Genomic DNA, 144179 nt, shown 5'->3' with positions numbered 1-144179 from the left:
TTCCACATGGGTGCAGTCGATGGCACCAATGCAACCCGGTATGCCAGCAAGTGCATGGAATCCCACTTTTGTGTTGGTAATTTCCAGCTCCGAGCGTGGTAGGGAGATGTAGTCGTCTGCGTGCTGCAGGAGGGCATCGAGCACTTGCAATAGTGTCCGTGAGAACAGTGGCTGAGAAATGCCATGCAACTGTCCGACTGTGTGCTGGTAGGTGCCTGTGGCCAGGAAGTGGAGTACAGACACCACCTTCAGTAGGGGTGGGATGGCGGTTGGGCTATCTATCATGCTGACAAGGTCAGCCTGTGTCATGTCCACAATGGCGGTTATGGTGTCCCGGTCCAGACGGTAGAGGGTGTGGATCTGCTCATCAGTGAGGTTGAACGGATGTGCTCGGAGGCGTGGGATTGCGGGCTGCCTGCGTGGTGGTAGTGGCTGTGCTGGCGGCCCTTGCTGGCCCTGCCTTGGCCTCCTCCTCCTCCTGCGTCTCCTCCGTGCGGCCGGTTGTAGTTGGTGTTCGTCTTCTTCTTGGAGTTGGAGTACTTGCAGTGCTATCAGGTCCCCCAGGGCCAACATCGCGAGTCCTGCCGGTAGCATTTCGGTGTGGTTGTGGGAGGAGACTGGCTGTGCAATTTATGTGTTTCCAGGCTGAATGGCCTCCACCTGTGGTGATTCATTCCACCTGTGCAAACTGCTCTCCCCTTTGGCCGTGCACGTCCCGCGCACAACGCTGCAATTCGTGGAATGGCATCTTGCTATTGCAATCTTGTATTTGTACCCGATGGCCGTGTAACATTGGTTGATATGTTCATTCTGCTGTGGTCCCATTGTTTCACATACTATCTGTGCAGTCGCGAACAGAGTTGTGAAGGGTCAGTGGAACGTAGTACTCGAGTAACGGTGGGCCCTCATTCATCACTGTACCGAGTTGCAACGACGGGCGGGGCGTCCCATTCGTGGGTGAAGGCAGTTGCCATTTTCACACACAGCCGCACTCGATGGATTAATTAGTGTTTTCAAACGGCCACAGATGCCTCTTCGACGTGATGTTGCAAATGAGGAATTCGAAGGGCGGCGCTTTCGGTTTTCAGCTAGCGGCGAGGAGATGCCCACAGGTCTGACTGCAAATATAACGTTCTATTGTTCAATGTCCTTGGGACAGGGGCCATGGCGAGAATGCTATGATTGATATGAATAGTATGGGATGCGCAATTGCGTAGTGGACGATAAGGCAGGACGTTCCCAAATACATGTTACTTCACTAGACTGGAATTACAGGCTGGGGCACTGTGGATTTTGCAGGCTGCATAACGCACAGACTCAATGGATATTTCTAATGTTATGTGAGTAAATATTCAGGCGTTTTCATTACGGGATGAGGGAATGATGAATGGATGCATGGGCAGGTGATTTGATACAGAGTTTGCCATGTACAGGGCTTCTTGGGATCTGTCCGCCCCCCCTGCGCTATGTGATGCAGGGCTGCCGTAGTGGGACCATCGTCTATCTGGCCTTGTTGAGCCCTCCCTGTCTCGACGCGCCTTCAGACACTTGTGTCCATGCACGTTACCAATCCCATCTGAAGGATTCTGTTTTGACAGACGCATGCACAGGTACACTCGTTTGTGATGGTGTTTTCACCTCGATATAGATAGTTATGATTCGCAAGTGGTTTTGGGGTGGTGATGATCCTTTGGAGTGGGCTAGCATGCATATGGCTGTGGATTTAGTGTGATCATTGAAGTGAGTTGTTCGAATGTAGTTCTGATGGCCATTCTATTCTTTTTCTTTTCTTTTGGTTGACAGGTATCTCCTCCCCTTTTGCCACTGCCATCTGTATGCCACTCCTGCAGATGGGTTTTACTCCCGACACCTGCTGCTTCGTGTTAATCAGTGGAGCAGCATTACGATCTTATGGGACGATCGCCAATGGGCCACATGCCCTTACGCAGTACTGGTGGCTCGGAGCAACATTTCGGCCTTTCAGCTGGACTAGTGCCTCCCCATTGGGACGGCCCTGCGGTTCTGTGCGCTTCCATGTTGCCTTTTCGTACGTGAATTTGGCTCTGTGTACCATGAGGGAACAGGGCGTCACACAAGTGGTGGCTGGTCATTTCTTGCGGATGCAGCCCACAATGGTGAAATGTGTTTTGGAGTTCATGGCCTGATGGCTGTATGGGCTTGGTGATATTGATGTGCATTAAAATTCTATTCTGATATGGGCCGTGTAGCGTTCTTCTTTGCAAGTGATGTGGCATATTCCTATTTGGGGAGCGATGTATTGTGAGGGGATCTGCATTGGGTTCCAGCTTCGGAGTTTTGTTGCGTGGTCCTGTACTGGGCGCGTTTGCCTACGAAGCCCGTGAGGTCAGGGATGGGGGCTGCCAATATGACAGTTTGGATGTTGTCATGCTCAGGGGCTGGGGATTGGGTTTTGTGTGACAGATGCCGGTCAGCCAGGTGGACTGGTGGAATGTTGTGATTTTCTGAATGTTGCTGGTCACAGGTGCCTGTGTTTGCGTGCGTTTCTTGGTGGGGGACTGTGGTCATGTCCATTGGGATGGCTTCTGTATTCGTGCCATCTGTGCCCTGCAGCTCCCATTGGCCCCTCTTGAGGTTCATTTGTTCGTTGGCATGCATGGGTGACTTGTGCATTTCACTGGTTGCATGTGGCTTCGTTGCACCTACGGGGAGTTGTACTTTGTGGGCAGGGAGCGGTGTACGGGCAGTCAGTGGGGCCGTTTACGGTTGATTCGCGATGCCGTACTTCTCACCATGGCGGAATGGTGCATTCCGCCATGCTTGATGGCGTTAGGTACATGTCCGCTGGGGTCGGAATTGGCGTACCGTTGCGCCATGGTGGTGTTTACGGTTTGGCATGGCGCGCGCGCGCGTGCTTGGTGCAGTTAGCGTTGGCGTTCACTACGGTGTCGCTAATGGCATCGTACTTTGCGGTGACGGGTCATAGTCGCACCGAGCGCTATTCGATGGCGGTATTGCATTTCCGCCATCGTTTTCCGATTTCCGCCAGGGTCGTAATGAGGGCCCGTGTCTTTACTATCTACAGTTGAATGGAGCTCCATTTAAATGCACGAAAAAATATTTAGGCTAATAAACTGCTTGCCATTATTGCATGCAGCACCAAGGAAAAATAAAATAAATGTTGTATCGCTAATAGCGGGAGGCAGATGGACCAGTAATACTTTTAAAATGTATTGGTTACCAATCCTTTCAATATGGAGAAACCATTGATTCAGTTGCCACAGCATACATGTTGTCCTGAAATAATAATAATAAGTATAATAATAACAATACAAATTAATAATAAGAAGAAGAAGAAGAAGAAGAAGAAGAAGAAGAAGAAGAAGAAGAAGAAGAAGAAGAAGAAGAAGAATTAATAATAATAATAATATTACGAATACTAATACTTCCAATATGTTTTTATGTAGTCGGTCGATTCATATTTTTCTGGCTTTTAAAAGCTGATATAATATGCTCCGATGTGCCGGAACGACCCTGTCGGTAACCGCCTGCCACCCAAGTTGAAGGCCCCAGCGCAGCGAGGGTCCCTTAACGGAGATGGCCGTGACGTTAAGGAAAACATTGGGCCATGCAAGCAAGGTACGTTTATTATTTTACATAAGTGCAAACGACTACACACGTGCTAATTGGTGAGGGGTTAGCGGGGAAGTGAAGGGAAGGCGGCAGTGGCTGCCCAGGCAGCTCGGAACGCGAGCTTGTACCATATGGGTACGGCCCGCGTTTCGAGGCCACCCGATCGCCCAGCGCCACCACACAGGGTGCACATAGGTGTTATGTTGACCCATTTTCATTGTACTCACATGAAGCAACAACATTCAATTCACGTGTTGTCTAAGCCTTAAATATTGTTAGTCATGTACAGAGCCAGCAACTTTTTCCCAAAGAAAATGCAAGTAAACCCAGTGAACCTCATTTTAGCTCATCCAAGCAGAGCTTCTTTAACATTCTGTACTGCCACCAGACGTTTTGTTCCATTGGCTGGACAAACGCCAGCCGTCTGATTTTCACAGCCCAGGAGGCCATGGGCAAGAATCCGTCTGCCTTCTCCACTGTCAGGAACTCCCTGGTTCAGATTTCTCACTGGAGGGCATGGCACTAACATTAACACAATCTACGTACTGTCCGTGACTCCCTCAGGAATCCCTTTGTCACCCTTAGTTGACATTTGGAATCAGTAAAAGTAGACGCAGCGTAGAGTAACATCGACCTTTTCTCACCTCACCTTGTTCATGTGTGCCAGAGCTTCCTCGTCTTCCCGCCTGTCATTATGCAGGCCTGTGCCAGAGAGCACGTTCTGACGTGGCCGCCAACCAACTATTTCAGGCCCTCCCTTATCTGATGCTGAAAGATATGCACGATAAGGCCTCTCCAAGTCAACACATTTCGTGAAAACGGTTTTCCTTTGTCTGTGGGAGTGTTTTTGTTCTTTCTCTGAAAGCTAAGCCCTTGGAACAGGCCCGAAGAGGCTGCTAACAGGTGCTATTGCCTACGAGGCACAGTGGCGTCGTATTGATGTGAGCAGATTAGTGCAAAAATAAGGCACATGCTGGCAACGTATTGTGGCAAACTAAAGGCCATCTGTAAGTTGGTGTAAACACTGTTGAGCCCTATAACAGAAAAAAAGACGTAACGACTATCACAACCATTTAAACAAATAGCTGCCAGAGCCCAGCTTCACCATGGTTCTACCTGATCCCCATTCATATAATTCATAGCATGCCACCCCTCCAACCACCAAGAACAAATGCACAGTGATGCTATATCAAGCCTGGTAATAGGCCTGGGCGAATGCCCCACACTTTGGGGGTGTTTCTGAGTTCAGCCATTCTCTTAAAGCTTTGGGAAATGTGTTTCATGATTCGGGAGGCATTGGGAATGTGTTAAGCAGTGGTTAATTTGTGGTCTCAGACTCACTTTAATTATGAAGTGGTGATTGTCAAGTGAATCCATCAACCAAAATGAGCAGGTGCAAGCTGTAGTGTAAACCCAAATATGTTGACATTATGGGGAGCAGCTACGGGTGGTGGCAGCAGTGGTGGGGAACTGCCCACCTGCAGTGTTACAGGAGTGCTAGAAAATAGTTGAGCCCTGCCACTTAAAAGCACTGGTATTAAGCTGAGGCAGTGCAGAAGCACTGTTTATTCCTAACCAGACTCACTCTGTGAGTATAGTAGAAGTATTGAGGTAATGCCGCTTTCTATGTCATTGTTCAGTCTTCCATACTGAAAAAGAACAGACACTACCCTCTGCTATGTATAAAGTATTGATGGCAAATTGAAAATGTTGGTCCGTGAGTAAAGTACTCCCATCAAAAATATAGACAAAAACGTGATGTCAATATTATTAGAAATAGCAGAATGTAAGCTTTCAACGATGTAGCCTGGGCCCTTCGTAGGCACTCTACTCAAATACGCCCTATTCCATATGCAAAGTGCTAGTGGGTCAGAGATGAGACGGGGATCCTGAGGAAATTCTCAATTGAGGATGGGATTCAATTTGTCATTTACCAATTGACTTCCCTGCAGTGTGCCCACTTTAGCAACATTCTCCCTAACATAGTTTCCTTTTGGAGAGCCACTGGAGTTGAGAAGACAGGATACTTTTAAGTAGTTGTTAGCCTCTTCTGGGAATAATCAACAACCGTCACTCCTCCCCAGACCCTATCATTGTGGTGCTGTAGCCTCCTTGCATTACAATTTGGCAGCAGGGTGAACCCTTTATGTGCCCTGAAGGGACTAAGAGTTGATAGGAGATCCTGCTCTTTACGCAAACAAGCTGCAGGTTTTACGTGGTTCAAGGCAGCAGAAAGGAAGGTACAACCTAAACAAGGGAAGCATTAGTACAACATGTTCACAAAATAATAGTAGACTACTCTTAGGTATGTGAGTGCTGGCTTCAATGATCAATCCAAATAGCGGTGTGGCTGGAGAACAGGATGTTCTGATCTTGAAAGTGAACCTCCAGCTCAACAAACAACCAACCCACAGTACATGGAACCTAGAACCTCTCCTGCACTCTTGACCACCCAATGGTTCCAGGTTCCATGTGGTGACTACACTGAAAGCGACCCACTCATTGAACCAGTATGATGTGGGACACAAACACTATGTACAAATACAGAACAAGAGCATACACAATATTTACAGAACATGAACACTCCTAACAGCTACCCTGTTAGCTAGTTGCAAGTTCAGATTCGTTTTGAGACAAAAAAATTAGAGAGCATGCAATCTTAAATAGGATGATAACTTTAGTTAGCCAAATAGATATTTTACCCTCCCGGCATTCAGCATAACAAAAGCCCCATCTACAGAAAATTTGTATGCAACTGAAGCAGATTATTTTAAGTGAAAAAGGCATCTTTTGGTGTCAGGGTGTGTAGAGGTTGGGCGGCTCTTGAGGAGGCACTTGCATTTTAAATTATTCATGCTCAGTGGTGGCTGGTGAATATTTCCAATGGAAGGGCATTAATGTCTCTCCAAATTAGTGCAAGTGACTGAGCTCAGTGAGGGAGTCCTAGGCAATATAGGTGGGTTCAAGATAGGTCCCTTGGCACCAAGAACATTTCTAAAATAATGAGTGGAAATGGCGTATTTTGTAGAACACTTAAAGATGTGGTAAAAGGCATAAATCCTCCTCGATACCATATGAAAAAATACAATATCGTCCACATGCCCAACATAACATAGGCACATTTTACAAAATGTCCATGATGACTGTTTATTTTTATTTATTTATTGGTCATTTGTAAAGCACTCTTACACACAACTGTGTGTCAAAGAGCTTCAAAGCTGGGTAGGGAACAAGAGAAAACGCTGTAATAAACATTCTTACAGGGCCCCGTTTCCAAGATAGATGACAGAAGTTCCACTGAAAAAATCTTTAATGATGCAGAGGCCGCAATTTCAGGATGTAAACTGTCTATCACTTTCATTATACTGAGACCTAAATACAGGCCATCATTCCAACTATGAAAAATATATGTGATGCTGATCCCACAATATATGCTGTCATTGCTGCTATAACTCATTTTAGTGAAGCTGTATCTACAATATTTGCCAACATTTCATTTCATGATGCTAGTCCCACAGACAATGCAAGCACACTTTCACAATGCTGCACCCACAACATATGTGGTCATTGCCACAGTAAATCACTTTAATAAAGCATTGCACACATGATATGGCCACATTGAAAGAACACATCATTCACTATGGTATGCCACAATATATACCATCATTCTAACTATAAATCGCATACAAGATGTTGCATCTACATTATATAACAGCTTTTCTACTAACATGACTCTGCAACCACAATATATGCTGGCATTGCTATAGTAAACAACTTAAATGATGCTTTGCCCAGAATATTGGCCATCATTGCCACTGTATATTGCTTTACAAAGCTGTGCCCACTATATTTGCCAGTATTAATAATGTAGACCATTTTCATGATGCTGCCCCACTATATATGCAACATTTCTACTCTAAACACAAACAACAACCTGAGGTCTTCCACTGTCTTGATTTATTGGTCTGGGAATATGTGGAATTCCAAATGTAGCAAAACAAAAACAACCTCCCATACAGTGTTTTTGTTTGTTTTTGTTTTAATGTTACCTGGCTGTTTAACAAAGACTAACAGCTCAGGGCTGACCCAATATGACCCCAACCTGCTTTTTACCCCACATTTTTGTGTGAACCCACCTCTCCTTTCTCAACCTATGTAACTGTACATAATCCCATGGATATGTATTTGCCCAAGATGTATGTATATGCCTAAAATGCAACCAACCAAGATACCTAAGATGAATGCTATTGCTTAAGATACCCAAGATACATCTAACCAGACAAGCGCACCAAGTTGTATGTAACCCATGCCGTGATGCCCAAGGGTTTGGGCGTGTAACCAAATGCAATACATAAAGTAAAATAAAATAAATAATGAGTCACTAAGTGGTTTGCATGTAATTTATAACATACACTGTGAATCATTTCATATTATCTTTATTGTTTCAGAATAGAATTATACGTTATGTGACAACCTGCTACTACACAAACACAAAAGCATATAAATCTCACCAAAATTCATACAACTAAATCATAGCTCTACAAAATTACCGCACAACCTCAATCATAAATCAAGCCTGGCAAAATCAACGCAATACATTTCACAATAGACAAGGTGCAAAGAGAATTGATATGCAAATAACGCAATGTAGTGCAAAAGATTGCAATATGTTTAGACAAATGACTGTACAGATTCCAGTCTGCCAACAGTGAGTAAATACAATTTGCCCAAGAGATTATATTTGCCTCTGTCACAGCTTCGAACTGCGTAACTACGGCTCAGTTAATCCTCAGTCTTATTTTTGCGAAGTGCTAGTTATAGTTGGCCTACTCAAGTTTTGGCTATTGGGTTCAAATGATTACAGTGGACCCATCCTTCATCAGGGCGACAAACAATTTCTGGACATGAGTGGTGAACAAACCTAAAACTAAAAAAAGCAACATTAACATCCATTCATATGTGTTCATCATTTATTAATTCTCAAAAAGATCCCAATCAAAAACTCAGTTTGGACAGCACAGTTGTCTCTGACCTGTAAATGTAGGTAACAGAGCGCCTCAGTGGTCATCCAAAGTAAGTAGCACAGCCTTGCCAAAACATGCGCAGAACCATGCCAAGTCAAGGCAGAAAAAACACAACCCTACTGGGAAGACATAAAGAACACACTTTCCTTACTTTTGTACCTAAAGCCTGCTATCACAATAGTTAATGAAAACAGTTTATGTCACAGCATCTCAAGGTATGGACTCACCTCGCACTTTAACTTAACAGGACTGCACAGCAAATCCAAAGCTTATATCAAAATGTCAAGTCTTGTCTGGGCCAATGGGGAAAAAACAAAAACGGCATACACAATAGTAACACAATGCTCAGTCGCGGTGAAGAGTGTGAGTGCATACAATAAATAAAGTGGGGAACTCACCTCACACTTTTATTTTCATTGTGAGTCTACTACTGGCTTTATCCACTTGTCTGTCAGATGAGCCAAGGCCTCAGCCAGTTCAATAAGGGCCATCTTGTCTGAAAGAATTATTTATGAAAACAGTTTGATTGTAAGGCTAGAAAACTAGCGATAATGGCTAAATCATTAACACTGTGGGATGTTTTTACCCATGCATCCAAGCCCTACCATAAAACTGTGCAGTACTGGCATGGAAAACATCATGATGGCCAGAACTCCCCAGAGACTGCACAGGGAAAACATGAAGAATAGGCTGCCACCCATTTTTGCCTATGTTGTGAGCACAGGAGGGCACTGCCTAAAACCACCATTGGGCTACACACACAGTAGCCTGAAACCATTTGGAATGACAATGCTGATTGCCAAAAAGCAACTCAGAACTGTGGGGAATTCATTTTCTTAATCCCAAAAATGGTTGCAAATCCGGTACTCACCACTATCAGAAAGCCGGCGTTTTAAAACCACCAGACTTTTGTGTAAAACTGAACAAATGAAACAAAACCAGGCCAAGGAAAGACTTGCTAAGAGGTGGATACAATGTAAAACTATATTCTGAAATGACTTGAAGGAAGTAATTATTTAATGTATATGTAAAAATTGTAAGTTTGATTTAAACTGGGAACAAAAAGTGACATTTAGCTGAAACCTGGCTTAATGAAACTGGATTCTGCCTGACAACTACCCCCGACAGGAGTTGAAACCTGCTCAGCCACTCCTCCCAGGCCTAGCTGCATCCTGCTGCCCCTTGCCAAAAGGAGTTGACGACTCTCTGATTGAATTAAGGGAGGGGACCTGGGGACTGCAGAAAGTTGAACAAAGGCCTGTCCTGGACTCAGGCAAATGTTATATTGGGGGGGGCCGTAAAGTGGCTTCCTCTTAGGGGAAACTGGGAGGGGCAATGCCTCTGCAAGCCAGCTGAGCTTGGGGGAAGTGGATAAACCAGTTATTCCACCATGTGATGTGGGAAGCCACACCCCTTTTTGACCATGGCATACTTTTAAAAAGATGGATAATTCATAGTACGGACCTGTCAAAATTATATAAATAATATCATTATTCTTGTGATTTTTCTGTGCACATTTTAAGAGGTGTTAGGACCCTGTGGTATGTTCCTGGGGATAGTAGCGGAAAAAAAAGGTTGTTACTCCAAATGTATGCATGTTAAAAATCTGACACTTTATCATCTGTAACCCATATCCCTGGTGCACATTTGTGTAAAATCTGGAAAGGTTTAGAGGTCGTTATCTGGATGAAAAGGGGAGAATTCTGTCATCAGTGGACACGACATCGTACAAAGACAGGGATCAGATGGTTTGGTGCTACAGAAAATATGTTAACTGGACCTATAATATTAGAAAAATGGTACATAGATAAATATGTATTTGGGTCAGAAATAGATTTGTGTGCAAATTGACCAGGGGAGGATCCTCTGACCCATAAACAGACCTCATCATGATGACAATCCATTTCCTTCCCCCAATCATGGGAGAGGGGAGAATTGGGCCAATGACAAGTAGAGAGGGGCAAGCTTAGCTAGGCCCAGGCACACACCCATTTTCAAAACACATAAAAAGAGACTGCTGGGACAGGTAGAGACATTCAATTCCATTTGCTGCGGAGCATGCTGACAGACGACTTCACATCCAGAGATCCAGACTTCAAATCCATCAATCTCCAGAACCTGTAGCAGAAATTAACTCCAGAATTTGTAGCAGAGAGGCCTGAATCCACCAGCTGAATCCTCTTCAGCAGGCCTCAAAACCAACCAAACTATTCAACAGCCGGGCGAGCTGTTTGAATTTTTGCCAAGAATTTTTGCAAGAACCTGTAGCAGTATCCAGAAAGCAGTGCTGTATCCGGAACCCGAGAGAACCACAAACCAGACCGTTGTGAGCAGATCCGGTGCTTGACAGACCCAGAGAGCAGAGCTGACCCAGATAGCCGGGACTTCAGAACCACCCGCCGGAAGTCCCGTCCAACCTGACCAGACCGTGACGAGGCCTATTTCAAATTGATATTGTGAGTACTTATCAGAACTGTGCAGAACCAATCTCTTAGTTAAAATAATCTAATCCAAACTATTTTGACCTAAGTAGAACAGCCTCCTAGAAATTGTGTCATCTGTCATTTTTAAAGCTGCACAACTGTCACCTGTGAATTCTGCAGCTGCAAGCTGTCATCTGTCATTTTGAGTTTACTTTAAATCCGAAAAACTACCTTTATTAAATCGGCCGTATCTCCTGAACCGTTTCTGCTTAGAATCTAGGCTTTCCAACGAACCTAGAACCGACTTCCTACTCCTTATACTTTTACCGCAATTGCGATTTACGCACTTGCAAAATTTACCGCGATTTGCGATTTTGGCTCAATTTCTCCACTTGTCAAAATAGCAGCTGCATTCTTTCTTTTGTTAAAATCCGTTTGCAACTTGGTAATAACTCAGAGCATTGCTAAAGTGAGCCTGAACTAATATAAAGTATCTCTCCCTCACCTTGAACCTCCTGCAGGGAATTAAAATCAATTTTAGCATTTTCACTTCATTGCCACCACATTTCAAAGTAATTCACCTGTGTTTCAAACCTCTACCTGTTTTCCTCTAAGCTTGCTGGGGGGAACTGCATTTCGTATTGCATTTTGTTGGGATTCTTGAAGACTGTGTGCTCTCCTTCCATTTCTTACATTGCATAGGGGGGGAGTGAATTGTCAAGGAAAAGTGATTACATTGTCGTTTGTTGAAGCCATATCAAGTTATTTTCTGTACTGCATTTCATTCATCATTGCGTTTCCTTGAACCATATAAAGCATTCTTTCCCACCTTATTCTTCTGTTCCTATTCATAAGTTACCTCTTGCTGATTACTGCTCATATTCACAAGTGTAATATCCATTATCAATTTATTTATAGAAGTGTGATATATATATGTATTGTTTAAATTTTCAAATAAACCTTTTAATTTGCAAAACAAACCTACTTCTTGGCTCAGTGGGGTCAGGGGGATTCTAAGAGGGGGGTGTTATACAAGGGTTGTCATCCAGAGTACTGAGCTGGACATAAAAATAAATCAATAAAGGTTTTCCTCAGCATCCCAGACTAGGCATTGACTTAGCTGTAGTGTTGATTGAATATCGCTTACAAAAGTGGGGGCTCGGAGCCGGGATATTCTGGGTTAGATTTACCACTTGTGCAGATTAATACAGTGTGCCAACTGACCAGATACACATATCCGGTTAGATCACCACGCTGTTTTACACTGTGAAAGCATCCCTCAAAGGAACGCTCTAAGGAAATGGTCTGTTTTGCAAAATAAAATACAAACTTCTGTAAGTCAGGAAGGAACTCAAATTCCAGAATGACGACCTTGGTAGATATGAAAATAGCCAGAGAGCACTTCTTACATAAGCTATTTGTGAGAGGTGAGTATACTCATCAGGACCAAACGGTCTGGTTGCAGGCAATCGTGCAACAGGTCACTGAAACAGGGTCAGATAAATGGAGAGATCAGGGTCCATTACATGTGGCCCTGAGTGAATTATACATGGTTCCTAAAGTTAAAGATGAACACGACAAGATGGTTAGGATAGCGGCATATTTGTATCTATATATGGGAGCCATGCAGGACAAATGTGCTGAAGGCCAAGATCTGGCAAATAGGCAACAGATGGCGTTAGACAAGGCCCAATCTGACCTGGTCTCTTCTGAGCAGAGGCTGCAGAGGAGCCAGGAGTCAGAAAATGATAGTAGGCAGTATATCATTAAAATAAAAGAGGACATGGATATACTGCAACAGGAAAAGACAGACCAGGATACCAGAATTCTGGCTTTGCAGAAGGAGCACCAAGACAGTTTGGACTCCTTACTGCAGAGCCAGAAAAAGCTGGAGCAACAGATCAATTTCAACAGGGCATGCACAGAGCAGGTAGCCACCCTGCAAATCAAACTAGACAGAGAGAAAGAGGAAAGCAATAAATTGATTTTGAAAGACCTGGATACCCAGGCAGAGTTTGATGAAGAACGCCAGACAGCTGGTGCCTTTCAAAGGCAGAGGGACGACCTGGCGTCACAAATGCAGGCTCTTGGTCAGGAAAGGGATACCTTAGGCCAGGAAGTCTGCCATTTAAAAAGAAAAATTGAAGAAAATCACTTGGCCCTCCAGGGGCTGGGTGACCTCCAAAAAGAGCATCAGGGCTTGCTAGATCACACCAGGAGGGTGGAGGAGGCTCTGGAAAGAAAGGAGCAGGCCAGTAGGGATGGGAAGAGGAGGTAACCCTCCTGCAGCAGAGACTGGCCAAGTACTCCAGGACCAATCAGGAGGCACAGAGAGAAAATGAGGCTCTCTGTCAGCACAATGATAGGCTCCAGCAACAGGTAGCCATGCAGGAGAGACTGATAGAGTCTAGTAAGGCCTTAACTGTGGAACTGAAAGCGCAGGCTCTTGCATTGCAACAGGGAGCAGGGGCTGATAGAGACGAGGTTCGCTGGGAAAGGGAAACGCCTGAGCATAACCTCAGGAGCCCTGGTACCAGAGGCCTTCATCTCTCCCAGTCCCTGGACTCTGCCACCCCCATGTCCCCTCGCGCACATGAGCCCAGGGCCACGGGGATGGCAGATTACTATCCAGCTAGAAGTATGGGGCTCATAGGCCAGTACCTCCCAGGAATGGATGGGCGGGCATCCGGGTATGGGCACCCAAGGACAGTGCAATTTAGTGGGGAACCCCAGGAGCGTAGGCCCATTAAGGGCATCCTGAAAACCTCTGCCCAGTTAGGTCAGTGGGGGGGTGCCCATCAAATCCTGGGAGCAAGGAGGGGTCTGAAGACTCCTCTGAGCATTACAGGACACAGGAGACCAGGTCCCCACATTCTGCCAGCCATTCCCAGGCTCGCAGAATCCTTGAAAACCTGGAAGATCAGACAGGAACCTCTGGGAGCAGTGCTTCTGAGTCAGAGGATGAATGGACCAGGGTTACCCGAACCAAAAAGGTCAATAAGGCAAAAAGGGCCTTGCTTAAGGACCCATTGAAACAAATAAAGGCAATAAGGACTGTCATCACGCCTTATCATAAGAACGCCAAGTATTCTGTTTGGGAACACTTGGAGCTCTATGAGCAAATGATGGAGACTTTCCATTTGAAGGACAGTAGCTGCATCCAGTACGTCAAATGGACATTCTCCCCTGAATACTCCAGTTTCTTTGCGGTGCTGGAGGACCAAAACCATTCAGGATGGTCCACATATAGGGCGGCCATCTTGAAACATTTTTCTGTTCACAGAAATCCTCAAGAGGCTCGCAAGGCAGCCTACAATTTGCAATGTGGGGAGGATCAGGCCCCACAAGAGTTTGTGCAAGAATTAAAGCGTGCTTTTGCGCAGACCACCAGAAGGGTGCGCACGGATAGCAGAGAATTTATCAATACGTTTTTTCCATGCCTTACCCAAATACATAATGACCCAGCTCGTGAGAGATTTTCATGAGAAAAGATCTTTAGACTGGGTCATTGAACAGGCTACCCGGATCTATGAGGTGCAGAAGCCCATCGAAAATAAAAATAATGCGCCGAAAAACCCCAAAACCAACAGCACCCCTGCTGCTGCCAAGGTAGCAGAGGTAAAGGTTGCCCCCGTTTTAGATTTGGAGATGGGGGGGCCTAAAAACCTGCCTGCACCAAATAATTCACAGCCCAGAAGGCCCTCGGGCCAGTCACAGACAGGGAGTCGAGGAGGTAGTCACACAAATGGGGTCCCCCGCTCCCCTGACTATGTAAATCCCCGCTACAAGAGAAACCGACCTATCCTGGGTTAGGTGTGGACTCCTCCAGCCCAAGGGGGGGGATCCAGCCAAGCACCTAACCCAGGGAACTTCCCTCCCAACTTCCCACAGGAGGGCAGAAATTCTCCAAATCCTGGGCAGAACTTTTTCCCCAGGTATCCACCCAATTTCCAGCCCCAAAATCAACCATCCTTCTTTCCCCAATTCCCTGAGCCCAGACAACGTAATCCGGGAGAGGGAAGGCCAAGGGTGGAGGGGTACCAAAATCTTCCCAACCAGGGGTACTACCAGAGAAGGGATAGCTACCCTTCCCGGGATCAGCCCAGTGGAGAAAATAGAGCCCTGTATCAGCCTGAGCGGGTTTCACAACTTGAGCGCCAGGTCCAAAATATGGCACGGGATCTGGGTCACATACTGAGGGCTCAACAGAACCCTCAGATGAGCATGCCACCGCAGAATGCCCCAAACTCTGGACCTGGTGCTCCAGAACAATGACGGGGGCAGCACCCCGATAACCCACCGGTTCCCAGGGAGGAGGCACAAGGGGAAGGGGGGTGTAAAGCCTTGGAGGAAGCTTCCTTCCCAACTTGTAAACAGCCCCTGGAAAACCAGGAACCGGAAACAAAATCTCCTGCCCCTGAAAGCTTGCCTCCCAAGGAGCAGAGGGGGGGGTAGGAGAAACAAAGAACTCAAACAGACCCACTTTGTGGAGGAGGTACAGGTCTTCCAATTTGAGGTAGAGGGATCCTCAGAAGATCCTGGGAAAAGGATCTTCTCCTTCAGAGATGGGGGAACTCCTCCCAAAGAAAAATGGGTCCCAAAGGATGTCAATTCAGACTGGGGAGATGTGGAGACTGAGCTACCACCGTCCATCATCTCATCCCAGAACCGACAATATCCAAATCCCCTGGTTCAAACCCATCCTGGTGACTGCCTCCAAAAAGGGGGGGGGGCCCAGAACCGGAACCAGGGGAACCCACAATTGCTCTGATCTCCAGTTGCCAACTTTTTCTTTCAGATTCCGAAGGCTCTCCACAGAATTCTGCCCAAATCTCTTCACTAGCAATGTCCAAAACCAGAAAGTTAGCCCACCAGTTGTCTAAAAATGTGCATTATCTGTGCTCCCTTGAGGAGAAGGAGGGAAGATACTATGCCCCGGTACAAGTACAGGGGCAGGGTACAATTTTGGCACTGGTGGACACTGGATCCCAAGCTACCCTTCTGTCCAAAAGGGCCTTTGAGGAACTAAATGCAGGAAGGGGGGAGAATTACCGTATTCCTCTCACCTCACTTCCTGGACAACTGCAGAACTTTGACGGGAAGGAAATTCCCGTCGAGGGGACTGCAGATTTGGACATCAAAATTGGGCGACACAAGGTGAAACACCCGGTCATAGTAGTGACTCCAGAGGGCACCCCTTGTTTACTAGGGAATGACCTCCTGAGAAGGTTGTCACCCCTAATAGATTGCGTAAACAAGGTCCTTTGGACCCAGACTAGCCGACCAATAAAATTAAAACAGAGTGTCAACCATGTTAGTTTAAATGGCACCTGCCACATGGTTGAACAAAAATCTGACCAAGTAGAATTTCACCTCCAGAACAACCAAATTCCAGACGTGACAGTAATAGCAGTAGGACAACAGACTGGTGATGGGGGGTCCTCTCTATTTCTGAAAATCAACCTTCCTTCCAGTTTAAGGTGGTATGCCACACTGGAAGGAAACACCCTGAAATTCTTTACTAATCCACAATCAGAAACTCCCACTCCTATAGTCCAGACAGATGTGAAATCAGCTCAGAGCCTGGCTGGTATTTAGCAAATTGGAGAGCAGTTGTTCATCCCTGTTCAGTTAAATGATGGGAAGGACTCTGTTCTCGCTCGAGTGTGTGTGAACAACGGTAAGAGCTTCATCAGCGAAGCCATGTTCCGCCAACTCCCAAAAGATCCAGCCATTCCCACATTCAAACTGATAGACAAATGGGAAATGGACCTGGAAGCACCTAATTCCAAACATCTCCTGCCAAGCAGGTGTATGCTCAAAATTTCCATTGGCAACAAGAGCATAGTCCATAATTGTTGGGTCGTGCGAGACGTCACTGCTGCCTTTCATTTAGGCAGTGACATTCTCAATCGCTTTGCCATTAGTTTGGACCTAATAAACTTCAAAGCTTGGTTCCGGTTAGTGGATAATCTCATGGGCTTTGATGATTCAGAAAAAGCATTTAGGTCAGCTCAATTGCTACCTTATGCAGTTGAAATTCAGCTCAAAGAGGAAGTCACCATCCCAGAAAGGACCCGACAATTCTCCCTGGAAGTGAAAGTTAAAAGAGGACAAAAATTGAAAAACCCTGATGCTTATATACATCTAAATGCTTCTCTCCAACAGCAAGGGTTAGGGGTAAACCCAACACCATTAGTCAACATAGAACATGACACCATTCCAATAGAGGTGGATAACAGCGACTTAAAGAGTATTACTCTAGCCGCAGGCACCATTATTGGAATGACGCTTGATGACTGACATTTCTCCATTGATTTAGGAAATGAACTGTTAAGACCGATCCCCAAGGACTGTTTTGACAGTGACAGTGAGGACAATACAACACCAGACAGGATTTTCACCCGTCATGGGGTGAACTTCCTGGTGTGCACTTCTTTCCCTTATGGTAAGGAAGATGTGACTTGTGACTTCAGGAGGGATGAGGTGATTTTCCAGGTCCATGAGGGCTGGCTTCCCCACCTGAAGCCCCAGTCCAAATCAGCACTCTGACCAGGGACTTCTCCACCCAGCTGGAGGAGGCTGCTGAGATAGCCAAACCAGAAGTCTTTCCAGGCTTCAGGCAGATGGTGGAAGAGAGAGTCAACCTAGCTGATGCCTGTGTGACTCTGGAACAGAAGCAAAAGTTGAAACAAGTTTTCTTGGATTTTCAAGATCTCTTTGCGGTAGACTCATATGACTGTGGTCGCACCGACATCCACACCACAACAATTCCCATGGACCCTGGAATGACCCCAGTGTTTGTGAAGCAATATCATCTGCCTCTCGCATCCATGGAGTCCCTTACTGAAATAATTAAGAACCTGGAGTCCCGGGGAATAATCCGTCCAGTACACAGAACCTTCAATAATCCGGTGCTGGGAATATTGAAGCCAAACGGCCAGCGGAGACTCTGCGCCGACCTTAGGGAGCTCAACAAACGGGTCCATACTTCCCAATGGCCTCTTCCCTACATTGACCAAGGGCTGGCCCAGATCCAGGGGTCACAGGTATTCACTGCAATAGACCTGACCAATGGGTACTGGACCGTGCCTGTCAGTAGGGAGGACCAATACAAACTGGTTTTTACCTTTGGGGGCCAGCAGTACACATGGACATGGACTCCCTTTGGATACCTCAACTCCGGCAATGAATTCAACATTTTCCTACATAAGGCCATGCCCGATCTGGGTGCGAGGGGTAACCTGGCTTATGTAGATGATGTCCTCATCAAAGGTTCATCTGTGGAGGAACACATAGCGGAGATCCGTTATGTTATGACACAGTTGAGGGCCGCTGGAGCAAAACTTTCCTTTCAGAAAGCACAGTGGTGTAGAACCCGTGTTAATTTCTTGGGACATGAGATTACTCCTCAGGGTCTCGGTCCCCAGGAAAAGAAAGTGGAAGCACTTCAGAAACTGAAAGACCCCACAACTCTGCGGGAACTAAGGAGCCTCCTTGGACTTACTAATTACAGCAGAAAGTTCATTGAAGGCTACGCAGAGATAACTATACCCCTGATTCATCTCTTGAAGGGGGGGTCAAGTGGGAATGGGGTCCAGAACAATCCGAGGCAGTAAGACAACTCAAGAGAAGCCTCTCACAAGCGCCTTGCCTAGCTTACCCGGTCAGAAACAAGGAGTTCTTCCTGGAGACAGGGTTCTCTAATACGTGCTTGACGGCAGTATTATACCAAAAGCATGACAAGATCAATAAAGTAATCTCCTATGCGAGCAAAACTTTATCCTCTGTGGAGGAAAAATTCAACGATTGTGAGAAGGCACTCCTGGCAACGGTGTGGGCATTGAAGAATTACCGCCCGTATATCCAGGGGGAACACATCATAGTGGAGACTCCACACCAGCCTCTGCAATATCTCCAAAGTGACAGAATCCGGGCCGGAAATGTGAGTAATTCCCGAATTACTTCCTGGATTCAGTCAATGCAAGGCTTTCCTGTGGAGGTCAGATATGGCCAAAACAAGAAGCGTCCCCTCGCGCAAGGTCTGGCTGACTTGCATGATTGTGCCAGAGAAAACTGTCTCGAGGACGAAAGTCTAAAAACCAAGGACAACATGGAGGCATACCTTAATTCCCCACACAAAGTCTTTGAAGAAGACAAGTGTGAGGGAATGCCCACTGTCTATGTGGATGGATGCTCTTACCATGTTGACAACAACAGGGAGAAATAACTGGTGGCCGGCATAGGGAATGCATGGGTGAGGGAGTTTCCAGAACCCTCAGCGGGATACAAAATTGGTCCCCGAAGTAGTCAGGTGGCAGAATTGATGGCTGTGCATCAGGCCATCCTCACTGCTGTCCAACATCAACTCCACAAACTGGTCATAATCACAGATTCGGATTATGTACGGAACGGGTTCGTGGACCCGTTAATTGGAAAACCAGAGGCATGTTATGTGCTAATAACAAACCCCTGAAACAATGGCAGTTAATCCAAAACATAGATGATCTGGTCACATCGAATGGGATGGCCATCTACTGGAAAAAGATCAAGGGTCATTCCAAAGTAGAGGGACCAGACAAAACTGGATATGACTTAGCTGATCAGCTGGCCAAAACCGGGGCCATACAAGGGGATCTAATAGAAACAGCGTCCCTGTTGGGAGAAATCCAGGTCACTGCCATCACTAGGTCCCAGACCAATGCTCACAATGATCTTTAAACTGCTCAATGGAGTAAGGAGACCCCTGAAGCTGATTTGATTACAGCTCAGAAGGGGGATCCAATAATTGGTAACTTTTACCAACACATTGAGGACCCTGAGAACTTTCCCCTGCCGGATACCGATTACATTGGGAAAGAGGACGTAAGAGTGTTGATGAAATACCCAAAAATGTTCCGAATCCAAGACGGTTTGCTGGTAAGGAAATCCAAAGCTGGCCACGATCAGTGGGTGGTTCCTACCTCATTCCGAAGCCTGATGTTAAGTCACGCCCATGATGCGGCCACCGCCGGTCTTAGGGGTTTTCACACAACACTGGAAATCTTAAGAGAGGTTGCATACTGGCCACACATGGGGCAGGACCTCGAACAATACTTGAAGGGGTGTCTTGTGTGTGCACAATTTCAGCCATCATCCCTCACACACCGTTCGCCTCTCCAAAAGAGGGGGATGACACTGCCATGGTCAGATTTGCAAATCGACTTTGTAGGCCCTGTGATTCGCTCGTCTAGAGGAAACAAGTACATGTTTACCGTTGCATGCTTGTTTACCAAGTGGGTGGAATGTCTCCCGGCCCCAAATTGCAAGGCAGAAACAGCAGCTGCCCTGATGATTAACCACATCTTTTCCCATTTTGGTCTACCTCAAAGGATTGAGTCAGACAGAGGTAGCCACTTCACCAGTGAAGTAATGACAAAGATGTGGGAGATACTGGGGGTCAAAAGAAAGCTACATATTGCTTACCGGCCAGCTTCTTCTGGGGCAGTAGAGAGATACAACCGAACCATTGTGAGCATCTTAAAAAAGTTTGTGGCAGATTCTGGGCCAAGTTGGGATATCCGATTACCTCTGGTCCTAATGGGCATCAGATCTACCTCTTCATCTGCAACCAAAATGTCACCATTTGAGTTGATGACGGGGCGCAAGATGGTGCTTCCCCAGCATTTGCTCTACAGGACCCAAGAGCAGACACTGATAAATGCCTCCACAACTCATGAGTATGTGGAGAATTTAAGGAAACACCTTCAACATGCTTTTGCCTATGCTCAGCGGAATCTAGAAAGATCAGCCGAGAGCATGAAGACCCACTATGATTTGAAAACTACCCGAAAGAAATATAAGGTGGGTGATCAGGTCTATCTATACAATTTCCAAAGGAACCAGGCCAAACAGCGAAAATGTTTGCCTACATGGAAGGGACCGTTTTAAATTATAGACAAAATCTCCCCTGTGGCCTACAAGATCCGCATCCCCAAAGGCGGTTTGGCAAAGGGCGAAGACAAGTGGGTCCATATAAATCAGCTAAAGTGTTGCCATCCCAGACACACTCTGCAACAACTGGAGGAGTCCTCTGCAATACCAGAGGGGACCGCTCCAGAGTAATTCAATTCCAACCCCAAAATATCCCACATATAGTCTCTAAAATATTATGATTTGGAAAAAAAAATGTCTTATAATTGTATCTTGTTTTGGTTAAAATAAGAACGCAAATGTTTTGACTATAAAATGTATATGCCACCCCACCATATCAATGGCGGGTAAGAAATGTCTAGGAATGTGTATTGCCGCTTTGCTTTATCATCCTAGGAGAGATGAAACCATGGAGACTGACCAAGGAGGACGACCCACACAGTAGCCTGAAACCATTGGGAATGGCAATGCTGATTGCCAAAAAGCAACTCAGAACTGTGGGGAATTCATTTTCTTAATCCCAAAAATGGTTGCAATACCGGTACTCACCACTATCAGAAAGCCGGCGTTTTAAAACCACCAGACTTTTGTGTAAAACTGAACAAATGAAACAAAACCAGGCCAAGGAAAGACTTGCTAAGAGGTGGATACAATGTAAAACTATATTCTGAAATGACTTGAAGGAAGTAATTATTTAATGTATATGTAAAAATTGTAAGTTTGATTTAAACTGGGAACAAAAAGTGACATTTAGCTGAAACCTGGCTTAATGAAACTGGATTCTGCCTGACAACTACCCCCGACAGGAGTTGAAACCTGCTCAGCCACTCTTCCCAGGCCTAGCTGCATCCTGCTGCCCCTTGCCAAAAGGAGTTGACACCTCTCGGATTGAAATAAGGGAGGGGACCTGGGGACTGCAGAAAGTTGAACAAAGGCCTGTCCTGGACTCAGGCAAATGTTATATTGGGGGGCCGTAAAGTGGCTTCCTCTTAGGGGAAACTGGGAGGGGCAATGCTTCTGCAAGCCAGCTGAGCTTGGGGGAAGTGGATAAACCAGTTATTCCACCATGTGATGTGGGAAGCCACACCCCTTTTTGACCAGGGCATACTTTTAAAAAGATGGATAATTCATAGTACGGACCTGTCAAAATTATATAAATAATATCATTATACTTGTGGTTTTTCTGTGCACATTTTAAGAGGTGTTAGGACCCTGTGGTATGTTCCTGGGGATAGTAGCGGAAAAAAAGGTTGTTACTCCAAATGTATGCATGTTAAAAATCAGACACTTTATCATCTGTAACCCATATCCCTGGTGCACATTTGTGTAAAATCTGGAAAGGTTTAGAGGTCGTTATCTGGATGAAAAGGGGAGAATGTTGTCATCAGTAGACACGACATCGTACAAAGACAGGGATCGGATTGTTTGGTGCTACAGAAAATATGTTAACTGGACCTATAATATTAGAAAAACGGTACATAGATAAATATGTATTTGGGTCAGAAATAGATTTGTGTGCAAATTGACCAGGGGAGGATCCTCTGTCCCATAAACAGACCTCATCATGATGACAATCCATTTCCTTCCCCCAATCATGGGAGAGGGGAGAATTGGGCCAATGACAAGTAGAGAGTGGCAGGCTTAGCTAGGCCCAGGCACACACCCATTTTCAAAACACATAAAAAGAGACTGCTAAGACAGGTAGAGACATTCAATTCCATTTGCTGCGGAGCATGCTGACCGACGACTTCACATCCAGAGATCCAGACTTCAAATCCATCAATCTCCAGAACCTGTAGCAGAAATTAACTCCAGAATTTGTAGCACAGAGGCCTGAATCCACCAGCTGAATCCTCTTCAGCAGGCCTCAAAACCAACCAAACTATTCAACAGCCGGGCGAGCTGTTTGCATTTTTGGCAAGAATTTTTGCAAGAACCTGTAGCAGTATCCAGAAAGCAGTGCTGTATCCGGAACCCGAGAGAACCACAAACCAGACCGTTGTGAGCAGATCCGGTGCTTGACAGACCCAGAGAGCAGAGCTGACCCAGATAGCCGGGACTTCAGAACCACCCGCCGGAAGTCCCGTCCAACCTGACCAGACCGTGACGAGGCCTATTTCAAATTGATATTGTGAGTACCTAGCAGAACTGTGCAGAACCAATCTCTTAGTTAAAATAATCTAATCCAAACTATTTTAACCTAAGTAGAACAGCCTCCTAGAAATCGTGTCATCTGTCATTTTTAAAGCTGCACAACTGTCACCTGTGAATTCTGCAGCTGCAAGCTGTCATCTGTCATTTTGAGTTTACTTTAAATCTGAAAAACTACCTTTATTAAATCGGCCGTATCTCCGGAACCATTTCTGCTTAGAATCTAGGCTTTCCAACGAACCTAGAACCGACTTCCTACTCCTTATACCTTTACCGCAATTGCGATTTACGCACTTGCAAAATTTACCGCGATTTGCGATTTTGGCTCAATTTCTCCACTTGTCAAAATAGCAGCTCCATTCTTTCTTTTGTTAAAATCTGTTTGCAACTTGGTAATAACTCAGAGCATTGCTAAAGTGAGCCTGAACTAATATAAAGTATCTCTCCCTCACCTTGAACCTCCTGCAGGGAATTAAAATCAATTTTAGCATTTTCACTTCATTGCCACCACATTTCAAAGTAATTCGCCTGTGTTTCAAACCTCTACCTGTTTTCCTCTAAGCTTGCTGGGGGGGAACTGCATTTCGTATTGCATTTTGTTGGGATTCTTGAAGACTGTGTGCTCTCCTTCCATTTCTTACATTGCATAGGGGGGGAGTGAATTGTCAAGGAAAAGTGATTACATTGTCGTTTGTTGAAGCCATATCAAGTTATTTTCTGTACTGCATTTCATTCATCATTGCGTTTCCTTGAACCATATAAAGCATTCTTTCCCACCTTATTCTTCTGTTCCTATTCATAAGTTACCTCTTGCTGATTACTGCTCATATTCACAAGTGTAATATCCATTATCAATTTATTTATAGAAGTGTGATATATATATATATATTGTTTACATTTTCAAATAAACCTTTTAATTTGCAAAACAAACCTAATTCTTGGCTCAGTGGGGTCAGGGGGATTCTAAGAGGGGGGTGTTATACAAGGGTTGTCATCCAGAGTACTGAACTGGACATAAAAATGCATCAATAAGGGTTTTCCTCAGCATCCCAGACTAGGCATTGACTTAGCTGTAGTGTTGATTGAATATCGCTTACAACACACATAAGCTGCAGTCAAGTTTTTCCGTCGGCAGTTCAATATGGGTTATTACAGATTGAGAGGGTAATTAACGGAATAAATGTGCGCCAAAATTACTGGTGCAATCTGGCGCAAGAGTGAAAAATCCAGCGCACGTGTGCGAATCGCACACGTGCGATTCATGGAAGGCCCTGTGCGTGTTTTTCCCGGGATGTGCGCCAAATACGCATGCGGTGCACACCGGCGCACGCGTCACTTACTGAACGGCATGCGCGATATGCACAGCGACAGGGCACAGCGTCAACGCACACATCAAAAAGGGTGCGGAACATGTGGAATGGGGAACAACGCATGAAAATAAGGGCGTAACTGGGGAAGTACCGCTGGGAAGTACACAGAACGCCCACACGCACGTGAACTACACATATTCATGGAATAGAATAGGAAAAAAACCTACGCACGTCAAAACACACATACACGCACAATTACATCCGCCACACGAAAGCAGGTGGAAGCGCCCTCACGCAGCATAAAAGTGGGCACAAACAACAAACAAGCATATACAGCTACGATGAATGTCCTGTTCCTCGCAGCAGTGATCGTGGGACACGGCAGGAGGAGGAGACTAGCCAGGGGCCCACATTTATTTGCCCAGGAGCAGCCTTTATGGGATGCCTGATGACCAGGTCTCTGGTAGGTATAGGTTTCCACCTCATATCATCCTAGAGCTGGTCACTGAGTGGGAGGATGAACTCACATCACCCACCCTGTGCTCCCAAGCATTGAGCCCCGTGGAGAAGGTGCCAAATGTACTGCATTTTCTGGCCACTGGGTCATTTCAGCTGACAACTGCCGTAGTGGGGGGGGTGTCTCACAGGCCATGCAGTCACGCTGCCTACACCAGCTGTTGGCAATCATCACTGCGCAACCCTCAGTCTGCAGGCATATATACATGCCCAGAACACCTGCAGAAAGGCAGGCCCTGGTCCTGGACTTCTACAGGGTGGCACACTTCCCCAAAGTGCTCGGTGCCATAGATTTCACCCATGTGGCCCTACGTCCACCTAGGGCCACTGGGCACATCTATTGAAACCGCAAGCACTGGCATTCCATCAGTGTGCAGGTGTATGCGATGCCAAGGGAATCATCACATCTGTCTATGCAAACTATCCCGGGTCCACCCATGATAGTTTCATATTCAGAATGTCCGCCCTGAGCCGGGCCCTGGAAGCTGGGAAGCATGGTGACACATGGCTCCTAGGTGAGTAAAAATGCCTGTGCACATGCATACATGTCACACACAGACAAATACATAAACCCCAACTAATGACAACTATTATCACCTTACCAGGGGACAGTGCCTACCCTCTGAGCACCTACATGATGAGGGTCATACAGAACCCCACCACACCACCCCTGGTAAGATACAATGCAGCCCATATTGCAACCAGGGCCATAGTGGAGATCACATTTGGAGTGTTCAAGTCATGCTTCCGCTCCCTTGATCGCTCTGGTGGACAGCTACTATTAGCACCCCCAGTAGTGTGCAGGATCATTGTGGCAGCATGTGTCCTGAACAACGTTGCAACATGGCAGGCCGTACCGGTGCATACGGTGGTGCCCCCACATCCCCAACCACACGCACGGCCGCTGTGCATGGGAGGGGAAAGGGCATGGGGCGAGGCAGCCCGTACCCAGCTTGTGGCCACATTTTTCACCTAAACTCCAACCCCTGCGGAGTGCACACAGGCCTGGCACATACCAGGTCACAATCGATGATGAGAAAGGGACAGTTAACTGTCACTACCTTACCACCCTGAGAATGTGTCCACGGAAGTGCCACATTGTGTGCATCCTTAGCTACTTAAACACAACCAATCCCATGTGACCAAAAGGAACACATGCAAGGCATTTCCACCCCCTCCTTGCTAAACAGGGCATGAAAGGACTGGTCAGCCACCCAAACCCTCCCAACACTCCTGAACCCTGACTAGCACACCATACCATGGCATGCAACGGAAAAACATCCAACCATATGCACAACACATGACACAATAGTCATGAAGTGCAACGTGAGAAATGTAAATAGGCACCAGACAATTATACCTGACATGGAATCGGAAGAAAGGAGTGACCAAAACCTCACAAATGCATGCCACCAGCAGTGCAACCAACAGAAGTCAGAAAACCTGCTGCCATGCACTTTGGACAATTGTAAATTGCCATATCAAACACTGCACACTGCACAGCACAGTGAGTGTGCATTGTATTGGTGAAAACCCTGCTGCATCATTTCAAAAAATGGCATTCAACTAAATATTACCCTGTCATGCATGTACACGATCAATGACTTGGAAGTGAACATGGATTGTCGTGACACAGCATGCATGAGAAGGCAATCTGGGTGCACACGTTTGCATGGTGTCAATGTAGTTGGGGGGTGTTGCCTAAGTGTATTTGTCCATATGGACATGCCTAGAATACATGCGTGTGAAATGAAGTGAATGCCAGTGTCCCGTACACAGGACATATGAACATAGCACCAAGGACCCCCCTGAGTGTCAAACCGCACCCATCCCCTGACACCTCAAATCAAAGCACTACATTGCATCAGCCATTGAACAGTCGAACATATCATGTACAGAGTACACCACATCGGCAGCAGTAGACAGTGACCCATTACTGATTCATAGAAATCCATAATATGACCAACACACAAACTTCATCAAAGCACATCAATGAGGGAGTGAATAAGGGAGAAGAACTGTACATTCCTACATGTCCTTCAAACAGTCCACAGTGTGATAATGAACTGGAAAAGCAAAGTACATATTACAATTGCCTGGACCAATAAGGGAGAGTCTAGGGAGGGAATGTTGGATGACATAACTAGCATCAACATTCCTATGCCTGACGGGAATAGTCGCAGGAGTCACATAAGGAGGGGACTGATGGAAGAGGAAGGTAGAGGTGAGGAGAGTAACAAAACAATTGACAAACTGTGTTATGTCTGCAAAGAATCAACATAGTGCTGGGGAGGTGGAGAAGAAAGACAGAAGGGAAAGGGGGAAGAAATGACCTGTAATCAGTGGTGGAGGGACTAATGATCAAATTAACTGTCAAAACTATACTTAAACTGGCGAAGGTGTGGTGTGGAAGGGCGGAGGCAGAAGGGCAAATGTCTGCAAAGAACAAGCGCCTACGCATCACCATGGCCAATGGCAATTGGGATAGTGGTTGAAAATGACAGCCGGAGTACAAGGAGAAGGCCGAAGGGTGGTGGAGAGGGAGAGGGAGGAGAGAAGGAAGGGGGCACTGACAGGGGCAGGGGAGACAGGGGGGCATTCAAGTGACTGAGAAGGCATGTGGACAGGTCTAGACAAGGCCACCTTTGTGGGCTTTTGATACTGGTGGCAGGCTCAAGCATCCTGGTTGTCCGGATTGTCACAAGTGCCAAGAGCAAACAGTGGGAGGGGGGAGCAGGTCCAGGACACAAAAAGGAAATTTAAATCACGAACAATGTAGTCATAACTCAGATGCCACATATAAACACCATCCATGGCTGGGAATTTTCCAAAGTGGTGCTAGCAAGGAATGGGTGGTCGTTGAAATGTGTGGTGACAGGGGTAACTTCAGCATACAGCCTTCATGTGGCATATCAAAATCACTGTGGGAAAACTGTCCCAATTCAACATTCTCAGCACATGGACCCCTCCCACCATCAGTGTGTTGTATGCAGCCAAGAGGTGCATGGTACCAGCTAGAGCAGGAAGTGCATCAGCATAGACAGTCAATACATAACAAACATCTCAAGCAACATGATGAAATGCACAGTCATCTTAATACTCACCAAAGTGAAGTGCAGACATGCATTGGAGAACCCATCAGGAATACCCACTAGGGGTGTACACACAAGTAGAACTGGAGGTTGGCCACAGATATGACGGAAGCCCAATGCCCATGTGTGATATACTGTTACACCGAGCCATCCTTGTGAGCCCATGGAAAAGGGAAGCAGGAGTAGCATATGTGTCAGCACATACACAAGACAAGCCTGAATGGGCCCAACTGGAACACACAGTGGATGCCTTCCGATGCCACAAAGCACCACACTGTCACATGTATGCACAACAGACAAAATAAAATTGAAAAAAAAGAATTCTAAAGAAAATACAAATTAAATCAAATCATCAATTGAAATAAAACATGAAAGAGTAATTAAAGAAAGAAAAGCTAAATCAATAAAATTGAAGAAAACCAGAAAAAAAACATAACAAATAAAAAGCAAAGTGAAATCATTGAAAAAGAACAACAAAATAACAGAACAAATAAATAAAATGAAAAATGAAAATGAAAAGATAACATACTTACCAAAAACCATACAATTTGGATGAAAAATCAAAATATTTTTTAGAAAAAAAAACTGCTGGAAAACAAAAATGTGCAGGAAAAAAACAATCAAAAATGCCCATATATGACGCTGGCGGTCAGGGGGTTACCCAGGAGGGGGGAGGTACAGGGTGCACCTCAACACCCACATGTGTAGATATAGAGGTAAAAAAAAACACACTGGGCTCAGCGCCTGCACGGCCCGACCTATGTGGGAGATAGGTTGTCATCATCACCCTCTAGATCTGAATCAGAAGATGGAGGTGCAATTGACTCACCATGCCTAGCCACGCCTTGCCCCTCAATGTCAGCATGTATGCGGGTCTGGTAAGCCAGGTCCTGGCGGGCAATGAGACTGAGGTCAGCATGCATTACCTCACGTGTCACACGTGCTTCCTCCTGCAGGGACTGACGTGTGAGATGGAGTTCTGCTTGCATGGCCTCACATGACAAACAGAGTGACTCCCGGCTTGCATGTGTTCAGTTGAGATGGTTCTTTCAAGCTGTACCATCCTGTCTTGTGTCCGCCTACACTGATCCATCATGAGGTCAGCAAGAGTAGATCAGAGGGCTTGTTGTTCCACCCTCAGGGCCTCATGGTGTGTCTCTGCTTGAGCATTAAGTGGTTCACGCAGAGACACCATTTCAGCCCGGCGCGCCCTGTCATACGCCATCATGCCCAGCCTGAGTGAGCGGCACGTGGACTGCGTAGCCCGCTGATGGAGCCCCATTTGCCTCACAGAGAGGAGGATGGAATGGGCCACACTTTCCATACTATGAGCAATCATCTCAACTGCTCCCCCCTGTTGCTGTGCTATGGAATCCTGGAACTCTCCCACTCAGTTGACCCCGGTGGCACATGGCCACCGCGTTGCCGGACACCACACCTGCTGGGCCCAAGGAGCCGTGGTCCTTGCTGGGTTGGTGCCTACCGCGGCTGCAGGACTGCAACCCTCCATCGACGTGATGCCCCAGGAACATGGCCAACTGGTGTTGAGTGTGACTGTGCACCTGTAACCACCACAGGCGGATATTCCAACCCTGCCTGGCCCCCTACTGCAGGTGTTGAAGACAGAAGACCATCCGACACAGGATCACCTACCGGCGTCGACACGTCATGATGCAGATCTGGCTCAACATAGTGGTCAGAGGATACATCAGAGCCTGACTCAGAGTCAGCTCTGGACATGATGGCCTGGAACACCTGTGGGTTCTCGTGGGCTGCCACCCCACGACCACCACTGGTGCTTGGTTGGTCATGTGAACTCACCACCGTGTCTGGGATGACATCTTCATCCTCTTCGCCAGTGCGTCATCACCTGCAACATAAAGAAAAGAAACAAGAACACACGTGCCAGTAGCACATACCACACACATACAGTTCACAATATTGACAGTAAAATAATGAAACAGCCATGTCACAGGCATCTCAAACCCCAACATTCATCCAGTGGCATTGCAATGCAGGGCTATCCCAAAATCAGAAAAGGATGTGTGCAAAATGTGAATGCAACACATGTATTGCATGTTGCACATCACGTGCATCACACACAACCTCTAAAAGGCATATATCCAATGCTAAAATGAGAGATGGGAACAAATAGTCTGCACCTAGCATAAGTATGTGTTAACACACAAATAGACACAGCTAGAAATGTAACCAAACACACCATGATACATGTAACATGCATGTTCATGTGCAGCACTCAACTACAATCAACTATGCACAATACATGTGTCATAGGAGGCACCTACACTAGTGCATTTCCATACTGTGAAAGGAGGGATATGGGTACATACATGTCAGGTCAACATCACACAGCACCATCATGATTGCACGTTGAAGGGGTTAACTTGGCACAGGAGTGTGTGTGTGTGTGTGTTGCAGTGCATGTGTAGCTCCTCAACTTACAACATCAAGACGTACGTTGTAAAGACAATATTCAAACATTATGGCAGTGTAACGCAATTGCAGCCATCATGTGCAAATGGCATGCACCAGGTAGCAATGTTTCCGTGAAACACCCGCCCTCTGGCCAATAGCAGGGAGGCACTGCATGGCAAGGACATGCCCCACGCCGAACTGTGCATTGCCAGACAGTGTAGGCATGCGTTTATTGCATTTTGTCAGTCACATGCCACTACAGCCAACGAGAAGTGAACATGATGGAGGAGAGGTGAGGAACCATCCATAGTACATCCATGCATGTAGAAGACAACACCAGTTGAAAAGTGGTCATGGGCCTGTAACTGGGGGAGCCATGGCCATGATACAGATGTGCACAACCTAAAGTCGTGCGTGATGACACACAGAACTACAGTGAGCATGACATGGCTGTCCAAATGAGATGACACTTGGATCATCCTGGACAAATACAACAATGAGCATGTTGTCAAGGACACCTAGGGGCATACATGGAATGCACATGTAACATGATCCTGCACATATGTGCATGGGGAGCCACTGCCATCAGCACACTCAGAGTGAGCCACACTGCACCAAGGACAAAGGATGCATATGACATGATGTGACATCTCATCAAGATTGCACTCATACACAAGTGTCTCAGAGTGCAAAAAAGCTAAGGGAGGGGAACAAGGGAGAACAACTATCATATTGGGCACCGTGACATACAGAACATGCTACTGCATGGAGAAGGGATAAAGAGTTGAAGACCCAGGAAGGGGGATAAGGGGAACATGCCATAAAGAGGAGACCAAAGAAGGAAAATGAAGTCCAATGATCGAATGTCCATTCAAAAAGTGGTAGTGCAGGCAGCAAGTGGCAAGTGCAAGATGTTTTGGACAGGGCAAATATGATGAGTCCAGACAAAGAGTGCTGGACTGTATGGGGACATGCACTGGACCCATTGATGTGGGAGGCCTGTAGGCAGTGCAGCAAGGAGGCAGGGTGAGGAAGTACCTGATTCAATAGACAGAGTGTGTGCAGGGGCACAGTGCCCACATGGGAAACTGTTCAGCTGGGCAGAAGAGGGGATAATTCAGGAGCAACTAGGAAGGTGTGGAGGTGCTTCCAAAAGCAGATATTTCTCTCGTCAAGATTCAACGTGGCCAGTTGGCTGTTCAAAAGTGAGCTCCCACCTGTACACACAGATCTGCTCCTACCTTATTTATACAATTAACGACCGACCTTGAGGGAGTGTGGGGTAGAGGAGCAAAGGACTCAAGAGGGGAGGAATTGGTAGAGGGATTGTTGTAGATATTTTCTACCCAGTGCCAAAAAAACCTTGTGCACAATGCAGAGGGTCTGAAGTAACATCCTTGCATCCACTGGTAGCCAATGAAGGGGTCACAGAGCTGGAAAGATAGGATCCCAGGGCTTGAGGCCAAGGACAGGTCTTGCAGTCCTGTACTGGATTAGTGGTGGCGGGTGGAGGGTGGAGGCAGGTCGAATATTGAAAGAGACTGTCACAGTACCCCAACCTTGAGTAAACCAGAGCTTGACAGACTGTGAGCATGTAGGAGAATGTTAGGAAAGGCACAGTACCCTTGAGGAGGTGGAGCAAGAAGTTAATCCATTCCAAGATACGTCACAAGTGTGTGTGTAAAAGGGATGTGTTGAGTCAATGGTGACCATGAGGTTCTTGACATTGCAGGTGGAGGCAGGAGGAGGGCCAAGTGGGGCTGGCCAGAGATTGATGGCAAAGGATGGCAAAGGTGCATCGATGAGGAGGATGACAGTGTTGCTGGCATTCAGAAAGAGACCGTTGTTAGTACACCAAAAGCAAATGGCAATGAGGCTATCAGAAATAAGGGAGGGACAAGAGGTGGCCAAGGTCAGCCAGGAAATGAGTTGGTTGTCATCAGCATAGCAGCAGAACTTGTACAAAAAAAATTATAATGCGGTAGTCAAGAGCTGCCACTTGCTCTCCATGAATTGGGGCCAGAGTCTTGGTGAATAACACAGGTGGTGAGGGAGATTGAAGAAAGGAAAGAGCCTACTTGTAGCTGTGCGGGTCACACATGCCAAACACACATGTCATTGAGTTACATGCATCAATACTCACCAGATGATGCATCATAATCCATCCTCTCTTCCACTCCACAGATTTGTTCTTCGGGATGAAGCCTGAAGCGATCTCCTCATGCTGAGTGAGTTCATCCTCCTCTGGTGGTGGCCCACCACCAGTCACCAGAGACATGGTGTAATTGGAGGCACGCTTTTGATTAGCACTGCATCTGAGGTCATTCCAGAGCTTGTAGCAGTCCTTAGCTGTGCGCACCTGGAATCTCATGGATGTCACACCATCTGCAACATGCTGCCAGTGGACCCAACGCTGGTGATGTGTTGTATGGCACTGTGGGCCCATAAGCATATCGCGTTGGTGTTCCAACGCGTAGACCACAAGGAAGCCGAGTTCCTTATTGCAGAATGGCTTCTTCTTTGACGTGCCGGAGGCCGGAGGAGTGTCTGGGGTCCCAGCCTCTTGTGCAGGAGCATGCTTGCTCCTTTTGGACGGTGTTACTGACCCTGAGGGGGCAATGTGGCCCAGATCAGTTGGAGCAGTGGCTCTGGTGAACTGGACCAAGGCAGTGGGTGTTGGTATTAGGACAGAAGGTCTGGCTTGGGTCTGAGTCACTGTCGGGGAAGTGTTGGCTGCATCTGCACATGCAGTTACCACCACCTGGCAGCTTGGGGCAGCAGATGTCATAACTGCCCCAGATATGTGTGCCAGAGTCACAGCCACACTGGACGCACATGAGCGCATCCTCCGGACAAGATGGAAATCATCCTGGGAGTCCTCGTCACACAAATCAACATGCGCTTCCTGACCCAGAGCCCGGGTGGAGGTGTCCACAGGTGCACCTGCAGTTACCACCACCGGTGTGCCCGTGACAGCAGATGTAAATTGCTGTTGGGTGATATGGGTGCCAGGTTGTGATGCAACAGCTGCATCACCAGGAACCACAGGGGGTGGTGCCATGTCTGCACCAGCACGTGGCTGGGCATCCCGTCCTGGAGGGGCACCCCTGCCTCTTCCACCCCTGTAGCCACCCTGGCAACCCTGGACTCCCCATCCTCCCTGGTCTCTGCGCCCACGTGCCCGACCACGTCCAGCCCTGTGAGGACGCCCAGCTTTGCCGCCCTTAGCCTTTGTTGGCCTCCCAACCATGGCACTGATGGAAAATGGGCTATGGGAGGTTCACTCAACAATTGTCCTGGGCAATTGGCTAGAAGGGGGTAGGGTACTTGATGGAATAGGTACTCCAGTGCCCCTGCAAGGCTGTCTGTGACCCCTGGGGAGAAATGACAGGTCACGCAATGCTCAGGCACCCCTCAAAAAAAAGAAAAAAATCAAAAAATCAAAAAATTTAAAAAATACAAATAAATTTAAGCACAGGAAATTGGAATAAAACAATAATCGTGCACGCAACCCCGGTATCCCACGTGCATGAATATTACCTCCAGCAGTACGGTGTGGTACGCATGCACAGGGGGAACCACAGTGGGGAAAAAAGCGTACGCGACTCACCCTCTGCCTTGCGTGGAGAAAAAAAAAAAACACGCTCTTGTGCGCGTAGGCAACACCCCACCAAAAGAAGAGGTGCGGACTTCAGACGCTGTGAAGTAATCGCGTGTGATTCCAGCAGAGTAAACACACGCGTTGGTCTCCACGAACAGCACGTACAGTGTTTTGCTGGCCCGCGCTCGCCTTTACCCGTGCTGAAAGCAACACCCGCGCATGTGACGTCACTTACACGCTAAGGGTCTTTCCTCGAATTACATGCATCCCCACACGGACGTGATTATTTTGCAGGTGCCGAATCACCATGCACCCGTGACAAGGGAAACGCCTGCGCGTATCATGTCACATACGCTCTTACGCGCTAAGGTCCTTTTCTCGAATTACACGCTGATGTGCTGTTTTTTCACGTGCCAAATCACTCCGTATTGAGCTGGCCACGTGACAACACACGGAAGACCGCGCTCCTGCCCATAAGGCCATTTTCCTGCCCCCCAGAGCCCTGGGCAGACTCCCACCTGCCATTTGCTGCTGCCTGCCTGCCTGCTGGCCACGTGCCCTGCCGTTTGGTGCCTGCACGTCAGCCATCTGTAGGGGTCCAGTTGCTGTGACCACCCCTGCTGGAACAGAAGTTCCATCGCTCCATAGCCCAGCACCAGGACCCAGTTGCCCACCCACAACTGCCTCAGGGGTTGCCATGTCAGGGGAAACAACATCAGACATCACTGGCAACCCCCCGGCCAGAGAGGCAGAGGGCTACCAGCTTCAGTGCCGCAGAATTTGATATCCTGGTGGAGCAAGTCCTGGTGCATTATGATGACCTCTTCAGAAGACCACGCGCCGACAATGAAGGACGGAAGAGGATCTGGAAGGACATTGTGGCTGCTATCAACGTGGAGGGGGTGGCAGCCCGTGACATAGCACACATCCAGTAGCGCTGGGAGGACTTCAGGTACAGGACCCTCAGCAAGGCCCAGCACCTCTTGGAGGCAGCGGCTGCAGAGGGGTGCCGGGTCCGCCTTACCGTCAACCAGATGAGGGTCCTGGAACATATATGCCCAGCGCTCCACCTCCTGGTCCTTGAGAGGCAGACTCACCTGGAGTCGAGCAGTAAGTGTCCATGCGTACTGATTGGATGCAGTGCATGTTGAGGTGTGCCAGGAGTGTGCAGCTTGGACATATGTCTGAAAAGGCCCATGTATGGTTGTGTATTTGCAGGGACATGAGCCTGCCGCATGTGAGTCCAGTCATGTGTGAGTCACATCAATGGTGTATGTGTTAAAATGCATGATGCACAAATGCATGTGGGGATGCACACATGTTAGCATTTCTGTGTATGTACTGTGACATGGTTGTGGTGTGACACATGGATGCTGTTTCCACCTTCATGTACGTGCATGGCATACATGTGCGTGTGTTTGTTTGATATGTGTGCGAATGTGATACACCAAGTATGCATGTGACACAGACATGTGGGAACCCGATTGGCGGATGTGACATAGTTTCCAATGATTACACTGTGACAGGTGGTGGAGATGTACAGATGCATGTATGTCTGGTGGCATGTGTGCATGTGTTCGGCACTCCCTGTGTTGCATGTGAGTCAGGCTAACCTTCGGATGTTCATGGTGTTCCATGTGTATGGATGCTGCTGCCTGCTGCAACATTCCTGTTTATTTGCGCATGTGTGTGGGTTCAAATGATATGTTGGGGAGTGTGATGCCATCTGTGAAGTTTGACACTGCCACTCATGTGCAAATGTCATGTGTGCATCAGACCATTCTACAGTGCCCTAATGCCTGTGTTCTGTCTGTCCCTGTCTGCAGCGTCAGCTGATGAAGAGGGCGGAGACGATGCTGTGGAGCACAGTGGCAGGGATCCCACCGCCAGCCTGAGACGCAAGGCCCAGCTCCCCTCCCAGGTTGTCATCTCTTCGGGGAGTGAGGAGTCTGGCGCCGCGGCTGCAGCTGTAGAGGGAAGGTCCAAGAGCGGATGTCAGAGGTGGACTCCTCGGCAGCAGAAGGGGTGCTGAGCCGCCAGAGGGGGCTATGGAGGTAGATGGCATGGAGTCATCCAGATTGGTGGGGGTTCGGTTGAGGAGGAGGCCGTGGAAGGCCCACGCAAGGGGCCTGGAAGGGGGGATTCCACTGGTGCTAGTGGTGCAGGGCAGGGCAGGGACAGGAGTCAGCACAGGCCGTCGTGGAGGTGCCTGTGTGTAAACCTGTCCCCCTTCCTGTCACTGCATCATCCTGCACCAGCAGGGATGCCTTCGTCCAGACCCGTTCTCAGGGAGGGGATGCACGAACAACAACTGGCCTTCCTCTCCCTGCGGACCATGGAAATCCATGACTGGGTTGAGCCTGTCCTAGCTGGGGTGGCGCTGCGTCAATGTGGTATTCGGAATGACACGCAGACTTCTCATGAGGAGAATGCATGACATTTTGAATACCTCATTGACCATGTCGGCCTACTAGGACAGGTCACCAGCGCTGGGTTCCTTCGTGTGCTGGATCTTCTACTGACCCCCTCCTCAACTGCACCCCCTATGCGCTAGTCATCCTCTGTGCCATCTACCTGCCCAAGAATCACCTGGGCACCCTGTGGAGCTGCCCCTGAGCCAGCGGCCAGGCTGGTGGAGGACACATCCCTGCCACAGTCAGCAGTCGGAGGTCTAGCAGGGGTGGCCACTCCAACAACTGGACCCCAGCAGGAGGAGGACGTGTAGGCATCGACAGGCAGGGCACATGTATGGCAGCAACAGGCTCAAGGTGGGAGCGATGATGCCTCAGGTCCATCAACATCACAGGGGCAGGAATCGGCCAGAGGGCAGGAGGACCCTGGATTGGGACTGTCTTCCATGTGGCAGCAGTTGGGCCAGCGGATAGATGCGGAGCGGCGGCGGGCGGAGGAGGCACGGCTCACTATGGTCAGGGTGGAGAACTCCATGCGCAGGGCGTTGAGGTGGGCTGAGTGCCTCGAGACAACTCGCAGGGAGTTGGAATAGGCCATGACTGCATCCCTGCGAGACCTCGAGGCCAGGGAAGAGGCCCGCCTCCGGGACGTTGAAAAGGAGTTTGATGATGCCCTGACCGGGAACATCAAACAGTGAGCAGTAGGACATGCCCGCCGCCTTCGTACATAGTTCATTAGTGTTAGGGTTCCTTTGTTTTTTCTTTTTTTTTGGAGATCATGAACATTGCTCCACTTCGTGTATATAGTTTTTTCTCCATAGGGCTATTTTGTAGGTTTCCTTTTGTTTGTGGATCTTGGACCATTTGGACTTCCATTGTTTATAGTTGCAGACTTGTACATACTTTCCTTTGCAATATTCCAATGGATCAATGGTTTTCTTTTATTTGGATTATGTTTTTCTTATTGACATTGGCAATGGACCACTTTTTTATTCAACATGACTATTTTTTTTTCTTCATTGGAATAACATTTTTTTGGTAATATCTGTCATTGTACAGTGATTTTCAAATTTCATTTCCTCTATGTTAGTTCATTATGTTTTTAATAAATGTTTTCTTAATTCAAGATTGGTGTTGTGTTCTATCATTTGTTTTGTGCATGTCTCAATGAACATTGCCTCAGTCATGTGTTGCCACTGTGTGGTTCCGTTGTGCATTCCTGCATGGGCATGTCAATTTGGAAAAATGAATACCCTTCATTTGAATGATAGACGTAACTTGATGGCCGTGGGCCAACTGTCTTATGCACCGAATTGGAGAAATATGAACTGCTATGCTTGACCGACGAGCGGCCATTTTAAATGTAGTAAGAATCGCCATTTTGCTTGTTAACCATTGCTCATTGCTTCCTGTCTAAAAACTGCTTTGCAGCTTGCAATTCTTGCGGATTCTGCTTACTCTGCTCAACTGTTAACATTGTTGTCTGAATATGAGAGGACAAGGTCGCGGGACTGAAGAATTTGCTGAACTCCTCATGAGTAGCCCAGAGAGGAATGCCCAGGCTCCCTCTCTGTAGCCTTGGGAGAAAGCTGCAGGGCATTTAATCACTTCACAGCTGCCAGCCAGTCTCGTACGATGGTAGAATATGTTAGAATAATACAGTTAAAGGCTTGAATTATGCTTCTCTTAAGGCCCCCCTTCGCAAAACCCTTTAGAACGTGTCGGCTCCCAGGACACGAATAGTACCTCATAGATAGCAAAGCTTGGAATGTGGCTCTTCCCCCGTGTACAGATTGCTTCCAAGAACAGAACCACTGTGTTCTAAAAGATGCCTCCGCACTTTCTAAATTGCACATTGTTACTAGAATAGACATCGAAAGCATTATAATCGTCATACTCGTCGGATATGTCCATCGTCATCCCGAATTCATAGGAACTTAATACAGAGGGGTGTTGAACATGACTTTGCTGATTGTATGATATGCATTTTGTATATATGTAACTGATGTACGTAATTCGCTTTCTTGCGTCCCTCGAGGTCTAGGATACTCACGTCGCGGGGCGTGAGATCAGAATTGGCCAATGAATGCTATCTTTTGCTTGCAATAAACCCTAGCATTGGGAATTTGAAACCTCGTGTCTGGCGCATCTTTTCGTGTATGGTCATTGCCTTGTTTACATAGCACGAGGGACCGCTAGGGGCCCCTTTCAAGATGACGCCCGAATAGGGACCCTCCCCACTTGCCCCATTGTATAAGTTGTAACGGATTAAAGGTCGGAAGAGCGGCGAGGACGGGACGGTCGAGCCGGGATCAAGAAGTGTACGGGGCGCCCTGTAGAAGAGAGGAGAGATTCCTTCCGCAGATCTGCACACATCTGATCCCTGATCGACGTACCGGGCCAGAGGGCAAAGGAGGCGAGGGTCCCTAGACGAGGCAGAAGCCAGAGAAGCGCAGACACGACATGGGGAGAGGTTGTATTAGAACAGGCAACTTGTTTTATCAGGTGAATCATTTCCCGATTCAAAGAGAAACCTGATTTTTGGTAGAGTGTTCATTTTGCAAAACAAACATCGAGGTAAAAGTGGCTAACCAAAGGGGAAGGTTAAAGAAACATGCCTGGAGTACTGTCCACTTTAGCGGGGCTTTTCAGCTGCGGTAGACAGTCCTTGGAATATGGCCAAAGTGCACCACCTGGGGGAACGCCGGCTTATGATATGTATGCGAAATATGGTGTGGGTGCGATAATATTTTGTGAAATTTGGCATAGGCAAACTAGAAAGCAACCCGACCATCAGCGGCCGATTAATGGTAGTTTTGAGATGGGGAGGATAGATAACCTAGAGACGGTGCTGATTAGAAAGAAAGCGCGACCTGCAGCTTTTCAGACCGTCAAAGATTGGAGGAGGGAAGCGATGCTCCGACTAAGAAGTAGAGAGAAGCATGCGTGTAGGCATAAAACGAAGTTTGAGATAGCAGAAGAGAAGGAAGAGGAGGAGTGGACTGAGTGTCTAAGACGGGAAGGGAGACGGGACCAGATGAACATAGACAGAATATACCCGCAGCGGGAACTACACATAGCAGATGAATTAATGGAACATTTGTTAACTAACACGGGTCGAGGCCCACTGTGTGGGCCCAACCAATAGCTCTCATACCCCCTCCCGCAGCCCGAGCACTTCCCCTCATGCAAGCGTTAACCCAAGCCCCGCCCACAGCACAAGCACTCCCACAAGCGCAGACCGCGGACACACAATTTCCCAGCACCCAGTAAGGCCCTTCACAGATGCCACCTGTGTCACTTGTCCCATCCGCACCTCCTGCTCTAGAGACAGATTCAGCACCATCCGCCCCTCCCGAAGTCGAGATTGAGACTGGGGAGGCGAGAGGCGGGGCTGAAGGAACAGGATTTGGACGGGTAACTCGAAGCGCGATCAGCAAAGAGAGAAAGATTGAATTACGGCAAGAGGCAGAAATGTACATAGAAGGAAATGATGAGACGGCAGCATTGGCCTCATTGTATGGGTACCGAAGAAGAGACAAGAGACAGGCAGTGTTGGAATGCATGGGGGAAATTCTGGTGGGAGAATGGAAAAAGATACTTGGGAATTTACCGCCACAGCGGTTGTTAGATTTGAATAAGTTAGCACGCAGTGAGCAAAGAGATGAGGATGTAAGAAAACATGTGCACAAACTGATTGAAGTAAAAAATGAAATGGAAGACAGATATGCTGAAATGTTTGCTACACCTGAGTATAGTAGAGAGTTTATTAAGAAAGGTAGGAAGGAGGCGTCAAGGTTGAGTATGAAAAAATCATGGCTGAGAGTTTTTCCAGGTGGTACAAAGCATTTGCCGGTACCGGGACAGATAGGCGATAAACAAAGATTGCAGGTATGGGTAGGGGAAACAATGCAATGGATGTCGAACAAAAGAACGTCAGTAAAAGAAGTAAGTGAGATATGTAATGGGTACCCATTGGAGATGAGAAAGGAAGCGATGCAAACGATAGTAGGGGTGCTACTGCAGCAGGTCATTGGATACAATAGAGGTAGAGGTAATGCACAAGGCCGGGGAAATTTGAATAATATGCATGGGGTGTCATTGGGATTAAATAAATGTGCGTACTATAAAGAGGAAGGACACTGGCGAGCGCAATGCCCCCACCTACAGAATAGAGGTGGGTTTTGTCAGAGAAGGCCTCATACAGGACCTCAGGGGTCGAACGTCCCAAGCAGAAGTAACATGCAGCAGCAGCAGGGATATACCAATGGAGGTACTCAAACCCAATCATATGGCCAAAACCAAGCACAACAGAACCAGACATTGAACCAAAGTGTTTCGAACTAAAATCAGGGCGGGCAGGGCCAACAGAGAAATGATCAGAGTGGAGGACATCGAGGGGGAAATGGGAATATTTTTGATACACAACCAAACACGTATTATAGCAGTAGCGGTGACTACACATTGGACGATGTGTTATTTTCGCGATAGCACAGCCCACGACAGGGGTCGGAACCAGTGTCTATTCCCGTGAATCAGAGAGGACCCTATGTAGAAATGAGAGTCGGGAATAAGGAGCACCATTTCCTTGTAGATACAGGGGCACAGAAGTGTTTGATAGACCACCACTTGGTTCCGGAGATACCACTGTCGGGGCAGAAGAATGTTTCTGTAGGGTTCGCAGGTACACCAGTAATTAACCCCATGTCCGAAGCTGTCCCAATTACAATAGGACCATTTATGGAGCAGTGCCCATTTCTTTTGACAGAGAATTGTGGAGAGAACTTGCTAGGATTAAATTTGTTGAGAAAATTGAGGGCAGTCATACAATGTACGGCAGACGGGGTGTTCCTCACGATGTGGCCTCACGATGCACCGGTGACGGAATTCATGTCAAAAGAGTTGCCAGAAGAGTTAAGTGGAGTACCAACCTGTCTGTGGGCAATGCATGATAATGATGTAGGATGCTTGAAAATAGAGCCAGCAAAAATAACTTTGAAAGAAGGTGTAACACTACCACGAATTCCCCAGTATAAAATTTCTGTTGAAGGTAAGAAGGGATTGAAAAGCATTGTTACTGACCTGGTGAGATTGGGGGTGGTTGAGGAAATTGCAGAAAGCACGTGCAACAGCCCGATTCTTCCAGTTTACAAGAAAAGAGCCCTATCGTTTCATAATTGATCTGCACGCATTAAACAAAGTGGTAGACCCACAATTCCCTTTGGTCCCAGATGTCACAACAATACTGACAATAATACCGGCCACTGCAGAATACTTTAGTGTAGTTGATTTGAAGAACGCATTCTTTAGCATCCCAGTGGATAAAGTCAGTAGATATCTGTTCGCGTTCACTCTAGGAGGTCGATCATTCACATTCACACGCATTCCACAAGGATATACAGAAAGCCCGAGCATTTACAGCAGAGCGCTAAATGAGCAGCTAGACATGCTAGAATTACCCGAAGGTTGCGTAATCTTGCAGTACATAGATGACTTGTTATTAGCTGCTGACACGAAAGAGATCTGCAAAGAAAGTACTGTATTACTCTTGACACATTTAGCGACCCATGGTCATAAGGCAAGTTTGAAGAAATTCCAGTATAATCAAAAGGAGGTGTCTTATTTGGGATACCTACTTTCGAAAGAAGGGAGAAGATTAACACCAGAACGCATAGAAAGTATTTCTAGTATGCCTATTCCAAAAACTCAAAAAGGAGTGAGAGCTGTAATAGGCATGGCCTCTTATTGTCGGCAGTGGATCAGTAATTTTGCGTTGATTGTGAAGCAGATGATAAAATTGACTAAAAAGGATGCAGAGATGCCTTTACAGTGGGATGAGGAATGTCAGAAAGCGTTTGGGCAATTGAAAGTTGCATTGTGTGCTGCGCCAGTTTTAGGCACTCCCAACTATAAAAAGATCTTCAGACTATTTGTGAGTGAGGGTGAAGGATGTGCATTGGCGGTTTTGACACAGGAACAAGGTGGAAGAAATAGGGCGCGCAGCTATTTTTCTTGCGTGTTGAACCCTGTAGCGTGCGCACTACCACGATGTTTGCGATCCGTCGCAGCGGCTGCTGCGTCAGTGAAACAAATGGAAGGAATGGTATTGGGGCACACTTTAATTCTGATGGTGCCACATGCTATAGACCTTCTATTAAATAGGACGCAGACGCAACACCTCACCTCAGCTAGACTGAAAAGATATGAGCTCATCTTCTTTGCACCCCACATCCAAATTGTGAGGTGTAGCGCATTGAATCCTGCAGAATTAATGCCACTGCCCATAGCAGAAATTGGTGACAACGAATCACCACCCCATGATTGTTTAATGATCACTGAAGAAGAAACAAAGGGAAGGATTGATTTGAGCGATATCCCACAAAAAGAGCCAGATGGGGTGTTATTTTGCGATGGCTCTTGTTTTAAATTACCTGATGGCACATCAACGGCTGCATATGCAATTACTACCCTAAAGAGAGTTATAGAGAGCAGAAGGATCCCCTACAATTTGGCACAAGCCACAGAAATAATAGCACTGACCCGAGCCTGTGAACTCTCTGAGAATCTGAACGTAAATATTTATACTGACAGCGAGTACGCCTTTGGCGTGGTTCACAATTTTGGCCGACTTTGGGCTGAGAGGGGTTTCTTGACATCACATGGAGCCAGGATTCAGCATGGCCCTTTCATTGTGCGATTGTTGTCTGCGCTCACGTTTCCAAAACGCCTGGCTATAGTAAAGTGCGAGGCGCATAAGAAAGTAACATGCAGAGTGGGAGAGGGAAACGCTTTTGCAGACAGGATTGCGAAGCAAACAGCCACAGATTTGGGGAATAAAATGATGACAGTACAGACTGAGGAAGTACCTTGTATGATAGAGAATGGAGTTGCCACAGTCAAGGAAATGCAGGCTGAGGCCACGACCGAAGAGATTCAGGGGTGGGCTAAGGGCTCTGCTGAGTTAGATTTGGAAGGATGTTGGGTGGACAAGGAAACAAAGAACTGGATGTTGCCAAATTGTTACGTAACTGCAATGGTTATAATGGCGCATAGCCCTACCCACATTTGCACAAAGAAAATGGTACAGCATTTATCCACAGTATGGAAGAATGAGCACATAAAAAAGAATGCAGAAAGGCTAGTGCAGAATTGTATCACGTGCCTGCAACACAATGTAGGAAAGGGAACCGTGACTCCAGCAGGTAGTTTCGGCCCACCCTCTACGCCATTTGAGGTGGTCCATTTTGATTTCATAGAAATGGAAAGGTGCCAGAACTACAAGTACGTGTTAGTGGTAATCTGTGCATTCAGCAAGTGGGTGGAGGCATATCCTTTAAAAGACTGTACTGCCATGTCCACAGCAAAAGTAATGCTGAAGGAGTATTTCTCCCGGTTTGGGTTGCCTCGTGTCCTGTGGTCAGACAACGGCCCCCACTTTGTGGGCGCAGTGGTGCTACAGATCTGTGCAGGTCTGCAAATAGAGAAGCAATTCCACAGTTCCAGGCATCCCAGTTCTGCCAGGCTTGTGGCGAGACACAACGGAATCCTGAAGTCAAAGATAGCGAAAATATGCGCTGGGAGCAAGTTGAGTTGGGTGGATGCATTACCCCTAGCGGTGTTGTGTATGTGCACGTCTGTGCAGGCGAAGACTGGGCTCTCCCCTCATGAGATTATAATGGGGAGACCAGCAAATGTATGGTGCGCACCGCAGCCCAGAAAATTATGTGAGGTCGAGCATCCTATGTTAAGCACTTACTGTGGACTTTTAATACAAAAGTTGCGTTTGATTCATCAGCAGGTGCAGGAGGCGTTGCCGATGCAACATACAGGACCGGGGCACTCACTGGAGCCTGGGAGCTGGGTGCTAATCAGAAACTTTGAACGGAAGACAGCATTAGCACCCAGGTGGCGCGGCCCCTATCAAGTACTTTTGGCAACACAGACGGCTATCCGAGTGGACGGACGCAAGGCATGGATCCATGCTACCCATGCCAAAAGGTTCCCAGTGTCACTGAAAACTTTGCCTGATCCAGACGACGAGAAAAAGACCACGGTCTCGGAAACAAAAGAAACTGTTGCCAGTCCAGTGCCACAGCATCAGCCTGAGCAAGAAGTGAAAGTTGAAACAAAGCGCAAACGAGAAGTGAAACTCGAAACAGAGCCTGAGGAGGCTGCCAGTAAGGGGGAAGGGCGAAAGGTGCCCCAACGTTGCTCAGCGGAAACAACATCACTGCCGAACGACACAAACCCTGCATTGCAAACACGAGCAGAAACAACGCGTGCACCCCTTCGGCGCCCACCAGTTCTCGCGAATGCACCAAAGCCAGAGAAAGAAACTACATCATTGCCACGACGCTCATCGCTGCCCATCATTGTGCCACAGGCTGACACTGAGCCTGATACTGGAAATGCAAGGGCACTATTCACGGATCATACAATAGCAGGAGTGAATCGATATACTCTGCGGCCTCAACAGGCAAAGTGATCCACAGATCTTTGGTGCTTTTCTTTTTGGCCTTTGGTTCTACTGACGGACGGAGTAGGAACCAGGGGCGTAGAGGAGAGAAGTGTGAGAATTGTGCAAGTCGGACAATTCAAAACTCACGGCTCCTCAGTGAGCTTATAAAGTACATGTGTCAGGAGCCAGAGCAGGACAAGCTGGACGCACATAAGTACTAAGACTGATAGAGTACATGTGTCCCAAGCCAGAGCGGGACAAGCTGGATGCACATGGTACTCTATCAATAAAGAACTGTTCAGAAATCGTCTGAGCAGTGGGAGAAAGAACAACTAATCTTGCTCGGGAGTGGATAAATGATCCAGGCTGTGAAAAGGCTGGGAGAATTGAACTGTGACATTTTTCGTTGAACTTTTCTGGCATCAACAACGAGAGACATTCACGAAGAACTTCGCCAGCAAGAAGAAGGACGATGAAGAACAAGTCAAGACTGGTTTCAGCCTCCTCCTGCACCCCTGCTAAAAAAATAATAGATTTAGAGACTGTAAATTTAGGGAAAAAGCATGGTAAAAGGAATAAGGTACTGATTTGGACATTGGTCCTATGTTTCTTAAGTATGATAGTACCAACAATAACAGCTACTACACTATGGTTCCTGGAGTACATACACCCATTATAAACACTTTTCCCAAAAACAGCTACTGAAAGCCCGGTTCATGTAATCACTGGTACTTTGGCCCCAATGGAAGAAAGACATAGAGAAGGTTACGGCAACAATACATTGTTGCTCATCATGAACATGACCCATGCAGTGTTAAAAAAAAAAAGATTGCTGGGTTTGCACCCATTTACCACAGCACGGTGGGAAAGGGATAGGCTGGTATGCACAACCATTGCCATTGATTTATTCCTGTGAAGTAACGTTAAGTGCAATGTTCTTTGGAAAATGGAACAAGAGTAATACGGGTCAGCTAGATGAGACCAATATGAATGAATTTGAGGAAGTAATCATGAGACCTGTGGGTTGTTCCATATTCCAAAAAACTTGCGTATTTGCACTAGAACCCGTGAGAAAGAATACACGAAAAATAACAAGAATAGATAGATTACATAGGCAGAATAGACCAACCACGCCAGCAGAAAGAACATCAATAATGACATTTCGGATGAGGGATGAATGGAACAAAGATGCTGTGCCCCCTGCCTATGCATTGGATCACAGCCCCAAAACTGCTCCCCTATGTCTACAGAAAAAGGGTTCCTATAAAGTAGGAACGTTTAGCAACTGCCTGAACATAGTGGTTTTAAAACATGAAATAGAACCCGTGTACGTGGGAGACCCTGTTTATTTTATATGTGGAGAAAAAGCATATCCATGGTCCATACCTAGGAACTGGGGAGGTACATGCTACCTAGGTCTACTGTTTCCAGGAGTGTTCCTCTTGGAGACAGCAGAAGTAGCCAGACGAACAAAAGGTAGACCTCAAAGGAGTAGTGAGGATGGAATGATAGCAATGGATATAGCCAAATCATTTATACCGTTTTTGTCCCAAATAGAAAACTCTTACAATATAAGAAAACTGTCTGGAATATTACAGAAAACAATAGATTCCACAATGGATATTTTATTGAATATGACGTTAGAAGAAAAAGGAATAAGACTGATGGCACTCCAAAACAGGATGGCTCTCGATATAATATTAGTTGATTGTGGGGGAGTTTGCAAGCTCGTAAAAACTGCCTGCTGTGTGTATATAGATGACTACTCCCCTACGATATTTAAAGCGATCCGGAAATTACATGTCATAAGTTCCACACTCTCTACTGAAACAGGGGGTTGGGGGATAGAATCCTGGTTATGGGGATTATTGCGGTCTTGGGGATGGAAGTTAATTTCGATACTAATGATGGTACTCTGGATATTCATAACATGCTGCTGTTGCATACAATGCTTACCAATAATATGCACTGAAATAACTGATGGATGTACTAAGGGATGTTTGCACATGGTGTTGAGAGGAAAACAAACGCATGGCTGGAATAACAGAGACACTGAGGAAACAAAAATAGTAAGACGATTCATGGCGATAGACATTAATGATGGAGATGATTCAGATGCAGATACCCCAGACTCCTCCTCAGAAGAGGAGGATACAATGAATAAATAAGTCGTTTGGCACACGGCCAAAAGGAGGGTTTGTCAATCTGGAAACAATGAATACCCTTCATTTGAATGATAGACGTAACTTGATGGCCGTGGGCCAACCGTCTTATGCACCGAATTGGAGAAATATGAACTGCTACGGACTCCCCAGGAGATATTCAATACAAAGGTTGCCTTCCATGCACTGGCAGGCATGCCAAATAGTGTAGGTGCCCTTGACTTGACCCACGTGGAGTTGGTAGTCCCGCATGCCATGGAGGTGGTGTATCGCAACCGCAAGCAATACTACTACATCAATGTGCAGATGGTATGCAACGCCAGCAAAATCATCACACATTGCTGTGCCCGATAACCAGGATCAACACCTGACTCTTTGGTCCTGCGGAACTCTACACTACCACGCTTCATGGAGCGACATGCTGGACGAGGTGCCTGGCTGCTTGGTGAGTTGCCTGACTGGCCCATTGCAGTGCATTGTGGTTGTTAGGCGGGTGGCTGCATACTCCACCAGGGTGGGAAGGAGGGGGATGCATACACCACCAGGGTGGCATTGTTGACGTCAGTGCACGATGTGCAAATCACCGAACACTGTGCCCCAAAGCAACTGAAACGGCACATGACAACCAAATTCCATAGTGATGAAGTAAGTCTGACACCTATCACTACATTACTAACAGTTAACCAGCCCACATCCCACAACACATGCACCACCCATCGGCGGCCCTCACACACCGTAAGGCCATCCTGCACTATGCACTGCATAGGCACTATGTTGCTGTATCCAGCATATCACCACACATGACAGTCATCCCTGGAAGTGCATTGAATTGAGCCAACCAGGGAACCACAGTGTGTCCCTGGTTCCGCACACCCATAGGAGTGCTGCAAGTCACCATGGAACTGATCGTTGCAGAATGACGAATATGGTACTGACTACAGCCAACACTCCCTACTACAAAATCTCACAGGACACGACACATGAATGATTTTACTCCAACACTGCTGCATGTATATACGATGCACGTGCAACAAGATGTGAGTGCACACCATAACCCATCTGGAAGATGCTACCCACTCCATCATTCCATTGCACAGGACACATAGCTGGGCCAGAAATGGGGTAAATGCATCCAGGGACATGTGTGTATGGGCAGAAATCACCTGCTGGCATGTAAGACTGGCACAGTTGGCTGCCATGGTTATATGAACACTTACCTTCATTACCCTCTCATGCAGGTGATGGTGGCTATCCCTTGAAGCCGTGGCTCCTCACCCCTGTCTGAAACCCACAGAACAGGCATGAGGAGGACTACAATCGATCCCATACCCGTACACGTGTGGTGATTGAGCAGACCTTTGGCCTGTTGAAGGCACGATTTTGTTGCCTCGTCCAGTCGGGTGAGGCACTCATCTACAGCCATGAGAAGGTGTCCAAGATCACCATAGCATGTGTAATGCTGCACAATATGTGCATCCGTTGGAACGTGCCCCTGCCCCCTGACATAGAAGTGCTACCACCTGATGATGATGAAGGGGAGGAGGAGGAAGAAGTGGCAGGACAGCATCACGGTGCCGATGCACAGGAGGGACGTGGCGTGCGGCAATCATTGATTGGACAATATTTCTGACACACAAGTCAGCAGAGGGTGTGAAGATGTCAGGACATCGGGCACTGGGTGTGGGGATACATGACACTATGCATTGATCAATATTAAATGACACATGCGCAATGATGAATGTCCACTCTTGTTTTTTTAGATTAACAACCAGTGTATTCAAAGTGAAAATTTAAACATGAACAACAAACCCTCCACCACCACACCTCCTCCCCCTCCCACCAAAACTCCCAAACACACCCTCACCCCCCTCCCCCTCCCACCAAAACTCCCAAACACACCCTCACTCCCCTCCCCCTCCCACCACAACAACCCCACACTAGTCCCATAGGGTGCACATAGCCCACATGTGGATGGCAGTATTGTCACAGTGCACTCCCAGAGCCAGGGGGAGGCATGTCATGGCGGTGCATTGTACGTTGGGACCGATGGAGGGGGCTGGTCTGTGTTGAGTTACTGGTTGAGGGGGTGTCCTCATGCTGGGGCTCCTGTGCAGGATGTGCAGCCTCCAGAGCATCTGCTATCCTGCCAAGGACCTCAAAAAGCCTGTTGGTGCTGGCTGTAATGACCTGGCCCAGTACCCTCAGTTCATCCCACCACTCGTCCCTGGCCTGTCGATTTTCCTGCATGAAGTCACTGATCAGGCCTGTGAGCTGCTCAACCCGCTGGACATCAATGGCTGATGTTGTGGCCCTGCTGGGGATGGGGATCACACGTGTTTCGGGCACTTCCACAGGGGAACTGGCCACAGGACTGGCATGTCCCTGTGTTGCTCCGTGCCCAGTAAGCTCAGGGGTGTCAGTCTCACCCGAGTAACTATATGAGACTTGGGGGTTGGTTTGGGCATCAGGGGTGTGGACGACTTCATATGTGTCCTCCTTGGTCGCTCCACAGATGGAAATGGGGCTGTCGGCAGCATCGAGGGAGCCAGTGGCTGCCACCTCCCCTGCCACACTTCACTCCTCAGTACGCGGCATAGAGCATGTGTCTTCTGCCAGTGCAGGGTTGAGTGGGGGTGGGGGTGGGGGTGCTGCACCCTCCATGGGCCTTGCTGGTGCCGGTGGTGTGCCTCCAGGTGTTCTCTTCCTCGCAGGGAGACGGCAGACCCTGCCTTGGACCCTGGAGATGCTGGGCCGGTTGCTCTCCTGCTCCTCGCTGTCATGCTCACTGCCTGTGGGGGTGGAAGAGAGGGACGGCATGAGTGTTGATTTGACAGCCAGCATTTGGACATGGCTACAATAGAACATTCCAATATTTGTGGGTTGTCTGCATTTGGGTGGAGAACGGCACATTATTCAATACTTGGATGGTAAATGCATGCATATTTCTGGGTCACTCATGTTGGCTGGGTACTGTGCTGGCTCACATACACACTGTTTACATCAACTGCCCTGTGTGCCTCATGGAATGGGCCACTTTGTGTGGTATGTGTCATATAGGTTACGGCCTCGCAATTGGCACTAGCCTGGGTCTCACTTGCTTCGGCATGATTTAAAGGGGGGGGGCGCGACCATGCCGTGACTCCTTGGCCAGACCTTAGCAGTGACTTTCATTACATTTGCGTTGCCAGTATTGGCTTTGGACACTCACCTCCATCAGCGGATGACGTTGCCCCGCGCTCCATATCTCCAACCCCTTCGATGGTTTCAGGACCTATCATGGCCGCACATGTGTCCTCCCAGGGCATTAATTTCATGAGCGAACCTGGGCCTCTTCCTGTCTCCAGGGCCTGGCTTCTATTGGCAGAGAGGATGCTCTGCACCCTCAGCCGCAGGTCGTCCCACCTTTTTCTGCAATCCTTGGTGGTGCAGGGGGTGTTGCCCATGGCGCTCACCATCTGCGCCACTAGAACCCAGATCTTTTTTCTTGATCACTGCCACCCTACGCATGTCATTGCTGAATACAGTGTCAGCATGCTCATGGAGTGTATCCACCAGCATTTGGAGTTCGTCAGGGCTGAACTGCTCCTTTCGGAGGTGGGCAGCTCCCTTTTTTGGTGCTTTGGGCATTCCTCCTTAGTCACTGCTAATGCAGCGTTACTCTAAGGCGGTAGTGTTCGCTACGGTTTAGTTCATACTGGTAGGGGGTTTCTCGGCTGATTTTGCAGTATGCTGCTATGTACATTACTGGCATGGTGCAAAGCTTGTACCCGCGAACTCGTAATAGTGCGCTTTTAGCGGTCTATTGCCAGCTCGGACACGCTATTTGTGCCATGCCGGTAATGCACGGAACTTACAGCCAATCTCGGAAAGAGGGCCAATAAGTTGACACGTTTATACGTTTTATGCTGAGACGTTCCTGCCTTGATAGGGGGAGAAGAGGCCTAGTCCAGACCACGAATAGGGATTGGCCTCCCTAAAGAGATATCTTGTCGCTCCATTTAAAGGGGACACATTGAGAAGGGAATGTGCTATTTAATGCATAGACAGTGGCATGAATGCTCAGCTATTGTTGATGGTGTTCCTGGATTCTATGTCAATGATGATGAAGAAACTCAAGCAGTTAGATGTAAGCAAAATAACTACACAAAACACTCAGAAGCGTTGCTGGAATCTGCCAACTGTTAGAACATAGTAAGCAACACTTCCAATAAAGCAGTGTGATAACTGTTGTCCCACTCTGTAAACCAGCGGACTCCTTTGCACCAATCGGCAGGTGCCAGCCCATGAAAAGCCCTCTGCTGTCGGCATCCGCGTCTTTCTTGGCTGCTTGACCAGCAGATGTGTACTCCTTCTCTCCCCTTTCCTTTTTGAGCAGGATTATGGGTATTTCAACATTCGCAGTGATCGTGTGGCATTAAGCAATTATTCACGAGTGCTTGTAGAGGGGAGTTTTTTCATTAAAAAAAAAAAAGGACATTTTCCAGATGTATAGTCTTTCCTCAAAGCGATTTCCCCTTAGTCCCCCACAGACCCCGCCCCTTTCCATGAGGTGGGCACCTTTGTTTTGGGGTGGCCCCGTGTTCTCTGAACTCTCCATCACATGTTCTGCTTCACCATGGTCGCAGCAAGCTCACTCGGGGCCAGGCCCCACGCGTGCTTTCGGAATGCCAGAGGACACAGCGATGTGGGCTCAGTGTGGATCCTCACCAGCTCAGCGAATGGGCGCATTGATCATATCCATGATGGACTCAACGCCAGGCCCTTTCAGCTGGCATTGCTGAGCAGTCCCGTTTAGCTCATGGACTCGCATCTCACTTCTAGTTTGCCCTGTGTGGCTCCGTACTGATCTGCGCAGGCCGCATTTATCAGGCAGCGGAAGGCTGTTTAGGCTGAGCTAAAGATACAACTAAAATAATCAAAGGAAGACACACTGAGAATATACACAATAAGGGAGCATGCCTTCCAGGAGGACTCATCAGTCAGCATACTCAGACCCCAAGAATCAGACGGGGAAGAAGCCCCTTTACATCAAGACCTGTCCCTGGCAGCCAGCTTTTGGAGAGGGCTGGGTTCCTCTGTAGTGTCTAAGTGTCTAAAATAGTGCAAATTGTGGTGTAAATTGCAGTCGGTAGCAAAGTCTGCTTTCCCTGGCCACCGTTTCTTGTGGGAGGACCCACTTCCTGTTTCCCGGCTCAAAGACTTCTTCGCCCGTGGAGCGGACCGTGGTGCGAATTGCGGTGTAAATTGCAGTCGGTGGCAGAGTCTGCTTTCCCTGGCCACCGTTTCTTGTGGGAGGACCCACTTCCTGTTTCCCGGCTCAAAGACTTCTTCGCCCACAGAGCGGACCGCGGTGCGAATTGCGGTGTAAATTGCAGTCGGTGGCAGAGTCTGCTTTCCCTGGCCACCGTTTCTTGTGGGAGGACCCACTTCCTGTTTCCCGGCTCAAAGACTTCTTCACCCACGGAGCGGACCGCGGTGCGAATTGCGGTGTAAATTAGAGTCGGTGGCAGAGTCTGCTTTCCCTGGCCACCGTTTCGTGTGGGGCGACCCACTTTCTGTTTCCCGGCTCAAAGACTTCTTTGCTCGCAGAGCGGACCGCAGTGCAAATTGCAGTGTAAATTGCAGTCGGTGGCAGTCTGTGGTATCTGCGGTGCTGGGTGCGCTGACTAACTGTCTTGGCAGACCATGGTGTAACGCTCACCTGATTCCCACGGAGGCGCAGGTCTGGCTTCGAGTGCTGATGCTTCTTCAATGTTGAAGCGCAGGACTCTGAAGATGGACAGGAAGGGCCCCTCTACTCTGGCTTTTCTGGCTCGCAGGAATATTCCCCTGTGTGTGAAAAGGGAGTATTACCTACTGACGGAATAATGCTCAAGCCTCCCACTCCCTTCCAACCCTCCACGATACCCTTCCACGACTCCCCGTGAAGTCTCACCTTAGGGTCTGGAAGGATGAGTTCTCCCTCCTGCTTCTGATGCAGAGGCGTGTTGAAACCCAGTTACTTCACTGGATTGAGGTTTGATGGGAGTTCAAAATAAGCTTGACTATTCAGGTGAGGCGCTGTAAGAGTTCTGTTGAAAGTTCAAAAGTTCAAGCTTAATAATAAAGTTCATTGTCTTATTGCAGCAAGCGCTAATGCTTATGGCTCTCATTACGACCCTGGCGGAAAGTAACTGACCTGACCGCCATAGCGTAAATAGCGTTTCCGCCATTGCACGACGGAGTAAAGTGCGGCTAATTCTGACCCATCGGGCACGAGCACTACGCCATGGCGGAAGTGCAAAGTCCGCGATGGCGGAAATGTCCCCAAAACGCCCCTCACCGCCGTCGTACGGCGCCCTAGGTGCAATTCCGCCACCCATCATAGCGGTCACCGTAATGAGCGGTAATCGCAAAATACGGTGACCGTAAATATACGGAAACGGAAGTAAAAACATGGTCCCGGAACGGGAAACAGCACGCCGTACACCTATAAAATCAGAATCCCAACACAAGCATCAAAAATCCTACCCTGAGACACATCCCAACCCGTTAGCCACCCTAGTGAAAACAATAAAAATGGGAAAAGTTGCGAAAAAAGCGTGCGACCGCAAGCGGCAGGTCCACTTCTCCCATGAGGAACTCACCGTGCTCACAGAGACCCTCCAGGAGAATGCTGCCGTCGTCTTCTCGACGCAAATGACCAGGACGGCACTTGCAAACAAGAAGGCCATATGGGCCCTGGTGGCACAGCGGGTAAATGCGGTGGGGACTGCACCCCGCAACCCACAGCAATGCAGAAAGCGATGGGACGACTTGCGGATACGCGTACGGAGCATACTATCAGCCAACCGTAACATTGCCACAGCTACCGGGGGAGGATCGGAATCACCCATCAAGTTGACCCCCTGGGAAGAAATCTGTGCCTCCACCATTGGAATGGAGAGTATAGAGGGAGTCGGAGGGTTGGAGAAAGGAGTGCAGACATCCGAAGAATCAGGTAGGTGGGCCAAATAAAACAATGCTAAATCCACAATGTCCAATCATGTGAAGTACCATGTGTCCACATAGTGCAACAGAAACACATGTCCAGGAGAACGTCCACATACATTGGCCTGATAGCGCACTTTAAAACTCACATTAAATACATAAATAATTAAAAATCCTAAAAACACCCTCTACACGTGCAGCATGTACACCCTAACTGCAGGCTGCAAAACAACTGCATCCTCAATCCACACAAAAATGAAACCACCTCCAAGGCCCTGACCCAAATCACCCTCAGGTACCACCCCAATGCATGTGATACATTGCCATTCCAATTTCCACAGACCCATAAATAACGCTCGCCCTCCTTTACTCCACCACAGGGTCCGATTCAAACGACGAGCTTCAGGACACCCCTACCAGCACACCTGCAAAGAGGGCCAAGACCAACGGCCAAAGACCCTCCACCTCAGCTGCACGGATCAAGACACGGCAGCAGCACAAATCAAGTGGCAGCACACAGGAGGGGACTTCAACAGGCACCCCAGCAGCCAGCATGCCCACAACAGCAGCACCACAGGTCCCCCCAATGGATGCCACAGAAGGCACTGCTTCTGGTGGCAGCAGCACCATAGGTGACACTGCATTAATGGCAGCATGCTCCGACACAGAAAACGGTGCTGTCGATGTAGGATCCATCCATGACCTGTCTCAATCCCCCTGTTTGTTTCATCCCGTACACCATGAGGATACCACGCAGGGGCACCCACAAGACGACGACTGGCCATCCCCCACAAGCCCTGTGGCAAGGCAACATGATGTGATCAGACCCTCTGTGACACCACCGCAAATGGGCATGGCCCAGCAGAGGCAACAGTCCCTCGACCAGGTGATCGTGCAACAGCAGCAACTGGCCACGCTCCTCAAGGAGCATGCTGATGAATGTGGGGGTACTAAGGCAGCCATAGAAACATCAACTGAGACACTTAGGTCAGAAATGGAGAGAAGCACAGAGACACTAAGGGCACAAATGGAGAGAAGCACAGAGACACTAAGGGCACAAATGGAGAGAAGCACCGAGAGCCTGAGGGTACAAATGGAGAGAAGCACCGAGAGCCTGAGGGGGGAACTGCATGCGACGTCCAAAGACGTATGTGCTGAACTTGCCGCTGTGCGCCGTGTGCTCACTGAGCTCTCACAAACCCTTAGGGACATGCATGGACGTGAGCAGGCAGAGACATCATCCGTTGCAAGTTCCGTCCAGGGCAGCCCCCAACGTAGATCTGGGAGGAACCTGCGCTCCACAGGCAGGGGTGCCGCTGATACCCGGAGAGGGGGCTTGCAATAGCGTCTGCCCACTGACAATGAGCATCTTTAGACACTGGTGTTCGGGGGGGAGGTAGGAGGGTGGAGGGGGTGTGTTGGGCTTTCTTGGGTGGCGGGTCGATGGGGTGTGTAACATAATTTCAAATATGCTATAAACATTTCACAATCATCCAATGGGATGTGTGGACATTGATCTTTGTGTACGAGGCCTTTATAGGCGTACAGTCCATATTGTGCATGTTCCAGACACACACAGTGCCACAAGTCCCGTTTTCATGTATCAGCCACCAGGCGTGAGTGCTAGAAGCATGAATCTATGAGAATCTGACGAATTTCACGGCCCTCCTGTGCCTCGCGGACTCCTTGAGGTGCTGCCACATCCCCACCCTCATCATGACCATCTTCAGGTGCTTGCAGTCCTGCGTCAGGGGGCATGGGCACATTTCTACGTACGCACATGTTGTGTAGCATGACACATGCCATGACCATCTTTGAAACCTTCTCATGGCGGTACAGGAGTGCCCCGCCAGACCTGCTGAGGCAGCGGAAACGAGTCTTCAGTAGGCCGAATGCCTGTTCTATGACTACACGGGTACGTGAGTGGGCATGGTTCTAGTCCTCCTCATGCTGGTTCTGTGGGTTCCGGAGTGGTGTAAGGAGCCATCTCTTCAGTGGATACCCGGCATCACCTGTATGTGGACAATAAAGGATGTTTGTGGAATGACATAGCTACGTACGCATCCCCCCCCCTTCCTGCCAGGTCATTGCCGCATCACATACCCCACATTATCATGCATGAAATGAGACTCACCGAGTAGCCAGGATCTGTTCCCTGCGTGTCGCTCCATGTAGCGTGGTATTGTAGAGTTCCTCAAGACCATAGAATCATGGGTTGATCCAGGAAATCGGGCACAACAATGTGTAATGATCCTGTTGGAGTCACACACCATTTGTACATTAAGAGAATGATATTGTTTTCGGTTGCGGTACTGGGCCTCCATGGCATGTGGCACAACCAATTCCACATGGGTGCAGTCGATGGCACCAATGCAACCCGGTATGCCGGCAAGTGCATGGAATCCCACTTTTGTGTTCGTAATTTTCTGCTCCGAGCGTGGTAGAGAGATGTAGTCGTCTGCGTGCTTCAGGAGGGCATCGAGCACTTGCGATAGTGTCCGTGACAACAGTGGCTGTGAAATGCCATGCAACTGTCCGACTGTGTGCTGGTAGGTGCCTGTGGCCAGGAAGTGTAGTACAGACACCACCTTCAGTAGGGGTGGGATGGCGGTTGGGCTATCTATCATGCTGGCAAGGTCAGCGTGTGTCATGTCCACAATGGCGGTTATGGTGTCCCGGTCCAAACGGTAGAGGGTGTGGATCTGCTCATCCGTGAGGTTGAACGGATGAGCTCGGAGGCGTGGGATTGCGGGCTGCCTGCGTGGTGGTAGTGGCTGTGCTGGTGGGCCTTGCTGGCCCTGCCTTGCCCTCCTCCTCCTCCGTCTCCTCTGTGCGGCCGGTTGTTGTAGTAGTTGGTGTTCGTCTTCTTCTTGAAGTTGGAGTACTTGCAGTGCTATCAGGTCCCCCAGGGCCAACATCGCTAGTCCTGCCGGTAGCATTTTGGAGTGGGTGTGGTTGTGGGAGGGGGTTGGGTGTGCAATTTATGTGTTTTCAGGCTGTATAGCCTCCACCTGTGGTGATTCATTCCACCTGTGCAAGCTGCAATCCCCTTTGGGCGAGCACGTCCCGCACACAACGCTGCAATTCGACGCATGGCATCTTGCTATTACAATCATGTATTTAATCCCGATGGCAGTGGAATATTGGTTCATATGTTCATTCTGCTATGGTCCCATTGTTTCACATACTATCTTTACAGTCGCGAACAAACTTGTGAAGGGTCAGTGGAATGTAGTACTCGATTAACGCTGGACCCTCATGCAGCACTGTACCGAGGTTCACCGACGGGCGGGGCGTCCCATTTGTGAGTGAAGCCAGTTGCCATTTTCACACACTGCCGCACTACATGGATGAATTTGTGATTTCAAGCGGTCACAGATGCCTTTTCGACGTGAAGTTGCAAATGTGGAATTCGAAGGACAGCGCTTTCGGTTTTCAGCTAGCGGCGAGGAGACGCCCACAGGTCTGACTGCAGATATTAAGTTCTATTGTTTAATGTCCTTGGGACAGGGGCCATGGCGAGAATGCAATGATTGATATGAATAGTATGGGATGCGCAATAGCGTAGTGGACGATAAGGCAGGACGTTCCCAAATACATGTTACTTCACAACACTAGAATTCCGGGCTGGAGCACAGTGGATTTTGCAGACTGCATTACGCACAGACTCAATGGAAATTTCACATGTTATGTGAGTAAATAATCAGGCGTTTTCATACCGGGATGAGGGTATGATGTATGGATGCATGGACAGATGATTTAATTGAGAGTTTACCATGTACATGGCTTTTTGGAATCTATCCACTTCCCCTGCGCTATGTGATGCAGAGCTGCCATAGTGGGACCATCGTCTATCTGCCCTTGTTGAACCCTCCCTGTCTCGACGCGCCTTCAAACACTTGTGTCTATGCACGTTACTAATCCCATCTAATGGATTCTGTTTTAACAGACGCATGCACACAAAGACTCGTTTGTAATAGTGTATTCACCTCGATTTATATAGTTATGATTCGCAAGTGATTTTTGGGTGGGAATAATCCTTTTGAGTGGGCTAACATGCATATGGCTGTAGATTTAGTGTGATCATTGAAGTGAGTAATTCAAATTAAGTTCTGATGCCCATACCATTCTTTTTCATTTCATTTGGGTGACAGGTATCTCCTCCCCTTTTGCCGCTGCCATCTGTATGCCACTCCTGCAGATGGCTTTTACTCCCGACACCTGCTGCTTCGTGTTAATCAGTGGAGCACCATTACGATCTTATGGGACGATCGCCAATGGGCCACATGCCCTTACGCAGTACTAGTGGATAGGAGCAACATATCGACCTTTCAGCTGGACTAGTGCCTACCTAATGGGACGGCCCTGCGGTTCTAGGCGCTTCCATGTTGCCTTTTTGAACATGTATGTAGCCCCTGTGTACCATGAAGGAACAGGGCGTCACACAAGCAGAAGCTGGTCATTTATTGCGGATGCAGCCCACAATAATGAAATGTATTTTGGAGTTCATGACCTAATGGCTGTATGGGCTTGGTGATTTTGTAGTGCATTAAATTTCTATTATGATATTAACCGTGTAGCGTTATTCTTTGCAAGTAATGTAGCATATTCCTATTTGTGGAGCGATGTATTGTGAGTAGATCTGCATTGGGTTCCGGCTTCTGGTTATAGTTGCGTGGTACTGTACTTGGCGCGTTTGCCTACGAAGCCCAGTGAGGTCAGGGATAGGGGCTGCCATTATGACTGTTTTAATGATGTCATGCTCAGGGGCGGGGGATTAGCTTTTGTGTAACAGATGCCGGTCAGCCAGGTGGATTGGTGGAATGATGTGATTATCAGAATATGGCTGGTCGCAGGTGCCTGTGTTTGCGTGCGTTTCTTGGAGGGAGACTGAGGTCATGTCCATTGGAATAGCTTCTGTATTCGTGCCATCTGTGCCCTGCAGCTCCCATTGGCCCCTCTTGAGATGGGCCTGGCTGCTCAGTCACTCTGCCAACTTGTGTGGTACATGCTTATGCTGATGGTTGGTTTGTTTACTGGCAAGGGTACAGGGCTGGTGCAGTCTCCCTCAGGATACTGCTTTGAATGTTGCCTTACACTGGTGTCAAGCGATGGGGGCCTGGTGTTGTTTTGTCTCATATTTCAGTTCATATTGCTGTACTTGACCCTTCACATGCCTGTGCTGCATCAGTACGGCAATGGTGACATGGCAAATATGGATGGCCACTCACAAGGCACTTGGAGCCCCTACATTCATTTGTTCGTTGGCATGCATGGGTGACTTGTACATTTCACTGGTTGCATTGTGTGACTTCATTGCACCTACGAGGAGTTGTGCAATGTGGCCAGGGAGTGGTGTACAGGCACTCAGTAGGGCCATTTACGGTTGGTTCGCGTTGCCGTACTTCTCACCATGGCGGAATGGTACTTTCCGCCATGCTTGATGGCGTTAGGTAAATGTCCGCTAGGGTCAGAATTCGCGTACCGTTGCGCCATGGTGGTAATTACGGTTTCGCATGGCGCGCGTGCGCGTACTTGGTGCAGTTAGCGTTGGCGTTCACTACGGTGTCGCTAATGGCATCGTACTTTACGGTGACGGGTCATAATCGCACCGAGCGCTATTCGATGGCGGTATTGCATTTCCGCCATCGTTTTTCGATTTCCGCCAGGGTCGTAATGAGGGCCTATGTCTTTTTCCCCTTAGGGGCCGGGGTTCAGAATGCCAGAGATATGGCGCCAACCCGAAGTGAAAAGTGCAGTTCCATTAAATGACAGGTAAGTTCTGGATGAGGGTTCAGGTAATGTCTTTGCATTCGCTCATTCAATGTCTTTGTCTTTTTTCCCCATAGGGGCCGGGGTCCGGAATGCCAGGAAGCGGCAGGACCCGAAATGAAATGGGAATGACCCAACAGGTAAGTTTTAGAAGGAAACTGAGCCTTTCCTATTCCCTTCCTTCTCTCACCTTGTCTTCTTGTCTTTTTCTCTCTAGGCTCTGAGAAGCGGGTGCGGATCCGGATGATCGCTGCTGAAGATGGAGGCGCCCAGGAAAGGTGAGTGAAATGCAGCGATCGAAGCGAAATGCTTTTAAAATGATGTCTTCCCTTTCAGGATCGTCGTTGTGATGTCTCCGTGATGCAGCTTTAGCTGGTAAGGTCTTTTTTCTCTCCAATTCTCTCTTATCTCCCTTTGCAGGCGACCCAGGATGCTGACAGGCGTGGCTGAAGTCCAGATGCAGGAGCTGACACGGTGAGCGTCCAGCTGCGAGGAGCAGAACAACGCGAAGCGTGAGTTGCTGATCGGGCGTGGTTTAAATAGCTTTGGAAGAAGTTCCAGGTATGTATCCTTCCACCGATCAGGTATGTATCCTTCCCCGACCACACTCGGGTGGAAAGTAGTCCCACAGGTAAAGTAGTTCCATTCAGGCCTCAAGAGGGCCTGGATGTAGCAGCATGGTCTGCATCAGGTAAGTGCACATTAAAACACTTGAACACATGTCTAGCTTTATGAGCCTGGCACCTAAGGCGCCAGGACAGGGGTCTAACATGAGCCTGGCGCCTAAGGCGCCAGGACTGTGTCCAAAGGGCACCAGCTTGGGCCCGCTGGCACTTCCCTGGGGGGAATGATGCCTGCCTCTGGGGTTGCTGGGTCGGACCTGGCTCCTTGGAGGTAGGCATCATGAGACATGGCTGCGTCAATAGCTCGAGACAGGGGTCCCAGCAATCCGCGGCCGGACCCCCCCCTTGTAAGCCCTTCTCCTGAAATGGAGGGCAGCCAATTGAGGAGTACTAAAAAGCAAAAGCTATTGGACAAACTCACGTCCCACGGGCCTGGCAGGGAGACTGGGCTCCTAGAAGACATCGAAGCGGCTGCTACCCTGGCCCAGGTTGAATTGGCCGACGCAGAGGACGACGTATCTTGCCCCTGTTCTACCCCTTCTTCCCCAGCCCTTCTTGGGAAACCCCTGCAGCCTCTGGAAATCCCGGGAGCGCTTCTTGGGGGAGAGGCTCCCCCGGTGGATCCAGTTAAGGAGGCGGGCTTGGGGTGGAGTGGGCAGGGGTGGTGCCGGACCCTGGCTTGGCGTTGCCTCTTGTACACCCTTCTTCAGATGCCTGCTTGGGAGACGCGGTGCCTCCTGTTTTCCTGCCCCCGGACTGCATGGCACCCGGGGAAGAGCGGATGGGCTCCTCCCAATCTAAAGTGTCTTGTTTGCCGCCACATAACCAGTCTATCGTTCATATCCAGCAGCACCCCCGCCCGTCCTTGGCCGGGGGGGAGAGCCCTTGGGAGGGCCTGAGGGCAGTTCATCTTCATCCGGAGCTTTGCCAAGGCCCCATGACGACTTGGCAACCCTTGGAGATTCATCCCTCAACTGTTCCCCTGACAATTCTGATCCCCATTGTCAACCGAAAGCACACTATGGGCCTCATTACGACCCTTGCGGAAATGGAAAAATGATGGCGGAAATGCAATACCGCCATCGAACACCGCTCGTTGCGATCATGACCCGTCACCGTAAAGTACGATGCCATTATCGACACCGCAGTGAACGGCAACGCTAACTGCACCAAGTACGCGCACGCGCGCCTTGCAAAACCGGAATCACCGCCATGGCGCAACGGTACGCGAATTCTGACCCTAGCGGACATGTACTGAACGCCATCAAGCACGTCGTAAAGTACCATTCCGCCATGGCGAGAAATACGGCAACGCGAACCAACCGTAAATGGCCCACTGAGTGCCAGTACTCCACTCCCTGGCCTCATTGCACAACTCCTGGCAGGCGCAATGTACTCACACTATGCAACCAGTGAAATCCACAATTCACCCATGCATGCCAACGTAGAAAAGCATGCAGGGGCTCAAAGCGCCCCGTGAGTGGGCATCCATTTACGGCATGTCACCATAGCCGTACTGACGCAGCACAGGCATGTGAAGGTACAATACATCAAAATGAAAATCAAGAACACATGACACAAAACAACAGTAGTCCCCCATCGCTTGCCACCAGCGCAAGGCAACATCCAAAACAGCATCCTGAGGGGGATTGCACCAGCCCTGTACTCATGCCAGTAAACAAACCAACCATCAGCAGAAGCATGTACCACACAAGTCGGCAGAGTGACTGAGCAGCCAGGCTCATCCCAAGAGGGGCCAATGGGAGCTGCAGGGCACAGATGGCATCAATACAGAAGCTATTCCAATGGACATGACCCCAGTCCCCCTCCAACAAACGCACGCAAACACAGTCACCTGTGACCAGCCACATTCTGAACAACCCATCATTCCACCAATCGACCTGGCTGACAGGCACCAGTCGGCCAAAAGCCAATCCCCCGCCCCTGAACAGCACATCATGTAAACAGTCACAATGGCAGCCCCTATCCGTGACCATACTGTGCTACGTAGGCAAACGCGGCCAGTACTGTACCACACAACTCAACTCAGAAGGCGGAACACAATGCAGATCATCACGCAATACATACCGCCACAAAGCGAAAATCGCCACATCACCTGCAAAGAACAACGCAACACGACAAATTTCGGAATACAATTTAAATGCACATCCAAATGACAAAGGCCCCACAGCAATTTGCAAAATACCACCAAAACAACCATCATCACCGAGGGCTGCATCTGCAATAATTGACCGGCTTCCACTTGTGTGACGCCCTGTACCATCATGGCACACAGGGCCTACATCAACGTTCCAAAAGGCAACATGGAAGCGGCAAGAACCGCAGGTCCGTCCCATGAGGCAGGCACTAGTCGAGCTGAAAGGCCGAAATGTTGCACCTAGCCACCAGTACAGCGTAAGGGCATGTGGCCCATTGGCGATCGTCCCATATGATCGAAATGGTGCTCCACTGATTCACCCGAAGCTGCAGGAGTCGAGAGTAAAAACCATCTGGAGGAGTGGCGTAGAGATGGCATCTGCAATAGGGCAGGAGATACCTGTCACCCAAAAGAAACACAAATCAACCGATTGCATTACGGGACTCATGATGCATTACAATCTTCATTCAACACACCAAATCCACACCCATATGCATGCTAGCCCACTCCAAAGGAATATACACACCCCTAAATCAGTATCGAATCATAACGAAATCAATCGAGCTAAATACACCATTGTCAACGTCGGTTACTGTGCATGCGTCCGTCAAGATAGAACCCATTACATGGGATTAGTAACGTGCCTAGACACAAGTGTATGAAGGCGCGTCGAGACAGGGAGGATCCGACAAGGGCAGATAGACGTATGTCCCACTATGGCAGCCTTGCATCACATAACGCAGGGGAAGGGGAGTGAATCAAAAAACCCATGTACATGGCAGACCCTAAACGGAATCATCAGTCCATGCATCCACACATCATTCCCTCATCCCGCAATGAAAACGCATGAATATTCACTCACATAATATGTGAAACTTCCATCGCGTCTGTGCGTAATGCAGTCCGCAAAAACCACTGTGCCCCTGGCCGGATCTGTAGTGTTGTGAAGCAAGATGGATTTGGGAACGTCCTGCCTTATCGTCCACTACGCTATTGCGCATCCCATTCAATTCATATCATTCATTGCCTGCTCGTTATGGGCCATGTCCCAAGGACATTCTACAATAGAACGTTACATTTCCAGCCAGACCTGTGGGCGTATCCTCGCCGCTACTTCAAAACCCAAAATGCTGGCCTTCGAATTCCACACTTGCAACATTACGTCGAAAAGGCTTCTGTGAACGCTTGCATTCACAATTACATCAATGTAGTGCGGCTGTGTGTCATGATGCTAACTGGCTGCAATCACAAATGGCACGCCACGCCCGTCGGTGAAGTACGTTACTGTGCTGCATGAGGGTCGGCCATCGATCGAGCCCTACATACCACTGACTCTTCACAGGTATGTAAGCGGCTGCAATCATAGCATGTGTTACAATGGGAGCATAGCATGAAGATCAGTCAAAGTACATCACACTGCCATCGGGATTTGATACATGAATCAAATCCCAAGATGCCATGCGGCCAAATGCAGCCTTACGTGCGGGACGTGCTCGGCCAGAAGGGATTGCATCTGCCACAGATTCATTCAATCAGCACAGGTGGAGGCCATACAGGCCGACAGCACATATATTGCAGACCCAAACCCCTCCCACAACCACTCCCACTCCAAAATGCTACCGGCAGGACTAGCGATGTTGGGCCTGGGGTACCAGATAGCACTGCAAGTGCTACAACTACAAGAAGACGACGAACAACAACAGGTACAACAACCGGGCGCACAGGGGAGACGGAGGAGAAGGAGGAGGAGGAGGGCAAGGCAGGGTCAGCAAGGCCCACAAGCACTGCCACTACCACCACGCAGGCGGCCCGCAATCCCACGCCTCCGAGCCGATCCGTTCAACCTCACTGCTGAGCAGATCCACACCCTCTACCGTTTGGACCGGGACACCATAATCGCCATTGTGGACATGACACATGCTGACCTCGTGAGCATGATAGATAGCCCAACCGCCATCCCACCCCTACTGAAGGTGGTGTCTGCACTCCACTTCCTGGCCACAGGCACCTACCAGCACACAGTGGGACAGTTGCATGGCATTTCACAGCCACTGTTCTCACGGACACTCTTCCAAGTGCACGATGCCCTCCTGAAGCACGCCGACGACCACATCACACTACCACGCACGTACCAGGAGATTACCAACGCTAAAGTGGGATTCCATGCACTTGGCGGCATCCCGGGTTGCATTGGTGCCATCGACTGCACCCATGTTGAATTGGTTGTCCCACATGCCATGGAGGTCCAGTACCGCAACCGGAAACAATTTCATTCAATCAATGTGCAAATGGTGTGTGACTCCAACAAGATATTTACGCATTGTTGTGCCAGATTTCCAGGATCTACCCATGATTCTATGGTCCTGAGGAACACAAGAATACCACGCTACATGGAGCGACACGCAGGGCACAGATCCTGGCTACTCGGTGAGTCTCATTCCATGCATGACATCGTGGCCCATTTGATGCGTCAATGACCTTGCAGGGGGGGGGGGGGGCTACTTAGCACTATCATTCCACTGACACCCTTTATTCGTCTCATACAGGTGATGCCGGGTATCCACTGAAGAGATGGCTCCTTACACCAATCCGGAACCCACAGAACGAGCATGAGGAGGACTACAACCATGCCCACTCACGTACCCGTGTGGTCATTGAACAGGCATTCGGCCTACTGAAGGCTCGTTTCCGCAGCCTCAGCAGGTCTGGCGGGGCACTCATGTACAGCCATGAGAAGGTTTCTAAGATGGTCATGGCATGTGTCATGCTGCACAACATGTGCATACGTAGGAATGTGCCCATGGCCCCTGACGCTGTACTGCATGCACCTGAAGATGATGATGATGATGAGGGTGGGGATGTGGAGGCACCTCAAGGAGTCCATGAGGCACAGGATGTACGTGCAATCCGACAGAGCATCATAGATGCATGCTTCTAGCAACCACGCATGGTGCCTATTACACGGAAAGGGGACCTGTGGCACTGTGTGTGTGTAGTACAGGCACATTGTGGACTGTACGCCTATGAAGGCCTCGTACGCAAATATCAATGTCCACACATGTCATTGGATGATAATGAGGTGCTGTATTGTTAATGTGATTTGATTTATACACCCTATGGACCCGCCACCCAGTGAAGCCCAACACACCCCCTCCACCCTACTACCTCCCCCCCCAACACCAGTGTCCAATTATGCATGCTGTCCGTGGGTAGACGCTATTGCAAGCCCCCTCTACGGGTATCAGGGGCACCCCTGCCCGTGGAGCGCAGGTTCCTGCCAGATCTGCGTTGGGGGCTGCCCTGGACGGAACTTGCCACGGATGATGTCTCTGCCTGCTCGCGTCCATGCATGTCTCTGAGGGTTTGTGAGAGCTCCGAGAGCACACGGCGCACAGCAGCAAGTTCAGCACAAACGTCTTTGGACGTCGCATGCAGTTCCCCCCTCAGGCTCTCGGTGCTTTTCTCCATTTGTGCTCTCAGGCTCTCGGTGCTTCTCTCCATTTCTCCCCTGAGGCTCTCACTACTTTTCTCTATTTGTGCCCTGAGTGTCTCGGTGGATGTTTCCATGGCTGCCCTGGAACCCCCGCATTCATTTGCATGGTCCTTGAGTAGCGTGGACGCTTCCTGCTGTTGCTCGATCAGCAGGTCGAGGGACTGTTGCCTCTGCTGGGCCATGGACATTTGCGGTGGTGTGACAGGGGGGCTGCTCAACACATGTTGCCTTGGCACAGGACTTGTGGGGGTTGGCCAGTCGTCGTCTTCAGGGTGCCCCTGCGTGGTTTCGTCATGGTGTAGGGGATGGAACATGCAGGGGGATTGGGAAAGGTCATGGATGGTACCTACGTCGCCAGCACTGTTTTCCGTGTCGGAGCATGCTGGCATGACAGCTGTGTCACCTATGGTGCTGCTACCACCAGAGGCAGTGCCATCAGATACGTTCTTGGGGGGGACCTGTGGTGCTGGGGTTGTGGACTTGCTGGCTGCTGGGGTGCCTGTTGCAGTCCCCTCCAGTGTGCTGCCACTTGATTCCTGCTGCTGCCGTGTCTTGATCCTTGCACCTGAGGTGGAGGCTCTTGGGACGTTGGTCCTGGCCCTCTTTGCAGGCGTGCTGGTAGGGGTGTCATGCAGCTCGTCGTTGGTATCGGACCCTGTGGTGGAGTAAAGAGGGGCGAGCGTTAGTTATGGGTCTGTCGGATTTGGAATGGCAACGTATCAAATGCATTGGGGTGGTACATGAGGCTGATTTGGGACTGGGCCTTGGAGGTGGTCTCATTTTCGTGTGGATTGAGGATGCATTCATTTGGCTGCCTGCAGTTAGGGGGTGCATGCTGCACATGTAGGGGTTGTTTATGGCTTCTTGATTGATTTGTTTGTTCATTCTGACTTTTAGAGGGCGCTGTCAGGGCAAAGTATGTATTGCACTATGGGGTCACATGGTACTGCACATGTTCGTGGTTTGTGGATTTCGCATTGTTTCTCTTGGCCAACCTACCTGATTCTCCGGATGTCGGCACTCCTTTCTCCATCCCTCCGACTCCCTCTATGCTCTCCATTCCTATGGTGGAGGCGCAGATTTCCTCCCAGGGGGTCAACTTGATGGGCGACTCTGAACCCCCCCCGGTAGCTGTGGCGATGTTCCTGTTCGCAGAAAGTATGCTGCGTACGCGGATCCGCAGGTCGTCCCACCGCTTGCGACATTGCTGTGGCGTGCGGGGTGTTGTCCCCACCGCACTTACGCGGTGTGCCACCAGGGCCCATATGGCCTTCTTGTTGGCAAGGGCCGTCCTGGTCATTTGACTGGAGAAGACGACGGCGGCATTTTCCTGGAGGGTCTCGGTGAGCACGGTCAGTTCCTCTCGGGAGAAGTGTACCTGCCGCTTGCGGTCACACGCTTTCTTGGCTACCTTTCCCATATTTATTTTTTTGACTGGGGTTGCTAACGGGTTGGGATGTGTGTCAGGGTCGGATTTTTATGGTTGTGTTGGGATTCGGATTTTATAGTTGTGCGGCGTGCTGTTTCCCGTTCCGGCCACATGCTTTTACTTCCGTTTCCGTATATTTACGGTGGCCGTAATTTGCGGTGCACGCTCGTTACGGTGACCGCTCATTACGGTGACCGCTAAGATGGGTGGCGGTATTGCACCTGGTGCAGCGTACGGCGGCGGTAAGGGCCGTTTTGGGGTCATTTCCGCCATCGCAGCCTTTCGGATTCCGCCATGGCGTAATGCTCGTGCCCGATGGGTCGTGATTGGCCGCACTTTGCTCCTTCGTGCAATGGCGGAAACGCTATTTACGCTGTTGCGGTCCGGTCAGTCAATTTCCGCCAGGGTCGTAATGAGGCCCTATATCTCCAAGAACCAGCGTCTACAGAAAATCAAGTCTGGCCCGGCTCGAAGAAAGCGGTGCGCCCATCTTCGTCAAAAAACGGGCATGAAGGAACCGCAAACTGTTCGCCTAAGACATTCAAACCCCCCCCCGCCCCCAAGCAGACCATTATGAAAGGGGTAAGAAAAACAGTGGCTGCAAGTTCACCTGTAAAACATTTTTTTTTAGAAGTTCGGAAAACGGAAAGTCATTGTGTCTGAAGAACTTTCTGACGCTGATATTTTGACAGTGGTTACTGACCTGGTACCCCCCCAAAGTGACGACTGACCAGCAACATTTAAAGGTGTGCCCAGTGAGGGGCTCGGTGGGAGGCCAGAAGGTCTCGAACCAGCTTTCCCCTTCTGTCAGATGGCACTTTGGGTCCCCAGGCCACTCTGCTCCTCCAATGCCGCAGCTTTTCGAGCTTTCTGTCCGGATGGGGAGATGAGTGGGCCAAAGTTTCCAGCAGGGCCTTTGCTCCGGCCCGTGGAGGTTGATTCCGCTAGCCTCCTGTCAGCGCAACCTCTTATTTCAGTGCCCCCCACCTTACCAGAAAACTTCATTTTCCCACCTCCATCTACCTTTGTTAGCCACAGTTTGGGTGTAGTTGCTCCCACTCTAGTGAGGATGGATTCCCTCGCTGTGTCTACAGGGAGCACGAGGCGAGTGGTTCAGTTGGTGGAGAGCTCAGGAGTGGTCCTTCCTTTGGAAGTCCCACCTCCGGTCTCAGCTCCTCGCTTATCATCACTGGTGGGTGAAAATTGTCTCCCTTAGTCAGAACCTACAGTGGGCTCAAGATCATTTTCTGCCCCGGACCATTCTAGAGGCCTGGGCACCCTGCATAGCCCTCTGAGAAACCGACAATTAAGTGAACTACCTGTAAACACGCTGAATGACTTTCCGGGGAAGAAACCTGACCTGATGTCAATCATGTCAGTAGTCACCATCGCTCTTGCCCCATTTTGCAAACTGTATGAGTCTATAAACGACACGCTGAAAGACCGCACATCAATCTCAGCCATGATGAACAGTCACCTGATCTTTCTTGAAGGGTATATAAATGCATTGAATAACAGAGCTGAAAAGGGGCAGTGGGACCCGAGTGATCCGGTAAAAGCCCCCCTCCATCCTGCCCCCACTGCAGTTGCATCTTCTATGCCAGAAAATGTATCAATAACAGCTGACATTTGTTCCCAGACGCCCCTTTCATGAATGAGTGACAAACTGGTGGCTTCCTCATCACAGAAGGTAGTAACTGCAACAGCAAGTAAGACGGCTAACAAAAAGTGCAAACCCTTGGGACAGACCTCAAATGGTTCGATAAACAACGAGGTGATTGTGATTCAACCTGATTTGGACGATCAAAGCAATATAGTCCAGCCGGCAAAGGCCTTATCAGATACAAACCTTCTGTTAAGCGCCAGGCAGTCAGTAAATATCTTGCAAAAAAGGCTTCCAGCAACCACCCCAAGCAGAGGCCCTGTTAACCAACGAGGGAGAAACTTCTATCTGGCTTCCGAACAAAGCTCTCGCTGGCACGACTGCAACTATTAAGTTTAGCACATTAAAAAAAACGGTCAACAAATCTAAAGTCTACAGAAGAAGATACTACCTTATGCCCTGCATCTTCAAAAATGTTGACGGAGCACGTTATTGACGAAGAATTAATGAATTTAAGCGTCTACTCGGTCTCAGAAGTGCAGGATGACTCCCCCTCTTTAAATACTCCGGAAGGAAATGAATCACAATTCCAGACCCTTGAACAGCAGTGCAAAAGCTCATAGACAAACCCACCTGGGGCCCAGTGGAAAAGAGGAGCTCTCCACATGAATATATATGCCATAACACTCAAGTTAGCAGAGAAGGCTTATCACGACTAAACGCGTTAACTAACAGAGAAGAGGAAGCAACAACGCGCTCCCCGTCTCCTGTGCCTAAACCAAGCAAGACCAGCTGGTTATATGTTACCAGCGACCGCCGGCACCGGGAACCAAGGAGGGATTCCAAAGACTCTGCAGATCATCACTCAAATAAAGCTACCCCGCGGCAAAGACGAAATTCAAAGTCAAGATCTCGGAAATAATCCTCATGAGTAAAGATGGACCGTACCTTCAAGATAGAACAACTTCTGGGCACAAAAAATATATCATTCTCAATCGCGGCTTTGTGCTCAACCTTTTCAAAGGCATTCCGTCCTTTAAGTCATCTGAGGTCGGATTACATTGTGTTGGTTGAACCGATGCACGAAGGCAAACAAGCTACCGCTTATCTTTATGTCTCTTCCACTTCAGTAAGAAATACGATTGCGGACGCCGCTGTACATCTTTTGAAACTAGGATATGACCTCTTTGAACTTGCTGCAAAGGGGTTATCTCCGCTTAATTCGAAGCGTACAGATGTTGTCAGGCCTTCAAATGCCAGCAGAACGGTTCATTATGAGCCTGCTTCTTCAAAAGCCTCCTCAAAGAAACCCAAGGAGTACCTAGCAAAAGATAACAATTTAAAAGAAGCAAGAGCTAACCCTCCTAGTGATCCAAGAATTAGTGGCCGCCTCAGCTCATGCTCTTCAAAATCAACTAATCCTGAGACATGGGAAAAGTTGGCGAGCAACGCATACTACAAAGATCCCTTGGAAATAGGCTGCTTTCCAAAGGGGCCCCTTGGTTTGAGTCAGCAAAGGATTTCACAAGCTCCAATTGCTGATGAAACCGTTGCTTTACAAAAAATAAAGCAGGCCCCACTTGCGCAACTCTGGTCATGGATTCCCAAAGCATTAATAAGTACTAGGAAGCAATAGCAATGAGTCAGGTCCCCCCTAGATGCCCGAATATCCCGACTGATGACAGTGAAAGAGGAGCTAGTGTTGGGGTCATGGGATACAAGGGGCTTTCTCCACCTGACCAAATAGGGCAACTTAAATTTAGGATATTTTGTCATGGAATACAAGGGGCTTTCTCCACCTGACCAAAGAGGGCAACTTAAACTTAGGATATTTTGACATTCTCTGTATACAAGAATTCTGGATGACGAAGAAACCCTCGCATGGATGGGTATGTTTTAGCCTTTGCCCCGGCTAACATAGGGGCCCTGGGACATCCTTTCTCAGGACTCCTAACTGCGATTCGTTCCGGCAGTGGGCTACAACTGCAGGAAACATTGCTGTCATCTACTTACCTCCTTGTTACCTTACTACGATGGGAGCAACCCATACACCAATCAATGCCATCCGGTACATCATGGGTGATTGTTATGAATGCTTACTGGAACCCTTTGATCATGGATGACAAATCTTTCCTTTTGATGGTCGAACAGGCCATCGACGCAGTTCTGGTGGAGTATCCTTCAGCAAGTGTGTTAATATGTGGCGACTTCAATGCTGTCTGCCGTCTGCCGGATGCCACAGGAGCTCATCTAAAGCCTGTATCCTACAGAGAAGTCAGAGGAAATAAGTTGAATGCTCTAATGACATCAAGAGGTCTTCTCAACGCAGGCGATATCTTTCCAAGGACAACTCGAGCTTCCACTTGGTCGCGAGGAAACTCCTTCGCGGATCTTGACCACATTTTCGTGAGCAGCTCTTTAGCTGCATTAGCTGCTTTTTTTGAAGTTACCATCTCAAACGCCAGTGATCACAACCTACTGGCATTTAAGTGGAAATCATCTAAGGTCAAAAAGCTCTCCATGCTACACCAAGTGGAGTGTAACCAGCAAAGAAATTGCCTCAAAATTTCTGCCAGATCTGTAACAACGATAACATCACAATACCTAAAGATCTCGGCAGCACAGTCCGTTAAAGATACTCCTGGTGTTCCTGACTACCAGACCCTTTTGGTTCATTTTACATCCTCATCCTCGGGGGGTGTTGCCCATGGCGCTCACCTTTTGCGCCACTAGAGCCCAGATCTTTTTTCTTGATCACTGCCACCCTACGCATGTCATTGCTGAATACAGTGTCAGCATGCTCATGGAGTGTATCCACCAGCATTTGGAGTTCGTCAGGGCTGAACCGCTCCTTTCGGAGGTGGGCAGCCCCCTTTTTTGGTGCTTTGGGCATCCCTCCTTAGTCACCGCTAATGCAGCGTTACTCTAAGGCGGTAGTGTTCGCTACGGTGCAGTTCATGCTGGTAGGGGGTTTCTCGGCTGATTTTGCAGTATGCTGCTATGTACATTACTGGCATGGTGCAAAGCTTGTACCCGCGAACTCGTAATAGTGCGCTTTTAGCGGTCTATTGCCAGCTCGGACACGCTATTTGCGCCATGCCGGTAATGCACGGAACTTACCTCCAATCTCGGAATGAGGGCCAATAAGTTGACACGTGTATACGTTTTATGCTGAGACGTTCCTGCCTTGATAGGGGGAGAAGAGGCCTAGTCCAGACCACGAATAGGGATTGGCCTCCCTAAAGAGATATCTTGTAGCTCCATTTAAAGGGGACACATTGAGAAGGGAATGTGCTATTTAATGCATAGACAGTGGCATGAATGCTCAGCTATTGTTGATGGTGTTCCTGGATTCTATGTCAATGATGATGAAGAAACTCAAGCAGTTAGATGTAAGCAAAATAACTACACAAAACACTCAGAAGCGTTGCTGGAATCTGCCAACTGTTAGAACATAGTAAGCAACACTTCCAATAAAGCAGTGTGATAACTGTTGTCCCACTCTGTAAACCAGCGGACTCCTTTGCACCAATCGGCAGGTGCCAGCCCATGAAAAGCCCTCTGCTGTCGGCATCCGCGTCTTTCTTGGCTGCTTGACCAGCAGATGTGTACTCCTTCTCTCCCCTTTCCTTTTTGAGCAGGATTATGGGTATTTCAACATTCGCAGTGATCGTGTGGCGTTAAGCAATTATTCACGAGTGCTTGTAGAGGGGAGTTTTCTCATTAAAAAAAAAGGACATTTTCCAGATGTATAGTCTTTCCTCAAAGCGATTTCCCCTTAGTCCCCCACACACCCTGCCCCTTTCCATGAGGTGGGCACCTTTGTTTTGGGGTGGCCCCGTGTTCTCTGAACTCTCCATTACATGTTCTGCTTCACCACGGTCGCAGCAAGCTCACTCGGGGCCAGGCCCCACGCGTGCTTTCGGAATGCCAGAGGATACAGCGATGTGGGCTCAGTGTGGATCCTCACCAGCTCAGCGAATGGGTGCATTGATCATATCCATGATGGACTCAACGCCAAGCCCTTTCAGCTGGCATTGCTGAGCAGTCCCGTTTAGCTCATGGACTCGCATCTCACTTCTAGTTTGCCCTGTGTGGCTCCGTACTGATCTGCGCAGGCCGCATTTATCAGGCAGCGGAAGGCTGTTTAGGCTGAGCTAAAGATACAACTAAAATAATCAAAGGAAGACACACTGAGAATACACACAATAAGGGAGCATGCCTTCCAGGAGGACTCATCAGTCAGCATACTCAGACCCCAAGAATCAGACGGGGAAGAAGCCCCTTTACATCAAGACCTGTCCCTGGCAGCCAGCTTTTGGAGAGGGCTGGGTTCCTCTGTAGTGTCTAAGTGTCTAAAATAGTGCAAATTGCGGTGTAAATTGCAGTCGGTAGCAGAGTCTGCTTTCCCTGGCCACCGTTTCTTGTGGGAGGACCCACTTCCTGTTTCCCGGCTCAAAGACTTCTTCGCCCGTGGAGCGGACCGTGGTGCGAATTGCGGTGTAAATTGCAGTCGGTGGCAGAGTCTGCTTTCCCTGGCCACCGTTTCTTGTGGGAGGACCCACTTCCTGTTTCCCGGCTCAAAGACTTCTTCGCCCACAGAGCGGACCGCGGTGCGAATTGCGGTGTAAATTGCAGTCGGTGGCAGAGTCTGCTTTCCCTGGCCACCGTTTCTTGTGGGAGGACCCACTTCCTGTTTCCCGGCTCAAAGACTTCTTCACCCACGGAGCGGACCGCGGTGCGAATTGCGGTGTAAATTAGAGTCTGTGGCAGAGTCTGCTTTCCCTGGCCACCGTTTCGTGTGGGACGACCCACTTCCTGTTTCCTGGCTCAAAGACTTCTTCGCCCGTGGAGCGGACCGTGGTGCGAATTGCGGTGTAAATTGCAGTCGGTGGCTGAGTCTGCTTCCCCTGGCCACCGTTTCTTGTGGGAGGACCCACTTCCTGTTTCCCGGCTCAAAGACTTCTTCGCCCACAGAGCGGACCGCGGTGCGAATTGCGGTGTAAATTGCAGTCGGTGGCAGAGTCTGCTTTCCCTGGCCACCGTTTCTTGTGGGAGGACCCACTTCCTGTTTCCCGGCTCAAAGACTTCTTCACCCACGAGCGGACCGCGGTGCGAATTGCGGTGTAAATTAGAGTCGGTGGCAGAGTCTGTTTTCCCTGGCCACCGTTTCATGTGGGACGACGCACTTCCTGTTTCCCGGCTCAAAGACTTCTTTGCCCGCAGAGCGGACCGCAGTGCAAATTGCGGTGTAAATTGCAGTCGGTGGCAGTCTGTTGTATCTGCGGTGCTGGGTGCGCTGACTAACTGTCTTGGCAGACCATGGCTGCGTCAATAGCTCGAGACAGGGGTCCCAGCAATCCGCGGCCGGACCCCCCCCCCCTTGTAAGCCCTTCTCCTGAAATGGAGGGCAGCCAATTGAGGAGTACTAAAAAGCAAAAGCTAATGGACAAACTCACGTCCCACAGACCTGGCAGGGAGACTGGGCTCCTAGAAGACAGCGAAGAGGCTGCTACCCTGGCCCAGGCTGAATTGGCCGACACAGAGGACGACGTATCTTGCCCCTGTTCTACCCCTTCATCCCCAGCCCTTCTTGGGAAACCCCTGCAGCCTGTGGAAATCCCGGGAGCGCTTCTTGGGGGAGAGGCTCCCCCGGTGGATCCAGGTAAGGAGACAGGCTTGGGGTGGAGTGGGCAGGGGTGGTGCCGGACCCTGGCTTGGCGTTGCCTCTTGTACACCCTTCTTCGGATGCCTGCTTGGGAGACGCAGTGCCTCCTGTTTTCCTGCCCCCGGACTGCGTGGCACCCGGGGAAGAGCAGATGGGCTCCTCCCAATCTAACATGTCTTGTTTGCCGCCACATAACCAGTCTATCGTTCATATCCAGCAGCACTCCCGCCCGTCCTTGGCCAGGGGAGGGCCTGAGGGCAGGTCATCTTCATCCGGAGCTTTGCCAAGGCCCCATGACGTCTTGGCAACCCTTGGAGATTCATCCCTCAACTGTTCCCCTGACGAGGCTGATCCCCATTGTCAATTGAAAGCACACTATATCTCCAAGAACCAGAGTCTACAGAAAATCAAGTCTGGCCCGGCTCGAAGAAAGCGGTGCGCCCATCTTCGTCAAAAAATGGGCATGAAGGCACCGCAAACTGTTCGCCTAAGACATTCAAACCCCTCCCACCCCCAATCGGACCATTATGAAAGGGGTAACAAAAACAGCGGCTGCAAGTTCACCTGTAAAACATTTTTTTTTAGAAGTTCAGAAAACGGAAAGTCATTGTGTCTGAAGAACTTTCTGACGCTGATATTTTGACAGTGGTTACTGACCTGGTACCCCCCCAAAGTGGCGACTGACCAGCAACGTTTAAAGGTGTGCCCAGCGAGGGGCTCGGTGGGAGGCCAGAAGGTCTCGAACCAGCTTTCCCCTTCTGTCAGATGGCACTTTGGGTCCCCAGGCCACTCTGCTCCTCCAATGCCGCAGCTTTTCGAGCTTTCTGTCCGGATGGGGAGATGAGTGGGCCAAAGTTTCCAGCAGGGCCTTTGCTCCGGCCCGTGGAGGTTGATTCCGCTAGCCTCCTGTCAGCGCAACCTCTTATTTCAGTGCCCCCCACCTTACCAGAAAACTTCATTTTCCCACCTCCATCTACCTTTGTTAGCCACAGTTTGGGTGTAGTTGCTCCCACTCTAGTGAGGATGGATTCCCTCGCTGTGTCTACAGGGAGCACGAGGCGAGTGGTTCAGTTGGTGGAGAGCTCAGGAGTGGTCCTTCCTTTGGAAGTCCCACCTCCGGTCTCAGCTCCTCGCTTATCATCACTGGTGGGTGAAAATTGTCTCCCTTAGTCAGAACCTACAGTGGGCTCAAGATCATTTTCTGCCCCGGACCATTCTAGAGGCCTGGGCACCCTGCATAGCCCTCTGAGAAACCGACAATTAAGTGAACTACCTGTAAACACGCTGAATGACTTTCCGGGGAAGAAACCTGACCTGATGTCAATCATGTCAGTAGTCACCATCGCTCTTGCCCCATTTTGCAAACTGTATGAGTCTATAAACGACACGCTGAAAGACCGCACATCAATCTCAGCCATGATGAACAGTCACCTGATCTTTCTTGAAGGGTATATAAATGCATTGAATAACAGAGCTGAAAAGGGGCAGTGGGACCCGAGTGATCCGGTAAAAGCCCCCCTCCATCCTGCCCCCACTGCAGTTGCATCTTCTATGCCAGAAAATGTATCAATAACAGCTGACATTTGTTCCCAGACGCCCCTTTCATGAATGAGTGACAAACTGGTGGCTTCCTCATCACAGAAGGTAGTAACTGCAACAGCAAGTAAGACGGCTAACAAAAAGTGCAAACCCTTGGGACAGACCTCAAATGGTTCGATAAACAACGAGGTGATTGTGATTCAACCTGATTTGGACGATCAAAGCAATATAGTCCAGCCGGCAAAGGCCTTATCAGATACAAACCTTCTGTTAAGCGCCAGGCAGTCAGTAAATATCTTGCAAAAAAGGCTTCCAGCAACCACCCCAAGCAGAGGCCCTGTTAACCAACGAGGGAGAAACTTCTATCTGGCTTCCGAACAAAGCTCTCGCTGGCACGACTGCAACTATTAAGTTTAGCACATTAAAAAAAACGGTCAACAAATCTAAAGTCTACAGAAGAAGATACTACCTTATGCCCTGCATCTTCAAAAATGTTGACGGAGCACGTTATTGACGAAGAATTAATGAATTTAAGCGTCTACTCGGTCTCAGAAGTGCAGGATGACTCCCCCTCTTTAAATACTCCGGAAGGAAATGAATCACAATTCCAGACCCTTGAACAGCAGTGCAAAAGCTCATAGACAAACCCACCTGGGGCCTAGTGGAAAAGAGGAGCTCTCCACATGAATATATATGCCATAACACTCAAGTTAGCAGAGAAGGCTTATCACGACTAGACGCGTTAAGTAACAGAGAAGAGGAAGCAACAACGCGCTCCCCGTCTCCTGTGCCTAAACCAAGCAAGACCAGCTGGTTATATGTTACCAGCGACCGCCGGCACCGGGAACCAAGGAGGGATTCCAAAGACTCTGCAGATCATCACTCAAATAAAGCTACCCCGCGGCAAAGACGAAATTCAAAGTCAAGATCTCGGAAATAATTCTCATGAGTAAAGATGGACCGTACCTTCAAGATAGAACAACTTCTGGGCACAAAAAATATATCATTCTCAATCGCGGCTTTGTGCTCAACCTTTTCAAAGGCATTCCGTCCTTTAAGTCATCTGAGGTCGGATGACACCGTGTTGGTTGAACCGATGCACGAAGGCAAACAAGCTACCGCTTATCTTTATGTCTCCTCCACTTCAGTAAGAAATATGATTGCGGACGCCGCTGTACATCTTTTGAAACTAGGATATGACCTCTTTGAACTTGCAGCAAAGGGGTTATTTCCACTTAATTCGAAAGCGTACAGATGTTGTCAGGCATTCAAATGCCAGCAGAACGGTTCATTATGAGTCTGATTCTTCAAAAGCTTCCTCAAAGAAACCCAAGGAGTACCTAGCAAAAGATAACAATTTAAAAGAAGCAAGAGCTAACCCTCCTAGTGATCCAAGAATTAGCGGCCGCCTCAGCTCATGCTGTTCAAAATCAACTAATCCTGAGACATGGGAAAAGTTGGCGAGCAAACGCAAACTACAAAGATCCCTTGGAAATAGGCTGCTTTCCAAAGGGGCCCCTTGGTTTGATTCAGCAAAGGATTTCACAAGCTCCAATTGCTGATGAAACCGTTGCTTTACAAAAAATAAAGCAAGCCCCACTTGCGCAACTCTGGTCATGGATTCCCAAAGCATTAATAAGTACTAGGAAGCAATAGCAATGCGTCAGGTCCCCCCTAGATGCCCGAATATCCCGACTGATGACAGTGAAAGAGGAGCTAGTGTTGGGGTCGTGGGATACAAGGGGCTTTCTCCACCTGACCAAAGAGGGCAACTTAAATTTAGGATATTTTGTCATGGAATACAAGGGGCTTTCTCCACCTGACCAAAGAGGGCACCTTAAACTTAGGATATTTTGACATTCTCTGTATACAAGAATTCTGGATGACGAAGATACCCTCGCATGGATGGGTATGTTTTAGCCTTTGCCCCGGCTAACATAGGGGCCCTGGGACATCCTTTCTCAGGACTCCTAACTGCGATTCGTTCCGGCAGTGGGCTACAACTGCAGGAAACGTTGCTGTCATCTACTTACCTCCTTGTTACCTTACTACGATGGGAGCAACCCATACACCAATCGATGCCATCCGGTACATCATGGGTGATTGTTATGAATGCTTACTGGAACACTTTGATCATGGATGACAAATCTTTCCTTTTGATGGTCGAACAGGCCATCGACGCAGCTTTGGTGGAGTATCCTTCAGAAAGTGTGTTAATATGTGGCGACTTCAATGCTGTCTGCCGTCTGCCGGATGCCACAGGAGCTCATCTAAAGTCTGTATCCTACAGAGAAGTCAGAGGAAATAAGTTGAATGCTCTAATGTCATCAAGAGGTCTTCTCAACGCAGGCGATATTTTTCCAAGGACAACTCGAGCTTCCACTTGGTCGCGAGGAAACTCCTTCGCGGATCTTGACCACATTTTCGTGAGCAGCTCTTTAGCTGCACTAGCTGCTTCTTTTGAAGTTATCATCTCAAACGCCAGTGATCACAACCTACTGGCATTTAAGTGGAAATCATCTAAGGTCAAAAAGCTCTCCATGCTACACCAAGTGGAGTGTAACCAGCAAAGAAATTGCCTCAAACTTTCTGCCAGATCTGTAACGACGATAACATCACAATACCAAAAGATCTCGGCAGCACAGTCCGTTAAAGATACTCCTGGTGTTCCTGACTACCAGACCCTTTTGGTTCCTTTTACATCCTCAGTAAACAATCCTAAAGCTACACATGGACCCAGAAACCATGCATATTGTAAGATCTTAGTGAACAAACGCAGAGAACTAAGGAAACTTAAGTGGTTAGTCTGTACACAGCCTTCACAAGCAAATTTTGATCTGCTCCACAAAGCACAATCCACCTACAAGTCCTGGGTCAAGCAACATCGTCTGACAGTGTAACAGCAGGACGCGGAACATATGCTAGAGCAAGTGTCCAGTCATAATCCCCGTGAATTCTGGTCACTATTTAGGTCAGTTGCGGCACAAGAGGAGGTATCCCCATTAAATAACATCGGCGAGGAAACCTGGATACATTTCTTCAGCCAACTTTTTAAACCTCCCTCACCATCTCTTGTTACCAAGGAAAATATCGACACGGAATCCTGGATAGACCTGAGTAACAAAGAGGACATTATTGAGGTCATACGCAGTCTCAAATCCTCCAGAGCACCCGGCCCGGACGGTATTACAAATATCGACCTCAAAAAACATCCGGAGGAATGGGCGCAGCTGATTAGTGTGATCTTTAAGCGCTGTAAAGACACTAAGTCAATTCCATCTATCTGGACCTCTTCCATCGTGGTTCCAGTATTTAAGAAGGGCAATAAAGAAGAGCCTGGGAACTATCGTCCCATTGCACTCCTAGATGTAATTGGCAAGGTGTTTGGCGCTCTTCTATTAAAACAATTTTAGCGATGGACCAAAAATGCCGACTGTGCGGATCCTTTTCAATCCGGATTCACTAAAAACATTGGGACCACCGCTAACATCATGTTTATGAGTGCACTAAAAAGTAAAATCTTTGAGGGGGCGAGTATTTGTTGCCTTCATTGACCTGGCTCAAGCATTTGACCAGGTCAATAGAGTGACATTATGGAGGAAACTCCGAGATTGGAACTGCCCAAGTAACATCTACAGCCTATCCGCGCTCGCCACAAGAAAACTAGTCTCTGAGTTAGGTTAAACCAAGGTGGTCACCTTTCCAAGGAAATCCCGTCAGGAAGAGGAGTTAAGCAGGGATGCCCCCTATCCCCAGCCCTCTTTATAGCTTATATGGGTGACTTTAAGGACACAGAAACAATCATCCGATCATTTCTACCCACAATGGGCTCTGAAAAAACTACACGTCTGCTGTATGTGGATGACATGACCTTGATGGACCTCACTCCCATTGGCCTCCAACGCCAACTTGACAACCTGGCAATATTTATACATGGGAACGACCTACAAATTAACGTGGCAAAAACTAAGATCTTAGTCCTGGAAAAATCCAAAAGAACCAAGGAACATCTGAGCTGGTTTCTTGAAGGAGCCGCCCTAGAAAAGGTCCTACAATTCAAATATCTAGGAGTGACATTTGACTGCTCCAGAACTAACGTGGCACTGCAAGAATCTGTTTTGGCAAAAGTAAGAAAACTTTCCGCCCAAGCCCATGCGCTAGACAAGAAATATGGCTGCTTTTCCTTGGTCCCGACAATAAGATTCTACCGAGGAAAGGTGGAGCCCTCTTTGACATATGCTGCCGAGGCTATGCCACAGACGCCGGCGACGCTTTGGACCCGGCTGGAAAGGTACTTTTGGCGATCTGTTTTGGGCCTCCCAAAGTGTACATCCATGTTTGTGCTCTGAAGAGAACTGGGTCTTCTCTCGCTGGCGGCGACCATCGAAATCAATAGTATGATGCTATATAGGAAAATCCTGCTTCCTAATTGTCCAACCATCTTAGACATACTTAGGAAAGAAACACAAGGTACGAGATGCACCATGCTAAAAAAGTGGTAAACAGCATGTAGATCAAAGCTGAATGAAATCTCGGCCTCAGAAGCGGAGCTCATACAGAACCCGATGAAAATAAAAAAGAAAATCGAGGAGCTTGACTGGATAAAGAACCTGGAGCGTGCTGCTGAGTTTAAAACAACCAGCCATCTCCCCCTTCAGCTGAGCAAATTGAACTGCATTCCGAATTACCTGGCTAAATTCCCAAGTAAGCCAATAATAAACCTTTTCTTGAGGGCGCGATTAAATCTCCTTGAAACCAATGAGATTCGGGCGGTAAGAGGCCTATCCAGCTCCAAAAACTGTTGCTTCTGTAATAAAGAGGAGGAAATAGAAACAATTCGGCACCTGCTCTTAAACTACCCAGGAACCCAGTCAATTAGCAGAAAATACCTGCTACCGCACCTGTCGGCATCATACATCCAAGAGGAAGATCTGTGGTGGAGTAGATTTATTAGTGGCGAAAGGACCACTTGGACGATCGCCACAGCACAGTCTTTGAAACAGATCCTAGGGTCCCTCCCTCTTTCATCATTGAGTCCTTAATCTCAGGACTGGACCGGATTCCGTCTCTGTTCCGAGCCTCCTGATCTTCCTGAGTTTCTTGGACGTTTGATTGCTGATTGACTTTTTCGACTAAACTTTTTGATTGATTGAATATTACGTATCTTTCTTCCATGTAAAAATCATTAATTTGGGGTCACTCAGTTTTTCAGACATTTAGATTTGAACAATGAAGATACATCAAGAGTGATGGACAATTCTTAATTCGATTCAACGGGCTATACCTGATGAAATGGAGGGATACTTAGTCTTGAGCATAGACTTTAAATATGCTCTTTGTAAAAATGGTCATACAAAAAAATCAAATAAAAAAAAATAATTAATTTGATTAAAACAAGTAAATAAAAAAAATAAAAAGTAAAAAAAAGTCTGCAGCTGACATTCTTACAGCCATCCAATTGAGACTTGATGATGTGGAGGCACACATGATAGGTGTGCTAATGCCCCAGCCAGACAAGACCCTCAAGAAGAGTAGTGCTTGGGGTAGAGAGGCAGCCCACAAGAGTCCCGAATCCTCTGCCACCCCCGGGCATAGTGCCTTTGAGAGGCTTCAAATGGCTTTTCTCCAGAAGAAAAGAGATCCATTCGAGTCGAGGCACTCCTGCCAGGGGTATTTCTTAAGGGTCAAGCAGAGGATTACAGATCATCTTGCATGACCTTGGGAATCTTGGAAGGGTATGTATTGTATTGTACAGGAATTTATAGTGCGCAAAGACCACGAGGAATCAAGGTGCTGAGGAGAGAGAGGAGGCTACAGACCTAGGGCATTAAAACATATGAGTTTTTAGATCTTTACGAAAGGGAATGCAGTCAGGAGTGTTGCAGATCTCTGGGGGCAGGCCATTCCAGAGTGTTGGAGAGAGTACCGAAAAAGATCTTCCTCCTGCTCTGGCCCGCTGGAATCTGGGAATGTTCACAAGTGACTGATTGGCCGAGCGGAGGAGCCTGTTGGTTTGATAAGGTGTAAGTCTAGATTGAAGCCCAGCTTTGTCAGTGGCCAAGGGGTCAAACAGAGGATTACAGTTCATCTTGCATGAACTTGGGGATCTTGGAAGGGTATGTATTGTATTGTACAGGAATTTATATTGCGCAAAGACCAAGAGGAATCAAGGTGCTGAGGAGAGAGAGGAGGCTACAGACCTAGGGCATTAAAACATATGAGCTTTTATATCTTTACGAAAGGGAATGCAGTCAGGAGTGTTGCAGATCTCTGGGGGCAGGCCATTCCAGAGTGTTGGTGAGAGTACCGAAAAAGATCTTCCTCCTGCTCTGTCCTGCTGGAATCTGGCAATGTTCACAAGTGACTGATTGGCCGAGCGGAGGAGCCTGTTGGGTTGATAAGGTGTAAGTCTAGATTGAAGCCCCAGCTTTGTCAGTGGCACGGTGGACGAGGCATAAGATTTTAAATTTGACTCAGCTCCTAACAGGGAGCCAGTGAAGGTGGCGAAGAATTTCAGGAGAGTGAGCAAGTCTGGGGGCTTTCAAGGCAAAGCAGGCTGCTGAATTTTGGAGTGTTTGCAGATGCTGTAGCAGGGCTTCAGGTTGGTCAATGTACATATCATCACAGTAGTCTAGGGCGCCCATAATGGAAGCATTCACAATCTTAGACCTGGACTCTGCCAGAAGAAACAGAAGAACTTTTTTCAGTATTTTGAGCTGGTTAGAGCCCGCCCGGCAGACAGTTAAAAATTGAGCTTCTCTAGAGCCTGAGGATATAACTTTAATTCCTAGTCTCTTGACTGTTCAGGGCAGTGTCCAAGTGAGGTAGTCCAGTAATCACAGGTCCAGGGCTGTCTTTCGTAGTTGGATCTGACCAGTAGAATCTCAGTTTTGTCTCCATTCAGTTTAATTCAATTTAGTCCAATTTCTGGGGGCGAGGCGGTTAGTCGAGGGGACATTACATCGGAAAATAATCTGTGTATCATCAGCCTAGGAGAAAAAGTATACCCCATGGCTGGAAATCAAATTAGCCAGGTCCTGCATGTAAAGATTAAACAGGAGAGGAGAAAGAGCAGATCACTGGGGGACCCAGCAGTCAAGAGCAGTAGGGGGGAGGTGAATGGAGGAACAGAGACTGTTTGAAGCCGATTGAAAATAAAGGATATCCTTGGATATGAACGATTATGAGCCTGGCTCACCATGAGGAGGGCAAAAGAATAGCAAGCCCCGCTGGGGCCGTCGCAAGAACCCGTTGAGGAATAGGCACCTGAGCCTATGTTTGACCCAGAAGATCTGGTACATGGTACATCTGAAGGCCTCAGACTGATCTCCATCCCCTAGGGTGGCACACTACTGAAAGTCCTGGATATGCAAAGCCATTAATAAGGAGGTGAGGAGAAGCCTCGAGACAGATTGCTAAATACCAGACACAGAAGGCAAATTTAAAGCTACCCCCAAACTAGATACCAAGATCGTTACATTTTTGGGCAATTCTGCCAAGGACCCAAGGAAGGGTTTCAACTGGCATGGAGTGGATGTCAGGCCAAATAATGGGACATATCTAGCCCTTTGTGAAAATCTTTGATCTGGCTGAAATTGCTGTGAATACAAGAGCTCCTGTTGACCTGCAAGTGCTGGCCAGCTGGGCCCAGTGTGCTGTCTATTTTCTCACTGATTCCAACTGTGCAATATCAGCTGAAAGGCGTGTGGGAGTCTTGATCAAGTTCGACCATAAGCTCAGGGATCTTCCCGCTTAGGAAGCAGGACCAGACACCAAGGTCCTCTTGTACAGAGATCCCTTTTCAAGGGAAATGTCTAAGTTCATCGACGCTTACGCAGTCTTGGATAAGGCCCAGTCATCCATAGGAAGCGTTTTCTCCTAACAATTGTTTGCAGGGGCCTCTCCTCTGCCCATTATTTGCTGGACAGAAAGTCCCAGGGCATTCAGGCAGCAGTGCAATACTGGCAGGAACAGAGAGCAGACAGTTTCTTCCGTCCAGAGCCAGAGGAAAATGTCGCAGATGGAGACATGTTACTAAGCCACACCACAGTTAACAGGTGAGTGTCTGCAGCACAGCACCAGTGCCTTTAACTCCAATACGGGGCAGCCGGCAGAGTTTGAGCAGTTTAGGAAGGAATTGTAGCTGATACTTGGTTGAGGAAGTCTATCAGGGTTTTTTTCGTCTTGGAGTTTTTCAGTGACCCAGAGCAAATACGCTCACAAAATAGCAATGTTGGCCACAGACTGAGAAGTAATTGACAAAGAGATGACCAAGCTAGCACAGAAAGAGGTAATCAATCTTTAACCCGGACATCGTCAGGGTTTCATCAGCAACCTCTTCCTACTGAGGATGAAAATGAAAGTGAGAATGGTTATCAATCTCAGGGAGCTCAATGGCTTCCCCCTTTATCAGCATTTCAAGATGGAGGGCATTCACATGCTCAGAGATCTTCTACTGCCGAACAATAAAATGGTCTACTTGGACATCAAAGATGCCTATCTAGCAGTCCATAGCTTTCCTCCTCACAATCTCTTCCTATACTTTTAGAGAGGAGACCACCTCTGTGAGATCACAAGCTTGCCCTTCGGGATGCCATCAGCGAATTGGTGTTTCAGTGAGCAGGGCATCAAACTCATGTAATTGGACCACATGATTATCATATCCAAATACAGGGATCAATTGATACACCAAGCCCAGTCTGCAGTGTACCTATTACACAGTGTAGGGTTCCTGTTGAACTGGGAGAAATCTGATCTAAAGGCTGCTCAAATAATAGAATTGGATGGATGAATAATGGAAGCTACGCTCAAGCTGCCATCAACCAAGCTGTAGACAATCAAGAGAGAGATATGCTTGCTTCTTGCAAGGAGCCAGGTGTCGCTGTGGGAATTATCGAGAGTCAAAGGGCTTCTCTCATCTTCTGTACCAGCCATATTTCCCAGTGAGTTACACTACAGAGCATTGCAATGATTGAAGAATGCCAGTCTAAGGCATAGACTTTCATTCAAACATCCAGTGCAGCAAAACGAAGCTTGAGGCAGGATCACATGGAGGCTTGCAATGGCAAAGTGATATTCAAATCCACCCGAACCTGGTGATAGAGTCGAATGCCAGCCAGGAAGGCTGGGAAGTGGCTGTGGGAAAACATCTGCAGCAGGGAAATGGTCCCCTAAGGAACTCGAGATGCACATAAATTGCCTTGAACTAGTAGCAGGGTATTTCTCAGTGTGATCCTTCACCAATGGCAGAGCAAGTTGCTTCATCCTGCTCAAGATGGACAATATTTCTGCTTTGAGGTACATGAACCACCTCGAGGGCACGAGATCCAAGCTCCTGCTAGAATTAGCAAAGAACTTCTGGCACTATTGCCTGGACAATCAGTGATGGCAGAGTGATGGCAGAGTATTTCCCAGGTCTGGTGAATACCGAAGTGGACTGGAACTCGATATACCTGAGAGATTACAGTGGCTGGAAGCTGAATATGAAAATTATTTTGTGGCTCCAGTGTCGCTGGGGATCGTTCCACACAGACATCTCCACCTCATGGTTGAATGCCTAGCTGCCAGTATTCTACAGCAGCCGAACCCAGCAGCTAAGGCCTTGGATACATTTCTTGAGGCTTGAAGTGTGGGTGTGCATTTCACTTTTCACCCATTCCCACTCATTGACAGAAAGTTTATCAGGAACATTAATTCTGAAAGTTATCAGGAACATTCATTCTGAAAAGATGACTGCTGCACAGAAATCATTGCACTCATTGAAGCACTGCAATCATCACAAGGGTGCCACGTGGCCATGCATTCGGACTCAGTGTCCATCACTGCAACAGTGCATGCCGGTCTTTCAAGGTGGAAAAGGAAGGGTTTCAGGAGGAAGGCTGGTTCCCCAGTGCAACATGCCGGGTTATTAAACAAGCTACTTTTCGCACTCTCCCAGCCTTCTGTAGTGGCAGTCATTAAATGTGCTGCCCATACAAACAACACAGACAAGATATCACTCTGGAACGGCGCCACATAAACTGTGCCGAAAATAGCAGAATATATCCCAGTACCAACTGTGGCAGATTTTTCGGCACAACCCCTGCCCCTGACCAGCCACCTGTCTTGTACGATTCCCGGCCCATAGCATACATTATTGAGTTACAAGGAAGGGAACCAGAAGAGGAAAAATAATTGTGGCTCAAAAGGGGGTGCACACAATCCCCCACTGATTTGTAATGGAGGCAGGAATAAAGTAGTAATGCTGCACAAACTGTTGATAATAGCATTTGATTAGCTCCATCACCACTCCACAGCTCCAAAGGTCACATTGCTGCTGACATTCAAGAGCATTGATTTATTCCAAACATCCAGAAACACTTGACAAGTTTAATGATTAGATGCACCGCATGTCAGAGCTTCAGCACAGGCATGACCTTGCACATGCTGAGATGCACTCTGCCATGCACCATTGGGCCATTCCGCAAGTTGCATATTGACTACTCGGACATGGGCATGAGATGCAGCGGGTCCCGGTATCTGATCGTTGTTGTCTGCCCCTTCTCATGATGAGTGGAGGCTAGCCCTTGTGCACATCCAGATGCCAAATGTGCAGGAACATTTCTGGTCCACTAAGTATTCCCCGATGGGGCTTGTGTGATGTGTTAAGATCAGATAATGGCACACACTTTTTCAATGAGTTGTTTAAGGATATTACTCCACTGCTTGTATATAAACATTGGATGTGTACAATGTATCACCCCCCCAGGCCAATAGGATTGTGGAGTGGATCAACAGACTCCTCAAAAGTAAGCTGTCTAAGCTTTGCACCATGTTGACGAAAAACTGGTGCACTGCTTACAGTTGGCACTGTTCACTTTCCGCACACAGCCCAGCAAGGACCCCCAATCCGAGGAGGTACCAGGCACCACAACTGACTCCAAGACATATTCCTCACCCACTAAACCGCTGCTGCCCACAGACTTTGTCTATGTGTGGTCCATTGTCCGCAGGTGAAATAGCCCTAGATTCAATGGCCCGTTCAAATTCTTTTTTTCCACTCCTCTTGCAGTGAAGGTGAAGTGAAGTGAAGGGTCACCGTTATTGGATCCATCTGATGTTCAGAAGGCACCTTCAGACGCTGCACCAGCACTTTAAAACACTGACATTGTGCATCTACCTAATTTCCCTTCTCACTGCCATTATTCAAATCTGAACTGCCCCCTTTCCTCACACCAAAACACGTGCACATCCACAGATGCTAAAAACATTACATTTGCAATAGGAGACTATGTGGCTTATTATGGGTCTGGCAGTAACCGTGCCAATGCTGCCAGAGGGTTGCCGCCGGACCTGGAAATTTTAAGCAGTGCCTTACTTCCCGGTGCCACTGAGGGAAAGCAACCCCAGCCACCAAGAAAGTCAGGTGCCGGTAAAATGTTGTTCCCAATTTCCATAGAGTCCCATAGGACTCTATGTGAGTGGGGACCACGGAAGCACCAACACCGTTAATAACAGTGCCGGTCTGCCTACAGTGCCCGCTGTGCCCGGCAGGGTCAGACCTGTTAGGCACGGAGGCTCCGGCAGGCAGACCTGTAGTATGCTGGCCCGGAATCAACAGTGCCAGTAAGCTTACCGGCACCTTTGTTTCCAGACCAGCATACTTGCAATGAGCCCCCATCTCCCTCTCTCTCTCTCTCTCTCTCTCTCTCTCTCGCGCTCACTCTCTTTCTCTCTTCTTGTGTGCATACATTGTGCCTTTCAAGTTGTTAAGAAGATGGAACCAGTGCTCTCAAATTACTCATTATATGTTAGAAAAGTGTATAGTTATGTCTAGATGTTTGTATTCTTGTATGTGTGCAATGCATTGTATAGCGGGTATATTTGCTATTTCAATGTTTGGTTTTGGGATTTATTTAGGGGCATCTTTTATATTAAAGAGACATATAAATGAAGCGGGTGGAGGTAGAGAGTTTGATTTTCATTTTGGCTATTTCTTGTGCGCACCAGGCAGACTGAACTGTATTCGGGCGCAGATGTTATCTATGATTCAACCTTTAACTGAAGAACGCTGTTTTTCGCCCATACCTCTTTGGCTCACTTGAATAAAAAGGTTTTGAGTGCCTTTCTAAAGCCTTCTAACGATGGGCATGACCAGATGTCAATTGGTAACTGGTTCCATATCTTTGGGCCGAACACGGAGAACCTCCTGTCCCACTTCAAGGTCAGTTTAGCCGGGGTATACCCATCAAAAGTTGGTCTCCAGACCGGAGATCTCTGGTTGGCTGATAATGGTGGATTCTAGCGCTCTGGTATTTTGGTGCAAGGTCATAGAAACATCTATGCATAAAACACATCACCTTGAAATTAACTAGGTCCTCCACCATGAGCCAATGGAGAGCTCTACATGATGCTGAGACATGGTCCCTTTTCCCAATATGGGTGATTAACCTAACTGCCACATTCTGGGCCCTCTGCAGTCTCATCATCTGTTTCACTGGAATCCCTGTCTTCAGACTGTTGCAGTAGTCAAGATGAGAATTGGATAACACCCCTACGACCACTGAGTGGTCTTCAGTTGCCAAAAAGGGGAGCATGTTCCTAAGCATACACAGAGAGTGATCCATATCCTTTCTTTGGCCCCAACCTGGGCTTCACTGCCCAGGTTTTCCTGCCTTATGCACCCAAGGTTTCTCACTTTTCTTGAGAATGGAATTTCTTCACCCAGAATCTGCTGTGTTATATTTTGTTCTTCACCTCTCCTTTTTTTCTCTGGTCTGAATAGTATTATCTCTGTTTTAGCTGCATTGAGCTGCAGCTGGTTATATGCCATCCCTTTTATAATGTCTTGCATGCATAGGTCAATCCTTTCAAATGCCTCAGACAAGTTCTCTATCTCCACGTAGGTATGCATATCATCGGTGTAGGAGTGGAATCTTAGTCCATGTTTCCTCAGTATATCAAATAGTGGGCAAATATAAAGATTAAAAATCAATGGTGAGAGAGCCGAGCCCTGGGGGACTCCACATCTCAACCATAGTAACTCTGAGAGGAAGGCTCCTAATGTCACCTGCTGGGTGCTATCCTGCAAAAAAGAGCCACACCAATCCACCACTACTTTTGAGGCTCTCCAAATTTTTCCAATATATTGAAAAATGATTTTATGGTCAATCCTATCAAACTGCGCGGATAGGTCTAGCATCAACAATATTGTGGAGCCTCCCCTATCCAATCCGCAGTTTCCAGTAGATCATCCTGGACCACCAATAGGGCGGTCTCAGTTCCATGATTGGGACGAAACCCTGACTGGCATTCGTCCAGGAGACCTTTACTATCTACAAACTGCTGAAATTGATTACAGACCACTTTTTCTAGGATTTTAGTCGGCCAACATAAATTGGGAACTGGACGATACTTTTTTAGAACTGTAGGGTCTGAGTTGGGTTTCTTTAATAGGGGTTTCACCAGCGCTCCCTTCAGGGCACCTGGGACATGGCCCTCCATTAGATATTTATTTATAAAGGTAAATATAAATGGGGTGAGATTTGCTGCCAGACGTATGGCAGTAAATGCTGGCATAGGCAATGCCAGGTCTTTTGTAGGTTTTAGTTGGAGTATTAAGGGTCACACTATTTCCTTCTCAATAGTTTGAAAGCAAAAGCTCTCATTTTCTCCCTGGTTTTCGTCCACCTCTGTCTCTTCTCGGGGTTCTTCCCTTTTTTCAGCAACCCTCACTTGAGTGATACTTTTCTGAATGTCCACAATCTTTTGTTCAAAGAAGCTATTAAACTTATTAGCTTGTTCCTGGGTGTCGACAGTATGTGCTGCCATACATTTTGGATTCCTGAACGTTGCCACTACATCAAATAGTGCTCTGGCTTGATTTCCTGCAGGTGTAATTTCTCTTTGGAGGAACTATTTTTTTTGCCATTAACAGGGTTGTTTTATATTCTTTTAAACAAACTCTTGCCTTCTATGCATCTCTATTCAATTTGGAAACCCTCCATCATTTATTAGCCTGATGTACCTGTTTGCGCATGAGACCAGATGCTGGTCCAAACCAAGGTTTAGATTTTTGTGTAACCTTCAGTTTTAAAGGCACAAACTTTTCAGAGATCTCTTTTAAGTTATCTGACCCCTTTCTAAAAAAACTCCTCACATGGGAGCTCAATATCTAGATTTACCAATCGGTTCTCCACTTCCTCACCAGGATCCATCACCTTCCAAATCCATACTGGCATACTCTCCCGTCCTTTCCCTTTTTGTGGTTCTATCCCCTTAATCCAAATAGTTGCAAACAATGGTCTGACCACAGTAATGAGACTCAAGGAATTGTGCGGCCCCTCCTCTCCTGGGAGAAATTCAGTGAATGGTAGCTGTTAGGTGTTTTCATTGATACTGCATGTGTCAGGGGCCCCCAAGGTCCTAGTGCCACAGGAAGTACCAATTCTAGAGGCACAATGACTTGTATATCTTGTGATATGTAGGTTCAGTGGCACTTTCCAGGCACACAATGTAAGACTTGAACTTGTTGATCTGGATAGCCTGCAATGTGACAGAAATCCAAAAGGTGGCAAATGCATGAAAAGACCCTACCTGGTGATACAAGGACTGAAATACATAAACAACAAGTGGCAAGATACAACAGAAAGCTGCATGGCAGCAGGTCTAATAGGATACGAAGGAGGGGTACTGGTACGAGTGGAAGCATTGTGTGCACTGTTCTGGACTGAACCTATCACAAAGCTATCATGGATTGAGGCAATGGTAAAACTGGTGAAAGTACACATAGATGAATCATATGAACTTTGTTTTTACAGAGCCTGAACATTGTCTATAGGGACCAATGAACATTGCAATAAAACTTTGCTCATTCCTGATCTCAAGAAAGGCACAGTGGCAGTGATGGATTACTACTGGGTGTGCGGCCAACAAGTGTACTTGCACTTCTCACCATCATGGAGGGGCTATTGTTCGCTGGCCACGCTTCACTCAGCCCTGTTTGTAGTCCCAGAAGCACATTTGCAAGGAGGGCCGACAGACACTTTGGCCCCTACCACCTTCCCAACCTTTGAAGAAGAAACAAGAAACCTGTTGTCAGCACGAGAGTTCCACACTTTCCCCTTGAAAGACAAAGGTGTGACACTGCGAAGAAAGAAAAAAGCACATTTACTGTTCAAGGGCTCGTCAAACCTGCTTGAGGAATTACCAGATGAATACCGGTTCTTCACCAAAGCAGAGACTTTTTTGCCTCACTGCTACTGCCTGGTATGCAAGCTGTGGGCAATGCTAAATGGCTGCAGATTGTCCACTGGCAGCTAAGACAGCAGGCTAACGACACCAAGCAAGGGTTTAACGTCATAAAGTTGGAACTCCGTAACTTGAGGCTGATGACGATGCAGAACTGCTACATCCTGGATATGCTCACTGCGATGGAGGGAGGTGTCTGCAAGAAAATAATGGTTTCTTGCTGCACATTCATGCCTCCTGAAGATGCTGAAAATGGCTCTCTGTCACACATAATCAAAGCTGTGCACAACCTAGGAGTGTGCATGAAGAAAGAAGCTGGTATACAAGATGAAGACTGGTTCAACCTGACTATCTCTTGGGAAAATGATACAAAATTGCAGCCTTAAGGGCAACCTTTGGCGAGTTAAAGACATTGAATGCTAGTAGGTTTTTGCTGATTTTTGTTAGTAGTAAGGGCTGCGGTGTATGGTGTTGGCACTGAGGCTGCCCAGTGTTGATAAGTACTTGATCAAAATAAAAGAACACTGTGTGATTATCCACTATCTCCTGGGCTCTATCCTGGCTAGGGGTGATTGTTAAGATGCTAGTGCCTGTCATCGTCTTCATCTTGGACATTTTTTTTGCATGTGCCAAATGGGATTGTGATGCTGTGCCAAAGAAGTGCCCAGTAGCACAATGATGATGGTCTCAATTGGGGGGGGGGGCACCCAAAACACTTTGTGGTACCACAGAGAATAGTACCCAAACAGATGACACAAACAAACCCCACATGATAGAAATCTACCACCCCTTGCACCTCTGTGGCACAGTTGCCACACCCCCACCTACCCCGAAAATTACACGTAACACTGTGTGACTTTTGCAGGATATGGGTGTTGTATTTACATGACATGCACCCCAGAGGAATATGCCCAATCTGGAGCAAGTTTACAAGATGTTTAGAGAGAATGGGTTCCAAAAGACGGGTTTTCACCATACCTGGAGGCTAAGAGGTTAGATAGGTGAAGAGGAGGAAGAGAACGTATATTGGAACTTATTTGTCAATGACAATGCAGGGGAGTTTGTTAATCTACGATTAACAAAAAGGGGGCAATGTTGGGAAGGAGAGAGGGTCTTCCCACCTTCTTAGGCAGTACTGAATGTGAAATAAACACCAAGAGAGCACGTCCAGTTAGCAAGGAAAAGAAGTGCACATAAAGGGGGGTGCACAATCACCTTAGTGCATGCATTACAAACAACATGGTACATGCAGGGCCAGACACCATCTTGGCAAGCAGCAGCCATCTCAGAAGTACGGCCCAAGCACTGCAAACAGTATTTTGTGTATTAGTATTAGGTCCCTTGCATGAGCGCAAACACCACCCCCTCACTGGCCAGGTCTGAGAGATCCACAACCTCCTGCATTGTTCATAAAGTCTCAGGTCCTCATGCCCTGGGAAGAATGCACCCTGCAAGCTCATGAGAAGGGAGCAGAGCTTCTCTTGGCAGTACCATCCCATGGAGAAGATAGCAAGGCCCTCCTGCACCAATGACCCCTACATGAGAAATACAGCCTTTCCATGTTCTCATCCCACGACCATAAAACAATTACACCCCTCAATTGATGACGAATATCAGAAGGCAAGGCTATTGCTCCTCCAGAAATGGGTCACATGATTTGTGCAGCAAGGTGCATCAGAGGTATAGCCCAAAACTAAGGTGGAGTACCTAGGGAGTTGATGATCTGTCTGGGAGCAAAGTAAAGTGTGGGTGAGTTAGTGTGACCTCAGTTCCCCCCCAAGCCCATCCCTGTATCTGCCAGGTGCATTGTAACACTCAAAGTAGCTAATTAATTGTTAGGCCAGCTCACCGCAGATGACAAGCTCAGCAGCATCCCTGTGAAAAAAGATGGACAGATGAATAAGAACCGATGGCCTGGCATCCCATATGGACCAGGTCCTACACCTATAGACCTCCTCTAATTCGTATTGTAGAATTGTACTATATATGATTACGTCATTATTGATGCTGTTTGTGCTTATAATGTATTTCACATGCCTACAGACCACAGAACGTTCTGCGGCAGCAGAGTTCTTTGCTGATGCCTTCCTATTTTTGTAGAAATAAATACTTGTTATCCTTGCAAGAGTGTCTTGGACCTTTTTCCCTAGTGGGCTGTATTTCTTCTGGTGTGAACGTGCAGGGGCATGCATTCAGTTCCTTCCATGTCAAAATGTTACACGAATACCTGGACAATTTGGTCCCACTGGCATCTGGACCGGGACCCCATCCCTCTAACCTAAGTTCTAAACTTTGTTGTGTTCCTTGACAAACAGGGCAAGTCATACAAGACACATAATGCCTACAGGTTGTCCATCTCAGCAGGGTACAAGCTGGTAGACGGCCTCTCCATTGGGGATCATTCCCTAGTGTGTTTCATGCAAAGTGGTGTTAATTTATTGAATCCGCCTACAGGGACGTTAACATAGTTTTAAATGTGTTTGAATCATGGCCACAGTATATGGATCTTTCTCAAATAGCATTTTTAGGTAAGTTGACTACCCTGTTGTGTCTAGTCGCTTGCAGGAGAGTGTCAGACATGCAAGCTTGGACCTAGCAGGCAAGATGTACTTGCCGAATTGGCTGTTTTTTTTAATCTTTCTAGGCACACTATGTGGTTCCAGGCTGATTTCCATTCCAGCTTTTCCAGATCATCCATAGTTATGCATATTGCATTGTCTGAAAGCATATAAAGAGGCCACCAAAGACCTCTGGTTCAATCTCAGAGGGCAACTGCTTATTGCTATTCATGAGCCTCACAAGCCAGTGTCTTCTCCCAAGCTGGCCCGTTGGGGACATTGGAGCAAGCGTTATTGATATATCCCGGCTTGGAACCCATTCGACTTGAGGGGCAAGGGCTACAAAAGCCTTTGAGATCAGTGTTTGTCTGGAGAATATAATGAAGATGGCCGATTAGTCTGGCGAATCGGCCTTTAGATATTTATTTGATCTCAAGTCTATTCAAAAGCAGGGATTGTTGGTGATGGGTATGCTTTAAACTAGCATGATGGAATGGAGATTTTCCAGAATCCCTTACAAGAAATTATTGATCCTATTAAAGACATGGAGGTGATCATTATTTCCACCCAAACTCATGCCTGTTTTCTGAGACGCATGTATTTTTGATAGATTGATTTATCGCATTTGTGCATTGACAATGGTCCGTGGCCTAGCCTTACATGTTAGGATTGGCCTAATTGTTTGTTTTCTGTCACGACTTATCCTAATCTTATGTCCACCAATCTCACACACACACACACACACATGTATCTAGAATAGTTCCCCATGGGTTAATACATTCCTGGAATTCCCATAGTATCAGGAAGCTCAATTGGACCAGAGCATGGCGCTCATATAACTTAACATGGAGGAGAAAGGTGTGAACTGTCAGCAAGACAGCAGCACGCTCACTGTGCTCCTCAGCACCGGCATCCGGCCCTGCTGCCGGCTCCTCATCCCACCGGCTCCTCGTTCCCTGTTACCGGCTTTTCACAACTCCAGCTCGCTCCTGCCAGTACCTACCTGATCTGCCCAACACGGACCATGGCTCCACTGCAGGCGTGGCTGCCTGGTATCGTAATCAGCTGCTTCACACACCGGGTCCGTGCTACTCCTACAGGCGCAGCTTCTGTCATCCTAGGCAGCTCTCCCTCGCCGGCTCCTGTCATCTTAGCCGCTCTTCCACGCCGGACCCGCGGCTCTCCAGACGTCGCTCCCTCTTCCTCTGGTGTGGCCGCATATTCAGCTCTCCACGGCTCCGGGCTGCAATCTGAAAAGAAAGCACAGAGAACTTTCGCTCACACGGCAGGCAAGTGAAGGTTCCCGGCTCCGGTCTGCAATCTGAAAGGAAAGCACAGAGAACATCTGTTACACATGGCAGGCAAGTGAAAGGACAAGAAAGTAAGAGGACACATATTTACAAGCATATAAGTAGCCATGAACAGTAGAAAGGAAGAAGGCTACTGCAAATGAGACAAGAGTGCCCAATACACAAAAGAGGCATTTAGGAGCAGCCTTGGATATCATTAAAAAGACTGCACAGTAGGATACAACTGTCACTCAGCAGAGTGGTTGTACAGACAAGAAAACAGCCAGCCAAGTCTGGTAAGAACATTGGGTGAAATATTGGAACATTTTGACAGCACATACACCCCTCCAAGTCACAGAAGGTCTGGACGGAGCCCTCCAGTGAAGAAACTGGTGGATTGGAACTATTGCGCCCCTGCTACTGATCGAAGCAGGATGGAGAGCTAGCCTACTATATTCTAAAGGTGAGCACAGAGTCATAGGGGAGGGACCCGGGAGTGTAGAGAGGGGACTCCAATACCTTAAGTCTCTGTTTCACCCAGATTCCCTTGGTTTTTTCCCTGCAGATACAGTTCTCCAGCAGACAAGAGTAGGATCCGAACGGGACCTCCTGATACCCCTGCAGAGCCAAGGTGAGCCTGACAGAACGCAAAGCCTCATCTGAAAGTCTCTGCCCGGGTATCATGGAGACCTCTGACACTGACCAATTAGCACAGCTATTAGGGGAATTACGGGCCCGGGTCCACGCTGCCCGGCAAGAAACAAACGCCTTGAGGCGGGAATTAGTTGTTAACAGAGACCGGACTGAGGAAATAGCACGACAATTGTTGCAACATCAAGCTGGTCAAGCACCATTGTCAAGTGTTCAGCCGTCAATTGCCCCATCAACAGCCCCGGTTCAAGTGATCCTTCCTGGAGCGGTTCCTCTAGCACCACCCGAACGATTCTTCGGAGATTCTAACAAATATGCGATTTTTATGAATCAGTGCCGTCTACATTTCTTATGTAGACCAGGAGCGTTTCCCAATGAACAGTCACGAGTTGCCTTTGTTTTATCTTATTTAGGGGGACGCGCAGCAGACTGGTCCGTTCCTCTGGTGAGTCGGGATGACCCTTGGCTATGCAACTTCGCAGGTTTTCAACAGGAATTGTAGAAGTTGTTTGCCTGCCATACTAGAGGCCAGACTCTGGACAACAAACTCCTTTCCCTACGACAGGGAAACCAAGACTTGTTATCATATATAGCCATGTTTAATAGACTAGTGGCTGAAACCAACTGGCCGGGGGAAAAGAGGACCACACTCTTTCATCGAGGCTTACAGGGAGAACTAAAGGACGTTCTTGCCTAAGTTGTGAACCCACCTGATGATTATGCGAAATTTATTGACCTTGTGGTACAACTGGATCACAGACTGCAAGATCGGAAGGTAGATCGAGCTCGATCAGAAGGAAGAACCCTGGTAATACAACCTCAAGATTCCCAACCTCGCCAACCAGTGGAGAATCATCTGGAACCCATGCAAATTGGGGGAGTACGAGGCCCCTTAACAAAGGCAGAATGGGAGAAAAGGCATCAGCAACAACTGTGTTTGTATTGCGGCAAGGTGGGACATTTCCTGCGGGATTGTCTGGTGAAACCACCCAGAAAGACGCTACCGGCATTGGATACTGAGGAAGCTAAGCCTGGTTCGGAAAACTCCAACACCCGGCAGACGTAGAGGTCCGTATGTCGAGCAAAGGGAAAGGTTCACAGGCCTCTCATTTTGTCATTCCAGTAATCTTAGTTAGTCAGCGACAGCCTTCGTGCATGCATGCCCTCGAGGCATACATAGACAGCGGGGCAGTAGGCAACTACATGGATCAGGATCTTGTGGGCCAAATTGGTCTTCTCACTCCTGCAAAGGCCATGTCGGAGAATGTCACGACGGTAGATGGTACCCAGTTGTCTTCTGGACCAGTAACCCATTGTACGTAAGTCGTAACGCTCCTATGCCAGGGGGGGTCCCAGAGAAGACATTTCTTTCGACCTAATAAGCACTCCACAGTGAATCATATGATTCTGGGGAACCCGTGGTTGGAGGCCCATAAACCGCAAATCAATTGGCGAACAAGAGAACTAACCTTCCCCGAGGAATGTTCTGATTCCTGTAGGGACACAGCAGTGCAGAGGAGTCCAAGACAAGATTCGACTAGAAAGAATGAAGTCCTCGGTCTCCTAGGTGTTCTGCCCTCAGTATAAGCGGATTAACAAGACATTTTTCAGAAAGAGCAGGCAAACACCCTGCCACCACATTGGGCATATGATTGCCAAATTGACCTTGTTCCAGATGCCCAGGTCCCATGCAGTCGAATTTACGCACTGACTGAACAAGAAAATGCCCATTTGAAGACATACCTGGAGCAGTATTTGGCGAATGGCTTTATCCGACCCTCTAAGTCTCCAGCAGCCTCGCCCCTTTTCTTTGTCCCCAAGAACGAAGGGGACCTCAGGGCCAGCATTGATTATCAGCAATTAAACCAGGTGACGATCAAGAACCGGTACCCCCTACCACTCATTCCGAAGCTGTTGGACCAGGTAAAAGGGGCCCAAATTTACACCAAGTTAGATCTACGAGGGGCTTATCACCTGGTACGAGTCAAGAGTGGGGATGAATGGAAAACAACATTCCGGATGAAATACGGTCTATATGAGTACCAGGTGATGCCTTTTGGACTATGCAACGCCCCCGCGGCTTTTCAAAGTTTCATGAATGACGCACTGAGGGATCTGCTAGATGTATGCGCCATGGTTTACATCGACGACATCCTGATATACTCAACCACCGAACAGGAACACATCATCCATGTACGGGCTGTCCCCGATAGACTCAGAAAACATCTACTCTATGCAAAACTAGAGAAATGCTCTTTCAATGTGTCTGAGGTGGAGTTCTTAGGGTTTATCTTAACCCCTCAAGGAATCAGAATGGACAACAGGAAGGTGGATGCAATTGTAAACTGGCCTCCTCCCACCTCCATCAAGGGAATCCAGAGCTTTCTAGGCTTTGCAAACTTTTATCGCCGTTTCATACCAGTCTTTTCTCAGGTCGTTCACCCGATCACCTCCCTGTTACGGAAAAATAAATGTTTCAACTGGCCCATTGAGGCTGAAACAGCCTTACAAACCCTGAAAACTAAGTTCATCTCAGCACCAATTCTTTGCCACCCACGGCCTGACCTTCCTTACATAGTCGAGACAGATGCCTCCAGTACCGCCATGTGTGCAGTCCTCTCACAGAAAGACCCAGACACCGGCCAATTACACCCGGTCGAGTTGTGGTCAAGGAAATTCTCGCCAGCTGAGAAAAACTACACGATCACCGACAAGGAGCTTCTGGCAATCAAAGGGGCTTTCCAGGAATGGAGACATTGCCTCCTGGGAGCCCGGCATACTGTCACCATCATTACTGACCATCGCAATTTACAATACCTGAAATCAGCTAAGGCGCAATCATCTCACCAGCTCCGCTGGGCATTATTCTTTGCGGAATATGACTATGTCATCACATATCGGCCAGGAGTGCGCAACGGGAAAGCGGATGCGCTATCACGACTCGGCGATGGAGACAATGAATACGAACAAACAGAACCGGTCGCCATAATACTAGAAAGCAAGATACTCAGGGTCATCACACCAGCACCACTGGCTGATTTGAAGAGCGATATCTTGCGTCACATGAAGGAGGAAGAACTTCAGACATAGAATACCAAGAGTAATCATCACATCCTTCGTAATCCTTTACCATATTTCCAAGAACGGATATATCTTCCGACGGAAACCCAACGAGAAAAAGTCATTGGCCCTCATTACGACCCTGGCGGAAAGCGACTGACCGGAGCGCCACAGCGTAAATAGCGTTTCCGCCATTGCACGAAGGAGCAAAGTGCGGCCCATTCCGACCCATCGGGCACGAGCACCACGGCATGGCGGAAGTGCAAAGTCCGCGATGGCGGAAATGACCCCAAAACGGCCCACACCGCCGCCGTACGGCGCCCTAGGTGCAATACCGCCACCCCTCTTAGCGGTCACCGCAGTGTGCGCCTACCGGAAGGTACGGTGGCCGGAAATATACGGAAACGGAAGTTAAAACATGGGCCCGGAACGGGAAACATCCCGGCGTACACCTATAAATACACTAAAACCACACAACCACTAAAATCACTACCCTGAAACACACCCCAACCCGTCAACCACCCTAGCGAAACCAAGAAAAATGGGAAAAGTAGCGAAGAAAGCGTGCGACCGCAAGCGGCAGGTCCACTTCTCCCGTGAGGAACTCACCGTGCTAACAGAGACCCTCCAGGAGAATGCTGCCGTCGTCTTCTCCACGCAAATGACCAGAACGGCACTTGCAAACAAGAAGGCCATATGGGCTCTGGTGGCACAGCGGGTAAGTGCGGTGGGGACCGCACCCCGCACCCCACAGCAATGCCGCAAGCGATGGGACGACCTGCGGATACGCGTCCGCAGCATACTCTCTGCCAACCGCAACATTGCCACAGCCACCGGGGGAGGTCCTGAATCACCCATCAAGTTGACCCCCTGGGAAGAAATCTGTGCCTCCACCATCGGAATGGAGAGCATAGAGGGAGTCGGAGGGATGGAGAAAGGAGTGCAGACATCCGAAGATTCAGGTAGGTGGGCCAGATAAAACAATGCCAAATCCACACAGTCCATCCATGTGAAGTACCATGCGTCCACATAGTGCAACAGAAACACATGTCCAGGAGAACGTCCACACACATCGGCCTGCAAGCGCACGTTAAAACCCACAATAAATACATAAATAATTAAAAACCCCTAATACACGCACTACACGTGCAGCAGGCACACCCTAACTGCAGGCTGCCAGACAACTGCACCCTCACTCCACACACAAATCAAAGCACCTCTAAGGCCCCGACCCAAATCACCCTCAGGTACCACCCCAATGCATGTGATACAATGCCATTCCAATTCCCACAGACCCATCAATAACCCTCGCCCTCCTTTACTCCACCACAGGGTCCGATCCAAACGACGAGCTACAGGACACCCCTACCAGCACACCTGCAAAGAGGGCCAAGACCAACGGCCAGAGACCCTCCACCTCAGCTGCACGCATCAAGACACGGCAGCAGCACAAATCAGGTGGCAGCACAGAGGAGGGAACATCAACAGGCACCCCAGCAGCCAGCATGCCCACAACACCACCACCACAGGTCCCCCCAATGGATGCCACAGAAGGCACTGCCTCTGGTGGCAGCAGCACCATAGGTGACACCCCATTGATGGCAGCATGCTCGGACACAGAAAACGGGGATGCCGAAGTCAGATCCATCCATGACCTGTCCCAATCCCCCTGTCTGTTCCATCCCGTACAACATGAGGATACCACGCAGGGGCACCCACCAGACGACGACTGGCCATCCCCCACAAGCCCTGTGGCAAGGCAACATGAGGACAACAGCCCCTCTGTGACACCCCCGCAAATGGCCATGGCCCAGCAGAGGCAACAGTCCCTCGACCAGTTGATCGAACAACAGCAGCAACTGGCCACACTCCTCAAGGACCATGCCGATGAATGTGGGGGCACTAAGGCAGACATAGAAACATCAACTGAGACACTTAGGGCAGAAATGGAGAGAGGTACAGAGACGCTAAGGGCACAAATTGAGAGAAGCACAGAGAGCCTGAGGGGGGAACTGCATGCGACGTCCAAAGACGTATGTGCCGAACTTGCCGCAGTGCGCCGTGTGCTCACTGAGCTCAGGCAAACCCTTAGGGACATGCATGGACGTGAGCAGGCAGACACATCATCCGTTGCAAGTTCCGTCCAGGGCAGCCCCCAACGTAGATCTGGGAGGAACCTGCGCTCCACAGGCAGGGGTGCCCCTGATACCCGCAGAGGGGGCATGCAATAGCGACAGCCCACTTACAATGAGCATCTTTGGACACTGGTGTTCGGGGGGAGGTAGGAGGGTGGAGGGGGTGTGTTGGGCTCACTTGGGTGGCGGGTCGATAGGGTGTTCAACATGATATCACATATGCCATAAAAAGTGCACGATCAACCAATGAGAAGTGTGGACATTGATCTTTGTGTACTAGGCCATCATAGGCGTACAGTCCATATTGTGCATGTCCCAGACACACGCAGTGCCACGAGTCCCGTGTCCATGTATCAGCCACCAGGCGTGAGTGCTAGAAGCATACATCAATGAGATGCTGACGAATGTCACGGGCCTCCGGTGCCTCGCAGACTCCATGAGGTGCTGCCACATCCCCACCCTCATCATGACCATCATCAGGTGCTTGCAGTTCTGCGTCAGGGGGCATGGGCACATTTCTACGTACGCACATGTTGTGGAGCATGACACATGCCATCACCATCTTTGCAACCTTCTCATGGCGGTACAGGAGTGCCCCGCCAGACCTGCTGAGGCAGCGGAAACGGGTCTTCAGTAGGCCGAATGCCTGTTCAATGACTACACGGGTACGTGAGTGGGCATGGCTGTAGTCCTCCTCATGCTGGTCCCGTGGGTTCCGGACTGGTGTGAGGAGCCATCTCTTCAGTGGATATCCAGCATCACCTGTATGTGGACGAGAAACGTATGATGTGGAATGCCATTGATACGTACGCACACCCCCCCCCCTTCCTGGCAGGTCAATGCCAATTCACATACCCCACATCATCATGCATGTAATGAGACTCACCGAGTAGCCAGGATCTGTTCCCTGCGTGTCGCTCCATGTAGCGTGGTATTGTAGAGTTCCTCAGGACCATCGAATCATGGGTTGATCCAGGGAATCGGGCACAACAATGTGTAATGATCCTGTTGGAGTCACACACCATCTGTACATTCAGGGAATGAAATTGTTTTCGGTTGCGGTACTGGGCCTCCATGGCATGTGGGACGACCAATTCAACATGGGTGCAGTCGATGGCACCAATGCAACCCGGTATGCCGGCAAGTGCATGGAATCCCACTTTTGTGTTGGTTATTTCCTGCTCCGAGCGTGGTAGAGAGATGTAGTCGTCTGCGTGCTTCAGGAGGGCATCGAGCACTTGCAATAGTGTCCGTGAGAACAGTGGCTGAGAAATGCCATGCAACTGTCCGACTGTGTGCTGGTAGGTGCCTGTGGCCAGGAAGTGGAGTACAGACACCACCTTCAGTAGGGGTGGGATGGCGGTTGGGCTATCTATCATGCTGACAAGGTCAGCCTGTGTCATGTCCACAATGGCGGTTATGGTGTCCCGGTCCAGACGGTAGAGGGTGTGGATCTGCTCATCAGTGAGGTTGAACGGATGTGCTCGGAGGCGTGGGATTGCGGGCTGCCTGCGTGGTGGTAGTGGCTGTGCTGGCAGCCCTTGCTGGCCCTGCCTTGGCCTCCTCCTCCTCCTGCGTCTCCTCCGTGCGGCTGGTTGTAGTTGGTGTTCGTCTTCTTCTTGGAGTCGGAGCGCTTGCAGTGCTATCAGGTCCCCCAGGGCCAACATCGCGAGTCCTGCCGGTAGCATTTCGGTGTGGTTGTGGGAGGAGACTGGCTGTGCAATTTATGTGTTTTCAGGCTGTATGGCCTCCACCTGTGGTGATTGATTCCACCTGTGCAAACTGCTCTCCCCTTTGGCCGAGCACGTCCCGCGCACAACGCTGCAATTCGGGGAATTGTATCTTGCTATTGCAATCATGTATTTGTACCCGATGGCCGTGTAAGATTGGTTGATATGTTCATTCTGCAGTGGTCCCATTGTTTCACATACTATCTGTGCAGTCGCGAACTGACTTGTGAGGGGTCAGTGGAACGTAGTACTCGAGTAACGGTGGACCCTCATGCATCACTGCACCGAGGTTCAACGACGGGCGGGGCGTCCCATTCGTGGGTGAAGGCAGTTGCCATTTTCACACACAGCCGCACTCGATGGAATAATTAGTGATTTCAAACGGCCACAGATGCCTTTTCGACGTGATGTTGCAAATGAGGAATTCGAGGGGCGGCGCTTTCGGTTTCCAGCTAGCGGCGAGGAGATGCCCACAGGTCTGACTGCAAATGTAACGTTCTATTGTTCTATGTCCTTGAGACAGGGCCCATGGCGAGGGAGCAATGATTGATATGAATAGTTTGGGATGCGCAATAGCTACGTGGGCGATGAGGCCGTCCGTTCCCAAAAACATGTTACTTCACAACACTGGAATTACGGGCTGGGGCACTGTGGATTTAGCAGGCTGCATAACGCACGGACTCAATGGATGTTTCTAATGTTATGTGAGTAATTATTCAGGCATTTTGATCCCGGGATGAGGGAATGATGGATGGATGCATGGGCAGGTGATTTGATACAGAGTTTGCCATGTACAGGGCTTCTTGGGATCTATCCGCCTCCCCTACGCTATGTGATGCAGGGCTGCCATTGTGGGACCATCGTCCATCTGGCCTTGTTGAGCCCTCCCTGTCTCGAGGCGCCCTCAGACGCTTGTGTCCATGCACGTTAACATTCCCATCTGATGGAATCTGTTTTGACAGACGCATGCACAGGTACACTCGTTTGTGATGGTGTTTGCACCTCGATATAGATGGTTATGAGTCGCAAGTGGTTTTGGGGTGGTGATGATCCTTTTGGTTGGGCTAGCATGCATATGGCTGTGGATTTCGTGTGATCATTGAAGTGAGTAGTTGGAATGTAGTTCTGATGGCCATTCTGTTCTTTTTCTTTTCTTTTGGTTGACAGGTATCTCCTCCCCTTTTGCCACTGCCATCTGTATGCCACTCCTGCAGATGGATTTTACTCCCGACACCTGCTGCTTCGTGTTAATCAGTGGAGCAGCATTATGATCTTATGGGACGATCGCCAATGGGCCACATGCCCTTACGCAGTACTGGTGGCTCGGAGCAACATTTCGGCCTTTCAGCTGGACTAGTGCCTCCCCATTGGGACGGGCCTGCGGTTCTGTGCGCTTCCATGTTGCCTTTTCGTACGTGATTGTGGCTCTGTGTACCATGGGGGAACAGGGCGACACACAGGTAGTGGCTGGTCATTTCTTGCGGAAGCAGCCCACAATGGTGATTGGTGTTTTGGAGTTCATGGCCTGATGGCTGTATGGGCTTGGTGATTTTGATGTGCATTAAATTTCTATTCGGATTTGGCCCGTGTAGCGTTTTTCTTTGCAAGTGATGTGGCATATGCCAATTTGGGGGGCGATGTATTGTGAGGAGATCTGCATCGGGTTCCGGCTTCGGGGTTTAGTTGCGTGGTACTGTACTGGCCGCGTTTGCCTACGAAGCCCAGTGAGGTCAGGGATGGGGGCTGCCAATATGACAGTTTGAATGTTGTCATGCTCAGGGGCGGGGGATTGGGTTTTGTGTAACAGATGCCGGTCAGCCAGGTGGACTGGTGGAATGATGTGATTTTCGGAATATTGCTGGTCACAGGTGCCTGTGTTTGCGTGCGTTTCTTGGTGGGGGACTGTGGTCATGTCCATTGGGATGGCTTCTGTATTCGTGCCATCTGTGCCCTGCAGCTCCCATTGGCCCCTGTTGTGTTTCTTTTGTTCGTTGGCATGCATGGGTGACTTGTACATTTCAATGGTTGCATTGTGGCTTCATTGCACCTACGGGGAGTTGTACTTTGTGGGCAGGGAGCGGTGTACAGGCACTCAGTGGGGCCGTTTACGGTTGATTCGCGATGCCGTACTTCTCGCCATGGCGGAATGGTACATTACGCCATGCCTGATTGCGTTAGGTGCATGTCCGCTAGGGTCGGAATTGGCGTACCGTTGCACCATGGTGGTGTTTGCGGTTTGGCATGGCGCGCGCGCGCGTGCTTGGTGCAGTTAGCGTTGGCGTTCACTACGGTGTCGCTAATGGCTTCGTACTTTGCGGTGACGGGTCATAGTCGCACCGAGCGCTATTCGATGGCGGTATTGCATTTCCGCCATCGTTTTTCGATTTCCGCCAGGGTCGTAATGAGGGCCATTGCCACCTATCATGACACATTGCTGGAGGGACACCCGGGAATGGCCACAACCATGGCCAAAATACAAAGATCTTATTGGTGGCCCACATGGCGGAGAGACGTCATTCAGTTTGTGCTCTCGTGCGTATTCTGTGCACAAAACAAATGCCAGAAACAAAAACCAGCAGGTCTTCTACACCCGTTAGCCATTCCACAGACAGCATGGCATACCTTGTCTCTAGACTTCATTACCGATCTTCCGTCCTGTAATGGTTACAATACCATATTGGTTGTAGTGGATCTGTTTTCGAAAATGGCCCATTTTATTCCACTGAAAGGGCTACCCACTGCACTCACTCTGGCAAAGACCTTCCTGGAACAAATCGTCAGACTGCATGGCTTCCCGACTATTGTAATTGCCGACTGTGGCAACCAGTTTGTTTCCAAATTTTGGCAGAAGTACTGTGAATTGGCCCAGGTAAATGTACGCCTGTCAACCAGCCACCACCCTCAAACCGACGGCCAAACGGAACGCACAAATCAAACGCTGGAGCAAGATGTCTTCTAAGATGTCTTCTGCACCAATCCAAAAACACCTGGAAAGATGTCCTATGGGTTGCAGAATATGCGTACAACAAATTGCAGCATTCTATCACTGGACAAAGCCCATTCTTCATCTGTATGGATGGCATCCAAAGACATCAGCTCCCGACCCACCCAAAGACCTTGAGATGCCAGCAGTTAAGACCCTACATTCAACCATCAAGCATTCACTTGAGAAGGCTAAGGAACTAATGGCAAGAACCAAGAGAAGACAAAAAGAAAACGCAGACCAGCATTGAAAAGCAGAACCAGAGTATCGCATTGGAGATGCCGTATGGTTAGCCTCCAAACACATTCCTTTAAAAGGACCCCGAACATTCCGTCCAATGTATCTAGGTCCATATAACATTGAGTCAATCATCAATCCGGTCGCAGTAAAGCTAACCCTACCGACAAATATGCGAATCCATCCGGTATTCCACGTTTCTCTCCTGAAACCCGTTCAGCCCAACACGCGGGTACAAGCACCCCCAACACCTACGATCATAGACAGGGAATTAGAATATGAGGTCAAGAACATACTCGATTCTAAAATTGTCAAAACGAAACTGTATTACTCAAATGAATGGAAAGGTTACGGTCCGCAAGGCTCATCCTGGGAACCTAGTTAACATGTCCATGCCCCCCGATTAGTTAAGAAATTCCATCACTCACATCCAGACAAACCCAGGCCCGGGGTTTCCAATCTGAGGGGGGCCTTGGGAGGGGGGTACTGTCACGACTTATCCTGCTCTTATGTCCACCAATCTCACACACACATATGTTTCTAGAATAGTTCCTCATGGGTTAATACATTCCTGGAATTCCCATAGTATCAGGAAGCTCAATTGGACCAGAGCATGGCGCTCATATAACTTAACATGGAGGAGAAATGTGTGAGCTGTCAGCAAGACAGCAGCACGCTCACTGTGCTCCTTGGCACCGGCATCCGCCCCTGCTGCCGGCTCCTCGTCCCACCGGCTCCTCGTTCCCTGTTACCGGCTCTTCACAACTCCAGCTCGCTCCTACCAGTACTTACCTGATCTGCCCGACGCGGACCGCAGCTCCACTGCAGGCGTGGCTGCCTGGTATCGTGATCAGCTGTTTTACACACTGGGTCAGCGTTACTCCTACAGGCGCGGCTTCTGTCATCCTAGTCAGCTCTCCCTTGCTGGATCCTGTCATCTTAGCTGCTCTTCCACGCTCACACGGCAGGCAAGTGAAGGTTCCCAGCTCCGGTCTGCAATCTGAAAGAAAAGCACAGAGAACGTCCGTTACACACGGCAGGCAAGTGAAAGCACAAGAAGGTAAGAGGACACATATTTACAAGCATATAAGTAGCCATGAACAGTATAAAGGAAGAAGGCTACTGCAAATGAGACAAGAGTGCCCAATACACAAACAAGGCATTTAGGAGCAGCCTTGGACATCATTAAAAAGACTGCACAGTAGGATACAACTGTCACTCAGCACAGTGGTTGTACAGACAAGAAAACAGCCAGCCAAATCTGGTAAGAACATTCGGTGAGATATTGGAACATTTTAACAGCGCATACACCCCTCCAAGTCACAGCAGGTCTGGACGGAGCCCTCCAGTGAAGCATCTGGTGGTTTGGAACTATTGCGCCCCTGCTACTGATCGAAGCAGGATGGAGAGCTAGTCTACTATATTCTAAAGGTGAGCACAGAGTCATAGGGGAGGGACCCGGGAGAGTAGAGAGGGGAATCCAATACCTTAAGTCTCAGTTTCACCCAGATTCCCTTGGTTTTTTCCCTGCAGACGCAGTTCTCCAGCAGACAAGAGTAGGATCGGAACGGGACCTCCTGATACCCCTGCAGAGCCAAGATGAGCGTGATATTTTTCACAGTTTGTTAGATGCCATGTATGCATGCATTTAAGAGGATTGTAGGTTGGTTTGTTGTTTCAGCACAGTTTGCATGTGGTCTTGAACAATATTTCCCTCACTAATTTTCCATCTCTCTGCTTACAGGGGCCGAGGATAAAGGGTCCAGAATAGCAAAGAAAAGTGTGGGTTGCAGTCGAGAAAACCGCGGAAGAGGAGGATGCACACAGAAGAATGCTTTTCATGGGCTGGAAGCTGTCAATTGGTGCAAAGAGGTCAGCTGGTTTTACAGTTATCACATTGTTTTCTGGGAAAGGATGTTTACTATGTTGTAAGAGTTGGAAGAGTGTTTTTTTTAAAGTACTTCATCTTAAATCTAGCTGCGTGAGCTTCTTCATTAAAGAAAGAGAAGCATAATGCTCACCTCTGTGCCTTTAATAGAATCAAGACTTTCCAATAAGATATTCTGGAGAATCTTCATTTTTCAATACAGTATCCCTCTGGAGCAAAGTATCTCTAAGGGTGGTGAGTGTCATTCCTTTGGAAAGTCAGCTCAATGCTCAGGATTGTGGACCACCTCCTGGTGCATCATTTTAATAATCATTCTTATTGCATGTGGCCAACTGGACTGGGATTTAACATTTGGTAGTGGTCCCTCCCTGGCCTGGAGGAAAACGGCTACCAGCAGTTCAGGGCAGTGCTCCACTGTTTAACGGAACAGAGCATTGCCTTGGGTTTTCTCAAAAGAATGACACATAAATAAAGCCTATAGTATAGTTTGAGGGGTCAGTAATGTGAGGCGGGCAACTGTTTGTTATTTACCAACATTTGTTGTTTTATTAAAGAAATGATGTTAAAAACTGCCTTACTATCCCTATTCTGATGAGAATATCCCTGCCTAGCCAAAGCTAAAGGAGCACACTTTAACACACCATGACTAGCCGTCACACTAAACAGCAAGTACACAAAGAAAATATATGGCAATATAACATCACATGAACATGATTCAAAGTCTCTGAATAACCCTCTAATTTCCAGGGCGACTTCCCTTGCCCAGAAGTCAAAATCAGATCTGTTCATGTTTAACTTTAACAAAAGAAAGAATGTCTTAAATCACTTCTTGATATTTCAAACTCAATGGAAACATTTGTTAACCAAAGGTTCACTATCAGATCTCTTCTTCTTGGATAAATATACACTTTCCACTTCTTCCAAATAGCACCAATGGTAATCCCAGCCATGATGCTTTGTCATCTTCCGTCATAAGATTTGTCACAGTTTAAAAAGAAATGCAATATCCATTAACACCAGTGATATAGAGTTCTTGGTTAACACTTTGTATTCTCTTGATTACAGTTTTGAACTTCACAATGGTATAGTTGTCAGGATGACTTAATAGTGTTGCTGCTTCAACTATTAACTATTTCAATTGAGAACAGTCACCTTTGTCTCACAGTACTCCTCTTGATTTTGAATACTAAAATACTGCATCCACTGACCAACAGATATACCACTACTGCTTAAGTACGTTGGACTACTGCCACAGCTTCAGTGATTTGTATTTCTAGACAGACCTTGACAAGATATACTTCAAAGTACTTCAACAACTTCAAGTAGTCACAGCACTCTTCCTCTGAATAACGTTCTTCAAAAGGGGCAGCCTATTTGCCTCTCATGTCTGTCTACCGCAGCAATAACAGCTTGGGATTTCTTTGGAGACCCACTTCTCTCGTTCTTCCACAGTATTTGACACTACTGGTTGTATTACCTTCAAAATTGTCTTTACAAGCAGCCAGCTTCCCTTCTCCCCAAGTTTACCTGCACCGTTCTGCCAGTTATTAGCCCAAGTAATTATCCAGAAGCGTTGGTGCCGCTCTCTTAGCCTCAGGTATTGCTTGTACACTTGTATCCCAGACTAATACACTATTATCAACTCCACAGTACAGTTACATTGTTTTTTAACTCTGTGAAAGATTGGTTTCAGTGTGAATATGGGGAGCCTCTTGGCTTGGGCAATGCTTGTATACACTTTTAACTTAATAAAATGAAAGGTATGCCATGCTAAAATGAAGAATAGAATGCAGTCTTTCTTTGAGATTCAGAATTAGGCACTCACAACCAACTCTTGATATAGTTTCCAGGGTTTAAAGATTGGTATTTAATTGTATTCCTGTGTGAATGTAAAGGATAGAGCTCAGGTCTCCTTTGGGAATCACAATTGGGCACATGTAACCATTCTTTGATGTTGTTTTCACAAGTTAAAGATTTTAACTCTTGAATTGTTAACATTATGCATTCAGTAAGGGCCACATCAGTGCTCCCTCTCTTCAATTAGGGACATGCAACCACTCCTACAAGCAATAACAGTCTTAGAATGGCATAACAATGAATTTTAGTTACTTTAGCTCCTCACGCGAGTAAGAAGTTTTTCCGTTATATGCAAGTGCAACATTTCCATTGTTGAATGTATTTTTGGAAGCAACAAACAGCTTCTACTCGGTTAAAGTCTAATGCAAGTTGACAGGGAGCTGGATGCTGTTAACGGCAAGGCTTGCGAAATGTGTCAGAACGCCGTCCTTCACTCACTGGTTTCTTAGACACTCACTGCTGTCCCGACTTCTGCCACCACCTTTACAACTTGTGGCTCGCAGGAAAGCCACACCCTTCTCCTGAAAAGGTGTCTCCGATCCTGCCACATTGTTTGGGAGCTCTGTTCACTCCCAAAACCGACAGCTTGATAATTACTTCTTGCCTCTTTCTCAAGCATGTCTGCAGCTCGGCAACCATAGAAATCAGGCTCACATGTGAAAAGACCTTTTCTCCTGCACGTTTTCCACTGTAGAGCCTCTGCACTTCACAGTTTGGGGAAACAGGACCCTCTCCGAACAAGTAGGTGAAATCTGCTGTCTCTACACTCCGGCACCTTCTTGCTCTCCCATTTCTGCTTGATTTGCCAGCCTTGTGCTTTATTTCTGCTAGTACTACTGCAACAGCTCTTCCTTTCAGTCACAATTCCAGATCCTTCCACTCTTTCCAATTTCTTGTACCTGAGGGGGTCTTTCATGCCTTGCAGGTTCCTTCAGGTGTGTGCTGTTAGGCTTAATTGCCTGACTACTGCTACAGCTTGCCTTCTCAGCCCTCTTCCCTGTCCCAGTACTTCTGGGATTATGGGACTTGTAGTCCCCTTCGGTGCCAGTTCTCCCGGCCAGGTCTCTAGATGTTGATGTGTTCTTATTATCAGTTGCAACAACAGTTGTAGATTGACTTCTAGAGGCGGGCAGAGTCAGGCGGCCAAGCCGTCCAGTCCCATTGCCACAATCAGGGCCTGAGGGTCCTTATCACCCCCTCTTCCTGCTCTCGTCCCTTCTCTGTTCCTGACTCACTACCTTGTGGGCTTTAGCCTCATTGAAACCATGTCCCACCTAGGACGATAATTGGCTTCTCATGTTCTTTGCTATGACTGAACATATTTGTCCTAGATACTCCATCCTCCTCCTTCAATTCCTCTTGTTGACCTCTTCCAACCACTTGCTTCTTTGCTACTGTCGGCACCTAATGGTTCCATTCTTCCACCTACTTCTCTGCTCTTACCTCCTGATTTTTCTCAATTCCTCTCACTTCCTCCTCTCTACTCCAAACTACTCCCCTGTGCTCTTCTTGCAACCACCAATCCACTATAAACACTGCTATTGGCTCACTTTGAACACCTTCATTGCCCTTTCCAGCTTCCCATACCATCCTGGTAACTCTCCCATAGTTGGACTTCTCATAATTGGTTGCACCTGAGTTTTTGTTTGAACTTTGATGGTGGATTGACTGGTCCTTAATAGCTAATTCATTAAGAGTGGTTTAACAGTTTTCTCATTCGGCTGCTAGACAGAGGCTGTCTTTGTTTCAGTATTTGCTGGCACTCGTGCATGCACTAGGTCATCAGCTTATCTGAATGGAACAGCTGCAGCTTTTTTCTCGCAGATATGTTTCTGAGATTTGCCAGCTACACAAGAGAGATTAAGTAATTGTTAGGTTTTCTGCATGTGTGGCGAATAATGCCCAGGGCTTGAACTATGTAACTATGTACTAAAGCCACATTTTAAACAGATGTTTAAGATTAAAATACCTAATAACCCTTTCCTGCTTAAAGTGACGCTCCCCTCACTACTGGAGGGGGTTAAGTAGATGTGACCATGGGATCCTCCCCATACTGCTACCGAGCGACTCACAGGCCATTCACCATGTGGATTTCACTCTGAATGTGCACAAACAAAACAGAGCAAAACAGTTGACATTGGCTGTAATTAGCCCTGGGTTTTCCCTCCATTGGCCCAAGTGAGTGCAGCTAGAGAGCAAACACCATTTACAGCATATCTTTCAGAAAGAAATGGGTAAAAAAGCCATACTTTTTTCAGTACTTTTTTAGGGAACACATGAAAAAGTGCTGTCTCAACGATATATTCAGAATTGCCCTGTGCAATACATGCTTAGGCTGTCAGTGGTCAAATTGCCCTGTAAAACACATTTTCATGCTGCTAACGCCCAGCAATATATGCCATTATTGCCCAGTAATCCACATGTTTATGCTGCTAGTGCTGCAAACCTTAAATGACAGTACTGAGGAGGCTGTTCATCACGTGATGTGGCCCTGCCACTCCGTTGCTCTACAAACCACCAGCAGTTTGCGTGCCTTCCATGCAGCCTCATTTACTTTGCATTTGGAGAGCAGGTATAAGTAGATCTTGGTCACGTGATGTAAGCCACACACACCTGCTTAGCTCTGCCCCTTTCTTTACTTTCTTAACTCTTGGATCAAGGGTGTCTGTTTCTCGGTTGTCTATCTGGAAGGGCAGACAAAGAAAAGGGCAGTACCTGCTTTGACCTGTATGGACTGGGAGGACTCAGGGCCAGACCTCCTCCCCCTATAACATTGGTTAAGCTCCGTCAAATATGTGTTTTACCCCTCTCTCCCACCAGCACCTCCTTACTAATCTTACTAATCTACACTCATGGCCAACCAGGTGAATCACCAACTACATCATGGACACCAAATCGCATTAATCTCACCCATGTCATCGTAGACCCCATCAGCCCTCAAATCATCCACCATTACACAAAAAGTGATGCTGACCAATGTCCGCTCAGCAACCAATCATGCAATAGACATTGCCGACCTCATCACCACACATGACTTAGATGCCATCTTCATTACTGATATCTGGGTGACATCTACCTCCACCCACATCCTAAATGTTCTCATCCCCAACAGCTACAGAATTCTACAAAGGGAAGCGCCAAACAAAATCAGCGGAGGCCTCGCCATCTTTCACAAGGCGTCATGGCCATGCACCTAACTGGACGTCACCACCATTGGCTCTTTCAAAACCCTTTCCTGCCACCTTCCGCTCTCCCCAGTGGACACAGTCACTTTCACCTCATCTAAAGACCTCCTTGGTTAAACAGCTCCTTCATTGAAGACTTCACGTCTTGATCACCACCATGACTCTGATGCACGCCAACACCATCTTCCTCTGTGACTTCAACATCCCTAGTAACCAAGTCAATGGGCCTCTTTACAAGGTTGCCCGTCCGGATACAGCGGTACCGGTAAACTTACCGGTACCATTGTGTCCACACTCGCAAACTCCGAGTTGTGCTGCTGGTGCCTTTCATTCTGCCAGGACTGCCCTAGTGGAATGAAAGGCACCTGCGAACACAGCAAGCTTGTAGCACTGGCACCGTTATGAACGGTGCTGGTGCTACAGGCATCCCCATTCCCGTTGAGCCCTATGGGGCTGAAATGGGAATGTGGATATACCGGCACCGGCACCCACGAAAGGGCAATTAATGGGCCCGGCGGGGCCGGAATACCCCAGTAATTGCCCATTCATAGGTGCCAGATTTTCTTGTAGGTATGGAGGTAGCCTTGCCTGTAAAACCGGCAAGGATACTTCCAACCTCGTAATGATGCCCAATGAAGGAATATCTCCACTCCATACTGAGCACTCTGAACTGCACATAGCATACGAAAAAGACCCAACTCACATAAGAGGTAATATCCTCACCCTCATGATCACCTCCATGCCCACCCTCCATCACAGCTCTTGACATCCTACTTGACCGGTCAGACCATCTGGCAATCCACTTAACTTTAGTCACACCACACTAGTCAATCAAACCCATTGGAAACCCAGCCAGCAAGCAAGCGTTCATATCATCCAAGAACTCCCCATGGATGCTCTCATGGAAAAACTCACCAACCTCTGTTTCACATGGGCAAATTTACCTTTGACGAACCAGGACTGCGACTCGCTTCTGCAAGAACTCAACACCACCCTCATAACCAACATCAACCACAAGGCCAAAGTGGATCAACACACCCTCAGGCCTAAACCGTCCACACACTGAAACACTTGAGAATGCAACCTCAAAAACAAACCATCAGAAAACAAGAAAAGACTTGGCAAAAATCCTGCAGTGCATCCAAACTCACCCTGCTCAAGGAACTCTTTGCTACACACAGATGACTGATCACCACTGGCAAAGCAAACCGCTACTAAAACTTCATACCCAAGGCCAACAATGAAAGTAGAGTACTCTTCAAATCCGTAAAGTACTGCACCAAACCGCTGCCTGACCCACCTGTACCACACACCATTAAAGAATCCACTGTCATCAACTCTTTCTTCATCAACAAGATCTGCATGATCTGCCAAGACAGACACCAATGCTACAACTGACAGCACACTACACATCCCATCTTGAAAAAACACACCTACCTGGAAAACTTTAAAGGCACTCATGAAGTAAGTGTAAGGTCAGTGTGAACACCAATCATACTGCACTGAGCCCAATATTGTTTGGTAATTCTATTTTTAGAATTTAATATTCAAGTGTAATTACAGTTTTCGAGTGCTCCAGAATCATGGAGTGTCATGATTTAAGCCAACACATGTTTCAGCCATAAGGTCTTTTTCAAGGCTAATTGGTATCTTGTTAAAGTATCAGGTGTTTTTGAGCTGTCCTAAATTAGCTCTGTTTAGACGTTAGTTGGCGGCACAATGTGTTCACTGAGAGTCGCCGAACTCGCCCGGATTCACCACACAGGGAACCCTGATTTTTCAATTAAGAGATTCTAAAAACTCCCTACAATCATTGGAAAATGAATACGTCCTGAAAACTACTTTAAATTGTATTCTGCTAAATGTTGACTTAGCACTAAACACATCGTGCCACCAACTAACGTCCAGAGTTAATTTATGACAACTCAAACACACCTGATGCTTTAACAAGATAACAATTAGCCTAGAAAACAGAACAAGCAGAACTGCACAGGTTTTTTTTGTTAAAATTTGAAATTAACAAAGCTCTTTCCCAGTGTGCGCTGAAATCTGCAGATTGCAATTTACTGACTCTTCATTAAGGCCAGTGCAAGAAAATGTAAGTAAGTATTGCAGAGCTCCTTGATTGGGGTTGGAAAGGAACTCCCCAGGTTAAGGGTGGTCTCAATAAAACACAACATTATAATTGTAAGGTAGGCTGTGGCTTCCTGAAGCTAGGTCTGTGCTCTATAAATATCATAATAATAATCAAGGACAATATTGACACTCTCACTCCAGCCTTGGTCGACCTCTGCAACCTCTTTATCGCCACTGGAGTTTTCCCCCCTCCTCTCAAGCACTCTCTTGTGCACCCCCTGCTAAAAAAGAAAACCTATGCTGACCCGTCTATTCTGGCAAACTATTGCCCGATCTCCATCACCCCTTTCCTGGGTAAACTCCTGGAGAAGCTGGCTATCACTCAATTTACCCTCCACACCGAATCTGTTGGTTGTCTCCATGACAATCAGTCTGACTTTAGAGCATCCAGAGGCATTGAAACTTCTTTTCTGAACACCCGTGAAGACCTGCTCTCAAATATTGACTCTAACTCTCCCTCTGTCCTCATTCTTCTCAACCTCCCTTCTGCTTTCGATATGGTAAACCACAACATCCTGATCTCCTATCTCTGTGATACCCTGGCCATCACAGATCAGGCCATGGCATGGCTCGCCTTCTTTCTCTCTGACTGGTCCTCCCAGGTGGAACTTGGGTCCTTTCTCTCCTCTATCCCTCTCTCTACTTGAGGTGTCCTGCAGGGATCTTACATATCCCCCAGTTCCTCAATATCTACATGGCCCCCTGCGCCCACAGGATCTCTTCCTTTACCTCTAGCTTTCAGTGCTATGCAGATGACACGCAGCTCTCTTTCAGACTACCCTCAGCCTCCTCCTCCTCGCTCATCCCTGACTGTCTATCCGCAATTCAGTCTTGTATGCTGCTAACAATCTCTGCCTGAATGCCAGTAAGACAGAGTTTGTCCTCATTGGGACCCCTTCTCCTGCTTTCCCACCTTCACTTTGGCCAGCTTCACTTTGGCCAGCCTCCCTTGGCCCTGCACCCTCACCTACCAATGCAGCAACACATCTAGGGGTCTTCTTCGACTCGGCTCTCTCCTTCTCTTCTCACATCTCAGACACTACCAACTGCACCTCCTCAGAGGCATTCTAACAGTTCTCACTAAGGCCTTGAGAACGACCGCAGAGGTCGAAACACGTGTCGGCTATACCATTGTTGTTCTGCACGACAAGAGTATAAAGAAAACAACATTTTGATTCCAATGTGTGGACTTTAATTGTTACTAAACAGAATACTATGGATGTGGACTATTAGTTCCAAGGGTGGTGATAGCTTTGCAACATACAGAAAACCATTGTCATTATAGGATGAATCTTTTGTGGAGGATTCTCAGGTTGTGAGACTCCCGCAGCTGGATGCTTTCCATTTGCTAATTATAATAATTTAGGCCGGGTGAATAGCGCACGGGACCAAGTATCTATCCACTACAAGTCAATTAGTCTGCATAAATAGACTCCACACTCTCCATGTCACGTCAAGTGAACGCGATCGCCTCCTCTGCAGCACTAACCACCAAGATCATAAATGATGTCAAACCCTACCTCTCTCCCAAAAACTGCCTAGCCAAGCAAGAGAAACCATGGGAGTGAGACTACACTACTGCAATGTCCTATTCCTAGGCACATCATCCAAAAACATGATTGAACAACAAACCACACCAAACAATGCTCTAAGAGCAGCCCTTAGCATTCCCAAGAGAGAGAACATCTCCCAGGCTAGATGAGACACCCACTGGCTCCCAGTGAAAGAACGCATTCTCTTCAAGACTCTTTCCATCACACACGCATGCCTATCTCAAACGGCCCAGTCAAACCTATCCGAAGATATTCACAGAGCTACCTCAAACAGACCAAAACCGACCCAACACTGCAACCAGCTAGGAATTCCAACTAGGAGACTCCAGCTTTACTATCCTAGCCCCCAAGAATTGGAATGCCCTACCACTTGCCCTCAGGAAAGAGCCCTCCATCACTCTATTCCACCAGGCACTCAAAACACAACTTTTCCGCTAGCCCAGCACCCGCTTCAGGATGACGCATTTGTACCGCTACTACTCTGTTCGCCTCATTGTAGCTCGACATGCATCTGCCTGCTAACCTAAATGAGTCTGTGTATCTCACTATGTAATCTGGTTGTCTCACTATGTAAACAGTTTTTTCGTCCGAGATAAGAAACCTGTAACAGCGCCACAATGCCCTTGGGCCGCTGGCACTTTATAAATCCAAATAAATAAATAAATAAATAAAATAAAAATGTTGTCATGGGGATAGCCACATTCTAGTGGCAATGGTGATGTGTGAGATATGTGAGCAGGGGGGACATTATGTGTGCAGTAAGGCTGAATATTATCTTGGGGGATAGCTGCATTCTAGTAGCCAAGATGATGTGCAAGATATGTGAGCAGGGGAGGTGTGGTGTTTGCAGTTAGGCTGAAATGTATCATGGGCTGGGTTCATTCTAATGGTAGAGGGTTGGGCAAGATGTGTGAAGCAGGGAGACAATATATTTAATATTACATGTGCAATGCATTGGCGGCATTTTGCATTTATCTAGATGTAAGCCTTGGCTACAAACCACATTAATCTAGGTACAGTGCGTTGGCTGAATTCTACCTAAACCTAGGTTCAGAACATTGGCTGTAATCTGCATTCACTCAGAATTCAAAACATTGGTTACAATCTACTTTCACTTAAATAGCATCAGCTACCATTGGCACTTGCCTCGATCTAAACAATAATCTACAATCAACATTCAAGCAGATTTCAAACAGTTTGATGCAATCTACATTCATCTAAATTCAGTACAATGGCTGCATTTTACATTTACATGGCTTCCTTCACACTTCCTCCATCGTCCATCCCGAGACTTACCAAAGTGCAGTATGTTGTCAGTCCCCCAAGTTCCTCTGAGTGCGGGACTCTGGCCGCCCTCACAAATTCCTCCATGTGCAGTCTTCTAGTAATACCTAACAGATTCTTCCAGTGCTAAAACCCTCAAATGTCTCCAACGACTAAATTGCCACGATTTGACATTTTCTTTCATTTCAGCCACGTGTAAATATATTTGTCTTTTGCTTCCATTACGGAATTCCATTTTCAACCTGGTAACCAGCCCTGAATCATTGATAGGGCTGGCCTGAACTGATTTAAAGTATCTCTCATTCACCCAGAACCTCTAGAGGGAATTAAAATCATTTTAAGCATATTTTTCCCTTCTTTGCATACCACCTTTAAAGTACTTTGCCTGTGTTTAAAATCATCCCTGTTTCTCTAAGCTTGCTAGGGGGGAACTGAATTCGTATTGTACTGTGATTGTATTCCTGAAGACTGTGTGTGTTACTTCCAGCTCCTCACATTGCATAGAGGGGGGGTGAATTGCCAAAAGGGGAAAAGTGATTATATTATGTTTTGCTGAAATCATATCAAGTTTATTCCTGTGTTGCTTCTTTTCCACCTTGCAATTCCGTGTACCATATAAAGCATTCTCAGCTACCTTATCCTCTATAATACTCCTAAGTAATTAAACCAGTGTGCTAGTATAACATCATCCATTGTTGATCACTCACTGTCATACATCTCAGTGTGATATCAAATATTAATTTATTATAAAAGTGTGATATATATCTATTGTTTAATTTTTCAAATAAACCTTTTTAATTTGCAAAACAAACCTACTTCTTGGCTCAGTGGGGTCAGGGGGATTCTAAGAGAGGGGCGTTATACAAGGGTTCAACATGCAGATTATAACTTGTCATAAAAATATATAAATAAGGGCTTCCCTTGAGCAATCCCAGACAAGACACTGACTTAGTGGTTAGTGGGAATGCTTGATTGGAGTCATTAACAGAGTGGGGGCTCGTAGCCGGGGATTCTGGATTAGAACTATCACTTGTGCAGATTAATACAGTGTGCTAACTGACAGAATATATAAATTCTGTTGGATCACCACGCCGTGTTACACTGTAAAAACACCCCTCAAAGGAACGCTCTAAGGAAACGGTCTGTTTTGCAAAATAAAATACAAACTTCTGTAAATCAGGAAGGAAATCAAGTTCCAGAATGACGACCTTGGTAGATATCAAAATAGCCAGAGAACACCTCTTACATAAGCTATTTGTGAGAGGTGAGTGGGCTCATCAGGACCAGGCGGTCTGGTTGCAGGCAATCGCACCCCAGATCGCTGAAACAGGGTCAGATATATGGAGAGATCAGGGTCTCTTACATGTGGCCCTGAGTGAACTATATATGGCCCCTAAGGCCAAGGATGAGCACAACAAGATTGCCAGGGTACCAGCATATTTATATTTACATATGGGAGCCATACAGGACAAGTGTGCTGAAGGCCAAGATCTGGCAAATAGGCAACTGATGGCTTTAGAGAAGGCCCAATCTGACCTGGTCTCTTCTGAGCAGAGGCTGCAGAGGAGCCAGGAGTCTGAAAATGATGGTAGGCAGTATATTAGTAAAATAATAGAGGATATGGATATCCTGCAACAGAAAAAGGCTGACCAGGATACCAGATTTCTGGCCTTGCAGAAGGAGTACCAAGAAGGTTTGGAATCCCTACTACAGAGCTAGAAAAAGCTGGAGCAACAACTAGACTTTAACAGGGCATGCACAGAGCAGGTAGCCACCCTGCAAATCCGACTAGACAGAGAGAAAGAGGAAAGCAATAAATTGATTTTGAAAGACCTGGATACCCAGGCAGAGTTTGATCAAGAACGCCCGAAAGCTGGTGCCTTTCAAAGGCAGAGGGATGACCTGGAGGCACAGATGCAGGCTCTTAGTCAGGAAAGGGACACCGTAGGCCAGGAAGTCTGCCAATTAAAAGAAAAAATTGAAGGAAATCACCTGGACCTCCAGGGGCTGGGTGACCTCCAAAAAGAGCATCAGAACTTGTTAGAGCACACCAGGAGGGTGGAAGATGCTCTGGCAAGAAAGGAGCAGGCCAGTAGTGATGGGACTCAGGAGGTCACCCTCCTGCAGCAAAGACTGGCCCAGTATTCCAGGACCAATCAGGAGGCACAGAGAGAGAATGAGGCTCTCTGTCAGCACAATGATAGGCTCCAGCAACAGGTAGCCATGCAGGAGAGACTGATAGAGTCTAGTAAGGCCTTAACTGAGGAACTGAAAGCGCAGGCTCTTGCATTGCAACAGGGAGCAGGGGCTGATAGAGATGAAGTTCGCTGGGAAAGAGAAACACCTGAGCATAACCTCAGGAGTCCTAGTACCAGAGGCCTTCATCTCTCCCAGTCCTTGGACTCTGCCACCCCCATGTCCCCTGACACACACGAGCACAGGGCCACAGGGAGGGCAGATTACTATCCGGCCAAAAGTATGGGATTCATAGGCCAGTACCTCCCAGGAATGGAGGGGCGGGCATCCGGGTATGGGCACCCAAGCACAGTGCAATTTAGTGGGGAACCCCAGGAAAGCAGACCCACTAAGGGCATCCTAAAAACCTCTGCCCAGTTAGGTCAGTGGGGGGGTACCCATCAAATCCTGGCAGCAAGGAGGGATCTGAAGACTCCTTTGAGCGGCCCAGGACACAGGAGACCAGGTCCGCACATTCTGCCAGCCATTCCCAGGCTCGCAGAATCCGGGAGAGCCTGGAAGATCAGACGGGCACCTCTGGGAGCAGTGCTTCTGAGTCAGAGGAGGAATGGACCAGGGTTACCCGAACCAAAAAGGCCAATAAGTCAAAAAGAGCCTTGCTTAAGGACCCCTTAAAGCAGATCAAGGCAATCAGGAGTGTCATCACGCCTTATCACAAGAACGCCAAGTATTCTGTTTGGGAACACTTGGAGCTCTATGAACAAATGATGGAGACTTTCCATTTGAAGGACAGCAGTAGCTGCATTCAGTATGTCAAATGGACATTCTCCCCAGAATACTCCAGTTTCTTTGCGGGGCTGGAGGACCAAAACCATTCAAGATGGTCCACATATAGGGCGGCCATCTTGAAACATTTTTCTGTTCACCGGAATCCCCAAGAGGCTCGCAAGGCAGCCTACAATTTGCAATGTGGGGAGGATCAGGCCCCACAAGAATTTGTGCAAGAATTGAAGCGTGCCTTTGCGCAGACCACCAGAAGGGTGCACACAGACAGCAGAGAATTCATCAACACATTTTTCCATGCTCTCTCCAAATACATAATGACCAGGCTCATGAAAGATTTTCACGAGAAATGATCTTTAGACTGCGTCATTGAGCAAGCCACCCGCATCTATGAGGTGCAGAAACCGGTCGAAAATAAGAATCAGCCCAAAAACCCCAAAACCAACAGCACCCCTGCTGCTGCCAAGGTGGCAGAGGTAAACGTTTCCCCCATTTTAGATTTGGAGATGGGGGACCTAAAAACCTGCCTGCACCAAATAATTCACAGCCCAGAAGGCCCTCGGGCCAGTCACAGACAGGGAGTCAAGGAGGTAGTCCCACAAATGGGGTCCACCGCTCCCCTGACTATGTAAGTCCCCGCTATAAGGGAAACAGTCCAATCCTGGGTTATGTGTGGACTCCTCCGGCCCAAGGGGGGGATCCAACCAAGCTCCCAACCCAGGGAACTTCCCTCCACACTTCCCCCAAGAGAGCAGAAATTCACCAAACACTGGGATGAACTTTTTTCCCAGGTATCCACCCAACTTCCAGCCCCAAAATCATCCATCCTTCTTTCCCCACTTCCCTGAGCCCAGACAACCTAATCCGGGAGAGGGGAGGCCAAGGGTGAAAGGGTACCCAAATCTTCCCAACCCTGGGCACTACCAGAGAAGGGATAGCTACCCTCCCGGGATCAGCCCAGGGGAGAAAACAGAACCCCGTATCAGCCTGAGCGGGTTTCCCAACTTGAGCGCCAGGTTCAAAATATGGCAAGGGATCTGGGTCACATACTGAGGGCTCAACAGAACCCTCAGATGAGCATGCCACAGCAGAATGTCCAAACTCTAGGCCTGGAGCTCCAGAACAATGACGGGGGCAGCACCCCGATAACCCACCGGTTCCCAGGGAGGAGGCACAAGGGGAAGGGGGGTGTAAAGCCCTGGAGAAAGCTTCCTTCCCAACTTGTAAACAGCCCCTGGAAAACCAGGAACCGGAAACAAAATCTCCTACCCCTGAAAGTCTGCCACCCAAGGAGCAAAGACGAGGTAGGAGAAACAAAGGACCCAAACAGACCCATTTTGTGGAGGAGGTACAGGTCTTCCAATTTGAGGGAGAGGGATCCTCAGAGGTTCCTGGGAAAAGGATCTTCTCCTTCAGAGATGGGGGAACTCCTCCCAACGAAAAATGGGTCCCAAGGGATTCAAACCCAGACTGGGTAGATGTGGGGATTGAGCTGTGGCCGCCCATCATCCTATCCCAGAACCAAAAGCATCAAAAACCCCTGGTTCAAACCCATCCTGGTGACTGCCTCCACAAAGGGGGGCGCGGCCCGGAACCAGGGGAACCTAAAAGCGCATCCATAGACTGGGTAGATGTGGGGATTGAGCTGTTGCCGCCCATCATTCTATCCCAGAACCAACAATACCAAAATCCCATGGGTAAAACCCATCCTGATGACTGCCTCCAAAAAGGGGTGGGGGCTCCCAGAACCGGAACCAGGGGAACCCGAAACCATTTCCAGTTGCCAACTTTTTCTTTCAGATTCCCAAGGCTCTACACAGAATTCTGCCCACATTTCTTCTCTCTCAATGTCCAAAACCAGAAAGTTAGCCCACCAGTTGTCCAAAAATGTGCATTATCTGTGCCCCCTTGAGGAGAAGGAGGGAAGGTATTATGCCCCGGTACAAGTACAGGGGCAGGGTTCAATTTTGGCGCTGGTGAACACTGGATCTCAAGCTACCCTTCTGTCCAGAAGGGCCTTTGATGACTGAATTCAGGTAGGGGGGAGAAGTACCAAATTCCCCTCACCTCTCTTCCTGGACAGCTTCAGAACTTTGACGGGAAAGAAATTCCCGTCGAGGGGACTGCAGATTTGGACATCAAAATTGGGCGACACAAGGTGAAACACCCGGTCATAGTAGTGACTCCAGAGGGCACTCCTTGTTTACTAGGGAATGACCTCCTGAGAAGGTTATCACCCCTAATAGATTGCGTAAACAAGGTCCTCTGGACACAGACTAGCCGAGCAATAAAATTAAAGTGAAGTGTCAACCATGTTAGTTTAAACAGCACCTGCCACATGGTTGAACAAAAATCTGACCAAGTAGAATTTCACTTCCAGAACAACCAAATTCCAGACGTGACAGTAATAGCAGTAGGACAACAGACTGGTGATGGGGGTCCTCTCTATTTCTGAAACTCAACCTTCCTTCCAGTTTAAGGTGGTATTCCACACTGGAAGGAAATACTCTGAAATTCTTTACTAATCCACAATCAGACATCCCCACTCCGATAGTCCAGAAAGATGTGAAATCAGCTCAGAGCCTGGCTGATATTCAGCAAATTGGAGAGCAGTTGTTCATCCCTGTTCAGTTAAATGATGGGAAGGACTCTGTTCTCGCCCGAGCGTGTGTGAACAACGATAAGAGCTTCATCAGCGAAGCCATGTTCCGCCAACTCCCAAAAGATCCAGCCATTTCCGCATTCAAACTGATAGACAAATGGGAAATGGACCTGGAAGCACCTAATTCCAAACATCTCCTGCCAAGCAGGTGTATGCTCAAAATCTCCATTGGCAACAAGAGCATAGTCCATAATTGTTGGGTCGTGCGAGACGTCACTGCCGCCTTTTACTTAGGCAGTGACATTCTCAATCGCTTTGCCATTAGTTTGGACCTAATAAACTTCAAAGCTTGGTCCTGATTAGTGGATAATCCCATGGGCTTTGATGATCCAGAAAAAGCATTTAGGTCAGCTCAATTGCTACCTTATGTAGTTGAAATTCAGATTAAGGAGGAAGTCACCATCCCAGAAAGGACCCGGCAATTCTCCCTGGAAGTGAAAGTTAAAAGAGGACAAAAATTGAAAAACCCTGATGCTTATATTCATCTAAATGCTTTCCTCCAACAGCAAGGGTTGGGATAAACCCAACACCATTAGTCAACATAGAACTGACACCATTCCAATAGAGGTGGATAACAGCGACTTAAAGAGTATTACTCTAGCCGCAAGCATCATTATTGGAATGGCAGTTGATGACCGACATTTCTCCATTGATTTAGGAAATTAACTGTTAGGACCAATCCCCAAGGACTGTTTTGACAGTGACAGTGATGACAGCACAACACCAGACAGGATCTTTACCTGGCATGGGGGGAACTTCCTGGTGTACACTTCTTGCCCTTATGGTAAGGAAGATGTGACTTGTGACTTCAGAGGGGATGAGGTGATTTTCCAGGTCCATGAGGGCTGCCTTTCCCACCTGAAGCCTCCGGTCCAAATCAGCACTCTGACCAGGGACTTCTCCACCCAGCTGGAGGAGGCCGCTGAGATCGCAAAACCAGAAGTCTTTCCAGGCTTCAGGCAGATGGTGGAAGAGAGAGTCAACCTAGCTGATGCCTGTGTGACTCTGGAACAGAAGCAAAAGTTGAAACAAGTTTTCTTGGATTTCCAAGATCTCTTTGCGGTAGACTCATATGACTGTGGTCGCACTGACATCCACACAACAACAATTCTCATGGACCCTGGCACGACTCCAGTGTTTGTGAAGCAATATCGCTTGCCTCGTGCATCAATGGAGTCCCTTACTGAAATAATTAAGAACCTTGAGTCCGGGAAAATAATCTGTCCAGTCCACAGCACCTTCAATAATCTGGTGCTGGGAATATTGAAGCCAAACGGCCAGTGGAGACTCTCCGCCAACCTTAGGGAGCTCAACAAATGGGTCCATACTTCCCGATGGCCTCTTCCCTACATTGACCAAGGGCTGGCCCAGATTCAGGGGTCACAGGTATTCACTGCAATAGACCTGACCAATGGATACTGGACCGTGCCTGTCAGTAGGGAGGACCAATACAAACTGGCTTTTACCTTTGGGGGCCAGCAGTGCACATGGACCCGGACTCCCTTCGGATACCTCAACTCCGGCAATGAATTCAACATTTTCCTACACAAGGCCATGCCCGACCTGGGTGCGCGGGGTAACCTGGCTTATGTAGATGATGTCCTCATTAAAAGCTCAACTGTTGAGGAACACATAGCGGAGATCCGTTATGTCCTGACCCAGTTGAGGGCCGTCGGAGCAAAACTTTCCTTCCAAAAAGCACAGTGGTGTAGAACATGTGTTAATTTCTTGGGGCATATGATTACTCCTCAGGGTCCATGTCCCCAGGAAAAGAAAGTGGAAGCACTCCAGAAACTAAAGGATCCCACAACTCTGCGGGAACTAAGGAGCCTCCTTGGACTGACTAATTACAGCAGAAAGTTCATTGAGGGCTACGCAGAGATCACCAGGCCCCTGATTCATCTTTTGAAGGGGGGGTCAAGTGGGAATGGGGTCCAGAACAATCCGAGGCAGTAAGACAACTCAAAAGAAACCTCTCACAAGCGCCTTGCCTAGCTTACACTGTGAGAAACAAGGAGTTTTTCCTGGAGACCGGGTTCTCTAATATGTGCTTGACGGCAGTATTATACCAAAAGCATGACAAGGACAATAAAGTAATCTCATATGCGAGCAAAACTTTATCATCTGTGGAAGAAAAATTCAACGATTGTGAGTAGGCACTCCTGGCAATGGTGTGGGCATTGAAGAATTACCGCCCGTTTATCCAGGGGGAACACATCATAGTGGAGACTCCACACCAGCCTATGCAATATCTCCAAAGTGACAGAATCCGGGCCAGAAATGTGAGTAATTCCTGAATTACTTCCTGGATTCTGTCAATGAAAGGCTTTCCTGTGGAGGTCAATTATGGCCAAAACAAGAAGAGTCCCCTCGCGCAAGGTATGGCTGACTTGCATAATCGTGCCAGAGAAAACTGTCTCGAGGACGAAAGTCTAAAAATCAAGGACAACATGGAGGCATATCTTAATTCCCCACACAAAGTCTTTGAAGAAGACAAGTGTAAGGGGATGCCCACTGTCTATGTGGACAGATGCTCTTACCATGTTGAAAACAACGGGGAAAAATAACTGGTGGCCGGCGTAAGGAATGCGTGGGTGAATGAGTCTCCAGAACCCTCTGCTGGGTACAAAATCGGTCCCCGAAGTAGTCAAGTAGCAGAGTTGATGGCTGTGCATCAAGCCATCCTCACTGCTGTCCAACATCAACTCCATGAACTGGTCATAATCACAGATTCGGATTATGTACAGAACGGTTTGTGGAGCACCTGGTCAATTGGAAAACCAGAGGCATGCTATGTGCTAACAACAAACCCATGAAACATGGGAAGTTAATCCAAAATATTGATGATCTGGCCACATCGAATGGGATGACCATCTACTGGAAAAAGATCAAGGGTCATTCCAAAGTAGAGGGATCAGACAAAACTGGAAATGACTTAGCTGATCAGCTGGCCAAAACCGGGGCCATCCAAGGGGATCTAATAGAAATAGAGTCCCTGTTCGGGGAAATCCAGGTCACTGCTATCAATAGGTCCCAGACAAATGCTCACAACGATCTTTCAACTGCACAATGGAGTAAGGAGAACCCTGATGCTGATTTAATTTTGGCTCAGAATGGGGATCCAATAATTGGTCAGTTTTACCAACACATTGAGGACCCTGAGAACTTTCCTCTGACGGATATCGCCTACATTGGGAAAGAGGACCTAAGAGTGTTGATGAAATGTCCAAAAATGTTTCGAATCCAAGACGGTTTGTTGGTAAGGAAATCCCAAGCTGGCCATGATCAGTGGGTGGTTCCTACCTCATTCTGAAGCCTGATGTTAAGTCACGCTCATGATGCGGCCACAGCCGGTCATAGGGGGTTTCACACAACACTGGAAATCTTAAGAGAGGTTGCATACTGGCCACAAACGGGGCAGGACCTCGACCAATACTTGAAGGGGTGTCTTGTGTGTGCACAATTTCAGCTGACATACCTCACACACCGTGTGCCCCTCCAAAAGAGGGGGATGACACTGCCATGGTCAGATTTGCAAATCGACTTCATAGGCCCTGTGATTCGCTCGTCTAGAGGAAACAAGTACATGTTGATGGTCACAAGCTTGTTTACCAAGTGGGTGGAATGGCTCCCGGCCCCAAACTGCAAGGCAGAAACAGCAGCTGCCCTGATGATTAACCACATCTTTTCCCATTTTGGTCTACCTCAAAGGATTGAGTCAGACAGGGGTAGCCATTTTACCAGCGAAGTAACGACTAAGATGTGTGAGATACTGGAGTCAAAAGGAAGCTACATATTGCTTACCGGCCATCTTCTTCTGGGGCAGTAGAACGCTACAACCGGACCATTGTGAGCATCTTAAAAAGGTTTGTGTCATATTCTGGGCCAAGTTGGGATATCCGATTACCACTGGTCCTAATGGCCATCAGATCTACCCCTTCATCTGCAACTAAAATGTCACCATTTGAGATGATGACTGGACGCAAGATGGTGCTTCCCCAGCATTTGCTCTACAGGACCCAAGAGCAGACATTGATAAATGCCTCTACAACTCATGAGTATGTGGAGAATTTAAGGAAACACCTTCAACATGGTTTTGCCTATGCTCAGCGAAATCTAGAAAGATCATCTGATAGCATGAAGACCCATTACGATTTGAAAACTTCCAGGAAAGTATATAACGTGGGAGACCGGGTCTATCTATACAATTTCCAAAGGAACCAGGCCAAACAGCAAAAATGTTTGCCTACATGGAAGGGACCCTTTGAAATTATAGACAAGGTCTCCCCAGTTGCATACAAGATCCGCATCCCCAAAGGTAGTTTGGCGGAAGGGGAAGACAAGTGAGTCCATATAAATCAGCTAAAGTGTTGCCATCCCAGGCACACTCTGCAGCAACTGGAGGAATCCTCTGGAATCCCAGAGGGGGGCCGCTCCAGAGTAATTTAGTTCCAACCCTAAAATATCCCACATACAGTCTCTAAAAGATTATGATTCTTAAATACCAATGTATCCTGTTATATCTTGTTTTTTAAAATAAGACTGCAAAATGTATCCGGATAAAATGTATATGTTCGCCACACCATTAATAGTGGTGGAAAAATGCCTAGGAATGTGTGATTGCCGCTTTGCTTTATCATCCTAGGAGAGAGGAAACCATGGAGACTGACCAAGGAGAACGACCCGGAGACCGGGAGCAAAGATCCAAGGGGCCCGGGGTACCGCCCAATATTCCCATCAGGACAGGCGAGGAGAACCGATCGATCCAACCGGATGGAAGAAAAGAAGCTGAACTGTGCCATCTGCAGAATTGGAAGAAGATGATGCGGACATACCAGCGTGTGGATCAAAACATCCTTTGCACCCGACTCCCCCTCGGCTCGAAATCAAAGCGCAGTCAGGAGGGGGGGGCTTGTTGGGTGTCCTGACCCACGTTTGGACTATTATGCTGCAACACTTGGTGCTGTGGGTTTAGGAAATCCAAGAGGGCGGAAAAACCCACATTTGCGCCAGAATACTGGAGAACTGCGCAGTCTTTGCGCGCAACAAAATGGTCGCCTGACCTGCCACCCACCAGTGTGAGCTTGAGGGGCCAGAAGCGCCATGAGCGGAATCAGTGCTAAGGAATATGGTGCTGTTCAAAATCTGTTGTTATTAGTGTCAAAAATGGGTGCAATACTGGTGCTCACCACTACCAGAAAGCCGGCGTTTTAAACCACCAGACACTTGTGTAAAACTGAACAAATGAACCAAACCAGGCCAAAGAAAGACTTACTAAGAGGTGGATACAATGTAAAACTATATTCTGAAATGACTTGAAGGAAGTAATTGTCTAATGTATGTAATGTATGTATTGAAAATAGCTGGGGATGTCAGCAGCTTAAGTGAATTTGGGTGAAAGCCACTAAAATAAGATCAGCAGCTGTGTTCCCAGGCCTGGTTGCATTCTGCTGCCCCTGCCAATAGGAGATGACACCTATCTGATTGAATTAGGGGAGTGGCACCTGGGGACTGCAAGAAACTGAACAAAGCACTGTCTTGGGCTCAGGCAAATGTTATATTGGGGGGGTCGTAAAATAGCTTCCTCTTGGGAGAAGTGGGAGGAGAAGTGCCTCTGTGAGCAAGCTGAGCTTGTGGGAAGTGGACAAACCAGACATTCCACCATGTGCTTTGGAAAACCACACCCCTTTGGGGCCAGAGCATAATTTTAAAAAGATAGATATTCATAGTGTGGACTTGTAAAAATTATATAAATAATATCATCATTCTTGTGATTTTTCTGTGCACATTTTAAGAGGTGTCAGGACTCTGTGGTATGTTCTGGGTGAGTAGTAGTGGAAAATAAGGTTGTTACTCCAAATGTATGCATGTTAAAAATCTGACACTTTATCATCTGAAACCCAAATCCCTTGTGCACATTTGTGTAAAATCTGGAAATGTTTAGAGGTCGTTATCTAGATGAAAAGGGCAGAATTCTGTCAAAAGTGGACACAACATCTTACAAAGAAAGGCATTGCATGGTTTGGTGCTACAGAAAATATGTTAACTGGACATATAATATTAGAAAAATGGTACATAGATAAATGGGTATTTGGATCAGAAATAGATTTGTGTGCAATTTGACAAGGGGAGGATCCTCTGACCATAAACCTACCTCATCACTCTGACTCACTGTTCCCTTCTCAAATCAGGTCAAAGAGAAATCCTTGACCTATCAAATCGTGAGTGGGTTGGGCAAAGAAAGTTAGCATCCACACCCATTTTCAAAAGACATAAAAGAGCCACTGGAACCCAGGTAGGGACATTCATTTTCCACCCTTCAACTGAATTCCTGCGCAGCACGCTGACGGAGACTCCAGACTTCAAATCCATCAATCTCCAGAGACCAGAACTTTGAACCCAGACTCCAGAACTTGTAGCAGAGAGGCCTGAAACTACAAGCTGAATCCTTTTTCAGCAGGCCTCAAAATCATTTGAAAACTATTCAACAGCCGGGCGAGCTGTTTGAATTCTTTGCCAAGAACTTTTGCCAGAACCGGTAGCAGACCCAGAAAGCAGTGCTCTATCCAGAGAGACCACAGATCCAGAGAGACCAGACCCAGACCAGATTGCTGTGCAGTGCTGAGAGCTGACCCAGATCGCTGTGCGCAGAACCAGTACCCAGTGGCGAGTGAACCGCAGCCAATCCTGACCTGATCCGTGACAAAGTTGCATTCCTGTCCAAAATATAGTGTGAGTACTCAGCCAGAACTGTGCAAAACCAATCTCTTAGTTTAAAATAATCTAATTGAAAACTATTTTAACCAATTGAGAACTGCATCATAGAAATTGTGTCCCTCCTGTTGATTCAAAGCTGCAAAACTGTCATCTGTCATTCTAAGCTTTACTTTTATTTTGAGAATATACCTTCATAAAATCGTCCGTATCTCTTGAACCGTTTGTGATAGAAGCGAGATTTATGTTAAAGCTGAGATTCTACGCTTTCCAACAAGCTCTAAACTGACTTGTTACTCCTTCTAGTTCCTTCGTAATTGCGCTCGACGCACACGACTAAATTGCCGCGATTTGACATTTTGTTTCAGTTCAGCCACTTGTAAAAATATTTGTCTTTTGCTTCCATTACGGAATTCCATTTTCAACCTGGTAACCAGCCCTGAATCATTGATAGGGCTGGCCTGAACTGATTTAAAGTATCTCTCACTCACCCTGAACCTCTAAAGGGAATTAAAATCATTTTTAGCATATTTTTCCTTTCTTTGAATACCACCGTTAAAGTACTTTGCCTGTGTTTAAAATCATCCCTGTTTCTCTAAGCTTGCTAGGGGGGAACTGAATTCGTATTGTACTGTGATTGTTTTCCTGAAGACTGTGTGTGTTACTTCCACCTCCTTACATTGCATAGAGAGGAGGTGAATTGCCAAAAAGGGAGAAGTGATTATATTATGTTTTGCTGAAATCATATCAAGTTTATTCCTGTGTTGCTTCTTTTTCCCCTTGCATTTCCTTGTACCATATAAAGCATTCTCAGCTACCTTATCCTCTATACTACTCATAAGTAATTAAACCAGTGTGCTAGTATAACATCATCCATTGTTGATCACTCACTGTCATATGTCTCAGTGTGATATCAAATATTAATTTATGATAAAAGTGTGATATATATCTATTGTTTAATTTTTCAAATAAAGCTTTTTAATTTGCAAAACAAACCTACTTCTTGGCTCATTGGGGTCAGGGGGATTCTAAGAGAGTGGCGTTATACAAGGGTTCATCATCCAGATTATAACTTGTCATAAAAATATATAAATAAGGGCTTCCTTTGAGCAATCCCAGACAAGGCACCAACTTAGTGGGAATGCTTGATTGGAGTCATTAACAAGCTCCATTTAATAGGCTAACTAGATAATGAAACATTGTCAATCAACATCTCGCTATGAGTGGATGGTAGTAATGTTAGAAATGCAGGGTGTTAGTGGTGCACAGTGATGGCTGTGCTTCCTGCCTTTACCACCTTACCTGGGTTGGAGCTGTACGGTGTTCCACCAGGCGTCCATGAGCAAAATGGAGCAACCAGGGCTAGCAGCGGGTGGAAGCTGCCCAGTGACAAGTTGCCCTTTGCCTCTGACACTTAGCCAGTTTCCATGGGCAAGGCTGCCAGGGACTCCAGCTATTGATATGATTAATTCATAATGCTGAGGGGAATAGCCATGTCTTGGGGACCCTTTGGAAAGTCATGTAGTTTTGTGGGCACCTGATGTGGGATGCTAAGGGGTTTTAGATGGTGGGGGCCAGGACTGAGATACAGGAGCCTCGAATTCTGGATGATTTAGAGGGAGGATCACTAGAAAAAGAGCAGTACTTGTTTGCAGGTTTCTAGTCGGGTGATAGAGGGTGATTTTCTGTTGTAGGTATTTAGGGCCTGTCTGGTCCAGTGCTCGTCGAATGATGCACATGACTTTTAAACTAATCTACTGTCCGATAGGTAGCCAGTTGAGGGTACAGAAGGCAGGGGAGATGTGTTCTCTTCGGCCGAGGGCAAGGAGGAGCCTGGCATCAGACTTGTGGACTCTTTGAATTTGTTTAAGTTGGTAGGCAGGGACACCCACATAGAGAGTTTGCATAGTCTAGTCGAGAGAGGACAATGGACATAATTGCCATCAATCTGTGGGGTCACGATAGGTAAGGGAAGATGTGTCTAAGTATGCAGAGATATAGGTAACACGATGTTTACAATGTTCATGTGTTAGGATATAGTCAGGTCAGTGTCCATTGTGCAACCCAGGCCATTGACTGTGGCAGATATGGCTGGGGGACCTAAGGAGAGAGGCCATGCGATGGGTTGTGGGATGAGGACTGTCTTTCTGCATATCATGATAACTGTTTTCCCAGGTTTAAGCAGGAGATGATTGACTGTCATCCAGCAGTCAATGTCTGTGATGCAGGATGCGAGGTCTGGGTGTGGGGTGGTTACAGACTTGGTGATCGTGACGATGATTAGAGTTTCATCAGCATGGTTGTAACAGGTGAATTTGTGAGAATGGATGAGTGCCATGAGAGGACTCATGTAGAGATGAAAGAGGGGAGGCAAAAGGCAGGTGCATTGAGGGACTCTGTTTTTGATGGGTCAGGCAGAAGAGGTAGTTTGGTGCCTGTTTGCAAGAAATTAGGTGATATGGTTAAGTGCAGTGTCCCTAGTGCTAAGGGAGTGGAGCTTGTCAATGAGGATGCTGCAGTTTATAGTCTTGAAAGCCTATGAGAGGTCAAGAAGTATGAGTGTGGCACAGCCCTCTGAGTCTGCAGTGTTTTTGAGGTTATCCCATATAGAGACTAGGGAGGATTCGGTTCCACAAAGATGGGCCTGAAGCCGGACTGTGGGGTGCGGGTTGAGGTGGTGGTTGGTTTCTGCAAAAGTGTTGATTTGGGAGTAGGCAGTGCGGTCAATGATTTTGCCCAAGAATGCGGGTGTTAGACATTGGTCTGTAGTTCGCTGGTTGGTGTGGGTCAAGGGAGAGTCTTTTCAGGTGGGGTTTTATATGGGATGTTTTAAAAGCTTCTGGGAAAGTGCCTAAGGTGAGCGAGGCATTGAGGCTGGATCTAGCAATGTCACCTGCACAGGTTAAAATTAAGATTTCTTTTAGGAGGGAGGAGGGACACAGGTCATTTGGCGATCAAGACAGGCTTGAGAAATTTCCGGTTTAGAGATGGTAGTGAAGGAGGAGAAGGATGGGGTGGGCTGTTTGGTTTGTTCACTTGAGGAGGTGGGTAGATGAGGTGGGAGTATTGCTTGTTTCGTGTTGATGATATGTGTACTTTATAGCGCTGTCTTGTGGAAATGGTTGGAAAGGGTGTTGCAGAAGGGATTGGGAGGTGTGAGTGGGGGTAGGTGCAAGCTAGAGTCATGAATTCTAAAATGATGTTACTTCTATTGTTGTAGGAGTTGGAGAGTCTATCATTGTAATAGGATTTCTTAGCTTTGCAGATTTCAGCTTTGTAGATATGATGATGGTAGGCATAGGCTGTTTTATTTTCGGGAGTTTGATTGGTCCACCATCTATGTTCTAAGGAGTAGTTTTGTGCTTTCAGAGATTTGAGGAGGGGGTGAGGGACCCTGATGTGAAGGATGGACCTTGAGGGGTGAGCGGTAGTAGGGCGTTGGAGAGCCATGTGTTGAAGAGGTCAATTGATTGAGGTCCTCCTTAGATAAGGAGTGAGGGGAGGGTGCAGAGCAGGGATTCTGCCTGATCAGGGGTTATTATAACCTTGTTACAGATCCTGATGTGGGATGGTGGGTCAGGGAGAATCCTTGATGGTGGGAGGCTAGGTGACAGAAGGGTTGAAGAGAATGGCTGAGTGGTCCATCCATAAGAGTGGTCGAGGGGAAAGCTGGAGATGAGGTTTGGTAGAGCTAAAGATGGTGTTTAGGGTATGTCCAGCTGTGTGAGTGGGACCTGTTACCTGCTGGGTCAGGTTTAGTGCTTCCAGGTTATCTGGGAGTGGTTGTGTCAAGGGGTTGTCGGGAGCATTGAACCAAATTCTGAAATCTCTTAGTAGGGTGAGTGAGCGGTGGGAGACCAGTATAGCTTCTAGGGAGTCGCTAATGGCATTTGTGAAGTGTCTGTCATAGTAGGGTGGCCTGTAGATGAGTAGAAACCTGTGGGTGCATGAGGGGTGGACAGAGAGCTTAACTGGGAGTGATTCACAATCTGTGCTGCAAGTCTGTGCTTCGGGGTGTATAGTTAGGTGTGGTTTATGTGGGGTGTGATTATACCTGCTCTGTTAGCCCTTTTGTGAGTGATGAGTGTGTATTCTGGGCGGGAAACCCTTGTGTGTGATGGGTTGGAAGTCCTCTGTGAACCAGATTTCTGTGATGAACATGAGGTCTGAGTTTTCTGAGATAATGAAGTCAAAAATGCTGTGTCTGTTTTTGGTGACACAACAGGCATTAATGAGAATGTTGGTGAGTTGAAGGGATGGTGGGTATTTCTCTGAGATGCTGTGGTGGTTGGTGAGGTGTGTTGGAATAGATGCAGTGTTTGGGGGAAGTCCACTGTAGAGGCTTTGTGGGGTGGGTGGGGCATATGGATGGGAGGGGTGTTTTCGAAAAGAGGATTCATGAGTTGCCTGGTTTTGGTCGAGAGCCAGATGTGGTGCAGAGGTGGAGTGTCTGAGAGGGTTTCAGTTGTGGTTCCAGAGGTGGATGGCCTTCCTGGGGGATGTGCAGTGTCCTGAGGATAGGCATTGTGTGGGTTAGTTATGGGGTGTGGTCGGAGTGCTGTGGGGTGAGATCGCGAGATGTAATGCAGTGCTCTGCTATCTGGGAGAGTGGTTTTGCTGGTGAGGGGAGTTGCTTGAGAATCTGCCAAATAGGGATTTTACTGGGTTTGGGTTGAAGGTAGGTGAGGCAAGAGTGTCGGGTGAATGAGTGCCCCTTTGCACTGTGAGTTGGTTGCCATGGTATCTCCAGGGGCTCTCAAAGCTATATGCAGTGCAAGGTGAGGATACGTTCAGGTTAATTAGGTGCACCACAGACTAAATCAGAACTACGGCTAGAAACATTGCAGGCTGGAATTGAGGATTACAGCTAGATGCAATACAAGGCTAAAGTCAAAGTACACCTAGATGCAATACAAGGCTACAACGGTGTTCATCACTATGCTAGGCTCGGGTGGTAGTAGTATAGAAGTGTCAGGGCATTCTGAAGCAAATTAATGGTTCCCCATCCATACCACCTTACCTGGCTGTAGCAGCAGAGTTGGTTGTTAGGCATGTAGTACCAAGAGGCGCAAACAGGCAATGGGAGGTGCATCAAAGGTTGGGCTACCAGAGTCATAGGAATTTCAGAAAACACAGTAGTGCTTTACTGCATTGTGTGACTTGTCTTCATGAGAATTTTGTAACTGTCACTGCTTCCTAGAAGGGAAAGGCCACCTTGGGTCCCCTGTCTGATGGAAAATGCAAAAAAGGACCACAGCAATGCTAACAATCACTTTAAATGGCCTCATGTTTGGAGTGGTCTGTCTTTTCTTCCTGTATGATTGGGGTCTACATAGCTATCGTATAACCGTGGTCTCCACATATGTTGTTTTCCAGTGTCTCTTATCAGTTTCATTAGGTAGAAACCTCGTGGCTGTGGTTTCCAGAGTTCCTTATCATTGTGCACAGTAGTGTATACTGCAGTAGGTGAGATAGAAATGGATAAACAACAGATAGCGGCATAACTCTTTCTCTGGTATCGGCAGATCGCCTGCTCCAGCAGCCGCGGTAGTCCCTGTTCTTGAAGATGCAGCAGCAGTGGACGAAGGCTTCCATGTAAATGGGTTAATGTGAGGTGGCAGATCTGTGAAGATGGAGTCTCCGATGCAGCATAGATGTGGACGTTGTCCTCACCAGTGCAGCAAAGTTAAGGCCTGGAGCCAGTGCTTAATTTGTAAAAATATAAGTGCCAGTGCCCAAAAAATATTGGCCCCTTAATGCCGGGCGCGGCGCCGCCCGGCAGTGCGGACGCGTGCCCCGCGCCAGTTCAGTGCTAGACCTACCTAGATCGGCCCACCAACAGCCCATCACACTGCTGCTTCTCCATGTCACATGTTTGGCGCTGCAGCACAGCAACATTGCGTGGTGCTATACAACCATTCTCCATTTCAAATTGTAACGGGATGGCTCTCCCTGCTCACAAGTTAATTGTTCTGTTTTATTGTTTGCCCCACTACAGTGTTTGCTGGCATTTTTTGCAACCAAGCCAAACCACTCTTCAAATAGTTAATTACGTTCACCCTTGCGAACTGGATGAAAGCCATGTTCTCCATGTGGGTGGAAATACCAACCAACTTCGATTGGCAGATGCCAGTGCTAAACCCGCTGCGCTATCTTGCTAGTCCAGCACACCTGGTCCCTCAGTAAACCTGCCCTAGCACCTAAAATCAGCGGGGATGCACTAAACCCGTCTACACTTACAGTGGCAACGAACCAGCAGTAATCCCTATGCAAAACAAAACACTGCAAATAAAAAGCATGCATCTCTGGTGGATGATAATTAGCTAGCCAACAGCTGTTAAGGTGACAAATGGTGGGAAAGAACCTGCAGTATAAACCCCAGCCAATGTGTCAAACATATTGTGGTACATTCGCATGCCCCATAGTCCAAGCACTATGCTGCACTGCTGCACGGGCATGTGTGTGGCACCTCAAAGAACGATTTTAAAACCACTGGTAGTCTGGGTTGCACTATTATTCAGACTGCACAGGAAGAGTATACATCTTTTCAAATCAAATTTTAGAGCACAATGCAGAACATTAGACTGATGTGATTTTTTTCTGGTTATGTATTCAGAAATGTATTTTCTCATGTGTTGCATTCCGATGCATATTTCTTGTAGCACAATAATCTTCTCTGGATATTTTGACTAGTACAATATTCTCATTTTTAGGCACACTATTTGGGTAGTTTGAGTTTGTTCTTTTGTCCTGTACTGCACACATATACACTTTAGCACAAAATTCTGAGAGAAATGTTTCTGATACAATATTAGCACTGTGGTGGCCTAGTGGATGTGCTCTGCACACGCAGCAGACGCGCCAGTGCAGGGGATGATTAGTGGGACAGTTGATTAGTGGGACAGTTCAAATCCGGATCCCTCTTATCATTCCATATTACCCGATTTGTGAACATTTTGTTATATGGATGCAAAAAACCACCATAGTGGCGACTAGCCATGATCTGATTATTTTATTTATTTTATTTATTTCTATAGCGCACCAGGCCCAGGGGCAACCGAGCGCATAACTTGGATACAACATGATAAGAGCATAACAAAGCAGTATAACAATGTTTTTACAGTAAAATTACAAGAATTTTGCAATCAGGAGAGTAGCAGTAAGAAGCTGGGCCGAATGCATGATCAAAGGTAGGTCAGAGTGCAAATAGGGCAGTGAGCAGTGTTAGATGTCTTGGGAGGACAGCCAGGCTTTGGTAAGGTGTTTGAATTTCGGGAAGGAAGGTTCTGCTCTCAGCTCATTAGGGAGTGAGTTCCAAAGTTTGGCTGCCAGGATAGGGAAGCTGGATCCGCCTGATCTTTGGAGATTGAATCGTGGGATGACAAGGCAATTGGCTTGGGCCGATCTGCGAGGTCTAGAGGAGCTATGGAGGTCAAATCTGTTCGCCAAGTAGCAGGGTGCTTGGTTGTGAAGGCATTTATGGGTGAGAGCCAGAGACTTCAATGAAATGCGGTCTGGGATAGAGAGCCAATGGAGGTTACGCCTAGTGTCAGATATGTGCTGGCGCCTGGGAATGTTGAGGGCAGCTCTAATCGCATTGTTTTGGACAATTTGTAACTTATTTAAGTTACAGCGATTGGTGCCTAGGTAAAGGGCATTGCAGTAGTCGACCTTGGACAGTACGAGGGTCCTGGCCAAGGTCACACAGTTAGCTGTAGAAAGGAACGGGCGACAAGCAGTAATAAGCTTACAGGTGTAAGCTGCTGCTGATGAGACAGAGTTAGTTTGTCTAGTCAGAGATAAGGTCGAGTCAATGTAAATCCCTAAGGTTTTCGTGTCCTTCGCTATAGGGATGGTATTCCCATCAATGGTGAAGGACTTAAAAGCCGGGTCGAGTTTGGTGAGTTTTTGTGGTGAGCCAAGGATGAGGAGCTCTGTCTTTTCATCATTTAGACACAGTCCGTGTTGAGCCATCCAGGCTTGGATAACCTGGTAGATGGCGTTGATGGCGAGGGAATCAGTAGTGTAGTCACCTGTGATAGGGATTAATATCTGGGTGTCGTCCGCATAATTGGTATACGTGACACCCAGATGGTCCAGAATATCAAAAAGGGGTTTGGTAAACACGTTATATAACGTGGGCGAGACACAGGACCCTTGAGGCACGCCACAGGAGACCGGAGCAGGTGGGGCAGCTGCTAGAGGAGAGAACACACGCATTGATCTATTATCGAGGAAGGAACTGATCCAAGTAGAGGCTTTGTCCGAGAAGTGAGCAGCTGATTTGAGGTGGTGACAGAGAATCTTATGATTAACAAGATCAAAAGCAGCCGAGAGGTCCAGGAGAAGTAATAGCGCAAGTTTGCCTTTGTCTTTGAGATCTTCGATCTGCGTTTTTAAATCGATAAGGGCAGTTTCAGTGCCGTGACGTGGCCGAAACCCCGATTGCCTGAGTCCCAGAAGTTTGTTTGATTCAAGGTATTCTTGAATTTGTAGGTACGCCGCACGGTCAAGGATTTTTAGTAGAAATGGGACTGTAGTGATTGGCCTATAGTTTGTAGGTATGCTGGGATCCAAGGTAGGTTTTTTCAGGAGCGGGATGACCCACGCATCCTTCAGGTTGTCTGGAACAATCCCAGAGCTAAAGGAGGAATTGATGAGCTTAGTGATGAAAGGTGCTAGGTCATGCGCTGCTTCCTTAATAACAGGCGCAGGACAGAGGTCACCATGGCAGTTGGAAGGTTTAAGGCTAGCGATGATCTTTTCCACTTCAGGAATGGAGAGAGGAGAGAAGCTAAAAGGAGTCAGAGAGTCTGGGATGGAGTGGTTTATGGTGGGTATAAGAATCGGTAGAGAGTTGGATTGGAGGCTAGTTTGTTTGTTATTAATTTTAATTTGGAGAGTGGCAATCTTGCCTAAGAGGGCCTCTTGGATTTTGGAGCACCAGGTGCTATCTTTGGTGCAGGTGTCAGGTGAAGTAACAGGAGTTTCAAGTTCTTTTAGGATTTTAAACAGTTCTTTGGTGTTGGATTTGGCTTGTTCGATGCGTTTATTGTATGTATCTTTTTTTGCCTGGAGTATGGCTTCCTTGTAGTTAAGGGTGGCTAGGAGTAGGCATGATTTGTTGGCTGGAGAGTGGTTACTTCTCCAGTGAGATTCCGCAATACGTTTTTTTTTGCGTAAAGTTCTAAGCTGGGGTGTGAACCAAGAGTTCAGGTGGGCTCGAGGTTTGGGTTTTCTTAGTTTAGAGGGTGCGATGGTGTCTAGTGCTTTAAGCATAGCCCGATTAAAGGCGTCGACCAGGGCCGTGGGGTCAGAGCATGAAAGAGCCTGGTCATTGAGAGCCGGGAGGAGGAGAGGGAGGAGTCTGTCGCAGGTGATATCACGTTTATTGCGGGTGGCCGTAGCAGGTGCAATGCTTGAGTGGCTGACGGGTTTGGACTCAATATTGAATGTAATTAGGTTGTGGTCGGTCCATGAGCACTGTTGGTTAGAGGTGATGTTGATGGAACAGTTATGGGCGGCTAGCCAATCAAGGGTTCTACCCTTGTCATGGGTGGGTTGGTTTATGAACTGTGTGAATCCAGCATTCGTGAGGATATTATCAATAGTCGTGGCAGCAGTGTCCTTGGGGTCAGAGAGACCTAGGTTGAAATCCCCAAATATTGTGACCTGGGAATTGGTTTTAGTGTTGAGAGTGATGATGTTGGAGAGGTCTTCCGCGAAGGAGGATAGCGGGCCAGGTGGTCGGTAGAGTAGATGGAAGGTGATAGAATGATTAGGGGTAACAGCCAGTTTGGCTGTCAGTGCTTCCAGAGTGGAAGAGTGGTACGTGGCAGAGAGGTGAAAGTTTAGAGCATTTTTATGGATGATGGCAATGCCGCCACCTTTGGATTGATTGGAATTACGATCATGTCGCGCCTTGAAACACTTGTGTATAGGCGCGTTACAAATGCCATATCATATCATATCATATCATGTTATATCCTGGAGGGATGGCGAGGGAGAGAAGAGGACCTGAGGCTGGATGGAGCCAGGTTTCGGTGATTGCAATAAAGTCTAGGTCGAGGTTGAGGATGAAGTCCGCTATTTCAAGGGCGTGAGCTGAGAGTGATCTGGCGTTGATTAGTGCACCTTTGATATTGCTCAAGTTAGGGGAGCTGGAGAGGGATGGAGGAGGGTTAGACGTGGGTGTGGGTGGTGTGGGGGTCTGGAGGGGTTTGCTGCGATGCGCAGAGTGATGTGAGGCGTGGGTGAGTCGTGCGCCAAGTCTAGCATTTCTCAAGGTGATGGAGCAGGGTATGTTTGGTAAAGGTCTAGTCGCGAAGTGTTGGATCCAGAGGGCTGGGTTGTTAAGGTAAGGGTTGGAGTGGTGAGCGAAGGATGGCATAGTTGAAGTGTGATGCAGGTGAGAGTGGCGGACAGGGGTGGTGGTGTGGTTAAATACGGTCCAACCAGAGTGCAGTATAAGGAGGAGGAGTGTAAGCAGTAATCTAGTGGGTAGGGCACTGGACGTGTACAAGGGTGAGTATATAGCAGTTAGGTTGTTGGTGAAGGGCATGTTGACCTGGTATAATCTAGGATCAAGTGGTCAGATAGTAGCCAGAAGGGCGACCATAAGGCACAACACAGTTGCAGTAGTCAGTTAGGGACCATAAGGCACAACACAATTGCAGTAGTCAGTTAGCGACCATAGGGCACAACACAATTGCAGAGATCAGTTAGCGACCATAGGCACAGCACAATTGCAGTAGTCAGTTAGCGATCATAGGGCACAACACAGTTGCAGTGGTCAGTTAGGGACCATAAGGCACAACACAATTGCAGTAGTCAGTTAGCGACCATAGGGCATACCACAATTGCAGTGGTCAGTTAGGGACCATAAGGCACAACACAATTGCAGTAGTCAGTTAGCAACCATAGGGCACAACACAATTGCAGAGATCAGTTAGCGACCATAGGCACAACACAATTGCAGTAGTCAGTTAGCGACCATAAGGCACAACACAATTGCAGTAGTCAGTTAGCAACCATAAGGCACAACACAATTGCAGTAGTCAGTTAGCAACCATAGGGGACAACACAGTTGCAGTAGTCAGTTGGAAGTCATAAGGCACAACACAATTGCAGTGGTCAGTTAGCGACCATAAGGCACAACACAATTGCAGTAGTCAGTTAGCAACCATAGGGGACAACACAGTTGCAGTGGTCAGTTAGCGACCATAAGGCACAACACAATTGCAGTGGTCAGTTAGCGACCATAAGGCACAACACAATTGCAGTAGTCAGTTAGCAACCATAGGGGACAACACAGTTGCAGTGGTCAGTTAGCGACCATAAGGCACAACAAAATTGCATTGATAGCGATCATAAGGTACAGCAATAATGGTAAGTGGCTAGTTATTGACTCTGTGGCGTGATAAGCAACGAGAGATGCAGTGTGCACGGGAAATGAGAAGGCTGGGATAGCATAGTGAGGTAAGGCACTGTGTGCAGCAAGGCAAGGTGGTACTCAGTATGCGGTTATAGTCGGATGTACTTTACTGTGAGTGTGGTAGACAGCATTCAGACAGTGAGCATAGGCTAAATGAATGGGGCTGAGGAAAGAACTGCCGGTGAAAATCACTTTAGTGGCATGCGATGATACAATGGACGGGTTTAGTGCCGCTGGAACGCACATAGGATGATCCGACCGTGAGTGCACATGGCATGTGATCCTAGCAAGTGGGCACTAAGAGAATGAGCAGATGGCAATAAAAGTCACGTGGTGGTACTATTATGAGGCAATGTCTTACACAGGGATGCTGGGGCATCGACTCCAATGCAGGTTCTAGTGTCAGGTGTGCAGTGCGTAGTATACGCGGCTTGGCAGTGAATCGACGCACTGAGAAGGGCAATAGAGATACCTTGTTAAGTTGAGAACGGCATAGAAGAGGCGTAAAACAGGCATCAGCCTTCGTTCCTTGGGCCTTCGTGAACGTGGGCCGGCTTCGCCTGCCGGTGCCCAATGAGGGATAAGAATGATCAAAGGCCAATCAGCGGATGCCGTTGGCTTGTGCAGGGAGCCTGTGTGGGCAAATGGGGCTCCAGGAGGCGACGGTCGGCCATGTTGGATGGGGGCACTTCCTCGTGCTCCGGAATGAGGCAAAGTAAACAAAAGAGGTGCTTCTTGATACCTAGAGATTCTAGGCATGCGGTTTTCTGAGCAGGGTGATCAGGAACAGACGAGTGCAATTATGAAATGCAGAAAATGCATTTTTTGAAAGTACAGCGCAGGATGGCAGCGCTTACCGTAGTGAAATCCTGGCAGGGAGAGGCTTCTCCTCGGTGGCCCCGCTGCTCCTGCAGGGTGGGGGCCGATTTAGAAGAGCTCCTGCTCCTCCAGCTGGAACAGGCGTAAAACAGGCATCAGCCTTCGTTCCTTGGGCCTTCGTGAACGTGGGCCGGCTTCGCCTGCCGGTGCCCAATGAGGGATAAGAATGATCAAAGGCCAATCAGCGGATGCCGTTGGCTTGTGCAGGGAGCCTGTGTGGGCAAATGGGGCTCCAGGAGGCGACGGTCGGCCATGTTGGATGGGGGCACTTCCTCGTGCTCCGGAATGAGGCAAAGTAAACAAAAGAGGTGCTTCTTGATACCTAGAGATTCTAGGCATGCGGTTTTCTGAGCAGGGTGATCAGGAACAGACGAGTGCAATTATGAAATGCAGAAAATGCATTTTTTGAAAGTACAGCGCAGGATGGCAGCGCTTACCGTAGTGAAATCATGGCAGGGAGAGGCTTCTCCTCGGTGTCCCCGCTGCTCCTGCAGGGTGGGGGCCGATTTAGAAGAGCTCCTGCTCCTCCAGCTGGAACAGGCGTAAAACAGGCATCAGCCTTCGTTCCTTGGGCCTTCGTGAACGTGGGCCGGCTTCGCCTGCCGGTGCCCAATGAGGGATAAGAATGATCAAAGGCCAATCAGCGGATGCCGTTGGCTTGTGCAGGGAGCCTGTGTGGGCAAATGGGGCTCCAGGAGGCGACGGTCGGCCATGTTGGATGGGGGCACTTCCTCGTGCTCCGGAATGAGGCAAAGTAAACAAAAGAGTGCAGTATAAGGAGGAGGAGTGTAAGCAGTAATCTAGTGGGTAGGGCACTGGACGTGTACAAGGGTGAGTACAAGAGTGATTAAGTTGTTAAAGTACAGGGTGACAGTCAACATTCAACCATGCAGAGTGCAACGCTTCCACCACCGGTCCTCCAAAATCCAGGAAAGTGGCCAATGTCATGTCCACAGTGGAAATCTTTGTTTCACACAAGTACAGAGATGTGATGGATAGAACACATTTCTCAGCAGCTAGGAAGAAGGGCAGATGATCTTGGTAAAACAACATAGGCATTCCTGGCCAAACGGAAGCGTTCCCAAATACAAATTACGACAGGCGGAAAGGACACATTCACAGAAGCCAAGAAAAGGTTGGAGAAAAGGTCTGACGGGCACCAATAGCTCATTCCGTGTTATGTTTATTCATATACTATTAGAAATGCATGAATACGGAATTCATGGCCATGTATGTTGTCCCCCCCAGGCAGCCTTGGTCGTCCGACTCCAAGTCCGACCAAGGCTGCCGCGGGGGCGGGCCGGCGGGGCGCTTTCCGCACTTCTTCATCTTCACGCTGCTCGGCTTGTTATTGCGGCGCCGGGGGCCGGGCAGC

This window comes from Ambystoma mexicanum, chromosome 11 (genome assembly GCF_040938575.1).
Source record: "Ambystoma mexicanum isolate Mex_15411 chromosome 11, UKY_AmexF1_1, whole genome shotgun sequence".
Taxonomy (NCBI): Eukaryota; Metazoa; Chordata; class Amphibia; order Caudata; family Ambystomatidae; genus Ambystoma; species Ambystoma mexicanum.
The sequence above is the reverse complement of the archived record's forward strand: the minus strand, read 5'-3'. Positions refer to the sequence as shown.